A 142,256-nucleotide genomic window follows, 5' to 3' on the forward strand; every position below is an offset into this window, starting at 1 on the left:
TGAATCCAATGTTTCTGGCAGGGAAAAAACTCACATCTGGAAGACACATGCCAGCCCCAACTACATGTCTTGGTATAATACACACAGGCTAAGCTTGGAAGGAGCAATGAGAAACAGAGAAGCTAAGCATTTTTATGAGGGGCAAATTTAACTCATCTGTGGGCATCCCCTTGCTAGGCCAACATCTAAGGCTGAAGTGGGCCTGAATAGGACAATTTTCTTTCCAGCAAGAGAGATGATCCTCAGTGGACAAGAAACAAAAGCTGCCAAAGCATCAGATTCTGTAACCAGGAGCTGTGGGATCAATAGAAAACCAGGAAGAAAAAGTGTGATGTTCTCTCAAAATAACAGGACATAAAACTGAAGCAGTTGTGGGTAATGCAGCCCAGGGGAGGGATGCACTAGCACTTTATTACTTTGGTCCAGCTCTGCATGCCAGCGACTGTGCCAGGGGCCTGTCTGGGCAGAACAGCTATCTGGAATATCACAACATGTCACAACAGACCGCATATCATTCGACATGGTTTGCCCTCCGTGCCTCTGCTTTGCTGGTTCTCAGGTGTTAAAAGGGTTTTTTGGTCGTTTTATTTGTTTGTTTGTGTATTTTTGCTGCAGCCAAGGGCGGCCTTGCAGGAACGCGGAGGGCACTGGCTGCGCCGGGTGCGCGTTGCAGCGCTGGGCGAGCAGGGCCGCGCTGCAGCCAGCAGCCTGGGCCGAGCCGGGAGGGAGCTCCGGCCCCTTGGCAGCTCCATGGGCTTTTCTTCTTAATCCCGCGGCCTTGCGGGGCAGGTAAAATCCCCGGCGCAGGCGGCAGCGCTGCGGCACACACCTGCCTTAATTACTGTAATTACATTGCCCGCGCGCGCGCCTGCAGCTCAGCAACAGGAGGGATTTAAGGAGCATTTCCCCATGGGCAGGTTGCTCCCTGCCAGCCAGACCCGCATCTGCGATACGGGGCTGCCGTGGAGGAACACCAGCCCGCAGGAGCAGAAACACAAGCTACAAGGATTTAAGTGGTAACAAGGAACCACGGCACTTAATGGCAAAGGTACCCTTGGAAAAAAGGGTCATTCTAGGGACTCAACATTAGTCTCAACATTTATTAAAAAAAAAGAAAAAAAGTAGAGCGAATTTTGGGTAGCTGCTTATGTGGTTAAAGGCCTCAAATACACAAATTTGCACCTACAGATTTTTCACATCCCTCTGAGCCAGCCGCGTAGCTCAGGGAGCAGTGCCGGCTGGATGCCCGCGTGCCCAGGTGCTCTGCCAGACAGAAACACATCCTGGGGTCTAAGGTGGGTCTGTAACGTGGGTCCTTCCCCCAAACCAAGAACCTGCTCAAAACAAAAAAGTTTCACATCTGCATTTTCCATGCAGAAAAAGGTAAATATAATTTATTACATGTTATGTAACTGTCCCTTTGCATTTTTCCCCCTCCCACTGCCCATCTGGCCTGCAGTGACATCTCATGGTGCCCATGCCACAGGATGTGCGGAGCGGCCGGCTTGGCCCCATGCTGCCCTTTGCTTTCCCTGGATCAGCGGATCCGTGCTGAGCATCGACTCCCTCGCTGCTGCCTTCCCAGAGGACAGGGGGCAAGAAATTAAAGCAGATGGGCTGATTTATTGCCCATAAATGTAGGATGCCAGATTATGGCAAAGCTATTAATGTGAAAACAAAAGTAAAAGATTTTATTTATTAGATGGTCTCTGTGTTCATTAAAAAGATAAAAAATAAAAAAGAATCGCATTTCCCAGACCAAAACAGTAGAGAGCATAAATTCCAAGGGAGCCATGTCACTCTTCCCTGAACAAGCCTGGGACATTCAGCTGCATTCACACTGAGGCCCAGACTGGCTTGTCCCTGTCCTCGCTCGGCCTTTTGGATCATACCACAGAGTCCTTCCCTTCCAGCATCTCCATCCAGGCCCTCTGCTGGATCCAGCTTCTGCAGGGGACCAGCTCCGCGAGGGCTCCAGCGGGAACGCGGCCCTGCTGCAGGCAAGGAGAGCTCGTCACTTACGTTACCCAGCGATGCAAATACCGTCCTCCCCCCCCAGGCCCCTCTGGAACGAATCAGTGGTGCAGCTTTAACACGAACATATTGCACAGGTGTCAGTGTGAGGGCTTACATTTGTTATTTCCACCCTGTGTGTGCCTGTTGTAGCTCCCTTACAGGCACTTGCACATCTCCTGTGAGCTTTGCAGCGGTTCACGGTTTGAGATGTTATGCAAATATAGTTAGGAAATGTTCATCTATTTTCCAGATTACTTGATGTTATTGAATAAAACTCAAAGCCAACCTGACTTCCAGTCCTTCGGCACCTTCTGTAAGCAGAGCAGTGTCACTGTCTGAAGTCCTCCGTTAGGTCTTTTTCTCAGATGTGTCTCCAACTTGGCCTGGTGTTTTAACCTGTACCTAGCATTCAGCCTGGCAGCATGCTCTATCAGCAATATCTAGCTGTATGTACAGCTGCTACAGTCTTTGTGTGCAGTGCATATCTGCCCATTTTGCAGTGTCAGAGCAGCAGAATGAGTCACAGGCTGAACATGAGCCAACTCCCTGACCTTCCTTCTGCCAAACCGACTTCTAACACCTCTCTTTCCAATGTGTGCAGTTTGTTAATTCTGGCCAATCTGACACGGTGATTTTGAACCCAAATTCCACCCTTCTGCGTGCTCACAACCCCGCTGCCCTCAGCACACAGCACTCCTCTGATCTGTCCCTCCCTGCTCATGGTTCTGCACTATCCTCATACCCTGAACTAGACTGCAAAGTGAATCACCCACAAAATCTCTTACCTCATGTTATCTCATGCTGTAACTTTGATGACACACACTGTGATCTTTGTCTTCTCCACAGTTGTTGCATTAATAGGCAGACAACCTGACAGGAGGCGGACACGCTTCGGGACGGGGGGAGCACAGCAGCTCTTCCACGGAGCCAGTCTTAGTTCAGCTGCGATTGACCACAAAAATTTCTTGCAGCTTCCAACAGTGCTAAGACTTGGCCTGACAAATGAATTTGCTGAATTTCTTGCATTTATTTTTGTGAGGGGAAGTATGTCGAGCCAAGGGCTTCTGCAAGCTGAGTCATATAAACCAGACTGCTCACTGGCAACAATATTTTGTCAATATATCAATTGTAGAATATATATATATAATATATATATATTCTACAATCCAAAATTACAGCTAAAACTTTTTATTTTTTGCTTTCACTCTTCAAAAGAAGAAAACACAAGACACAAAAGGGTTATTTCTTAAAAAAAACCAATATTTTTAATGTAAGCATTCATAAGAAAACATACAAAATAGTAAAAGACCATCTCCCTGGGGCCAGGTATAGGCACCTAAGGCATGTTTTGAAAGTATATGTGTTGTGAAAGTAATCTCTACACATACAGAAAGTTTCAGGGGTTTAAAATTGAATTATATTTAAGCCAATGCTGGGGATGTTTTCTAAGAAAAGCTCAAATATAATATAAGGAGGAAGAGAGAATAGTAAAGACCTGCATAATGTTGTAAGAACATTTCTTTTCCCCTCTAACTTGCTGTTCATTTTTGCATTAGGAAGAGCAGAATGTGAACCCTGGTTAAAAATAGTCTTACATTTAAGTTTGTGGAATTAAGTGGTTATTTCACATTGCTCGGTGGCACAAGTGTCACCTTCTAGATCAGACTCTAAGCTCCGGCCTGGCGACTTCAGAGGCTCTCAGCAGCACCTTACCCCAGGGGCAGGCTCAGTGCACTGAAGCAGTGACCAATGTGGTCCAGACTCTACACCCAAGCATTAAGGAATGAATTTCTTATTTGGGAAGACATAGCTGTGGCAAGCTCTGGTAAGGATGTTAAGGTGAGAAAAAGGGTTGTCTGTCTCCAACACCTTGATTTCTCATTAAACTAGAGCAAAGAATTAAAACAAATTCAAGACATTAATACCCACTCACATTAAAATTCAAGTTGTCACAACTCGTCTTATTTCAAGTCCTTAGTTTGAGTCTTAGTTCAAGTTCTATCATCAGAAAAGGTTATTTATGCCATAACAAACAGAAGTCCCACATTTTCAGGTCATTTCTTCACCACTCTCATTTAACATTATGGTTCCTTTTTAAAAATAAGCAAATTGGGGGTAACCTGGGAGTCACACCAGTGCTAGGCCTAGTTCTGCTCCTGGCTGCACCGTGGTAAATACTATCTTCATTCACACTAGCATAAACACTTCACTGCTGAAGTGGAGAAACTTCGAGGGATTCTGCAAGGTATCTAGAGAAAAATGACAGCCAACTTGAACAAATCAGTGCTCTGCCTTAACGGATTTCAGCAGGAAAAGTTCCCAGTGACTTACAGGATCTTGTCCCAAACAGGAGTATCTGTAAACATAGTAAGTCATAAAGATGGAAAAAAAAAAAAGGGAAAACTTAGGAGGAGACTAATGAGAATCACAGAACAAGTTCAACAATAGAACTGTGTATCAGAAGAATGTGATACTTGAAAGCAAGTGAAAATCTGTGAAAGATCTTTCAGAAAGTTATAGTCAGTGAAACATTGAAGTATTTTTGGTCCCTGAAGATGTACGCAAATCCTAAATATAAAGTGCTCGCACAATGACATGCCTAATTAGGATTCTGTGTAAAAATACAACTTTCAACCAAAGAGCCTCTGTGCCATGGATGTTTTCACTTTGACACAGAAACTGCCATTTGGCAGATCTGAAAATACTCTCGCTATATGCGCTCTTAAAAGAATAAAGATTGCAAGCCTGAAAAGAATGAAATTCGCTGTGCAGCACACAGTCCAATAGAGTGAACTTCTATTAGACTCTGAAATTAAAATTTTACATTATTTTGCTATTTTCTGTGTGCAAACAAGCCACCTTGCTATACAGCCACAGATCCTTTCAATGACTAGAAGCAATTGGTGACCTGAAAAATCACAATACTTGCAACCCAACATTGAACTGAGTAGCAATTGTTTTGTGAGTTGACAGAATGACTTCTCTTATAGCCTTAAAATTCTTGATGACCCGACTCAGTACTTCCTGTCACTGGTGGGGAAGAATGGTTTCTTTCTGCTCTCCTAAGAATACAACACCTCAGATGTACTGTTCTTCGTCGTCATTCATGAGCAATGACCACTTGTCACCTTCCTCCTCTACAAAACCGTTATGTCTTGGCAGTTTGTCTGAAGTCAAGGAAGAGAGAGACACTTGACTAATCTGTTCCCAAGGAGCCAGTCTGGATGAATCCCTCCTCCTGTCATCCATTCCAATATGAACACTGATCTGGGAAGGAGTAAGTGGCTTCATGCGGCCTTGAGCTTGTGCTTCATAACTTTCTGCATCTGGCTTCTTATAACTAAAAAGTGAAAGAAAAAAGGTACTATCAAAAGGTCAATCAGGAAGTGACTTCAACATCAGACACTTCTGAAGATCTAGATCAGAACTCCACTTCAAAAGTAACATTTAATGGCTACAAATATGTTTTTGATCATTTGTCAATATGTGACCATAGAGATGCCCAATAGCAAACATATCAGTTTAAGATCCAGCCCCCGCCCCCAAAAAAAAAGAAAAAAAAAAGAAAAAAAAGGGGAAGAGAAAAGTAAACCCTTAATAGAAATGTCTCATCTTTTGGATAGCTACCCACAGATCTATTGTAGGAGGAAAAGACTGCAGTTGTAGGGCTGATCCTACAAACTTATAGAAGCACAAAGGCAGTTGTTATCCAGGTTAATGGTCTCATTGAGCATTTCTCTTTTTGGAGCCAAAGATTAGACAAAATGACCCCCAATTACAGGACTGTCAGGTACTTTTGGGTATACAAAGCCCAAAGTGCTGTCCCTCACTAGAGTCCCACCCACTGTGCTCCCTAAGGTTCCCCCAGAGCTCAGGGCAGGCCAACTTGCCATTTCAGCTGCAGGGAAGACAGCACGACAGACACCGAAGAAGCTGCCATTGCAGCTGATCCCATCCAAGGCTGAAGCACGAGGCCAACAGGCATGAAAACTCCTAGCAAAAAAGAACATGGACACATCAACAACTGGTGCAACACCTCCTGATATAGACCCTTCTGTCCCTGTATAATTACAGAGCAGATCAGTAGCCCTACAAAGTGACTTGCTGAAACCTCCATAAACATACATTGATCAGCATATCTTTACTTAATTTTAAAATATCTCTTCACGTGTAAGGGATGGTCCTTGCACAGACTCAGCTATATAAGACAGTAACCACATGGTAAGACTGGTGGTCCAGTCAGTTATTCTCCATGTGTGAAACAAGGCAAAAATAACAAAAAGACAGGGTAGGGGTCCAGGAAAAGGATGGAAAAAATCTTGATATAGGTAAAGAACACTGCCTGAACTAGATTTTAAGGAGAAATTTGAAGTCTGAGAACGTGTCTGACAGAAGCAGACAGAGCACAAGCAGCATGACAGAAAGTGTGTGATTGAGACTGAACAAAAGAGTGAGCACCCAGAAGTGGGATGAGATCTCTGATTAGAGATGATTTGGAATATACAGAAACTAAAACCCAAGTACTGCTATGTGAAATAATACTCTAGGTTTTATTTTAACATATATATATCTATTTCTAAGAGCTTAAATTTTGGAGAAGAAAGAATTCTTCTACCAGCACACAAAAAAAAAAAGTCAATATACTTATTTTTCTCTCCTTTACCAAGCTCTATAGACTCCAGGAACTTTCCTTTAGATGTCTGAGCAAACATCTGCAAGAGGCACCATAGAGCTCAACTGTGCTGCTGTCTTCCACAAACTGAGCTCTGGCAGTCACCTACCTGCTGCTATGGGTATTCCGAGCAGGTTATAAATTAAGGCAAGAATCAGATTTATTCGTATTCTTCGTACTGTTCTCTTTGATAAGTGAATACTGGCAACTACATCCAGCAAGTCATTCTGTAAGACAGAAGAGCAGTGAAAGGGTTTTCCACACACAGTCCTGGGAATAGCAAACTAAAGAGAGGAGCATCAATGACAAAAGGGGACAGGTCAAAATCACAGTGCTCACTCGGATAAGAACAACATCTGCTGCCTCGATGGCAACGTCCGTGCCTGTTCCAATTGCAATTCCAATGTCAGCCCTGGCAAGCGCAGGGGAATCATTGACTCCATCGCCAACCATGGCAACCTTCTTCCTCTCATTTTGGAGTTCTTGGACCTTTGCAACCTTGTGAGAAGGAAGGACCTCAGCAAAGACTTTTTTGATCCCGACCTATGCATAAAGAGAGAAACACACCCTTGTTGGTGACAGGCTTTCATGTAGAAAGGAAGAAGCATTTGCTGTTCTGGGTAAAGGGGACACAAAGGAAGATCACGACCTAAGCTCTGGTGGAGGCAGAAGATGCAAACTGCACACAAAGCTGAAGAGCTGCATGCCATTCACATATTTTTACAGCCACCTTCATTTTCACTGCAGAAACACTGGAAAACCATGCTGTGCCCTGGCCTCATGCCCTACAGGGCTTCTGAAGACCCAACTGCCTGAGAAAGATATAAAGGTTTTGATGGCTATCAGAGCCAGTTTTTAAATAATTATGCTACCTGATGCATATGCAGCAATAAAGCTTTCAGTAAAATGAAACATGGGAACCATATATGATCAGGCATCTCTGCTAGAGAGAGAGACTCCCTTTTAAAATTTCAAAAAGTAACATTTTTAAAAGCTTTCAGCACTGAATCAACTTTTTTTTTCCATTGGAAAAACAAAGTCAATCCCAAAAATGCAATGGAAGTATAGGCTGGCATGTACTAAGCTTGTTTGAAAACACCACCTTGCGTGCAGTAGCAATAAATCAAAGTAAGTTCCTGAAAGACTCCTTTTCGTAAGAAAGGTGGGCTGGGAAAATGCTCTGACCAGAGCCCAGCACAAAAGCAAAGAGCAAATCAGGCTGTGCGGAGGATTAGAGAGTGATACTAAGGAGCAAAACACCCTCTCAGCCTAGGAGAACGTGCATATCTCCATGCCGAGCAGTTTGGTGGCTCCCCTGAGGACTGGGAAGTAGCAGAAGGTAGAATAAAAACAGAGCAGTGCAAAGGAAAGAAGGAAATGGAGATGCAGAGGGTGGAAGTGCAGCTAGATCTCTCCAGCATCTGTTCAGTGGGAACAGGCCTGAATCCTAAAGGAACTTCCCTTCACCACACAATTCTCCCCATCGTGCATTTTTTAACCACAAACCAGAGGGCTGCGGCCCCCTTTGCTCACCTGCGTGGCGATAGCTTTGGCCGTTTTCCTGTTGTCTCCCGTTATGAGCACCACGTCGATTCCCATGTTCTTGAGCGTGTGCACGGCCAGGGCTGCCTCCTGCTTCACCGTGTCGGCGATGGCAATCATGCCACACAGGGCCCCTGCACAGGGAAACGGAGCTGGGGGTGCAAAGCGGCAGCAGGAGAGCAGGGGGGGCCCTCCATCACCTCTGCTAGTGCCATCTACATATCGTGGCCCTTATTTTCATGTTAACAGCATTTGATTTTGCTGTACCCAGCATTTGATTTTGCTGTACTGGTGCCCAGGCTGAGACATGCAACTGCCTCTGAAAATTGCTCTATGGGAGCAGCAAGAATATTTATTCAGTAATTAAGTCAGAAGCACCATATCAAGATCATAGATCCACTGGCAATCTATTACCATTACAGCTGCTGCTCATGTTATTCATCAGGATATCTCTCTGCATAGCATAACCCCTGTGGCAAAACTCACTTAGTCTAATCTAATCTAGTGCTTCCTCTTGTAGTTGAAGGATCTAAGCAATTGTCATGCTTATTAATGAAATAAATGTTTATTAATGAAGTGATGTAGTAAGTCAACTTGTGATCCTTAAGTGATGTGAAGTCATTATGGGACATGGGACACCAGCACTGCTTTTCAAAACAATAGTGCTGGACAACAGGAGGGTCAGAAATTAACGCTTGTATTAAAAACTACCCAAGAAAATCTTAGAAATGTTGTTTGGAGGCAAAAACTTATTTTAAGAATACCTTCATACTTAGCTTCATACTTAACATTTCACAAACACTTTTGTACTAAAAGATAAGCAGTTTGTACCTAACTCCAAGACACAGATCGATTAGTTTGCTTTTCTCCTCTCAACAGTAGTCCCAATTGCTATTTATTAAGTCCCTTCAACACCAGTTACCATCGATAGCCACCAGCACAGCAGTCTGTCCTTTGGTTTCATGGTCTGTCATGGCATCGTTAACGTCGTTGGCGATGTGCAAACCATTGCGCCGCATCCACTCGCGATTCCCAATCAGCACCGAGTACGTGGGGGAAGCTGAGGGACCTTTGTGTTCAGACAAAAGGAAAATGAGCAACTTAAACATCGTGGACAGAAGCCGGAGATGGTTGAGAATGACACTGCCAGGCTGCATTAGTGACAGAAAGATATTCAGAAGACATTCTCTTAATTTTTTTTGAATTCTGCCAATAGCCATATCCGTGACACTTCATCTAGGGACCTGTCAAATGGCCTTAGTGTTGTTTGAAATGCTGCTGCTTTTCAGCCAAAAATTCATAGACCCGATCTGAAGACAGCCTCATACAACCTTTCTGCTTCAAGACTCCCTTCTGTGCCTGTTTATACAAAAGGACACAGGAGAAGGGTGCTGTGAACTTAAATGGAAGTAGTCACAGGTATTTGTCATTGCACATTTGCATTGTTATTCTAAAAGGTTCAGTATTCATGTTTCATAAATGCCATGCTGTTCTCCAAACTAATGACTTATTTTAATTATAAAAGGTAGTTTTGATTCAAAAGAAAACAGTAGCTTTGTTGTAACAAACAATAAAAGAGCTTGTGGAGCACCTCATTATGAATTCAGTCTAACTTCACAAGAGCCCTGAAATGCAGGTTAAAAAGTTTTTCATTAACATGACTCACAAATGTTACAGTTCTGGCAATTAAAGTCCTTATTATAACTATATCAACAGCTTTCCTCAAAAGGTCAGGAGACTGACTGTCTTGTGAATAGACCTGAAGGCTTTCTTGAGGAAGGTTTTACAGACTTTTGTTTCCTCTCCTACACTACAAAGGAGCAGCGTGGTTTCCACAGAGCCTGAAACAAAGAGAAATGTATCGGCTAGATCAAAACATCAGGCACTGAAACTTGGCTTGCAGATTATGACACACCTTATTCTGCATCTGCTATTTTTTTTTCTTTTTTTAATAAGCGCTTTGAGAGATACTGGAAGAGAAAACAAAATTTCCCTCAAGGTGTATTTTTAGCCGTGGTGTTCCTGGCCTCTCTGCGCTGCAAATCCCCGTTCCCGCTGACGCTGGCCCGGCCGGGTGGCCGCAGCGGCCGGCGCTGCAGTTCCCTCCCCAGCCCCACGCCGGGGCAGACGTACCGTGAGGCTCCGCGAGCGCCGCCCGCGCGTCCTCCCGCCGGGCACCGCGGCCGCCGCCGCTCCTGCTGCTGTCCTGGCGCTCCAGGCTGCCCTCCGCCGTGCCCAGGACGGCTTCGACGCCGCTGACCTTGCAGCTGATCCCACAGCCTGGGACTGCCTGGAAATCCGTGCAGTAGCCCAGGCTCTGAGTACCCAGCTCCTGTAGATGTAACCAGAATTCATCATCAGTTTGTGCTGTCACTGTGTTGCACAAATATGAGGTATCTGCCACTGAAAAGGGGCCTTGTTTCTCCTCTTTCCGATGACTGACTGACTGAAGAGCGCCATGGACTATCAGTAGCTGAGAACTAAAAAGGAAGATCAGATAAACTGCAGTTTAGACTTCTAGAATGGGACTGCTGCACAAATTACATCCAGATCTAAACCGTAGGACCAGCAAACCATGAAGGATGACTTCTCCAGGTAGGTCAAGAACCACCAGACACGAAGGCGTCTCATGGCACCAGCCATGACCAGGAAGCAAAGCCAAATAACAATAAACCATATAGCTTCTGAGAGGAAGCAACTCTAATCAACCTCACATGCTTGTAGAGGGTCAGGCTTTTTGTTTTTATTTAATATTTATATAAGTACAGCAAAAAAAAAGGTATCTAATTCTGGGAGTGATCTGAGAGGATGATGAAGCTAAGGAAATTGCGTCTAACTATTGAGTGAGAGGGAGAAGCTAGTAGCATATTCAGGTTCAGAGAATGAAATTCCTAGGACACTATGAACTGCAAAAGGAATGGAAAAAAACCCACTCGTTTATAAACAGGTTATTGTGGGTTATTTCTGGAATCCAGAATTAACTGCACGTTTCAGGTGACCTCCATATAACTTAGGAATGGTAAGAAATTTAGCAATTTTAGCATTTAACATGGTAATTCATATTAGCAATGACGCAGTAACAACTTATGCATGAGAGAATTGTGCAAGTATCCGGAGAACAAAAAAAGCATATTTGAAAACAGAAAGTATAAAATAAAAATGACAGGCAGGCCCTTCATTACTCATACTCTATTTTTCCTTCTAAACATGTACACTAATTTCTAAACTATATTGCCAAAGGTTTATCATTTGACATTCATACTCTTCCCAATTATTTTTGGAAAATTATATTTTCCCACAAATCAACTAGCGCCCAGAACCCCAGTGACTAGTGTTAGCAGGAAATATTGGTTGTTTAAACTACACTTCCCATTTTGATTACTATTTCTGCTTCCATTCCTCTTGAAACATTCAAGGAATACGTGCAGTGTATAAATGACCTTTGAGGATTTGCAAAATTTGCAAAGATGAGTAATCCAGTAATTTATTTGTGAAATTCACAAATATCACAGTTTAATATTAACATGCATGTTTGTTCTAAAGCTTTTTTTGCCTACTCTATTCAGATAAGGAAGTGACTAGCAAGTGACTGCAGTCAGGTAATGTGTGGAATGTCACCGCACACATTTCCTTTCTGATATTATTTCCAACTCCTCCTGCACATATCCTGTAACTCTTCTCTAAAGATCCACTATCTGGGGGAAAAGGTGGTAAGATTCTGCTGGAGAAATCCATAGCATTACCAGGCTAGAAAAGCAAAGCTTACAATGTGCCTTCTAGGTGTCACCCAGAGCAAGGTGCAGCATCACAAAACCTGCCAGCTTTCCAGCCTGCTACTTCTCAGCCAGGCTTGTCCCTCTGAGATCCACTCCCTTGACCCCACGTTGCTGCATTCACACAGACCCCCTTAGGCAATGGATTAAACAGGAAAGGGAGGTACCTCTTTGCAGTATTTAGTGACTGCCACTCCTAGAGGATGCTCGCTGCTGGCTTCAGCAGTGCCAACCACGGCCAGGACCTTCTTCAAGGGCAGCAGGGCTGTCTCTCCCAGCAAGAGCACCCGCATGACCCTGGGAACTCCACAGGTGATGGTGCCAGTTTTATCAAACATCACAGTCTTGATCTGCAAGAAATAAACTGGGGTTACTGCCTAGGTGCTGAGAGCAAAGGGACGCTCTGGGCACATAAACATAGGCCAGACCTCAATTATCAGCTCACTGTATCCAAGCCAAGAGAGAAAAAACCTAAAAAAACAGCTGCAGATTCCTGTACCTTTAATTATTCACATGGTAGCTCTCCTTTTGTTTTCCTAGTCATTTCCCATGCAGATTACACTGAAGCTACATTTACCATGATGTTTTTATATCAATATTTCAGACAACAGAATTGCTGTAGAGCATAATAACTGCTTGTAGTGACCTTTTGTAACAAACAGGTCTGCATGTGTGTGTGGTGTCTCTATTCATTCACATACAGGATATACATCATTGCACCTTAATCACTTTTACAACATGGCATACAATGCAAGTAGGGCCTTTACCAAAATATTGTTCATTGCTTAGCATAGAATGCACTAGCACTTAGGAAACAGGATTTGAGGCATTACTTGGTCATAAAACAGCTGCAAAAAAATCCACATAAAATAATCAAACCAAAACACATTATTCACTAAATTTAACAGTCAGGTCATACAATCCAGGGGGTCCTGAGGAATCCAGCAATGAACCAGGAAACACGGCCCCATATACACCAAAGCTAGTGCCAAGTGTAATCCAAAAATGTGCCCCAAAAAGCTCTACAAACTGGGGATTACTTCCACTCTCAGAGAGCCTAACCTACCAGCCTTGCAGAATCCAACAGGTCACTTAATTTTCCAAACGCTGAGCCTAGCCCTACCTAGAACCAAAAGGTAAAACAATAACACTAGCAACTCTTCTCTGCTTTTTGCAAACCTTTGTAAAGACTTCTTGACTATACTTTATAATGTTCCATAAGAAGAAGTATTATTATTAGTCTGAAGAACTTATCCCATTCTTAACTACCCTTTTCAGTTAACAAGTTTCCCTTGTGTCTAACCACAGATGCCCACAGCATGGTTTAAACTCATTTCTTCTTTTTTTTCACTGGCTGTGGACATGTCAAAGCATGCATTTTCCTCCTTTTTTCATCAACTTCTTCTGCCTTTGAAGGGTTTTTCAGGTCTCCTCTCCTCTAAACAGCCTCAAATCATTCATTTTTTCTCCTACATCCTATATTTTAAACCACTCATCATGAACAATATATAGCTCACTTCAGGCCTTTGAGGAAGGAGGGAAAACACTGGCTTATCAATGATTTCTACAGCAGAGGCCAAGTAAGTGCAGAAGCCAGACACCTCTCCAGTTCATGTGGAAGAGCAGCAGTCTGGTTGGCTCTGGATTTCAGGTAACTGGTGGATTTCCTTGCTTTGCTGTGACTACTCTGAATCTGGAGATAGGTGGTCAGACCCACCTAAACGAGTTGCAACCAGATTAAAAAAAAAAAAAATCTTGCAGTCTTTCTCCAGACCAGCAGAACTTCTTGGGCAACTGAATTTTATGCAGCCACGGGCAAGCAAAGGAGAACAGAAGGAGGCCTGAACCTTGTGGGCCATTTCCAGGGGCTTCCCGCCCTTGATGAGGATGCCGTTCTGCGCCGCCACGCCGGTGCCCACCATCACGGCCGTCGGCGTGGCCAGGCCCAGGGAGCAGGGGCAGGCGATGCTCAGCACCGTGATGGACGTCTGGAAGGCAACGCGCAGCACCACCTCCGCCCTCGAGACGTGCTCGCTCTGGTTCTGCAGGAACAGGGAGGAGAAGAAGGAAGAAAAAAGGACCTAAGTCTGTGTGTTGACAGGAGGAAGGACAGGGCTTGCAATCAATCATTTGTAGTCATGCCAAAAAATAGATTTACCAGGAAACCTTCAGGATAGGAAAGCAAAGTATTATTGTTACTGTAACAGTAGAGAAAGGTCAATGCGAGGAATGAAGAGGAATTTACGGAGGGGTTTTCTGGCTTTTTTGCTGGCACATCCATGTTTCATGAATTTCTCTCGGGGACTTCCACATATTGAAGGAACAACCCCCCTCCTCCTTGCAAACACACACTTAAAGAGGACATAGCAGTCTGGCAAGGCTGCAAAAATTGCCCTAAGTCCCAGCTGCACTGGACGCAGCAGCTACAGGCCAGTGCTCCATGAGAAGCTACCTGCCACCAGGAACAAGGATGTTCAAATATTTTCCAGGCATGAGAGAAGTTTCTCAACTCCCCTCAAGGCAACACGATCATGTTTAATCCTGATATAATGCCAGTAATTTCAGCTTGTAGGAAACCCCTGCAGAACTAAGGGGCAAAGAGACAGGTCCATTTAGACTGGGTGATGGATCCTCACTAGCATAATTACCTGCTCTGTATGGAAAACAACACATTGTACGAAAGTCCTTGTCAGGTTTGCAACACTAAACTCCACACACAGAAGATACACTAATGACACTGGGAGATATCCTAACAACAAAATCCAACTCTCAGGGAAATTACTTACAGGAAAATATTTCTGAATAATATCAAAATTTATAAAGCCAATTGTGATCCATGCTATCAATGTCACTGTTGAAATGATGATGATAAATGGAACAAAATATCCACTAAACTTATCTGCCAGTTGCTGGATGGGTGCCTATAAAAATGAAAAACAGATATTTTGATGTTTTTACAATCAAAACACATAAATATACACACATAAATATGTTCACGAAAATATCTAATAGCCTTTATATGCTTCTTTTTTAAGTGTGGAAAAGCACCTCGCAACTGTGTCAAAACATAGAATGTTTTTTGATATAATCAAAATTTGTAAACGAGGTTTAATTTTCTCATTTTGTTTTACCTTTGACATTTGAGCTTCTTCCACCAATTTCACAATCTGTGACAGGGTAGTGTCATTCCCAACGTGAGTGGCGTTCACAAGGACTGAGCCATGGGCGTTTATAGAACCGGCAATCACGGTGCTCCCAGGCTTTTTAGTGACTGGCATAGCTTCCCCTGAGAAGAAAAGGCAGAAAAAAATGAGCCAGACCAGCGCAAAGAGCCACGAGAACAACTATCACAGTCCCTTAGCACACTTAGTTCATTGTGTTCTATCAAAATCACCTATTCTAAACAATAACAAGAAGAAATCATGTTTCATATGTCTGTCCAGTGAAGTCACTTGTGAGTGGCATTATACTTCTATAAATCTTTTTTTTTTTTCTGGATTTGGTTTGGTATGTCTGCTCCCAGATCCTGCTAAAGCAGCCAGGAGACCTTTCCCATGCCTTCACTGGAGCCTGGAGGCAAATGGAAAGGGAAGAATCCTTATTAATAGTGTCTCTACGACAAGAAATGTTCTCTGTCCTGGCTCACCTGGCAGCCCTTGTTAGAAGCCCTTTCTGGTTCATGCACACATACTCCAGCATACCAGCATTACATCCCCATCGCCCTGCAGAAGTTACTTCTGAAAAGGCACCATTGCTGCAAATACATTTCATGAATATATAGGAGGAAAATCCCACAAGATCTCTAGAATAACACAAGCATTTGGATTTCACCCATCCAATCGGGAGATTAGTAAAAATGACCAATTTTTTTGACGGAGATTCCTCATGTTTTTAGGGTATGTTCAGACATGGCATTTCTATTCCAAGTTCACCAAGGACAGGCACTGTGTACATTAAGCTCAGAGGTTACTCAAACAACAGCCTTTCTGTTGAATCTGTTCTCTTTTCTTGTAAGAAAAAGTCATAGAAGATTCCACCTTTTTTGCCCAACGGAGGGCAAAGGTAGGGAAAGTTACCAGTGATAAGAGATTCATCTGCCATAGAATTGCCTTCAATGACTTTTCCATCCACTGGGAACTTTCCACCAGGAACAACCTTTACGATATCACCTCGTTGAACTAACTCAACAGCTACCTGCTCTTCCCTGTAAAAGAAACAGATAGAACAGAAAGGTCATTTACACCATCAGTTTTGAAAGCATAATAATGCATTTAAATTAACTGTACCAAGCCTAGCAAATGCATCCAGGCAGGCTGAAGGGGCCGTGGTGAATAAGTATGTACCTGATGATAGAGTGGTCAGGTCCGAGAGTCACCACAGTTGCTTCTGTGGCTTGAAGAGATATCAGTTTTGCAAGAGCTTCTGAGGTCTTACTCTAAGAAATAGGGATAAAATGCTTGAGATATATTTAGCTACATAAATGCTAATGTTTGAACTAAAATAATGATCTGTGAGCTCTAAATGATCCTAATATAGGTGAGTACTCACATCAGGAACTAAAAATTTTGCACTAAAAATGAATCTGAAGAATTTTACTTTATTCTCATGGGAAATACAGAGCACGCAGCACGCACGCAAGTTACCTTGGCTATGTGTTCCAGCCATCTCCCAAGGGCAATGAACACGAACAGCATTGGAGGTGTGTCAAAGAACGTGATGGGGCTTTTCTCTGCCTTCTCCGCTATCGCCACCACGAGGATCACACACGAGTAGGTGTAAGCAATGGTGGTGGCCAGCACGATAAGCACGTCCATATTGGCTGTCCTGTGCTTCAGAGATTTGTAGGCTTGCACGTAAAAGTACCAGCCACCGAGGAACTGTTGGTGCAAGCACGTGCAGACCCTCATTAAAATCACAGGAGTAGAAAGCAGAGAGGGCATCATGCTGCCTATAGCAGAATTACAAACATGTCGTAGGCAACGGAAGAGATTCTTGTCCTGTGCTGCTGTTATATTGACAGAGTTTCAGTGGAGTTGTTGACTAGGAAGCTTATTCCACTGTCATCCTCTCACTTGCCCTTCCTTGTTCTCAAAACAAGGCTAAATATTGTCACCTTTTTCTCACGGAACAGAAAGAATAAAAACCCCAAAGCACAGAGGTTTAAGGCATATACAGTTACCCAGCTATTTGCTGACCAGGTTTTTTAATCGTTCTAACATCCCCATTTAGAAATGTCACTGACACAACTTGAGCAATTACACAATCAACACCTTACAGGAGAGTGACCCTTCGTTCCGCGTGGGTTGTACAAACAAGGGGCAGGCCTAATCCACTAAAGCTTTCTAGCCTCCTAGCTCTTTCCCCATCAGATTACATAATGGGAGATGAAAAGAAAGCAAATACCTAGGAAACAGCATGGACATACCTGAACAAAAGTGCACAGGACAAAGAAGAGAAGATTTAAAACAGATAATCCAGGAATGAGATTCTGTTCCAGCACCATAGATCCGTGCTGCTCGCCGTCAGGTATTAGCATATAAATCATTAGGATTAAGACAGGGATACCAAACACTAGGCTGCACAAGAAAGATTTCCTCCACCTGAAAAGTAGAAGCTGTAAATGGCCAGCAGCAGCACCCCCAGCAGTACCCAGGCCCAACACTGTGCTCGCAGCACAGAGCTAGGGGTATTAGTGCCATCCGGGCACGCACATTAGGAGATCTGGGAAAAACCCAGCCCTTCAGGACAGCTGCATTGCCCCCCACACGCTGAAATGCCGCAGGCTTCGACCTGAGCTGCAACTAATGAAAATGGACGTGGAGGCACTTGCTCCAAACAGCAAATCACAGAATTAAATACGCTTTATGCAAGTTAAATTAATGGGGCAAAGCAAGGGGGAGGGAGCTACAAGATATAATCTAGGCGAAACCATCAATGAGAGAAATATAAATACTTACTGCTGTATTTCCTTTTTATGATCCAAATTATGTGCATTAGGAACTCTTCTAGCTAAGGAGGCATGAAAGCCAATTTCCTTTTTTTAAAAAAAAAAAGAAAAAAAGAGAGAAGGGAGAAGAGCTAGTTTTTATTCAACTAACAGTATTACTTATCACATACTTAAATGATACTAGTTTTAGAAGAAATTAACAGAAATGTCAGAAAAGGACATCCTTCCTTAGTTAATAAATGCCAACTTCTTATTAATTTTAGATCCTGCCAACATGCGGAGATATTCCAGACACTCCTGATAATGATGTAGGAGAATGTGGACTGCAAGGGATTTCTGCTATCTGTTCTGCATGGACACAATTATAATGCAGCAGTTGTCCTATTTTTTTCTAAGCAGGTAGCTTACACTGGCAGCTGGAACTCTACTGTGCTTCTTGCCAGGGGAATTTAATACCCTTTGATTGCCACTAAAGTCAGTACAAGAGAATGGAAGCACTATAAAGGAAGGTTAAAATGTACACAAGCCCCTGGGCTAGTCAACTTTTCTAATATGTCCATAATACTTGAGTAGAGTAGATACACCTAAAGTTGAAAATCAAAATGGTCAGAACCAGCTTAAATGTACCAAACAACAAACTGCAAAGCAGCCCATTTTGGGCAAAGCCAATTTTGACTGACACTTCAGAGTGTTACTGCAGAAAAGGAAACAAACAAACAAACAAACACTCTTGCAAGCACAACACATTTAAACTTTATAGGTGTTTGCAAGATGCTTCTGCAGCAAGATGCACTTTACAGAACTACTCTGTTGGGCTGAACAGCCTGTCATGTATGTGTTAACAACTGCTGCATGAATCCTGCTTTTTTTTCTGAGTAAATATGAAAGACCATGAAAGGAACGGTCTTTGCCAGTCCCCTGACTACTCTCTGTGCATGCCCCATAGGACAAGGTTTCTTCATATCTAGAGGAAGAGGGAACAAACAATTTTGGTAAAACCTGGACCCTGATAATGTCGCAGTATTTGAAATCCGCATCGTTACTGGGAAACTGTGATTTTTTTCTTTACGAGCTGTAGGGCAAGTTGTTTTGCTTCAGACAGTTCTCTGAATTCACGTGGTAACAGATGTCAGCGTGTGCAGAGATGTGCATTACTTGCAGTGCTAACTGGATTTAGTTCCCTGCCAAACTTCATTTACAGTCTCTTTAGACGGCAGGGGAAAGCAGTATTTGTTTCTGAAACACCAGCACTTCACAGCAATGACAATGGCTGGAACAACAGCCAGGATGGATACATGAGAATTTACTAGATATAGGCAAGAAAAGGGGGGTTCGTTCTTGTTTTTAGGGTACCAACCTGTGAGGTTACACACTTCTGTGAAGCACACTTCACCACAGAGGCAAGAACATAAAATAGCACATAGCAATAACCATACATTTCCCGCAACAGTCAGGAAGGCCTCTCAAATATCAGCTGCTTCATTTTCTTAATAACTTCACCTTAAAACTGTTCTTACAAAAAGAAGTTCCAACACCTACCTCAATTATTTTTATAATATCCCGTGGTCCTGTAACTTCAGGATCGAACTGGACGTGAGCTTTGCAAGTAGCAAGTGCAACGGAGGCATAGAATATGCCACTAGTTCTCATAAGCCTGGATTCGATATTGTGAACACAAGAAGCACAAGTCATCCCTGTAATCTAAGCAAAACACAATTTTATGTATGGGTAACAGTCTCTGAAAGTGGCGTTTTTGACTGAATCAAAATCAACATGAATAACTTCATTTTGCCAACTTAAATTTCCTGTGGTTTCAGAGAGGTATGTTCCCACTTTCTGGTCTTATTACTGGCATAACTATAGACTTTGCTCTCTGTCAGTGTAGTAGGTTTATTCCAGAAAGTAAAAATGGATTTCTGAAGAACCTGTCCATAGGATGAACAATTTATTGACTGCACCCAAAGATCTCAAACCTCTATACAAAGCACTGGGAATTATTGTCAGGTACTTTATGATGCATATTCTGAGGTGCTCAGAGTCTGCACTTGTTGACCAAGCTGCCTTCACAGAAAAATACTCTTTTATTTTTATTTTTCTTTGCTAAGAAAAGTCCATTCTATACATACGCTATCACTTTTTATTTGAGCACCTTTGGACACATTCTTCTAAGACAAACTGATTTTGGCTTACAACAATATTTGGAATTTGGATTAAAACAATAAAGAAATAATGGCGCGACCAGCTGGAATGGAACTGCTGAAGCCACAGCTCCTAAACAAAAACATCTCCAAGAAAACACTTGTTCCAAACCTGACCTCTCCAAATCCTACATATAATTTCAAATACACATTACTTACAAGAAGCTCCACGCTTCCTTCTGTTTCAGTGTGATCTTCTATGACAGTAGCTTCGAAACCCAAGTTCTCAATCAGCTGGGCTATTTCCAGAGGCTGGATGAACTCTGGCTTGTATTTTATCTCGGCTTTCCCTGCCATCAGTGCTACCAACACTGAAACAATACCTACAGGAGCAATGATCAAAAACGTAAGATACTGTAGCTCCTTTGGAAAAAGCAAAACCAAACAAAACACCATCACAAGAGAATGTCAGTGCGGGCTGGAGCAATGCAGAAATGCTTTATGCCAAGCAAAATCTCTCTGCCTCCTTCTAGTGTTGTTTCCTAGGCATAACAGCAAAGTTGTTACTGAGATCTGGGCAGGTTGAAGTTCTCTTTAGCAGTAAGAGGAAGAGCAAAATTCAGAAAGGGAAGGAGGCAAGTCCTGCTAAGATCTAACAGAATAAAAAAGCAGTTCATATGCAACATTTGCACCAATTTCTACAAGCTCTAGCCTGGAAAAGCCTAAGCAAGACCCTCAGCACAAAGTTAGACCTTTGTTTTTTTTTATTTAATACCAAAACATAAATCTAAATTTAGAATCTAAAAGCAAAGCACAAAATCACAGACAGCAAAGCTATTCTGGAAGGGCTAATAGTTTCTTGGATCTTTATGCCCTTCCTGAGGATGTAGGAGAGACAGTAAGCAAAGCCCTGCCACAAGATGCCAGCGCAAGGTGACACAGGCAGCACTGAGGCACCAGGCTCTGCCTGGGCTCTCGGCAGACTTCTAACCTAGTAAATATTGCTGTTCCTGAGCTAATGTAATCACCCCAACCATTCATTACCAGGGCTATGTATTTATTTGTACCTGCTTGAGCAAACGTGCCCTGAAAGGTAAGTTTCGCATCACAAATGTGCCAGAGCTCCCAAAGCTCTGGAGGAGACGGATTGCTCTGCAAAGCATCAAGGCCCTGCCAACTAAATGAGCACAATTCCTCCAATGTTGAGCTTTATTTGGTGTCTGATCATATTGCAACAGCTTAATGTTATCAGGTACAGCTGTAAACTTTTCTGCTCATGACAGAATGAATGCAGTAGGATAATTAAATAAGGATGTTGTTACACTAGCACTGAGAATGTTTAGCCCACTTCACCTCAAGGTGTTCTAACACAGCCTTTCCCTGGACCACGCAGAATACCTTTTCTGCCTTGTGGTCCCTTGAAGACTCACTATAGGAATGTTGAAGTTATTACCGTCTTCCTTCTGCAGATTTCTTTCAATGGCAGACACACACGACGCGCAGGTCATGCCTGTGATTTGCAAAAAGCACTTTTGGGCTGTCGCTGCGCTGGGCTGGGGCGGCACGTCAAGGGCAGCACCCTCGGAAGGGGCGGCCGCGCCGAGGCTGTTGTCACACCGGTGCGCGTTTTCCCCATCGGCGGCGGTATCTTGAATACAGGCACAATAAAGAAAAACACTAGGTACACTGGGACAGGCGGATGCACAACAAGCAAGCAGGACACATATTTATCCATCATGCAAAGCCTTTTGGGTGTTTGAAAGGTGACATGTTAATCTTGGCCTCTTCTTAGAAATTATATACGCTATTTGAACAATATACTCACACCAGGAACACTGCATTGCCACCATTTACCTCAAACTCTGCAGAACTAAAATTTTCCAGATCTCAATGGCAATTTCAATGAGGAGACGTAACATGTACACTCAGTAACTCTACAGATGCAGGGTGACCTGACTGTGCTCATCCAGCACACACCTCACACGCGTTTTGTTCCTGTTGCCTTCTGCGCACGACTCACAGCACTTCATCTCAGACAAGGAAAACAAGTTTTGTTTTTCTCCGTTTTCTCTTCCTGGCACAACATTTCAGGTGCAAGTATTGTGTGAAGGACTTGGCAGCCTACAGATCCCCTCACCTACCGGCCCGGTGTGATCTGTTTTGCTCTTTACACCCAGGAAAACACTCCTGGCTCCAGCTGCATTCACAGACCCTCTCGCTTGGGCAGAAGGCATTGCAAAGGGGCAAGAGTTGTTTCAGAACATTTTATATATACAGCTCCTGATTTTTTTCCACAGACAGATAAACAGCTCCCCCACTCCAGATTATAAAACAAACCATAATTATGAACTTCTTTTTCACAGCAGTCCCTACAGATTCAGAGGGGTTGGTCCTCTGAGCAAAGCTAGCAGCCTTTAGTCTCCTTTGATTGAACTAGTTCATTCCATGTAAACCACATCGGTATCTCAAAGCAAATCTGTTCTGAGTTGAAGCAGGTAAATATTCCTGCTTCATACCAACTTCTTAAGCACTGAGCGCAAGTGTAGAAGCAGAAACTGAGAAGTAGTTAACAAGTAGAATGTCTTCTCTCACCAAGGAGAACATGCATCTTGGCACTTATCTTGAACATAATACTTGGGTCCCTGATAAATATACTCAAGATATGAAGGTGAAAGACTAGGGCATTAGGAAGAGATTTCAAATAGAACAAAAACAGAGGCAATTTTAAATGAAAAGTATTGCATTAAGTTTGCATCTTTTAGAACCTTAGAATGTTAATTAAGATATTGATAGATTTACTTTGGCAGCTCACAGATGTAAAGATGAATGCTACCGCAGAGTGTAAGGGGTTCTGCCATTTAAAAGACATCACACCAACTTCCAAACTTTCTGGCTTCATAATGTAACTCAACTCTTCCACCCACTCCTGCAGCTCTTGAGGGTGAAATAAAGTGTTTCACAGATGAAATGCTAAGTGAGATGCGAGCGGTCCCTTTAGAAAAGATAACACCAATGCAATGTTTTAAAACCTGCTCTCCAGATGACAGTCTTATGGCCTAGTTTGGAACACTGTTCACGGAAAGAAAAACAGTTACCTGTGAGAACCAACGCATCAAATCCCATGTCTTCTATGGCAGCTCTTAATTCTTCTCCGTTAGTGAGAGTGGAATCATATTGTATGGTGCCAGTCCTTTCAGCTAGAGAAACGGCTATATGTTGCACTCCTTTCCTCCCAGCTATCATCCCTTCTATGGACTGCACACAAGAATTGCAGGTCATCCCGTCAATCCGAATGACAGTGGTGCACGTCCTCTCCGTCCGCTGCTCTCCGGGCAGACCGCAGAGCAAAGCAGAGGCCCCGTTTTCTGCTTCGGAGCTGCTGGGGAGGCGCACGTGGAAGGTTCCGGGCGGCAGCGCCTCGATAGCTCGCTGCAGGGCCGGCAGGGAGATCAAGCCGGGGCTGTAGCGCACCACGGCGCGCCCGTGCTCCAGAGACACCCGGATGCTGTGCACGCCGGGAAGGGCCGCTATATTTCCTTCGATGTTGCGCACACAGGCCTGGCAGCGCATGCCCTCCACGTGCACAGCAGCCGTGTGGGCTGTGCCGCCAGCTGGCGGGGCCGCCTCGCTGCTGTCCCCATGCTCCAGCAGGGCCACCTCGCTGCTGTCCCCACGCGCCAGTGGGGCCGCCCCGCTGCTGTCCCCACGCACCGGCGGGGCCTTGGTGGCCGCATTCTGCAGGCGCCCCACGTCCAGCGCTGCCAGCCTCAAGGGGGCTGGCTTACTCTTGACGGTGCAGGCGTACCCCAGGTTATTGATGTGGCCCTTGAGGTCTTCGGGCTGAATGAGGTAGGGATAATAAGCAATAACTGCTTCTTGGTTCCCGAGGGACACCTTGACCCTCACCACGCCGTTCAGTTTCCTCAGCTTCCCCTCGATGCTGCTGACGCAGGACTGGCACGTCATGCCTTCCACCCGGAGCTTCGTCACAGCCTCTGGCGAGCACGGCACGCTCAGGGACGCCGCCGTCGGTCTCTCTTCCACGATGCTTGCATCAAAGCCCATCTCCTGGATTTCAAGGCAAATCTGTTCAGGACTTATTTCCGACTGTACATACTTTATGACAGCGTTGTTCTGCTCCAGGGAGACTTTAATGCTCATGATGCCTTTCACCTTGGAAATTCGGCTTTCTATCGATTGCACACAAGAGTGGCAAGTCATGCCCTGCACAGTGACTGCAACAGTGTGTGCCTGAGCAGACAAAGAGGGCACCGTTTCTAAGCTCTCCTCATAGCCCATGTTGTCAAAAGCAAAATCCTGTTTCATGGTGGGTTCCCACGCGCAGCCAGGAGCAGAATCAGTCTTGGACAAAGCCTAAAGAGCAAAGGGAAACATAAAAACAAAATGCATAGACTGTTTTCCCTGTGAAAGCAGCAGCATTCTGCATAAAAGTGCAGTGTTTTCCAGTGGAACATGCCACAATGTTAATTTACACTCCGGAAGCCTTACCAGTTAGCTACGTACAGAGGTAGGAATCAGCCCCTGAAACTCCTCTTGCACGCCAATTTTGATACATTCAAGAAGGGCTATAAAAGCAAAATTGTCTGAATATTCCCCACCCATTCATTTAAAATATGAACTCCCTATGGCCACCGAGCATGTTTGTCACACAACCTAAGCTCTGCTCTTCATAGAACATGGCCACCTGCCCAAAGGTTCACAGGAGAGAGAAGTCCAAATGACTTTAAAGAGATGCTTGGAGCAAGCCCATTTTGGTCCCCAACCCACTATTCTTACTAGGAATTAACAACAAAAGAAAGAAAGAAGAAAAGAGAAAACAGGCTCAAGAATTAGCCGAGAGTCTGAAATTAGCACTGGCTGCCTAAGAGCTGTATGTACGCTCACAAGTGTCTGTGTTGTCTGCACACATATGCATCTTCTAATTTAAAATCTGTATCTGACACATATTAAGAAAAAAACTTGTATCATATGCAGATATTTCCACTATCATTTGGTTTCTACTACTTCATTGCAAGGCACCTAATAAAGATCATATATTGAGATACCGAACCCACTGTTTGGGCCCAAGAGCAGTTTGAGGGGTATACAGGCAGTATTGAGGTGGATTTGTCCTAAGTACTACTCACCTGTCACATCACAGACTCGATGGTACTTCTATGGTTTAGAGCATTTGATTCAACTAAGAACGAAATAATATGAATAGGAAATAACAGAAAATTAGAGCACAGACTTCCTAAGCATCAAGAGCTTACGAAGAATTAAAAGAGGAGGGACAGGGTCAGGACTGTTAGTTCCTGCAGAACAGACATTAAAATTCATGTTTGGGATTTAAGGCAACTTCAGCTCCTAAAGATGAAGATGAAAGCTACTTATCTTGTATCTGGTGAAGCTGTGCGACGGCCACCGCTCACCAGCGTGCCCAACACGGGGCGATACTGCATAGAGGGGCTCCCTGCGCAGCACGATCTCGCGTTTCACAGGGAAGAAAACTCCTTCCTTAATTCCACAGCACAGATTAGGATCACTTAGGCCGCTTATTAACACTACACTGCATCCAGTTCATTGGATGCAGGACTCAAAATTCATTAACCTGATTTCGTTTCATGCTCCGACAGCTTGGGAATAATGGTGCCTGGGTTGTGACCAAAACGGCCGAAACTTAACACGAGAAATTCGCTCCGGTCGGTCTTCTCTGTGCCATATTTATTCAAACCACAGCAGCGTGCTCCCATCTCGTGTGGGAAAATGCAAGTACCATTTGCAGGTGGAAAACCTGAAACACCATGGGCCTAATGTCCTTTACGCCATCCCTCCATCCCACTGGCGCTCACTGTTCCAGTTTTCCTCTTTGCTTTGACTAGACACCTCGTGATACAAAAGCAATTCAAACTGATTTCATAAAAAGATTAAAGGATATTTCCTGTTATACACTCTTTTGAAAAACATGAAAGTGAGTACTGATGACACTCTTTTAATGCACTGTTGGCCTCAGAGACATCAAAACTTGGCCATCGCTTTATATTTTGGATAAAAAGCTATGCTAATATTCAGACAAACTGGAAAAAAAATATTTTGTTTGCTATTTGACAAAGCAGCAGTTTATGCTATAAAAATAAACACTTGAACACAAATTTTTTAAATGACAAAAAGAAAAATAGGGAGGAGAAGTGGATATAAAAAAGAAGAATAAAACACATCCCTAATCCTTCAAGAATTCTCAAGATGCAACCCAAAACCCAGGGTTAATTTTTCACAGGTTAAAAAGTTGATAAGATCAGGAGATAATATCATTTTTCTTTGTTTAAATACTTGATTTAGAGTATCTGCAAAGCCTTTGCTATTGTTTTAACAGTTTCAGGAAAAGAAAGTTGTCAGGAGAAAGGACATGGATACGCAGGGGTGTATTTTTGAGAAGAGGGGTTTCTACACTTGAGCAGAAGAAAACAGCAAGTTACTGTAAAGCAGTAAACACGAGGCATCAGAAGTATGCCTGTAGTTTTCCTTAAGTACATAGTATGTTTCAGAAGGGTTTCTTGATGCCAGCTAAGAATTAGATATAAAATGGTATCTGGGAGGCTGTATAGTCATTGAGAGAGACCATCTGCGAGAGGATCAGGGACGCTCTCATCTCAAAAGCACCAAGGCAGGGTCTGGGACACCCGGATAACAACTCTGGGGTACAAGGCCTGCTCTCTCGGTGGGTAGCAAGAAGGGAAGCGCAGCCAGTCAATCCCGGAGCTGCAGAGCCTGTCGCTTCCCTGGCATTAACCGTCCTCGCGACTTCTAAGGGGAGCGTACGCAAGGCCTGTTGCTCTGCAAGTTTCATGCATATTTTAACCGTGACTATGCAAAAGCTATGTAAATTATGAAAACGTGAAGTTACGACAATTATTTCCCTGCTGTTCTGCATATACAAGTTGCAATTCAACATGCAAAACAGCCTGAGAATCTAGTCTGTCTGCTTCAGACTGAGACTCCAGTGTGAAAATGAAGAACCCCTCTGAGAAGCAGATTATGAAGTTCCCAGTGTTGGCGTGGCCAGAGCCACCCTGGACGGAGGGGACAAGCACTGTGTCCTCTCCTCACCTCCCGCTTTTGGAAGATGGAGGTGTAAACAGGAGGCCCTCAGGCCTTGGTCCTGAGCCCGGGCACCCCTTTCCAATCCCTTGTCCAAATTCGGACACTGGGCAGCAACATCTCACTTTAAGAGTATTAGTCACAGATGCTTCTCCTTTTGCTGGCCCACAGGGATAGCCATTTTCAGATCCAGAAATTCAAGACCTGGACTCACAAGTTAAATGCCAAGCTGTCAACTGACAAGGAAATGAGGCCTGGCCTATTCAGTTATTTCCCTCCCCCTATTTCCCTTGCACTCACCAACAAACGCCACCTCTTAGTGCACTTTTTGCCCAGTCATCTCCAAAGGCTTTGGTTTGTTCTTCTCCCAGTATGTAACAGGCTGAAACCAGCTCCTGCCCTCTTACCTTCAACTACACGACTTCCAAAGAGTTATCTTATCTGTGTCACTGTTTTCCCTCTCCTGCTGGCTCTTTCACAATCTGCTGATTCACGTCTTTGGACTCAGGCTGCCAGCTGAAAAGCCACATGCCATTAATTAAATACTTCACATACTTTCCCGGTTTGCTACAGGCAGCCAGGGAACCAAAAATGAGGACAGAGAGGCCTTGGGAATGCCAGAGATCCAGGAGGCTTCAACTTCCCAGCATTTCTGCGAGCAGGCAGGAGGCAGAAACATAGCCGTGATCCCCCTTGGCAATTTTCTGTGCAACTCATCCTCCCATCTGGCTGGCAAATATCCTTTGAACGTATGAAATTTAATGGCTTAATGGCAGTTCTTGATTCGCAAGCATTGGAAAAAAACAACCTCCCCACTACCCCTATAGGTCCAGATCTGATAAAAATTCTTCTTTAAAGCAGCATGGTGCTCTTGGTTTCAAAATACTAAAGAAGTTGTCATAATACATCTGTCAAGCGACTGTCATCCTCATTTGGGAAAAGAACAATACAGAAGATCCAAAAGGATTTATGTAGGTGTAGCTAGTCTTACTAAATACCCCCGCACATCATATTTAACAAACCTATGGGGCTCCAATATGAACAATGGGATATAGTCCAATGAACAGAGTACAGAAAAGAGATCACAGGGCAGAAGAAAGTAAGTTATATCATGATTGTCTTACAGCAAATATGAGAAGTAACCAGAGATAGAAAAAGCCTTCAGGTATACCTGTTTTGTCCTCACTGTTATTTCATTCTAGCCTGACACTGCTTATTTAAGCCATTCTAAGCTTATATGGTTTCAGAGAACACAATATTTGTTTTGAGACTTTGTTTTCCTTAAACATATACACCGATGTAAATTACCTTTCTGTCATTTACATGCCTTTTAACTTTTTCGACTGATAAACTCCATATTTTTACCCATACAACTCCTTCCAAAAGCTCTTCCCCACAACAATTAATCTACAAAACTACAATACGATTATATACAATATAGGAAAAAAAATGTTGCCGCAAACATATTATCAAGAACTTTTGCTAGTGTCCACCGAGTAGTTAACAGATAAACTGCTTACCTCCAATCATGACCTTTTCACGTTTCTGCAATGTCTGTCATCCCAGGGACTAACCTAGTATGATGGATTTCTCACTACTCAAGTAATTACAGTTCAAAAAGGGGAAATACTAGTATGATTCCTCACTGGGAATCATCGCTGTGTTGTTAGAGGTGGAGCTGACAGAACGCTCCTTAGTTAATGCTGCATTACTCACTATTAACATTTGCTTTCAGGTTCCTTTTAGGAGGACATTAGCGCGCTGTGCTGCAGGGCTGGCACCCTTGCTGGGGATTAAAACACCTCTGTATCCGCGGGGATAGCACAGGAGCACACAAGCCACAGAGAGCGAGCTCTGCTCCAAACCCTGCAGCTGGGACCCCCACGTGGCACTGACCTGGCTTCCAACCGTGCTGGCTTCGGGCATTCCCATCGGGAAACTCTGCGAAACTTTCTCTTCTTTCCACAAGCCGCCACTTGCCTTTGCAGGAGAGCCCGGCTCGGGCTTTGCACCAATAATCAGTAGTTCAGGCACATCGCGAGCCGCCTGCCGCTTGCGGATAGACACCAGCGTGATGTTTCTGTTGTTCAAAGTCGCCAAGCAGGACAGTTCCCTTCTCATTTTATTGTCCACTTTTCTCTCCATTCCCTGCCCGGCTTTAAAGCCGGCAGCGTGAGCGAAACCCTCGTGCGCGGCCGCACTCCTCGCGGCTGCGGGCGGCTCTGCCCGCCTCACGCGCACTCGCTCAGGCGCCGTGGGAGCCCCGAAGCGCCGCGCGCACCGCTGATCTTTGCTCACGGCAAGCCCAGCCAAGGCTGCCTTTCACAAGCTGCTCAAACATGACCTGTGCGCAGCGCGCCGGTGCATAATTAACTCGTCGCAAGTTCCCTGGGGCCCTGCACGCAGCTCCCACCAACGGCTCCGCTCTGCCACCTCCTCCTGCTATTGAGTTACGAGCGATTTCTTGGATAAAACACGGCCCCGTCGAACAGTTCGGATGTACCAGCAATGATCTCGTCAGGCGAGATCCTTGCTCTGAAGGTCTTCCGCTCGTTTAGGGTACAGAAATGGTCTTTCAAACCCTCAAAGCACAATATTTATTTATTTTTTAAATGTACCTCTTTACCAAGTTTTACTTTAAGAAAATAAAGCAATCAGTACCAGGAATTAAAAACTACACAGTATTCCTTTGGCAAGCCTCTTTCCCCTTAAACCTTCCCATAAACATCTGCAAAGTCGAGTTTAGACCATCCTAGTTACCATCACTAAAAATGCCTCGAGCCAAGGCCTTCCTATAGGATGGCCTGCACACTAAGCAAGATATCGCAGCACTCTCTTCTTGTTTGCTCAGCGGGACCTGTCAAGGTCCACCAAGCCTAGAGAAGTTTAGTCTGCTTGCAGATACCCCCGCTAATGCACGCCTAAGGAATGGCCATTCAAGGAATTTATTTTGCTAGCTAGCGAAAATACTATGTTTCCAAGAAGAGTAAATATTAATGCTTTATCTCTTTATATCTGATTATACAGTTGATGGTTGTCACATTTTTGCACAATCAGAAGAGAGGAAAGCAACAAGAATGGTTCATGTCAATGAGAGTCTTCCTTGCAAAAAATACCCAAATATTGTTGTAGCATCATTTTGCATCATTTCCTCACTATATGAGATCCAATAATATTAAACCAAAATAAGGTTATTTTAAGAATGTTTTGAGAGTTGGCCCTCCTAGAGTACTACTAAAAAACTGAAGAATCTGAATTTGCTTTGTACTGTCAATTACACATTTTTTTTTAAATCTCATTTTAGCTGCAACTCTTTTCTGAAAACAAAACAAAAAAAAAGATGATTGTGATAAAGAAAGTACTTTCAGGAATCACTGATGTGGAAACAAGAATCAGAAAGTTATGCAATTTGAATTATGTGAAATTGAGCAATTTTGTTTTTTTTTCATTTTAGGTTGTTTTTAACTTCAGGTTCAGCAAAGTTCAACCTAGGCTGAAGCAATAAAGATGTATTTAATAAGTATTTTCACTCTTTTTTTTCCTCCAACTTCTGAGCAATTTTAAGGTAATAACCTGTTTGCTAGTTTGATCCTAATCACTGGAGACAAGATCTTAGTGCTTCCATAGCCTCTTGCTTTTGGTAGGAATCTGTATGCTGATCTGGAGGAAGAGAAGAAATACACGGGGTTGTGTTTTCAATGTGTTGAGTTCACAAGGCATTGACCCGCATTAAAACGATTTGGCTGGAAAATGTTCTCAGTAATTCTTCAGATGAACAGAACATATGATATGTGTGAACATACCTGAATGATTTAAAGCAACTAATTCAGCTGAGGGCTCCAGCAAAGATACACAGCTACGGCAAATTAAACCAGCTGATTCATGGAAACACAAGGAGCTCTTTAACTGGAGGTACCATTCACAAAGCAGAAACATCTGACCACCTTGTAAAACAAGCCAGAATTCCAGTTTCCTAAGGAAACCAGGCTGAAAGCTCAGAGGTCCTGTCCTGTCCCAGCTGCTCTGCTTCTCTCGTGGTTCAGGAGTTGGTTCGGGAAGGGATCCCACGCCACGTTCATGGGCATCAAGCCAGAGGAGCACGGCAACTCGCTCGAGTTAATCACCTCAGCCACCTGCTGCCCAAAGCTGCTCATTTCCAGACTGTTTTCCCACCCCGTTCTGGCTCCATTAACTGCCCCCTTGTAGCTGATGTGAATTGTGCCAGCTGTCCAGCCGAGGTTAACATTTTAGCGAAGGCTGAAGCGCTCAGTCCCATCTGATATCAGCAACATCCCCTGGTTCCAGGCTAGGTTTTGCACAGCTTAGGAGTTTCACTGTGAGGAACCACTTAGATTTGATAGTGTGAAATGTAGATGGCAAATACAAAAGTGCTTCCCGTCTTTGCAGTTCTCTGCTAGTGGTGGGTGAATTTTTTTTAATTTTTGTGCCCCAAAAATGAACAACATTGCAAGAAAATTAAATGCCTTTGATTTAAAGCCATAAGGCTTGATAAAATATGGGGTTTCCTCCTCTTAGACGCTTCATGAGTGCATTAGTTCCTAGCTTTAAAGGATGATCCACCCCATTTCTAATCCCCCCTTAGGTGCCTTGCCCAAAGAAAGCACCTTAAAATATTCTGAACAATGCCCTGACAGACGAGCAGCTCGAGTTCCCAGTAAGAGCAGGGGGCCTGGAGATAAGGGGATTGTGTCTCCTTAATCTGACAGACAAGAGTAACCGGTTCAGATACGTGCACATCATGTCAGTGTAACACAAGGGGACACGCTATTAGTAAAACAGCACTTCAGAAAGCCAGCCTGGCCTTGAATGGTAAATTAGTAGCTTTCCCGTTTTCTACGTCAGACATCTGAAATGCAATCCATCCTGAAGCATACAAACAATGCTACGAGGCTAAAAAAACCCAAAAGATCTGACATTTGACTATATTTTTGGTTCTTTTTACTTTGTCTTTAGGATGCACTCAGTTAAAATTTTTGAGTTTTTCCACCATCTCAACAGAGCGAGACTAGCCTGGTGTTTTCACATATCCCACGATGCAGGTGCTGGAGCTGTAGGGAAGAACAAAAGAGCAAAGACAGGCAAAGCGCTCAACACCACCACAAGCAGCCACCTTGGTAACTCCCTGTTATCAGCCAGCTGCTGATAACATTCCTTGGGCTCGGGGGAGACAACCCATAAAACACTCGGTCCTTCTGTGAAAACTTCTCATCAGCCAATGCAAGCCTACGGGCAAGGAGCTATTAAGTGCATGCTGTTTCTCATCAAGCAATTCTGTGTCCTTTCTCAGTCCTTTTTCATTCGTGCTACATGATACAAGCCACATTTTTCCCGTGGAAGTCGGTCATCTTCAGCTGAAAGTTTAGTGGTCGGGTTCATGATGCATCGCTACGTCCTTGACCCTTCCAGACTGACCAGTGTACTACAGAAAAAGAAATGGCCTAACATTTTATGACTAAAGAGGCAACAAACTAGCCATCTTCCCCTCCGTAACTACGTTTGCTGTCAGTTTTGAGCTATGAGATCCGAAAGGTAACTCCTTGGCTACAACATCATGAGAAAACTGGCAGCCAGTAGATCGGCAGGTGTCCCTATAGAGTGAATGGTGAACACAGAGCGAACGGTCAACACGTTTCTCCCAACAGATACGGAAGCATGATTGTAAGTGACATTGCTTCTTACGCTATGAGAAAAAAAAGCAGCTTTACTTAACTGTAAAATACAAGGAAGCGAATTCATACCTGGTACGAGTAAAATTGTGTAGGACTTGATGGCCTCATTTCAGATCAAATCAGGTCCACTTTGTCTTCGGCTTTTCAGGAAGTGGACTTAGTCTTCTCTAAATATTTAAAAAAGCTTTGTTTGTTCTAACCCAGGAGAGCTCAGCAGAGTGTCTCTGCTGCAACAGTGCCCGAAAACGTGTGCTAATTTTCTTTATTTTACAGCTGCTAATAGGGCTGCACATTGTTTGGACTTGGTACTTTGGCTTTCGCAGCGTTGATTTCATTATGGTAATTTCGGTTATCTGTACACAAAGGCTGCAGCAGTTTGTTTGAAAGCGCTTGGAAACTACAAGGCTGATCCTATTGCCACAGGAAAGGCACACCTTTCGGTCAGAGTTTAAGTGCAAAGGACATTTGCCAGCTGTATGAATTAATTCAAGTCCATAACATTCATTCACCTCCTGTTAAGTGTGGCAATACCAGCACCAAAACAGTGGTTTGACTTCTGTGTTTCCCACTGCTCTGAATTCCCTGAAGCTGCCCGTGCTTCTCTTGCCCAGAGCTGGTTCTGCTTGTGAAGTTTGAACAGAAACTTTTTTTTTAAAATTCACTCAGATGAAAAGAAACCTTTTAACCACCTTCACTACAGTATTTCAAACTTGAGCATGAGTAATGTTCCAGAAAAGATTATTTGCAGAGGCTAATTTTCAAAGACAGGAAGACCTATTACTAGGGTCCTGTTACACGAAAGACCAATTACTATCAGTGACTGGTAATGATGATAACTTTAGTCACCTATATTTGCTGTTCACATTCACTCAAGTTCTTAATTCCACTTTTGTTTTGTAGATTCCTCAGTATTTGTTTGGCTTCTTAAAAATATCTGCACTTGTTTTGAATAGCAAAAGTAATAAGATCCTGAATTGCATTTAAGTAAATGAGAAGACAGATTTGGGGATTTTTATTTTTTGAAGCTGTTTAGCTGGTTGCAGGTAACAGCAGGACCTAAAAAGCCTGCAAATAAATTTTTGTCCTCTACAAATCAGCAATGTAGGGCCCGGGCCTTAAATGCCACTCATGTGAAATATAAACCCTCTAAATGTGCCCTGTACTGTAGGTTCACACCATTTAGATTTACCATTCGTTCCTTCCCAGCATTTGTTTGCCATCACCCTTGCAGTCATATTTAACTGGCAGGGGATTTCACTTTGATGAGATATTGGACATCCTGATGAGGCACCTAATAAATAACACAAAGCACATCTTATTTGTAAAGCATACATTAAAAAAAAAAAAGGACCGTAACACTGATTTAAGCCTGTATTTCTGGTTCTACAGCCAGTGTTTAATCCCAAGCCAAACTGCTGGGCCTCTGAATAAAAGGTTATTTCATCCCAGTTCGTTTGTCTACAGCTCAATCACTTTCATCTCAGGAAGGAGAGAGTACAGCATCCCATGTTTGCATTACAAATGTCGTGCCTAAACACAGGCGCACAGCCCTTGCCAGGGCGGCCTAGATACACAAAGGCGAGCCCAAACTCCGTTTCTCTTTTTTCTCCCGTGGGCTCCTCCAGCATCCCGTCGCCCTGGCTCCCTTCCCGGTGCTCCGGCTGCCTCCCTGGGAGAGCAGAGCCCGGCGGGGGCGCAAGGGTGACGTGGGGCAGCGGGGGGGCCCTTCCCCTTATCTCGGGCTGGCAGCCCGCTCGGTGCCAAGGCCACTGCTCTCCCCGCCTGCACGACCCGCAAGGAAGGGATGGGATTCACAGCTTCATAAACTCCTCCCTGGCCTCACGTGTTGTTTTTTTCCCCAATTCTCTATTTTTAAAAATGAGCAGAGAAGCAAAAAATAGAGAGGAGATTGTTTGCTGTTATTTTTTTCCTGCTGGGGTGCCTACTGATAAACACTCCATACTGCATCAAGTAACAACCACTCTTCTCCATGAGTAGTGGAGAAGAATTCATGCAGAAATGCCAAAGCAAAACCAGCAGGCACAGCTGAATGTACCAACGGATCGAGGAAACTTCTGCTCCCCATTTGAAGCAGGGCTATCCCACATCCTCGGTGGAAGCAGATGCTTTAAGAAACATCTAAAGAAAATGACAAGGCAGAGCAAAATTCTCTTTGCAAGTCTGAAACATGTTCCTGAATTGGAATATGCAGTCAAAAACATGCTTTCAAATGCATAAAATTTTCTTAGGGGGTTATTTTTTTGCAGTATATATATTGGGTCATCAGAACTAAATATCAGTGTAAAAACAGTGTGTTTTTATTAGATGAACACACAGAAGGAACTAGAGACAGTTGCCTCCTAAAAGAAACAGTTCCTGGAAGTCTGTGATTTTAAGGAAAGAAAAATGCCAAAAAAAAAAAACCTTCCAGCAGCGAGATTTTTTTTTCATCTCTCAGCAACCATTTGACATGTCCAGAGCTTCCCTCAGCCTATTCTACAAAAAACAAAAGGGATGTTTCTTCCAAACTAATGCATTGAGCAGCTCAGCAAGAAAACACCACCCTGAGAGTTGCTGAGCTACCTCCCGAGATTTATTAACTGCCCTCAGTTTCCAGAGGTGTAGATCTGGAAATTCAGCCACCAGCTCGTTTATCAGTCATTCCTGTGTGTTACCTCTGCTAGGAGAAAGAAAAGGCAGCGTGTCAGGGAACCACTTATAAGCAGCCCTAATTCACACTCCGGAGCAGAAGTGTTGCCTGAAACAGCAGCATGGGAAAATTGCCGACCTTTTCCAGCTTGCTTTATCCCCAGAAGAGGGGAAAAAAAGGTCAAGAGAGGTAGCAGGGCACAGTGCCTGCATGTCTCACGTCTGGACTAGCCAAGCAGTCTCCTCCAGTAACAGGAACTCCCCCTTGTCCTGGTCTGCAGCCAGTTTCTGGCTTCTTTTCTTGCCTGCTCAGTGCCAAGGAGCCAGACGCGAGTGCGAAATGCAGAACCTTGCCTTGTCCTGCAGTGCTTGGAATGATCCAGATTTCCATCTAAACAGGCTCCTGCAGCAGGCTAGAAGCACACACCAACACGCGCCCAAAGGCACTTCGAACCAGTTCAGTGCAGAGGGTTTCCCTCCGCTCTTTTGTGTCCCCTTCAAAGGCTAATGATAGGGGTATAAATTTCACACAGGAGGTTTGGCAGCTTAATGAGTAGTTTCAGAGCTGAGTTAAACAGATGTTAAAGCACCATTGTGAGAGAGGTGATCCCCTTCGCGTCAGCATGAGGTACATATGGCCGTAGAGGCAGGAAAACCTAAAGGGTTAGGTTTGCTATTGCAGCCACTCAAACTCCGAAACTTCCAGCTGAAAAAGCAGGGAATTAAGGTGTAACTACACGTTATTTTGCAAGCTCAGTACAACGCTATGCCGTTCAAACTCTCAGTTCTGCCTGTGCTCCCATTTGCAGCCGTTTCCTCCACCCATCCTAAAACTCACAGACATTTTCATTTCCGCTTCTCATGGAGAACTGGCAAAGAAGCCCATGGGACATTAAAACATTGGCACAATCTGGAGAATGAAACTCCAACAGTGGAGCTGGTTTGTTTTCTTTTATGCTCCTTGCTCAGCTTGTGTAAAAGCAATCACCTATTAACCAAGGCTATAGATTCCGACTGCTTCAGCTGCATGGTGATATGAATAAATTTGTGTTGTATGAATTCTTGCAAAAAATCTACATAGATCCAAGCTGCTTAATTCTTCATTGCTTCTGCTCCCAAACTATAGGCCAGCTTGTGCCCACAGGCACCCATTCCCAGGGACGTCTAGCTCAAAGTAAAGCTCACAGTTAGAAAACATCCTTTTTTCCTACAATTGCTTGTATTTGGCAACTTTAATATTACAGCTTGTCAGTAAAATCTGCCAATAGTATTATACCCTAGATATGAAAGTGCAATCATTTATTTCCAATACATATTTTTTGGCTTAGCAAATGCGTAGTACATGACTGGTGCAACTTGACTTCTGTTCCCATGCAATGAAAAGCAAATGTACAGTAAGATTTCACAACCTATCCCAAAGCTTCGCAAAATAAAAGGGAAAACTTACTGCGTATAGGAGTGATCTAAGGTTCCTTCTGCTAAAAACAGTCCCCTGCATTTTGTTAGCTAAGGCAACAGCCCGGCACGAGGGACTCAGCACTGCACAGTCTGAGTTTCAGAAAGAAAGTGGTCAATTGTAGGAGTGTAACAGACCACATGACAGTCATATGAATATCCTTACATGATATTAACCCAGCCTCTACGTGTTTATTACATGCCAGAGGTCATATCTTACCAAGTTACTAGTGTGCTTAGTACTCAGCTTAAGAGTTACAGAAATACACTTAATTGTCTAAAGTGCTTTGCAGGGTTGTGGAAAATTTGTTGTGAGTGGGTTTTGCTATTTGAGCTGGATATTCTCTCCTCAGAAGACCTGTCTGCACGCAGCTTGCTTCACACTGAGGGTCTTCATAAGAAAAGCAATTAAAATGAGACAAAGTGCTCCCACAGGTAGCAAAGGAAGCAAACCTTTTTTAAGTGTCTGGGAAGGTGAGCACAAAGCTCACTTTATGGCGAGGCTCATTCAATCTCTTTGGCCCGTCTGCCCACATAGAGTTTCTGCGGAGCAGCTGGTGAGGAGCATCCTCACTGCTGGAGCAGGAGCATCACAGAGCACTCGGCACTGCCCTTGCTGGAGTTATTGGCAATACCTTGAACACAAACACACAATCTCTGCGGCTGCACATGCATTGAGGTGGGACGATAAGTAGTGCTAATGCAATGTGTTCCACAGTTCAAACATAAACTGAAGCCCTTGCAGCCTGCCAGCACCAGAGTTTTCACATTGCTCAAGTCAAAAAGTGAACTGTGAGTAAAAATAGTTTAAAAGAACTTCAAGAGTATTTATACATCTTTTTTACCACTAGATTACCACAGAAGAAATGAAGCAACTACAAGTTCTCATAAATAAGAAAACTATTCTACTCACTGCTCCCACCATCAAGCAGGTGTCTCTCTCCAGCAAGCAAGCACAGGGTGTTTCCAACAGAGAAAGAGCTGTCCATGGCAAGCACAGCAGCCTGAGGTGACTACGAAATAGATAGGAAGCACTGCAAAAGAAACGGGGATGTTGCACCAGCAGACAAAACATCTTCTGACTGCAAAGCCAGGTCTGAGAAATTTGTGTCAGCACTGGCAGAAATCATTTCAAAATCATCATTAGACTTTGCGTGAGAATTCGTACATAGCAACTCAGGCAGCTGCTACAGAAGGAGATGCATCTATAAAAGGGAAGGTAGGTGGAAACTAAAAGCAGATGCACTGCAGCTTATCTTCACATCAGGTGCATTTCCTGTGCTGTCTGGTTGCCTTTTAAAAGCTCCTCTTTCCCATGCTTAGGCTTGGTAAGGATCTGGAAAAGTTGCACCAGAGTATCTGGGGGCACATTCTTCACTACAATGCACCTGAGCTACAACTTACATGTCTTGTGCGGCTCACAAGGACATTGGGCTTCCAGGATCCCTCCGTGATAAAGTATCCCTTGGGAGGGGGATGAACATCCATCCGTGAAAGGGAAGGGGCCACAAGGCTGCAGGACAAGGATGACAAAGCGGGGATGGTTGCTCTGCCCAAAGGATCCTCTGGCCTGCTGGCCTGGCTGTTTGCCTGGGGAGTGACAGCAGCAGCATATAGGAATTATCCTGATGTGTCACCAGCGAGTTGATATGTATATAAGTGCAGACTTACGTCCCACATCATGCAGGTAGCTCAACAAACCTGAGGTTCACCTTGCACGACATGTTCATGCCCTGCAAGCACAATGCACTGCCGCATGGCAGCAGGGAAGCTCCAGTGGCTGTTTCTGGTGTGAGGGACAAGGGGAACTTGGGGAACTTCCAGAAAAGCGATTCGTTGTTCTCAAGGAACGCAAAATACTTCATTGGACTCAAGCTGACACTTGCTCTTGACATTTCAGACTGAAACCCTTAAGAAACTGCATAACTTTTGCTTGGAAGCTCCGCAGGCTGACTCGTCATTCCCAGTACAGCTAAACTTGCAGCAAGGCTTGACTGGAAAGAACAAGTTGTACTCTTCTAGATGCATGAAAATGAAGGTTTTTCTGAAAGCTTTTGCTCTATGATTTACTGAACAGAGTGTTGGATATACACCCAAAACATCCCATCTGCCATTTGTGGCCCAAGCAACTCAAAAGCTATGTGTGTAGGTGTATCCCTTATTACTTCTGTCTTCTTGCCTCCTGAACTCTTCAACTTCCTGAGCTTCTCAGCATGACTTCAGTCTCACTTTAATTAAGCCGTGGCTAACGTGTAATCCTTCAGCTTCACAAAGGCATCCGATCCAAGACTCATGCCTTCCAAGGGAGTGGCCATAAGCTCCTTTCCAAGTCAGTGGGGAGTCATCAGCTAAAATAAACCAGACTTTGTGTTCCTGGGGAAAACCACGTCTCTCCTTTGAACTCAGGCAACTAGCTTCAGACTGACATTTACAAAGGAGGTGTCTCACATGAGAGCTGTGAATCCAGAGAGATTCCTCTTTTACTGGCATCCCACATGCTTCTCAGGCAACTGGATATGCAGGGAGCGTTTGTGGAAGGAGAAGATTATATGGGAGAGATCCATGCCTGTGGCACCCTGCCTGTGAGAGCTTTGGTCCAGAAGTGGTGACGCTTGCTGGGCATCCCAGCAGAAGCGCTCTGAACTAACCTCATCCATGCTTGCACAAAGGCTAACACCCATAGGCAGTGGTATGGAGGACAGTGGCGAGATTTAAACAAAAATAACAGTTCTCCATAGAAGTAAAAGAAGGGCTTGGCATATTTCCAATTCCATCCCCGTGTGGGGCTTCAAAAGAAGTGAATAAGTCAGTCCAGATCAGTATCAAATAAAGATGATTTAATGTGAGTGCTTCACACCCCCCAGCATTGCAGGCATTTTTTCCCTCTGCTTAGGGCCATAGCAATGCCCAGCCTCACAGCATTTCAGCATTTTCCCACCAGCGCTTTTTCTGACAGGGAAGACACAAGACGACCTTCAGAAGCAGCCTCCAGACCTCAAAATGCACTGAAGGCCATGACATGGAAGAAATCAGTGTGACCTCTGAGAAGCTGAAAAGATTATTGTTTCTGGAGAGGTTCTCTTCAAAGACAGTAAGCTCGAAGGCCTTCATAGCTTGGCAAGAGGCTGGGGACAGCAAGGCCTCATCTATCTAGCAAAAATTCACTGCATGAAGCATTTATTTTTCGAAGGCGTGGGAGGGGTAGGGCTAGACAAGACTGAAAGCTTTTGCTATAAATTATCATGCCTTTTCGTTTAAATTCCCTTATAATAAGCACCCTTTTTGGCGATCCCGCAAGGAAGCGCCTAACCTGAGTGGGCCTTCTCCAGCATTTTTCATTTAGACTGTTTGCCCACGGGATACAAACTGTGCCCATTAAAGCAAGCAGCTGTATCCGCATGCCATGCCTTTGACTTTCTCTTATGGAGAGCTGAAGCCCATGACAGCAGTGCTCCCCTCCCCTCTCACCTGATCCCTGCCCTTCTGCCCAAACAAGTTTCCTCAGTGTTGGCAAAATGGAGGAGGGAGGACAAGGGACAGAAAGGCACTGCGATGTCCCCCACGAGCAGCTGGTCCCTTCAGGGGATCCTTTCAGGGAAGAAGGGGTGGAAAAGGTGAGTTTTCAGTATCATATTTTCAGTGCGGACTCCCCGAGACCTCCCGGGCGCCAGCACCACACGCGTGGGCAGGGGGGTGTTGTTTAGGAGCTGGAAGCCGACGCGCGGCTCCGAGACAGGAGACGCAGAAAGAGCCCGTTACGCCCAACGGACAAACGACAAAAAACGGCCGTTACGGAACCAACGAGCGGGAAGCACCGCCCTCCGAGAGGCCCCGCCCCGCCCCGCCAGTCTCCGGCGGGAGCCAATGAGGCGCGGCGGCCGCGCGCTAGCCACGCCCCCGCCCGTGAGGTGAGCCCTTCCGGCGGAAGAGCGCCGTGCAAGATGGTGGCGGGCGGGTTGTGCCTGTGCGGGCTCCTCAGGTACCGGGCGCGGGGGGGCAGTGCTGTCCGGGGCGGCGGCCCCAGCCCGGAACCCGCCCGGGCCGCGGAGGGGAAGGAGGAGCGTCTCCATCCCCACCGCAGCCCCCTGCAGCGGGTCACGTGGTGCGGCGCCTGCCCCCGGCCCGGCGACCGTTGGTGCTCGCGGCGGGCTTCCCCCATCGCTGCTCCCGAGGCGGCGCCGGGACCGCGGTGCTGCCGGCCTAGGGCTGTTACCCGGTGCCGCGGTCTCCTCGCCCCGACAATGAAGTGGCCGCCTGTAGCCTTCCATGTCTCGTGGTTCTTCAGCTGCTGTGAGCAAGGTTTAGCGAGTAAAAGAAGCTTCCGATAGCGTGTAGTGCAGCGGCAGGAATCAAGCACTTTGTTTGCATTTGAAACTTTACTGACCAAGAAAACACGCCTTCGAGTGACCCCTCCACATGCCTGGCTTAGAGGCACTGCAGGGGGCTCAAAGGCAGCGCAGGGCTTAGAGAGCACCGTGGAGACCTGAAACCCCAAACACGGTTCCTCACGTCTTTGCTCAGGGTGCTGCAGGGTGAGGATGAGGGATGATGGAAGCACTGGGCAGTGCAGGGCTGCTAACGCAGGCAGCTCTGCACTCCGACAGGCCAGCAGTGCCTTGGGCTGAAGGAGGCTCTTGCAAATCCATTTGGAAGCAGTTTTATTTTGTTGCAGCACTGATACTGATGATCTCTGACTGAGAAAGCTCAGGAAGTTGCCTGCCTCCCTTAACTCCACCTGTAAGCCCTTTTGTATGCATCTCATATATAGTATTGCCTTAAAGCAATTATACATTTTCCTGCTTGTTTCAGATTGTTGTGCTCGCTGTTAATCCCTGCACTATTTCTAAGCGGAATTTTGTGTGTCTGCTTGTTCGTGCTCCTGTGGGGAATACGGCTCTGGATACAACAAAGGAAAAAACAGTTGTCCTCAGTGGGAAAAGATGGGAAGCAGCCACTGGTGGTTGCATTTTTTCACCCATATTGCAATGCAGGTGGCGGAGGGGAGAGAGTCCTGTGGTGTGCCATAAGAGCGCTCCAGAAAAAGTAAGCACATATGTTTATCAAACATCATGTTTCAATGTGAGTTTCTGAGACGTTATTTTTGCACTTTTTGGAGTTTTGCATATTTAAATCAGTAGCATTGATCTACAGGTTCTTAATTTCTTTATATCTGGGTCTCAGCAGGTTCCTTCTTTTCCTGCTTTATTACTTGCTCCAGACCTTGTTCCATCCTCTGGTTTCTGTGTAGCTGTTGCTTGTATCATTTTGTCCTTCTCTTATTGGCTGTTAATTCTTCCCCAGTTGTTCTGTAGCACTTGCATGGGCATAACTCATCAGTAGATAACCAGTGACCTAATCTTCACAGAATCACAGAATTGTTGAGGTTGGAAGGGACCTCTAGAGATCTTCTAGCCCAACCCCCTGCTCCAGCAGGGACACCTAGAGCACCTGGCACAGGGTGGGATCCAGGCAGGTTTGGAAGATCTCCAGAGAAGGAGACTCCACAGCCTCTCTGGGCAGCCTGTTCCAGGGCTCTGTCACCCTCACAGGAAAGAAGTTCTTCCTCACATGGAGGTGGAATTTCCTGTGTTTCAATTTGTACCCATCACCCCTTGTCCAATTTTGATACTTGTCTGCTGGTGCTGTAGACTAATTAATATCTAAACTGGATTTAACATTAACATGTCCACTGGCTTGCACTGTCTTTCTGCATTTCACTCGTGCTATGTAGTGTGGGGTAGTTAAACACAAGAATTCATAGAATCAATTCAGTTAACTCAAAATCATTTCAGAGGCAGGCCAGAAAATTGTTCTCACGCTTTGGGTAAGGTTGAGGTGGATAAAATTTTAGATTCATGATATGAAATTTGAAGAGAAGATGTGAAATTCTTTTTCTTTACTCTTTCAGGTACAAAAATACTACGTGCGTTGTTTATACCGGTGATAGAGATGTCACTGGAGAAGATATAATAGCAGGTGCCCTGAGAAGGTTCAATATTAAATTATCTCATCCTGTTAAGTTTGTGTTTCTAGAAAAGCGCTATCTTGTGGAAGCTGCTCTCTACCCCTACTTCACTTTGCTGGGACAGAGTTTAGGGTCGGTGCTTCTTGGTTGGGAAGCTCTTCTGAAGTGTGTTCCTGACGTTTATATTGACTCAATGGGCTATGCCTTCACACTGCCGCTCTTCAAATACATAGGAGGTTGCCGCGTTGGGTGCTACGTTCATTACCCCACCATCAGCACGGACATGCTTTCTGTAGTTAGGAATCAGGATACCAGATTTAACAATGCTGCGTTCATTACAAACAGCCCTCTTTTCAGCAAATTTAAACTTGTCTACTACTACTTGTTTGCCTTTCTGTATGGATTGGTTGGTTCTTGCAGTGATGTGGTTATGGTCAATTCCTCTTGGACGCTGAATCACATCCTTTCCCTCTGGAGATCCGCGGCTTGCACTAGCGTCGTGTACCCGCCCTGCGATGTTCAGACCTTCTTGGATATTCCGCTGGAAGAGGAAAAGAGTGTTACTGAATATTCCATTGTTTCTGTCAGCCAGTTCCGGCCTGAAAAAGATCATCCGTTGCAAATCAGAGCCTTCGCTAAACTGCTGGAAAAGAAGAGACCGGTGGAGCGACCGCCTTTGAAGCTTATCCTAATTGGAGGCTGTCGTAACCAGCAAGATGAGGAGCGTGTCAACAACCTCAGACGTCTTTGTGAAGAGCTGGGGGTTGGTGAGGATGTGGCGTTCAGGATTAACATTCCATTTGGGGAGTTAAAGCAGCACCTGGCCGAGGCCACCATTGGCCTGCACACGATGTGGAACGAGCACTTTGGGATCGGTCAGTATCTTTCCCCAATTTTAAGCTGCATCTCTTGGTGGTTACAGCAGAGTTTGTGCAAGGCCAGGTACCTGGCTCATCCTGCTGCACTGGGCACCTCTAGACAACTAAATGTGCTGTCATGTGAAATTAAGATTCCAGACATGGATTATTGGGATTGGTAGAGTTTTCCTAACTTGGAAAGGGAGTGTTAAGATTGCCAAGTACCATCAATGTACAATGTGTTAGTGACCACGTGGATGCTGTACCTGGATATAATGTGAGAAGCTCCACTTAATGACTTAAGATTTTATTAGAATATAAGTAAATATCTGAAGTATTTATATTCCATAGAAAATTGGTATAAAAATTCAATAGTCTCCCGGAAGCAACTGTCAACTGGAAATAATGATTCCTCATATTTTTAGCTCCATAAAGTATAGTTTATTTTCAAAGAAATGTGATATAGTCATACTGTGATTCTAAATTTCGTCTTGATTTCACATTCAAGTCCAGTGGCTTTTTTTTGCCTTTAGAAAATGTGTTCCCAAATTTTGGAGCATTATCTGTAGCTGGCAATTAATGGAACTTTTAAAAATCAAATCAGAACTGAGGAAAACCATCAATTAAACGATGTCTGAGGTCTGTTTTGGAAACATGGAGGAGAGATGGAGTTGACCTGTATGCTGTTCTCATCCTGCAGCTTTTGGCTAAGGAAAGTGCATTTTCTACATGATTCCTGCCATTGCTGATTTTTCATTAAAATTTTTAATAGTCAAAAATACAGATTCAGCGATACCAATGTACTTGGTTTGTCTTGCCGAATTGTCAAACCACTATAAAGATTGATTCATCTGCAAAATATTGAACATCTGATTGACTGTCATCTGACACTATGGCCACAGTCAGCTCTTCTTTTAGAGTATCTTCCTAAATGTTACTAATATTCAGTCTGAGTGAGAAACTGAATATCCAGTCATGTTCAGCTCTAATTTTTGATTTTTTGGCAGATGCCACAAAGCCATAAAATCGAGTCCTTGTTTTGAGGCTAGCTAGGAGTGTTCTTTCTCAGAACTAACCCATCTTTATGTTCAACATCTACTGTTTTATCACCATATCATCTCCCTTAGGTAAAGCAAGTATGTTAGAACAACAACAACTTAAATCTGTTATATATGATTTCTAATTTCAATTAGACATGTTTAATGGAGAATACCGTTTTATGTCCTCGGGACTGAGAAATCAAATTTGTTTTGCTTTTGCTATAAGGGCAGTTACTCTGTATTTTTCAAACTGAGCTAGAAGTCAGATCTGTAGTAACAAAGACAGCTTGCAGTTCTGGGGAAATGAGGTGGAAGTTTTATATTTCCAGTTCATTACTGAAATCAAAAATATGTGATCTATATATTCATATCAGCATGTTTTGCATCTTTTGCAGGTGTCGTTGAATGTATGGCAGCTGGCACGGTTATCCTGGCTCACAATTCTGGAGGCCCTAAATTAGATATTGTGGTCCCCTACGAAGGACGTATTACAGGCTTCCTGGCCGAAAACGAGGACGGTTATGCTGAGACTATGGCCCATATCCTCTCTCTGTCCCCTGAACAAAGGTTAGAGATCAGAGAAAATGCTCGTCAGTCTGTGCACAGATTTTCTGACCAGCATTTTGAAGAGACATTTCTATTATCTGTGGAGCCATTATTTAAGTAAATGTATACGAATAAAAATGTATATGAGTAAAATTAAGGTTTTGTATTTGACCATGTTTCCTGTAAATATATTGCAGTTTATGATCCCGTGGTCCTATTGGTCCTATTCAGAAGGATTTTTTTCTTTCTGTCAGAACATCTGCTATATGTAATAGAGATTGTGTTTTCCTGGCAAACAGAAGTGTACCTGGAAGCTTTTTTATTTATTGAATATTTATTTTGTCTTCAGTCAGTTTCCACCCATTTCATGCCTCTTCACCCACTGACACACTTAGAACTAACTTTTTTGTGACAGCTTTATATCCATTTTTTTTTTCAGAATATCACATTTTCAATTTGCTGTCTCCCACTGAGTGACAAAATTCTACTTTACAGGGTTCTCCTTGATCGTCTAATGCAGAAGTTATGCTCCCTTTTATTTCTGATGAAATCTTTAAATAATGTTCAGAATCCTTCCAGACACATACAATGTGTCTACAGCTACTTATATCCACATAGACACTTCCTGCACCGTTAAGTACTCCCTAACAATACAAAAAGAAAATGCATTCATTTTTAGGATTCTTTTTGCTTCCTTTTTCTAATGAAGAACATCCAGTAGCTGCTTCTCAAGTGGGGCTTAAGTGGAGGTTTCATTACCACCAACTACAGTGATTGCTCTAGGTTAATCATATGGTTTTTGCTTTTTAATATACATAATAACCTCACCTGTATATGCTATTTATATTAACTGTTTTCTCCTGTGCTTCTACTGTATGACAGCAGATTTTTGCAGTCCTATTCTATATTGAAAATGTTCATATTCCTAAGGGAAAGGAGGCTCTAGAGTAGAGGACTGGTTTAAATGATAAACAAATATGAACTTTGTGACTATAAACTACTGCTTATTATTAAATGAGAACAAAACAAGCAAATTGTTAAATAAGTAGACTTTTTTGTCAAAAGTGGAAAAGTGTTTGCTGAGCTAGCAAAGCAGTATCTTATATCCTCGCAAACTAAAAGAAAAGTGCAAAAAGCTACTGAAATCAGAGTTAAAATGTCTTTTTCCCCTCTATTTAAACTTTACCTGGATTATATGAAATTTATTATGTGAAAAAATATAGTTGGAAGAACCTATTGCTCATGTCTTCTTAGGAGTCTGGGAATGAAATTCTCTTAGTGCTAATAAACGCCTCTGCTGCTACTATATAAACCTGAGTAGTTGGCGACACTATATATGGTCCATACTGTGCAAATTAAGCATGGGGATTATAAAATTATATTGGTAACACAAAGATAATGAGAATTTGGAAAAGCTTCTTAAAACAGGAACTTGATTCAAAAGTGGAATACAAATATACTGACCAGGACACTGTCTTAAATGATACAAAAATGATTGTAAAGAGCATATATCAGAAATTTACTAAAGTCAGTGTTGTCAGAGATGTCTAAAATAGTTTAGAATAATGAAAATTAATTTCAGTCTGGATCAGATTTTTCAAAATGTAGGCATCTGAATAAGTAGCCTTTTTTTTTTTTTTAATCTTAGACATGAATGACACCAACCCTCGATTAATTTTAACGGACTGTTGAGCAGCACTGAAAAGCAACTGATTTATTTGGCACTTAATGTCTATTTTTAAATGTTGCTGCAGATGTTGCTACAGTTTCAAGCCAAGTGAAGTTTTGAAGCAATAATTACTCTAACATCCTAGGTAGCTGTTGTTTCCTTTTTGCCGTTTTCATTATGTGTGTCAGCACTAAACAACCCCAATGAATCCTCATCAGAGTCTGTAAGTAATTTGCTAGGTAAACTCATCTTTTCTTCATCTGTTTGACCTTGATTTGTGGAAATGATGGGATCCTCTATGGTTCTCTCTGCTGGAGAAGTTGGCTCTTCTTCCAGAGATCCTTCCAGCCCATGTCTCAGTTCATCTTCAGAATCTTCAAAATTTCTGTACATTAAACAAGAAAGTTACATTGATTAAACAGCCCTATTGTAAACTTCTGTAGTTCTGAGGCTTTTGAGGCTTGTAAAAAATACTTTGTAAAAATACACGTTAGATACAAAATGTGACTTGCTTCTTCTTTCTCCATCAGGTTGTTTCTCTGTATTTATAAGGTCCGAGAGCAGGAGTTACAAAAGCCACCGTAATTCTTCTATATAACATTCTTAATGTCAGCATTACCATTTAAAATACTAAATTACAAAATTAAAAGCTCAATTAGTAGACTGTAAACTAGTTTTCTTGATTTATGACTTTAAAAGGAGAGGAAATGCTTGTGGCACTGCAAGCTGCAGTATCGTGAGAACTGTTCAGTTTGACGGCTTTCTTCTGGTATACTTGACTTACGTGTCATCATCATCTGATCTTGGCTCAAGTCTCCCTCCGGCAACGTCAACAGCAGAGTATTTTTCTGAACCATCTTCCTTGTTTTCTTTTGGGGGCAACGAGGTTAATAATGTCCCTTCTGGAAAGGGAAGGAAATGTTCTTTTATTTATATATTAAGTAAACTATAAAAGTTTATAAATTAGTAGCATATTAATAAATAAATACTGGACTTTTGTTTAAATTACAACACTGTAGATATGCTTAACTGACTTCTGTTATTCTTGATCACAAATGTTCTAGTCAATAGTTTATAACTTCTGCTCTGAGTGTTTGTAGATCATAACCAAAGATGTGTAAACAAGAAAGGGAACCTGTTATTAAAGTTTCTGATACAGGGCTGGCATTTTTCAGTGGGAAATCTTAGGGACAGTTTGGGAAAAGCTGAAAATTTCTGTGTGGATGTAGCTGTAGTTCTCGAAATGTTCACTTTCAAAGACCTAAAGGGCAGCCCAAACCTGAAAGGGGAGAAAATGATGATACAAGAGTTGCTGCCTTATGTAGAGGCTGAATTCTGCATTTCAACAACAATCTGTCAATGCAGGTAACAATACAGTTCACAACATTAGCTTGAGGAGCAGGCCAGAACTGTGTATTAAGAGAATGCTTTCAAAATATTTTAATAAATATAACTGATAAAAGCAATGGCAGTTTGAATACATGTGTGACCTTATTCTTCCATGAACCCTGTGAACTCCTGGCATTAGTGAAGTGTGGTTTGATTTCCTTTTCCTTAGCATGGGCTATAGAGTTGTCCTAGGAGAGGAGTGGACATTTAGCTTGTTCAGCTTTCAGGATGGGGTGGTTTTAAAAGACCTTGTTATCCTACGAGAAAACAGGTGTATGAGGCATAATTAGCAGAAGAGCGTCGACTGCATAATTACAATGAAAGATATTTTCTTGCATTAAAAATGATAAGATTTGGCATCTCCTATTTAGCTGGCTTAAAAGATGTGTCATCAAATGAGACATTGAATAGATTGGCAGCAGGGCATAAAATACAATCTCAGGTTACATTTATTGCATTTTTCTATGGGCAATAATCTTGCTTTGCATTTTAGTGCTTAAAATGTACTTTGACTCAACTACGGTTTTTAAAACACATTTATTTCCTTATTTCAGGAAAACCCGCTGTAGTGTAACTAAGTTGGAATTAATTTCAGTGTCAGCTCTATCACTATGGACCATGTCATGGTACTGCATCAGGTACTACTGCATCAGGTAGATAGCCGTTCTATATGAATACAGGCACTTGTATAAATGTTTTTACAGGGTCCTTCAATCACAGCAGTTGCACGGTTGTTCTCTTCTAACATGGGGGCAGTAGTCGCTTGCCTCCATCTACCCAAGCAAATGAAAATACCTTCTGAACTAATAGCTGATAAGTAGAGCTTCCCCTTTTTCCTGCAATTGAAAATGGCAGCTGCCTAGTTAACATCCTGAAAGAAGCTTCTTTCACTGCTAAAAGATAAAGGCTGTGCTTGTTTTTCTGCTTTGGCAACCTCAAAATTTTAGTTCTAATCAAAACTGCTCTTCAATAGTAGAAGAAATAACACACCAAAGAAAAGCTTGTAGAATTTACAATAACCACCATCCTACCTATTTCCTCTTCGAGCTGATTAAAGGAGTCATTACACAGTTCTGTTTTTGCTAATATGTTTAGGAGTGTCCCTGGTGCTGCTTTTTTCCATTGCTTCCTGTCTTCTGCGATGTCTTCAGGCAGAATAACATGGTCAGCTAAAGAACAGGAAGGTTTTCTGGTCAGTAAACATGCCTGTGGCTTGGCACTTGTCTTCTTTTGTCAGGTTCAGCCTTTTTAATTCTAATACCAGTTTATACCCTTTGCGTAATGCTGAAACTTGACTTGTTTTTCCTTGTGCAACTTTTTTTTTCCCTTCTGAAAACTTTGATAAGTATTTGATCTGATTGATACTGTAGATAAAAAATAGTTGGGACTACTGGCCACTAAGAAGCTTAACTGCCACTAAAAATTTCTAACACAGATTTTTATGCTCCAGTAACTGCTAATTAGGCCTGTCTGGAATAAAGAGCTGCAGCTTCACTGAGTAGTTCTTGGTTTCAGAGGGGCTGCTTTCTTAGGGCTGAAAAAGCTCCAAAGAAGTTCCTGCTTCTGCTGTGCCCTGTGCTCACATCTGAGACAGGGTGGGGGGACAAGGTGTGTAAAGCTCATGTAATACTCTGCTTTGACCTGCTTGTCCATGCAAGCTCTTCGGGGTGTTTCTGAGTGTGGGGGTACTGGCAGAATGCTGGAATAATCCTTCTTTTGCAGCAATCGGTCCCTGAAGATCCTTGGCTCGCAGAAAGTTGTGTCCATCACTCAGTCCATCAGTTGCGTGGGTGTCCCCAGCTCTCGTTCACCCAGCACACATTGTGTGAAGTCCTGTGAGTAAAAGCCTGCTAGATCCTGGGAGCATTCTGGTATGGAACTATCTTGGCAAAAGTCTCTAGCTCATCTGGCTGAATTCTAACCATTCTTATCTTCATTCACGGAAAAACTGTAACACATTCTTACCAAGTTCATTTTCAGTCATAGTAGGGGATACAGATGTGACACGAGCATCAGCTAAAACATTCAGGAGTGTCTGAGGGGCTCCAGCTTTCCAACATTTTCTGTTTTCTTTGGCATCACCTACATCGCTGGGCTCTTAAGGAGAAGAAAAGAGCAGAGTTATTTCATCTTTTTCCAAGCAGATTTCAGTGTGATTACAATGTTGACTGTGTCATAAAATCTTAGACAGCTCAACAGATAAACCTGCTACAGTCTGAAATTACTGAAATTAACTAACTCCTAACTCATTTTCAGGACAAATACATTCACTTGGCTTTGCATTTCTCTATGTAATACCTGTTTGGTATCCAGCTAGTTCTTCCAAAGCCCTGTCTGTATGATCTTCATTGACTTCCACCAATTTCTCCTTAAGATTCTCACCATCCACAGAACTTAAAGTCTCACTGAGTTTATCTAGTACCTGAAACAACAGCAACTTAGAAAAGAAATATGGGACAGTAACTAATTGCCTCCCATATCATTGTGTTTGACAAACATTCTCATGTATGTACAAGCAAGTAGTAAAAGTGAAACAGAAGGACTCGAAGTACATATTGTGATTTATGTATCACAGGGTTGCCTGGGAACTATGTAGAAGAGTGAAACAGCAGAAAAACAAAATAGAGCTTAAAAAATTTAGTATATACACTCTGGAAAGAAATTCTGCTTCTCAATGTTGCTAGTAGAAATACTTCAAACATCCTAATGTGATAATAAAAATCTGAAATTAATAGCTAGCTATTAGATGCTGACTGCTCTCATTATGTAATATTTAACATTAGGTTGTGTGTAGTCTCACTACTACTTTGTCTAAATAACACCTGTTTATTGCAATGCCATTCTTTTTGTGTGAAAGAAATGGCCCTGTCCTAATATAATATTAAAGTAGCACTACAATGAACCCAGCTCAACTTTAATGTTATCAGTGGGGGGAAAGTATGTCAAGCTTGGACAGAGATCTCATGATATAGTTGGTAGCAAGACAGCCAACCCTTCACCCAAAAGGACAGAGAAAGACTTATGCAACCAAACAGGATGACACAGAGATGAAAACAAAACAAAAGAAAGTAATAGGAAGTTGGCTTAGAAAATAATTTAGAAGAACAAGAATACATGTCTTGCTGGAGGAACTTTCCTCTCAAGTGAAAATCCCCTGTCCAAGCCATGATAAAATGATCCAGTTCTCCTCAGAAACTACTCTTGGCAGAAAGTTGCAGACCCGTTTTTTGTAATCCCACTGACTTTTTTCTTCTACAGTTCAACAACTCTGCTTCTCCTGACCTTGCAAACCCTGCACGCGTGTTGCCCACAGTCACTCAGCAGTTTTGGCCTCTTCCAAAATGAGGCAGGCCCAGAAAGAAGGCCCTGAGGAGACACTTGCACGATGTTCACACTGAGGAACAGGACTGCTCTCAGGTATTTGCTCTGGCCTGCTGCATAAGCATCAAATACAACTGACACATCACAGGAATTTCTGTGAGAACCAGGTCACAGATGGAGTTTTCTGGCATGTCTAAACTGACAGGAGGATTTTGCCAAGTATTACGTTTCATTAAAATGTTGTAACTTACGATTTAAATGAAATAAGCACATTTTCAAAACCAGTGTAGCTAATAATTGCAAAAGTGGTCATTATAATTTCAAATAATACTCAAGTGTACTAAAAAAATCACAATTAAAATTTGGCATTTGAAAGCTAAATCGTTTTTCAAATGTGTTCCTCTCAAACTTTCGCAAAACTAAAATAGCCGCAAACCTTCACCCTTTACCTTGTGAAAGATTTATCCCATCCAATTTTATTCTAGGCATTATCCTCTTGCAGAAGGTCAGCTACATACTACAGATCAAACAAGCTTCAATAAAGAGCTCCGTTAGAACAAAAGTAAAGGAGGATGGTAATTGACCTTAAAAAAAAAAAACCTTAAATAATGGAGCTACGGTCATAATTTCAGATTACTATAGTAAAGGTTTTGAATAAACTCTAGCCTACCTCTCCTTGAACGCCGACTTCTTCAGGAACACATTTGTCTAAATTAACTTCGAACTTTACTCCTCCCTAAAGAAATTTTACACACATATTAAAATATTATATTTAATAAAACCATTTAATTAAAATGTATACACCTTATATATGTAAAAGAACCCAATTTTTCTATTTAATGAGATTTTTCTTCCATTTAAAGACTGTAGCTGAACAAATTAGACAAAAATAGATCTCAGAAATATAAGTTTGTGGATATTTTAAAATGATTAAATTCACTATACAACCTGCAATATCAGTGATTTTAAGAAAAGTTGTCTTAGATAATTATTTAATTCAAATTCTTGCAATGCACAGAGTGGATTCTTAACTGTTGGTTCTTAGCTAGACTGTTTGGTCTAATTCTGAGTACTACTTTTGGTCAGAATCTCTCCTCATGTCTTATGTGTATTTCCATTGAATACTTTCTCACTCCCTTTTACAACTTAAATGCACTGCAAAGAATAATCATTTATAATGAAATGCTAAGAGAAGTACAGACTGACGTGGCTTCTCATAAAATCATAGAATCATAGAATGCTTAGGGTTGGAAGGGATCTCTAGAGATCATCTAGTCCAACCCCCCTGCACACGCAGGGTCACCTAGAGCACGTGGCACAGGACTGCGTCCAAGCAGGTTTGGAAGATCTCCAGAGAAGGAGACTCCACAACCTCTCTGGGCAGCCTGTTCCAGTGCTCTGTCACCCTCACTGTTAAGAAATTTTTCCTTAAGTTCCTGTGGAACTTTTGGTGTTTCAGTTTGTGGCTGTTTCCTCTGGTTCTGTCGGTGGCCACCACTGAAAAGAGGCCAGCACCATCCTCCTCACTGCCTCCCTTGAGGTACTTGTAGACACTGATTAGATCCCCTCTCAGCCTTCTCTTCTCCAGGCTGAACAGGCCCAGCTCCCTCAGCCTCTCCTCATAGAGCAGACGTTCCAGGCCCCTGATCATCCTCGCAGGTCTGCGCTGGACTCTCTCCAGCAACTCCACAACCCTTAAACTTCTCTTAAACTTAGAGGCAGCATGATACACTAATGCAGCCTGATACAAAGCTAAGAAATTTTACTCTGAGAATGTCTAAAAAGAGCCTCAAATTAATAGAAAGCCTCTGCTATACATTTCTTTTTTCAGTGACCCTATATTCCCCTAGAAATTTTTCTCAAACAGTAGCCCAGTGCTATTAGCTGACTCCCAAACAACCTGTTGTGGCATAACAGGAACATTTGAAACAAACAGATGAAACAAGAAAACAGAAGAAAGGTGGAAATGAGCACAGATACCTTTGTGTTATGTTTCTTTCCTAAGACTGTTTGATCCTGCAGATCCTGGAGTCTGACTTGTTTAAAGTTTTCTTCCACATCCTAGAGGGAAGAAAATCCCAACGTTAGTATGCACTCGTTGGAATCAGAATATGTGTAAGACCTGAATAAACAGTCTTATTTACGCAGTGACTGTAGTCACCAATTTCCTTGTGTATATGCTTGTAAGAATATTCTATTCATTGCTTTATTGTTATTTAGAATCTAATAGTAAAAGACATTACAATTCTGGCATATTTGGCAAAAACAAAATATAGGATACCTTTCATAAAGTGGAAACCTCTGATTTTTTTGCAAGTCTGTGTTTGGAGGATATAGAACTGTGTCAAGGAACAAATAACACCCCTTTTTCTTTTGAAAGACCACACGCAAAACGATTCAGACTGACCTTATTCTGCTAAAAACTGGAAAAGGTGCAAATCAAAAATATAATTGAAACATACATCTGTAGAAAGTCTAACCATGTTTCATAATATCTTGTTTTCTGCTAACATTTAGAAGTTATTTATTATAACATGACATATCATATTACAATACAATTATTGTTACATTATTATATTATTAAATTTAATGATATAAGTTATTAATCATATTTAATTATATTATTTTTTCTATGTTAAAACATATTAGATAAAAGCAGAGTAAATAAGAACTATGTGTAATTCAGTAAGCTGTTGCTTGGGCATGTCCAACTGAGGGCATGTCCTCAACCTCAGATAAAACCACAATTCCCAATTTTTACTTTTTTAAAACATCTAAGCAGTTCCTTCAACAGATGGAGTGCCCATGAACTCAGGTGACGGCAAGCAGATGCAAAGTCTACTGTTTCTTTTCTTTTGTCATCATTCGTTTCCCAGTAAAGCACTAGGAACATCATCTCTGTTCTGTCATGGCTCTGGTTGCTCATAATTTAGTTATCCAGGTGAGTGATGTGTGAATTCATTTTAGAAGAGCCTCGTCCAGGATCCATGAAAATCACTGGAGAGAATCCTACTAATAGTGGCAGGTTTGACCCAAGCACCAGCTGCTAGAGCACAGCAGTGTCTGCCAGGGGTTTATGTGGAAGTCGCCCTCAGGGCTGCATGCCTGAGCTGTGCAGCAAGTCCCGTGCTAACTGAGGCACATCCTGACTGAAGAATCCCAGCAGAAGGATCAGGGCTGTTTCCCCCATGTAGCACCTTCCTTAAAAGAATCGTGTTCATTTTCTGTTCTGCACTGTGCAGTAATTCTGTCACAAATTACTGTCTTCTGCACAGAATTTTTATGAAGTTCTGCCACTAAGACTGGCTTCTTCACTAGTTCAATCATAAAGCAAGGAAAAGAAACATACTTCTCAAAACAGATACTAAGTAGGAGTATATCCTAATACACAGATGAAAGGCAGTTACCAAAACGTATTAGGATACAACTGAATAAACCTCCAGGCTATCCATGAAAGGAGCTTGCAGAGATTTTCACATACAGTGTGAGCATCAGGTGAGATTTTAAATTGATTTTCAGAATTACCATAGAGAGAGAATTAAAAAAAAAAACATGCGAGGCTTGCACTATTCTGTATAATTACTCTATAAATATTACCTAGACTGTAAGACAGTACTGATACCTGAACTGACTGTTCTCTTGTTCCAGATATGTCCTTGGTTTCAAGCCACTCCTCAGCTTTCCCTTGCTTCACGAGATAGGTTTTATCTTGTATTTTTGGATTCTCCTAAAAGACATGCTTATAAAATGTTCATTTCGATTATTACATAAGTGTACCAGCTTTAAAGACTTTCTAAAGGCTTTTTATATTGGAGCTGTGTTACCTGGACTATGCCTGCTCTGAATCTGAGCTCTTTTAGGTCATTTTGGTATTCTTTTCGAATCCTTTCTAATTGTTTCAGGTAATTCTATAAAACAACAGCAAGGTAGAATATGCTTGCATTAGAAATACATATAAAAATAACACTTTTAAAAATATATTCTATGGATATAGAACTATGTATGCACGAGAAAAAAGTATGAGTCCTTTATTGCCAGTTTTAAAGACTGTTTGATAACATTCCATAACAGGGCATTTTTGGAGTCTACTCTTTCAGACTTTAACCCTTTTAAAGCTTTCCATAAGTTTTTTGTTTCATTCTGCGTCTTCTTTAGAACGAAAACAGTTACTTCCGAGAACGGCCTGAGGACTGGCTGATATTAAACTCTGTGACTGGAAATTTGATTAAGTAAATAAGAGAAAAGATGTTTATAAATTATGTATTCTATGGTAATGTCCTCTATGAAATGAAATACAACCTAGTAATATTTTATGGAGAAGCTTTGTCATCCCCCTGCTTTGAAGCAAAAATTTCAAATTTGGATAGAGGATAACTTGTGTGCTAAGGACCTCTCTGCTACTGTTTCTATCAAAGTCTGTGCAAATTTGTCCATACTACAAGCCTCTGTAAAAACTCAATTCTAAACTCACTTCTTACTTCTGAAGAATCTGCATATGACAAGCACATTCTTGCTTCCAAGTCTATCTTCAGGTAAAAATTAATGTATTCATATTTATTTGAAAAACATAGTCCTAAAAATTAAATATATGATATCTATTGTATTTACATCTGTTCACACAAAAAAGAATTACCTGTTTGTTGTCTCAGTCATACAAAAAGAGAAATAGCTTGAGGCTATATAGAATACAGAGAATTTCCAGAAGTTGTAATATACCAGGAAAGCAGTTATGTGTTACATACTACTATATCACATTCTAAATTTCCTAATATGAAGACAAATGAATGACTTCTGAATAATGAATATAAATATACATAAATAATGCATTTATGAAAATTTTCTCTGATTTGTAAATGTGAGGATTTACTGTCCTCTGATATTAGCTAGTTCAATGATATAACTCCACTGATTTCAGTAGAAGTGAGACCAAAATCAAGGTCATGTTTTTAAATGTGATTATGGAAGTCAGACTTGTGTCAAGTCTTCACCAGTCTACCAAAAACAGAAACACATGAAAATAGCTCATGTGTTCCTTGTTGTCAGATGGTAAATAATTGCTTCTTGCATCAAAAACACTATTGACAATGAGTAAAATAAAACAGTCTTAGGCAGCTAAGAAAACCATTTCGTTTTACCTGCTCTTTCATTTCATTCTTTCTAGGTAAGTCCAGCTGATGACCTTTGAGATGCTCTTCCTTTATTTCCTGCTGCTGTATTTGGTCATGACATGGATCAGCAGAGGATGGCCGCAGTCCCTATTAATGTACAAGTAATTCACAGAATAGAAAATTTTCATTTAGAATCCTTTCCTTCAGTGCTCTTGCAATTCACTCCCCCTGTTCCACTGCAATAAGGCAAATGTATATTTTCTGATTTTAAAAAGTTAAAAAAAAGATATAGAAGAATTTTACATTACTGTACCTTTATACCAGAAAATAAAACCTCAAGAAAAGCACTGCAGAACATAACAACAAATTTACTAAAGCAGAACTTGTTACTTGTCACTGTTACAGTCTGCTACTAGAAAGACAAGAATTCGTCTTTTGAAATTTCATTCAATTGCTTTTACAAATTTTATTCAATGATTTGCTTACCAACTGCTTTTCCACTTTAACCTTGTACTGCTGGGCTTCAAGACGCCTTTGAAGATAATCTGCAGGCCTGAAAGAAGAAAGTACTGTTCATATACGACATTTTATTTTCGATACATAGACTTCCCTTTCAGTTTTGACACATAATATGAATTGAGCTCTCTCTCGAAACAACATAAAGCAGAGAAAGCATATCTACATTGTGTATTCCCTTCCTACTGCTTCAGTTACATAAGCCTCTGCAACAAAGTGCTTTTCTACCTTTTCTCTGATAAATGGTATTTGGAAGCGTTCGTTAAAACAGTTGTTCAGTTCGAGGGAAAATTGCAAGAATGAAGGTGGCATATTCAGTAGTAACTTTTTTATTTCTCTTCTGTGTTTAACTATCAATCTAACTTTGTATTTATGTATTTTGGATTTTTTTAAGATCTATATTTTATATAAAATAATCAGCAATAATTGTAAGTTTCCTAATTTCTATTTACTTAACTTGCCCACACAATCCACTTGTGTCTCCGAGAGTCAAAATGAACTGGGCTTGTCCGTGAGTAAGACACTATAAACTCATCTCAGAGAAGATGTTCTAAATTTGATGATCCTTCACTGAAACATTCTAAATTACTGAATGAAAATTCAACCAGGCTAAATGGAAAGTTCCCAAAGCATGCAAATATTGAAACTTCCTCACTTATTTACCTTTTTCAAAGTTTGTAAAGTTCATTCATTCATAAAATGGTCAGTCATGGAATGGACCAACAATTTCAAAAGTTAAAGAAAAACAAAACAAAACAAAAACAAAAAACAAGATTTTACACCTGCTTTGTGAAAGGAAGACTTTGAAGTATAGAAACTACTGGGCAAAATCTGAGCTCTGCAGAAAGAAATGTGTGGCCTGCTTCCCTCCTTGCTCCCCTGTTTGAATAACTTTTTGCTCTTTAGAACTTTCCGGTCCCAGGCAGTGATTATCCCTGGTATAATCAGAAAGTCTGAAAAATGGTGGGGGTTATTCCCCTAATAAAATGCTGGAAGTTGGGAGGCATTTTGAAAATGGAATTTCAAACATTAGGAAAATAGGCAGCAGGTGCTTCTAGCTAGACAGCAACAAAGTTTTGTCTTGTTGTACACAAAAAAAAAAAACTTGTGAAACAGCAAGCAGAGAAGGAATCACACTGATGTCCAGGTCCCTATTGCCATGTGATTGAGACCATGAGTAACTCAAGCTCCACAGGAGTTTACTGCTAACCCAGGACAGAGCTTACCAGTCAGCTGGCGGGGGTGAGGGTGCCACTTGTCCCTTCAGCTTATAGTATTCCTCAAGTCTTTGGCTGACGTGAGAAAGGTCACACTGTGCATTAGTTTTTCTCTGCAAGTTGTCAAGTTTATCGTAGTAATGACCGTAACGCCCGTGTACTCTCATACTTTCTGGCCTTTCTGCCACTTTGATGCTGGAACTCTGTAGCTGAAAATATGGTAAAGGATGTTAATCTTTTGTCCTCCATATCCACATCATTTTGAATTAACTTCCTGTCCCTCTCTTCATTCTCAGGTGCATGATAATATAGACTATATATAGTATAGCTGGTGTAAATTCTCCAAACACTTTCACCCCTAATCCAGAAACCTCCTAATTTCCCGAGGCCTAAGTAATCCTACTACTGTCTCTCCCTGTTCCTTACACAGCAGCCCACGTTGCTGGATGAGTCTATCAGCGTGGGGCATTTTACCTGTAACCTGCTTCTCCTAGAGCCGCCGCATCGTTCCGAAGGCCAAAGCACTGATTAATTCCAAGAGAGACTTATTTTGACATGTGAGAGCAAGGGCATCCTGGGCTGTAGTTCTGGGAATGTACACATTGAGAGCTGCTTTCAGGGGAGCACTGAGCTGGTTCACACCGCCTTTTTGATTATGGGCCAGGGCATCTGGCCTTTCATTTCTCAACGTCCTCACTGTGATGGGACATTCCTGTATCTCTATGCCGTGACAAGACTGTCTTTTCATTTCTCTTTTTTTTTTTCTTTTTCTCATATTTCTCATATGAGCAATGGGGAGAAGGCCTAGCTATTGTGACATGATATAAAAAGTATGGTAAGACATCCGTGAACTTTCCCACAGTGGGATACTATAAGCTACCACATGCTGTATTTGAAAAATGAAAAAAAAAATACCTATAGTCTGGATCACAGCACAATATAAATTACTACCTATATTAGAAGAAAAAATTCCCCTGACAGTGATGTTAACACCAAAAAAAGTTATTTTTGTCCCTTATTGAAAGGTGTTTTGAGAGCATGGTACTCAAAAGCACCATCGCCCCAAGCAACAGAGAAATCAAGGCCACCTAAATGAATGTAAGGTGACTGTGAACTGTGGACAGTGAGTCCCTAAGCAATCATTGAGAGCAGAACAGTGTAAGTATCCACCAAACCCTGTGAACTGCTTGTTTCATCTGGATGCAGAAAGAATGTGGGGACCTGCCCAGTGTTAATACTAAGAGATCTGTCTGGTAGACAGTGGACAAAAACCTGTCTTTCCTTCTTGCAGTGCACAATCAAAGGAAACTTATCTAGTATCTCTGAATTTGCATCAGATATGTACCAGTGTAACTACGGGAAAAAATAAGACCTATATTCTGTATAGGGGCAGGGTAGTATAAGAGATTGCTGGAGGGCTGCTCCAGCTACCATTGGGAGCTCCAACTTCTACATTGCTGTGCTCTGTGCTCACCAGCAGCCAAGGCAGTACTACGTGCTCTTGAAAACGGACAGAGGGGTATGAGGTGAGGACATGGAAGAGGCTGAAGAGGCACAGGGCTGAGATCTAGCCTAAGGAAAGAAGGAGGTGGAAAACAAGTATAGGACAGAGATGTTCTAAGGAACTGGGGCTGTCTACTGCTGGATGAGGTGCCAGTTGGTTGTAATAGTATCTGAGACGGAGGCAGTGGGTGCCAGGGGTTTTGCTCATGAAATGGGTTCTTAGGGGCAGTGAGATAAAAGGTTACATATGAAGTATAAGGTTTGTTCTTATAGCAAAAATGGAAGAGACTCAGTTAATCTGTCTTTTGACAAAAGGAAATATAAAGTATGCCTGGGCCCTTGTGTTACCAGGGACCATACTGAAGCAGCCTAAACTCAGTGTCTCTCAGCTTGGCCTTTTCAACAGCAGAAGCTTCAAAAATGCTTATCTATCTCCACAGGCTCAGCATAGGGCATTAAGATGAATTTAGTTGGTCTTAATGAGGCCTTTGGAAGGGTCTTATTTGAAAGCAGGAATACTCCTCCTGGAGATAATCATCCTAGAATCCTACAAAAGGATTCTGGAAGACCTCTAGATCCTAGATCTACATCTAAATCCTAGAAGACAGTGGAGTTCATGCAATTTTTCTATACACGGTACCCGAAAAATAGGCTGTTGCTCTCTTGAAGGTTTCCATTGATTTCTTTGAAACAATTCCTGTTTCTTGACAGGTACAACCAGCTCGCATTCCGGAGGAACTTCTTCCTGGGCTCTCGTTTTCTGAAGTTTATGTGCTTCTTAATGACAAGAGATTAAAAGGTTATCTACTGTGCTTTCATCATGAGAGTTGCAAACCACAGTGAGGTGCACACCCCCAGCACGGCAGGCTGAGCCCCTTTGTGTCCTTTCATTACCACCATCACCACCACCATTCCACACTTCCTATACATCCTATTCATCATTCTTGGAACTACATGTTTTTGAAAACATTAAGATTTGTCAAACTGATGTGAAGTGCACCTTACTGATTAGTTTTACAAAGAAGTACACTGAATCAAAGGGAGACTTCTAAACCAAAACACTGATTTGATGAATCATCAAATCATCAAGAACAGAAATCAGAAGATCTAATTCTTAAGCTTAGATTTCATAAGAGGCTTAATGTCTGCCTCCTTCTTAAGTACCTCTTTCTTAAACTTAGCTCTCGCTATTCTGCTGCCACTAGACCATGCTGTAGTACATGTGAAATTGGGAAAGGAGGACTGCAAAACTAAACAAAAAATATATCAATCCCCCAAGCAAGAGAACAGTACAATATACCATTCAAGTTTGGTCAGAATAAGTATGTCGTATACTTGTACAGTATAAGTAGCTGAAATAAAGAAAACTAGCGTATTTGTTAGAATTAAGTGGTTCTAAGTGACCATTAAGTTCTTGAGTAATGACTCTTATCCACCAGAGTATCACGTCTGGGACATAAAATGCTTGAAAATTATAAGTATAAATATTTTTCATAAGGCCTGACTTAGGCATTCAGATGCCACTGTCAAAATTGCATTATGTCTGAAGGCACATAAATCTCCTTGAAATTATTTTGCAAAATAAAATGGGTTCTTACATTTCTGAAGAACTTTCTGAAAAATAAAAGTTCACCATGCCTGTAAGTTAATGGTTTATTTTCACACATATGTTTAAGCTGCTTTCATATTTCAAAATAAATTTTGAAGAATAATTTTGATATCCTGAAGAGTATAGAATTAGGAAAAGATCACTCTGCCAGAAATACATCAGACATCCAGCAGTTCACACAGGGACGCTATTTCCTGTCATCCATGTCTTCTAACAGTATGCTTAACTGATCTATGCAAATACAGTTCGTTGCCTCTCACAATTTAATCTGATTTATACTATTTTTTAAAATACAATTCTATTATTTTGTAAAATACTGTGGAAAAAAAAATGCAGGAGTATTTTTAATTTTTTGCAGGTACCTTGGCAAAATGAAGTGGCTTGTCATGAGACAGACCTGAACTACATCTTTGCCAAAGTCTTCCTGTGTTGTAAATTATGTTCTTACAAGAATTAAGATTAATGTTTCAGCACTTTCCTATGGCAGCTTTTCTGGCTGAAATGTGGTAACAAGCCAGTCTGACAGCTGCCTTTTCCTGAACCGGACAGTGATGCACTGTCTGGAGTCAAAGTTTTTACTTTGCAGTTCTCACCTCTGTTTATTTGCAACTTTGTGGGAAGCTCTTGTGTGCAAATGTGCATTAAAAACTGCAAGAAAGATTTATGGCAAATATGAAATATTTAATAATTAATATTATTATCATTACCTTGCATCAACTTCTCTCCAGGCTGCAATGCTGATGGTCTTTTTCTGTGTATCAAAGTGTGACTGAATTCTTCTTGCATTATCTATAAGCAAAAAAGTATCCGATTGATATAATTGTTTAGGCCACTTCGGTAAGAATTTTTCTCTCAGTAAGCAGCAACCCAAAATACTCACCTCAGGGGGCAAATATCTGACAACGAGCTTCTCCAAAAAGGGCTTCCTTAAAACAGAATTGATGGATGGTCGATCTCTTGGAGATATTTTAAACAATTGGGAAATTAATATCCTCAGATCATAAGAATAGTTGGGAGACACAGGCTGAAAATGTCCTCTGCAGATCTTCAGCACCAGCTGGTGCAAACTATTGCCTTCAAACTCAAAGAAAAAAGTAAAATTATGACAGCAAGTATTTCTGCTTGATAATGAAAATGACAGATTAGATTTATATAATATATATATGCCCAACTTATATAATCAGTGTGGCAAACCCCTGACAAAAAAAAAAGGGTTCTTGTTGACAGTAGCTCTGTGCTATGGAAATGTCTTCATGAAGCCTTTCTCACTATCCACAATGTGCTGTTTTCAAGCAACATGTCTATATTTCCATTTCTTTGCTGGTAAAACTAATACAACCACTCACTCTCTCACCATATTTCTTAGTTACATTCTCCTTGTTTCGCTGCACAACTCAGCAGGTCAGCTCAGCACATTTGGTATCTTTCACAGTCTGCTGTCACACACTAACCACAGAAGCAATTATTCCAGAATGAAAGGTGATTTATCTTGCCAAAAGCTGCACAACAAAGACACCTGCATATTTACTACCTTAACAGTGTTCACTTTCAAAACCACAGTCCACACAACTTAACCTTTGTGTTCCATGCTCTCTCGGGAACCAAAGGACAATTTGATTTCAACAATTGATGCTACAGAATCAGCAACATCAAGCTCATCAGATAACCTTTTCCTCTTTGCTCAGCAGATTTCATAGCAGGTCAGCATCTTTCCAGCTTTTAAGGCATGAATAAATGTTATGATTGATGTCTAAGTATAGACATGTGTGTATATATGGTTAGTATATATGATTAATATGATATATAATTATTAATAGAATTAATAATATAATTAGTGATTTATTATTGCATAAATACGGCAAAATATACTATATTTCTATTTATTATGCACAGAACAGACATCGTATGAAAATTTAAACACTAGCAGTCATGTTTTAATACCAACAAGCAGCTGCCTATAGATGTTGTTATTATCAGGTTTTTTTACGTCTTTCTACTACCTTTTTTGATATTGATCTAATTCTAAGGTACTTACAGGATGCTTCAGCGCACATAGTTCATAGAGAACACAGCCAAGAGACCAAATATCTCTGTGAATAAAAGAAATGAAAATAGGCTGTAATATTTGCACACACGTAAGCAGTTCCTCTTCTCAGCCCATAAACTTATTATGATTCCATCACAGATTAATATTGATGCAAAATACAATTTTTGACACTATGTACAGTAAAAAAAGAAACTATTTTGATCATGGCACCAAAGTTTCTATGCTCCTTAAGTAAGTACTTCTGTTTGTTATTACTGGAAAAGGCATGTGTCAAAATGAAATGCCTGCTTAATATTCCTAGCGGGATGAAGGGCAAAGTGTTCACTGGCTGACTTGACAGTTAAGGGGATAATAAGAGAACAAAATTGCGTAACAAGCACATTATTGCTGAGATGCTAGTCTGGACTAAGGGCTGTTTTGTGATAAACACATTCCCCACAGAGCAGCGAGCTTAGTTCCCTCAGCTCCTGACTTTTCAGTGTATTTCATGTAATATTTTGTGTAAGTCTGAGTGAGCCTTTACAGTTCTCAGAACTATTTGTCTTCCCTGCAGATAACTATTGCGAAGTATGTTCCAGCCAATCCAGCAGCTTTCTTCCTAGTGCATTTTTGCAAATCGCAAATGATTCCATCAAAAATTCACAAACTCTGAACTAAAAAGACCCATATCTGTATTGGTTACTTCATGTTGGAAACACTGAGAGGATGTTAGCGTTTGATGGAAAACCAGATACAGCAAAGCTAAGTTCTCTTACACCTGGATATACTCATGCATAAGTATAGGAAGAAAAGAGAGACTTACGTTTTATTGTTATAGGGTCGATTCTCACAGATTTCAGGTGACAGATAATAGGGGGTTCCTACACAGGAATAGGCAAGCTCCAGAGTGCTAATGGAACAGACCAAAGAAAAACTCAAGTACTGCCTAGTTCTGTGTAAAAGCAACCAATTATTTTATTACAAATGATTTAGTATCTAGCCAGATAGATCCAAGGTTTAATCGAGCTTGCCATATTTCAGGATAAGAGCAAAAATGGTAGTTTCAAACCCTGGGATACTAGACTTCTTCATCAGGCACCACCCATCTTCAACCTGTACATTCAGTTTGCGTCCTGAACATTCAAGAACACTCATATTTAGTGTAAGTCACAGACTAATTAAAAAAGGTGCTTACTTGTTCAACTCTCTTGCTACGCCAAAGTCCCCAAGCTTCACTACTTTTCCCTTCTTGCTAAGAAAAATGTTCTGCAAACAAAGAAGATACTGGTATGCAAAAGGAAATATGGCAGAGCTTCTTAGGCATATTTTTTACAAGACAAAAATGCCTCTTTCCCAGTTGCAGTTTTGCTACCTGCGCTTTTACATCTCTGTGTAAAATCTTCCTGTCATGAATATGCTTCAATCCCAAGGCGATCTGCACAAACCAGCTCAGAATCTGCAGCGAAAGATAAAGGAATCGGGTGTCTATAAATTTGTGTGGCTTTAATTTCCAGTAGGATGTCTTACTTAAAATCTAATATATGTAGAATACACACAATATAAAAACTTTGACTGATTAAAATTAATGACAGACTTTTCCTTTCCTTTTTATTAACTGTAACAAAACTAAGTGGAAATAAATACCTACTCCCACTTTTCCTATCAAAGTCAAATTTTCATTGACTGTGACAGGATCTGTATCACAAAAAAAAAAAAAAAAAAAAAAGACTGTAGCATTAGGTCAAAGAAGAATATCTGGAAATGGGTGAATTCAAATTGTAACAAAAACAGAATGGGATAGTGCCCTCTTAATCCTCAGTGGTGGAAGTCATACTGGTTCTAAAAATATTTTAGTCTTACCGAATGTGGCATGGGAAAAGGAAACAGAGTCTAAGGGTCTGAAATGTGGTTAAACAGCAGAGCTATAAGAAAAAAAAAAAAAACCAACAAAAATGCATAACAACTAATAGTACAGATTTACCCTTTATCCTGCACCCAGCATAATTCTTAAGCACATACTTAGCTCCAAATGTAAGTGGATTTTACCAAATAAGAGCTTTTGTACATAATTCAGAGAAGGTAAGCATATACCTTCCTTAGTAGTGTCTCTCTTTAGGGAAACAGGTGGTCATAGAAGGCTTTGACTCAAAAATTCATCTCTTATTGCTGCAGGTGTAGTACTGCAGGTCATAAATGAGACTTCCTTAGGCTAACATTTAAAATGCAAAAATATTTTAACAAAGTTATATTTAATTGGACCATTTGCTTCTTTATTTTGACTGTCAGATGAATTTCTAATTTTTATAATCCCTTCTTCTGTCTTTATGTCAATTCTCTTTTGATATTAATTATTCTGTCTTGCGGTCGCAGTTTTTGTATGTGCTCATTTTCCACTTTGCATTTGTATGATCTTTGATTTAATTCTCTCTATTTTCTCTCTTCTGTTCTCTATACCTCTAGTATGACTCCCAGTAGGATCATAAAATGCAGTATTACTGAACCAGTAATTCACTTCCAACTGACTTTCGTACTAGGGAATTCTTCTTTTCCTTCTAGAGGAAAAAAAAGTGACATTTCTCTTTTTTCCACTTTTATTTTAAGGGTAGATTTCTATTAACAGTTTAGATAATAGGTACTGAGGGTCTTAGATCTTAGCTATCCAGGTACATTTTTATAGTGCTGAAAAACTGGAATGTACCAGTGTCTACCGCAGTGTTTGGTAAACTAAGTAAATAACTGAAAATTTTCTTCAGAAAGCTAGAAGAGAGCAAAAAAATATAAAAGAATAAAGACTTGTGGAAACTACTGTTTCTATGAATTGCAATACTTATCACATGTACATATTTATACACTAAAATATATGTAAACATATTCCGAAAGCAGTTACGATCTTGGGATTTTTTTCTTCTGTGCCATTTTAACAATTTAAACAGCATCAGAGAAGTCTTGATCTGAATGAAGCGAATGAGTGATTTACTGTTGATTTCAGTATAAACCAGGACACAACACAGTGCAAACAGCATAACAGAATGAACACAGGTATATAATGTAATCCCCTATAATTGTAAAACGCGATTTAAAAGGTCTTTCAGCTTAAAAGAGGCACTATTAACATAAGGAAACAGCACATTCATAACAGAATGGAGGACGTGATAAAATTGACATCAAAAGACTGCTAATGATTTAAAAACTTTTTTTTTTTTTTTTGTAAAAAGCAAACTCTAAATTCTCATTAATATCACAAAGTTTTGCTAAAATGTTCAATCTTTTGACAACAGTTCAGGCAAGAAACAGTATCCAAAAGCAGCTAACCCAAACCGTGTGTTTTATATAAGTCCTTTCCCATAAAAGTTATTTCTTTCACCTGGTCCTCATCAAAAAGCACTCCGTGCTGCATGTTTATCCGCTTCCTTAAATCTCCACCGTCACAGTATTCCATCACAATGTATAGCTTGTTTTCATCTGGAAGAAAAGTATGTATTTTCTTTTGTCACTTATTGCCTATTAATAGAGCAATATTTTTTTTTTTTGATTTTGTATAGTCATTAGTTTTAAAAAGAGTACTTAATCTACTCTTCCACTTCAAAAGGTTACTCATGTTACTCACATGGATACCTCTAGCTAAGCCTGACAAAAACCTGACTCGAGCAAAGCTCTGAAACACAAGCAAATTTCTTTAGATGGAGATTCACCAAAACGTTACATATATGCAATGTCTCTTCAAAGCCCTCACTGATAGAAGTCGGATGGACAGTTGCAAAGCTAATGTTTTGCAAAAGGCTTCATAGTTGGGATAGTTTAGAGTTATGGAAAGAGCTAAAAGTAGACACTCTAATACTAGAAATAAACAGCAAGGCTTTCTTATTACGGAAACTCATCCTCAACTCTCTGGGTTTCTCAAGACTACTAAATGTACCTGCTCATGAAAATGTTTATAGTCCTGATCACAGAAAACAACTCAAGCACAATGATTCTAGCCCTCTTTCCAAACCCAGAAGTAGAGCTCAAGACCATACTGGTCGTCAGGATCAATTTCCTGCCACACTCAAAGACTCTCATCTCCAGCTGAGTCTCCTGGCAAAGTCCCACAAACTCCCAATTCTGATTTGGATTAGGCGAGGATTTGAGTTCAACTTAAGCCATCTAAACACCCAAGGACCTAGCATTTACTCTACCTTAGATCCCACCTGTGTAAGGGAAGAGGGCAAGTGAGGACAGAGCCCAGTGCTTTGTGTTCATTTTTAGGAACTGGGACTTGTATGTCCCCAGCATTAAGTCAGAGGCTGAGGGCAGGCTCAGGATTGGGCAACAGGATCTAATTGTGTTTTGTTGTATTCTGCTCCCGTAATCACAAAAAAAAAAAAATCAAAAATGTTAAAAGTAAACCTTGCAAAGAAGCGTAGAAGGTTACTATATTTGCATGCTTCATCTTGGCCAGAAGAATGACTTCTTTCTGAGAGGCTGCTTTTTCTTTCACAGGCATCTACAAAGAAGTAAGAAGCTACATGCTAGCAATGATGTATTAAATCCTATTCATAAATACTAACACAGGTCATGGGTCAACCACTCCCAGAAAGAAAGATTTTGCACCAAGGTGCATTGCAGAAATACAAAGAATATAAAGATATGGTGCATATATCATGTAAAAATATCCATTTGGACTATACATTTGAAAAAATTTTGGAACTTCAATAAAGTCAAATCAAATTATGGTATTTTACAAACGGGCAAATATGTAGCCGCAAACCTTTTAAACAAATGCTATGGCTCTTACTAAGTTAGTCAAGAAATAGAGTTAAATGGGGACGTTCCCTTAAGTATTTGCAGAAAAAGGGTGTAGGTGATTTTGCATTCTTAATATAGTAAAGAAAAAAAAAAGTCTTTCTGTTTTACTGTTGTTAACTGTTCTTGTACTATTTCAGCATTTTTTTGCCTTGTTATCTTGCAAGCCTTGTTACTTTGTTTCCCTGTAAATGAAAAACTTCTATTTACTTCACTGTGATCAGACTTTGACTACTATTATTTGCTGATAATTTGTTGATAATGTATTTCAGAGTTTTCTGAATCTGGCTCATGATTTCAGAATTACTGGAATTGCCAATAATAACTGACTTTCTAATATTTTTCCATGTCATGTAAATCAAATTAAAATTAGAAGTATGTGCTTTGTAGTGGTCATAAGCACAGAGAGAAACTACTTATTTTTATCTAGAGTCATTATTAGCATATCAATTTTCTGGTTTTGAATCTAGAAGTTATATAACTAAGTCCAGAAGTGAAGTATAAAAATTCATTCTTCTATTAGATTTTTTTGTGTATTGCACCTAGAAATTCAATAGAGTGGCTTAGATTATCAAAAGACCTGTCAAAAGTATTTAAACACTCAATTTGTATCAAAATCGTGGCAAATTTAATTGCCTTTCTGGAATTAGATATACGACTGGGGTTTTCTCCTATCTGTGCTAGTCACCCTAATCCACCTATCCACCTATTGCCAACAGAAAGAAACTGGTCACTTTTATGGAATAAGTCATCTCGTTCTAAAGCAGAAGCCTAAAATAGGCAAGACAAAGAGCATCCTAAAAATGCATATTTCTCTTTTCTCCTAGAAGGGCAGTCTAGCCAAGTAAGCTCTGCTGCTGACATCCACAGAATGGGTATTTAAAATTAGATGAGATGAATCCCATCCTTAATGTCAAAATGCCATAAACACAAATGAGAGTCTGAAAGGCCCCTCCCTTTGCAAATTACTCAGGGAATATGCCTATGAAAGAAAGAAATGAAGAAATTGAGAAAAATATATCAAAAATATATATGTTGTTCAGTAGTTTCAGAAACAATAGCTTCATTGCTGCTGAGTCAGCTATTATAATATTTAAATTAGCCTAATGTCATACTCTGTAAGTAGAGGTAGGTTTTGAAAAGAAGTAAAATGTAGTGAAAAATAAAGAGAATGCTAATACTAAAATGCATATTTATTTTATGCTTGTAAAATCACTAAGTTAGCAATAGGAAACTACAGTCTTTGAAAAGTTTAACATGCAACTGTAGAGGAGATAAAACACAACCCAAGTTTACGCCCTTGTTAAACACAACATCACAATCAGATAAATAATAACCATTGCTATCACACAGGTTTTATTGTTTTACCTTAGTTAGACTGATCTCTTTTATAACACATTGCTCTTTATTTATTTTTCCTTTTGCCAAGAATACTTTGCCAAATGATCCTTCCCCAATTTCTTTTATGATTTCATAATTATCCATGATGTCTTTATCTTCATGCAGTGTCTAAAATAGAAAAATCTCCCAATTAGTATTGCACAAGTAGTTCCTGCTATCCCCTGGGTTTGTGACATGGGTACCCAGGCTACCTCTCAAGGCTATCACTGTTGTCATAAGCTTTATGCTGTCAATGTTTTGACTCAAAGTGTCGTCTCCTGAAAATCTGCAAATAAAAATTAAAAATTAAATTTAAATTTAAAACAGGACAAAATTATGACAAGATTGTGCACTGCCTGATTATTTATTTAATTTAGCAATACTGTAAACACGGTCTCTTCAAGGAAAAATAAAATGGGGGTGCATCTCCCTCATGATGGAGGGGAAAGGTGAAATGAGGGAGCCAGCCCGCCCTTCCCGCGCTCGCCGTGGCAACGGGCAGGAGTTGCGGCGGCCTCCCCTTCCCCGCCGCGGCCCGGCCCGGTTCGGTTCGGTTCGGTTCAGCACAGGGGAGAGCGGTACCTGCGTGCGCCCAGCCGCGTTCGCAGCTGCCACGGGCAGGAGGAGGGCGAGGGGCGGCCGCGGTGCCCTCACGACGTGGGGCTGTCACGGCCGGGGCTGCCACGAGCCGACGCGAAATGGCGGCCGCGGGTGACACCTGGCAACTGCCTGGGGCTGCTAAGGGAGTGCGCGCTCCGAGCAGCGCCCGCGGGGAGGCTCCGGCTCCGGGCAGCCGCGCTCCTCCTCACGAGAACTGCCCTTCGTGCCGTTACAAACCTCTGATTTGGAGGGAAGAGTAACAGCAGTAGAAAGGTCGAAAAGAAAACCCCAGGTATCACCAGTTCCTCACCCCTGCCAGAGCCTGAAATGCCGGCAAAGGCCAAGGAGTATGGAATAGTTCTGTGTTCAATCTACGGACCTCCTCAAGATTTCCATATTTGTTAATTTTCCAGTACTATTTTACACATTTACTTCACAGTGAGACATCAGTACAGTCAAAAGGGCTTCCCATGAATATGGCAGAGGGCACTTCTGCACCTGCCTTTGCTGCTGCTCTCATAAAATTCAGTACTGAAATTCACTAGAAAAAATCACTATTGAAAATCACTGAAGAGCCCGCACAACTCCCAAATCTGACATTGCGCTTCACGCCTTCTGTGGCACCAAAAATCTCACATCTTCTAAATAAATTTTTCACTGTACCAGAATGAGAAAATTAGTCTGTATTTATGAAGAAATTAGCTTTCTTCCACACATATGATGGTATCTAGAGGGATGTTGCTATGGAAATAATTAGGGCAAAAGCACAACCTCAGGTGTTTTCAAAGGCTTAATAACTGCATGCACTAATCCTCAAATAATTAGCACAGGAAAATATTTTCAATTAAATTCCCTTCAGACAACATCAGTTATTCGTAGTATATGATATTTCAGTGTGTAGTCAACAAGCTCTTAACATGAATGCTTTTGGCTACGCATTTCTACAAAGCTATACCAACTACACATGCATTTGTAATCTAGATTTGTTTATTTGCAAGCATTTTAGCTGGTAATTTCATTATGCATTTTCCCTTGTCTGGTATGTGATACACAAAACATGCTCACTCAGAATTAATTGGCTGAGTTCCTTTTATTAATAACTACTACAAATCCTGGTTTGCAGTACAAATACCATCAAGTATAAAACTTCTTCAGTTATTGCAGAGAAATTCAAGCTTCCAAATTACTGTGTTTCAGTAGCGTTTTCAGTTCCGACACCCAATCTGGGTCATCTTCCTCATCAAAGTCCCTAAAGAGAGATTTCAAAATGTTATTTTGCAAAGCGAAATCATGCAAATTTATAAATCTTATTTTTTTTCCCAACATTACCTTATAAATAGGAGAAATCATGTTAAAATGTCACCATTGAGATTTATTCCCTGCACCATTCTTACTGGGTTGAACCAACAACGGCGCAATTTACCCAAACTAAGTTTGTCAAAAGACAAATGCCTATCTTATGATTTCATGCATGTGTTGATCATAATGACTTGCAGTTGAGCTGCTGTAATACATGCCTAAGACTTTCTTCTCAAGGATGATAAATGAAAAAGAACAATGTAAACTGAGATTAAATCACCGCTCCAAAACATGCACATATCTATAAAATAAAATATTTATGTTCAGAATTTGTCAAGGTACACCTTCCTTTCCTAATAACAGAAAAAGAAAAACAAATCACTAACATGAAAAACACAAGAGAGAAGTTTAAAATTTTCTACAAATATATCTCTTAAGTTGCTACAAAAACAATTTTATTGCACTGAGTATGAAAGGTACGGAGCATAATGCACAAACACAGCAAGTACATCACTAGTGAACGGTTTCCCTGGTGGTATGTGATTTCAAAATCAGAGTACAATGATGTTTCATGCCAAAAAGAAGCTTGCACTCTACTGTAGATCTAATCTCCTGTCTTTATTTTTCCGAACAAAAACAGCAAAAACAGTATGCTTACTTATCTGTTTAATCTTGACATCATTAATAACCATAAATACACCAAAGAACGTAAGTGCTGCTATAACTTTAATACAAATTAATAATCAGTTCGAGTATCAGGCAAAAGCAGGATGAATTTAGAAGCTGAGAAATATACTATTTGTTTCCCCAGAGGATTTTTTGGGGGTAAAAAATCACTTCAAAGGAATCAAAGAAAACAAAAATAGAAGGATGCTATTTGGACATACGTGTCATCTTCATCACTTTCAGGCTCAAGTCTCTCCAAATCAGTGATAATAGCTTCAAGTTCACCATCTACTTCATCGGATGCTTCAGTTCCATCACAAAGTGGCCCTTTTAATATATTTCCAGAAGCTTTGAAAGCATTAAAAAAGATAACAAAAAACATATTAAAATATAAATACAATATAGTCTTCCTAATGCATCTACATTTTTTCTCAGATTCTAGTCCAAGGTGTTGCTTAAATGAGGAGATAAGCTAACAGAGTCACCGAAGTGCAGACTACTATGTGTGAATGTGGCCAGACATATTTAGAGTCTACAGCGGGAGCTAAATAAAGCAGTTCTGACAGAAATTACCTTTTGTACCAAACTTTAGTACCACTCTGCCTACTCACAGGCACCCTGGCACTTTGCTGGGTGGAGACCGCCTGGCTCTGCAGCCTCTGAGTTTATGGCATAGCCTCATTTAGGTACTGAGCTGTAAGTGAAAGTACTTCTTAAAGAGATGTAATGAGGAGGTACAATTACCCATAAGCTCTCAGTTTGCTTTTTATTAAGTTCATATTTCATTTGGTATGCATTAAAATCAGTCCATTGTGGCATGAAAGCAAATGCATAATCTCTCTATACATAGGGGCTATGTAAAAGAGAAAAAATTGTTATGAATACACTTGTTTTCAAAGAAGTTTGTCTGAGAACTGGGTATTTACCTGGTTTATAAATCGTGTATGTTTTAAATGCTAAGCTGACATCTGCATTACTGAGAATGTTCATTAGGGTCTGAGGAGTTTCCTTGTTCCACTGCTTACGTGGTTTATTTTCACTGTAGTTTGTAACGCAGCCACCTAGGTATAAAATCATTAGTAAATATTTAGAAAATGATGTTAACTGCATGAATTACAGGGATGACACTTAAGAGAAAAATGCAGGAAGGAAGAGACTGGATGTTTCTGCAGCACTGCTGCCCTCTCTCAACACACTGAGATTGACAATATCAGCGTTATAAGGAAAAAAAGAAGCAGAAGGAAGCAATGGAGCCCTCTCTTATCAGGGAGCCAGCAGAAAACAAGACATAATGTCATAATGACTCAGACTATTTATATCCTTAACCAGTACCTCTTCCAGGGCCTCACAAATGGAGCCCATGGACGTGACATTTCTATTCCTATTAGTAGGAGAACAACTAAATATGCATTTTTTGCATCTTTTCCCACTGTCCTATGTAGTATATCATGTAATATTCCACCACAGCTTGGGAGTATTTTTATATTCTTAAAATAAATAATCATATTTATTTCAACAGCATGTATTTACATTTACATGGAGTACATACCAATATTTGCAAGAAATAATTTTAATAATAACATATGTGTCGAGGGTCACTCGAATGTTGAGGCTCACTCCACAAATCAGAGTGAGCAGGACTTTAATATGAAGGTGGTTTAACTTGTGGCGAGTGCCGAAGCCTTCTCCACAAGCCGGAGTGAACAACACCTCTCTGGGAAGTGAAGTCAACTCCACCCTGCTGTTGTCTGTAGCAGGGCTTTATACCCATGCAGGTGGGCATGCGCTGAGGAGCAGCACTCATTGGCTACAGGCTCCCAGCTGATTGGTTCTCCTCCAGGTGTTCGGTTGCTAGGCGTCGATCCAGTTCTCCACAAACTCCACTTTCCTATATATTCTTACTAAGGCCCCAACATCTCCCCCTCTTTTTTCCAAAAAAGAAAAATTAGCAATAAACATTGCAACATTTACAAAAAACAAATTAACATAGCTGTAATCCTCAGCATTTCCCCTCTTTTTACAAAAAACAAAATTGGCAATATCATGCATCAAATTATTACGAACAAAAACAAAGTAACATAGTTGCAAGCATAAATATAACCATTCTGGTTACGCATAAGTGTAACAATTTCTATAATTCATGGTCCATTAATTGTTTCTGTCCTTTCGCAACCACGGTCGTACCCACTTGGCTGGTACCCAGGTCGCTCCGTCTCTTCCAAGTATGCACGCATATCCTCGTCCCCATGTAACTAGCTCAACTGGACCTTCCCAGATCTGTTTCTGTGGACAAAAGACTTCCACCTGTACTTTCTTTCCCGAAAGGTCAGCTGAATTTTTTGAAAAATGAGTGAAAATGGGTACGTTATCATCATTTCTAGGGTTGAGCCAATTCAAAACGTAGCATGCTTTACTTGTTAACTCATAGGGACCCATCTCCCCCTCTTTTTTCAAAGCAGACAATAATTGTTTTAAATTTCGATGGTGTCGCTCAATGATGGCCTGACCACCTGAATTATACGGGATACCCATCTGATGGGTTATTCCCCATTGCTGAAAAAAGTTTTTACAGATGTTGCTCTTATACGCCGGTGCATTATCTGTTTTTATGATGTCCGGTTTCCCTAAAACAGCAATTACCTGAGCCCAGTGTTTGCAGGCTGACTTAGCGTTTGTAGAAGTGGCTGGGGTCGCCCAGAGAGCCTTTGAGCAGGTATCCACCGTAACATGTAGATATTTTAGTCGGCCAAAGGGAGTGAATTCCGTAACATCTGTTTGCCATATCTGCCTCGGTTGTAGTCCTCTTGGATTGGTACCCATTTCCTGTAAAGGGGTCAGTCTTGCGCAATCCGGACAGGCAGCAATGATAGCACGAGCTGCCGCTCGGGAAATTTTAAATTCACGTTGCAACGCTCGAGCAGATTGATGAAAGAATGAATGAGACGTTGATGCCTGTTGTTCCGCCGAACAAGAAATACCCGCTGCTGATACGGCACTGTCTATGACTGCATTACCTTCTGTTAAAGGGCCCGGTAATGCAGTATGACTACGGATATGCGATACCCAAAAGGCCTGCTTTCTTTGTTGAATGATGTTCCATAGCTGAACGAACAAAGCTTGGAGATTATGGTTATTTACATGTCCTATAATTGCCCTATGAATTCTTTGAACGATGCCTACTACATATAGTGAGTCAATAACTATATTCATGGGCCGATCATGAAAAGTTAGAAATGCCCAAATTACCGCTTTTAATTCTAGAACCTGCACAGATGCAGTTTCCCGTCGAATCTGAGTTTTCCAACGATCTGACTCCCGGAAAGCGTACCCATATTTCCCAGTTTTGCTGCTAGCATCTGTGAATACAGTAATCGCGTTTGATAATGGTCTTAAACTCTGGATTTCTCGTTCTTCCAGCTCCAAAGAGGTGTGGAAGAGAGGATGCTTGGGATAATGATTGTCCACTCTAACACCCTGAATAGCTAGAGCAAATTCTGCACTTTTTAAACACCATTCTTCAACTAACTCCAGGGTCTTTAGAGGCAGGATAATACTATCAGGCTCTCTGCCGGCAATTGTTCGTACGCGTTGCCGGGCTTTCAAAATTCCCATTCCAATTGCTTCATGCCTTTGAGTTAGGGTACGTCGCAAGTGGCTTGGGAGAAAAACCCATTCCAGTACAAACAGGATTCCTTTTTCATCTATCTGGGCGATAATTATCGCCACCTCCCTTTCCCGATTATAGACCACCAGGGATATTGGTAATCTTTCCTGGAACCTGTAGGCCGCTGTTTCTGCTATCTTTTCCTCGATTCGTTCTAAGGCTGCGACAGCCTTTGGGTTAAGCTCCGCTTTTCTGCAGGCCCTTGAGCTCCCCTAAGCAGTTGAAGCAACGGTTCCATTTCCGCATTTGTAATGCCGCAAAAATTTCTAATCCATTGGATGTCTCCCACCAATTTTTGTACACAGTTAACGGTGTCAATTTTCGTCTGCAATTTAAGCTTCTGGGGTCTAATTCTGGCTTCTGTGATGACCATACCCAGATAATTCCAAGGAGCTTGCCTTTGAATCTTTTCAGGGGCAATGACCAGGCCAAATTCCTTTAGACAGTTAATTAGCTCCTCTTCCTGCTCAGCTGGCAAAACTTCAGGGCTTGCTATTAAAATGTCATCCATATAGTGGTATGTGATCAAGTCGGGGTGCTTTTCCCTCCAGGGTTTTAGGGCCAAACTCACAAACCATTGACAGATGGTTGGTGAATTTTTCATTCCTTGAGGAAGAACTACCCATTGGTATCGCTCCGATGGGCCTTCCCTGTTAATTGTAGGCACCGTAAATGCAAATTTTTCACTGTCTTCTGGGTCAAGCGGTATATTAAAGAAGCAATCTTTTAGATCGATTACCAGCAAACTCCATGCCTGTGGGAGCATAACAGGTGAGGGCAACCCTGGTTGTAGAGCTCCCATGTTTTCCATGCATGCATTAACGGCTCTCAGATCCTGTAACAGCCTCCACTTTCCAGATTTTTTCCTGATGGTGAAAATAGGAGTGTTCCAGGGACTTGTTGACGGCTTAATATGACCCTGATCTAGCTGTTCTTTAACTAATTCCCTTAGATGATGCAGCTTTTCCTCCGGTAGCGGCCATTGGTCCACCCATACAGGGTCCTTTGTAATCCATTTTAGCTTTAAAGTAGGGCGGAAGCTGCCCCCAATGGCCGCTAGGGAAAATGTGACTGCAAAGTGACACCCCACTGGGCTAAAACATCCCTGCCCAGCAACCACAGTGAGGTACACATCACATACGGTTTTACCTTGGCCCTGTTTCCTTCGTCATCTATAACCGTCACGAAATATTGACTAACCTGCGTAGGAGATTGCCCCCCGATCCCTGTCACAGGGGTGTCAATCTCCTGCAGATCCCATTGTGGTGGCCATGCGAATTTAGGGATGATAGTAATGTCAGAACCGGTATCAAGCATCATGGCCACATTGGTAAGACGAGTGCCGTCTGGTCCTTCCATGCTCACAATTTTTGTCGGCCGCTGAGCAGTTATCTTTTCGCAGAAAGCAACCTGAGGGGGTCCGGAAGATCCAAAGCCCTTATTTCCCCGTCGAGTCTGTCCAGGATTGGGGATTGCAGCTCGAAAAGGTATCAGTTGAGCTATCCTGCTCAATGCCGGAATAGTGATAGGAGGATTAAATATTTTCACCATTATGCCAATATTGCCGGAATAATCAGCATCAATGCACCCTGGTAACACAAAAATACCCATTTTTGAGGCTGAAGAACGGCCAATTATCAGAGCGGATAGGCCCTTCCCCAAAGGACCAGTGCATGTTGATTCTAAAATATGCACGTCAGAATCTCTAATCACTGTGGATTTTGCCACATAGAGGTCGACTCCTGCACTTCCTCGGGTTGCGGCAGAGAGTTCGTGGAGGCAGCCATTGTCTGGGGATACTTGTTCGCCGCGTCCCTCACAACGCGGCGGCTCCCGTTTCCCTGTATTGGCATGCCGTTTTTGCGGAACCGTGATCGGCACTCCGCTGCCTTATGCCCGAACCTTTGACATCTCGTACAGGTCCCATTAAATCCTCTCGGGGCCGTACCTTCCATCCTGAATCTATTAGGACAGTTCCTCCTCATGTGTCCTAATCGACCACATAGGAAACATGTCCCATGGAATCTCTTGTCTTCCTTTCTAGACAGTCTTTCTCCTTTAATTGCTGCGGCCAAAGCCGCACCATGTATTTTTGCTTTTTGTTCTTCCTCCATCAATGGCGCTCGGGCACAGGTCTCTATCATTTGGACAATTGAAGCTCCTGGTGGCAAAGTAGCTAACAGTTGCTTGCAAGTTTGGTTTGCGTTTTGAACTGCAAGATCCTTTGCCAATATTGCTTTCATTTCCGCAGGCACATTAGGTGCCATATCCAAGGCTTCCTTCAGTCGATCAACAAAGTTGAAAAAGGACTCATTCGGTTTTTGTGTTATTTTGGTGTATGGCAACTGTGGCGTTCCTATTTGTGGTAGTGCAAGGAAAGTGGCTAGCGCTGCATTTTTCGATTGCTGTAGTATCCTGGGGTGGAGCGCTGCCTGGGCCTCGGTTGCCCGGTAACGCCCAGTGCCCATCAGTTGATCAAGGGTGGCAACCCTTAATGGATCGTCCATACTGCGATTTAGATTCTCCAACTGTTTTTCCTCTAATCTTTCCTGCCATTTTGCTAACCAAAGCATGTAAGCGGTAGAGGAAAGCAGGAGCTCCATTATCGCTCTGCTATCCGCAGGTACCATATGGGAATATTTAAACAGGGCAGAGACCTGATTTCTCACCAACTTATTGTCGTGCCCATACTGCATTACTGTTTTTTGTATGCCTTGAACAAATTTCCAATCGAGAGGTTCCCACCTGGGGCCCTGGGCTCCCGTTACTACAGGAGCTGCTAGTGGTGTTAGTACAAATTCTCCTTGTAACTGAGCATTCTCTATGAGCCCTTTATACCGTGCTCCCGCATTAAATGTTGGATTAACAGGTGGCATTTCCTCATCATTACTTCCACCTGCAGTAGAAGTGGCTGGGAGCTCCGGCAACAATCCTTCTTCAGCTGGGTCACTTGCTCCAGCTGCTTTCTTTTGAATCTTAGGGGCATCTTTTCGTGCCTCCCACTGCTCTAATTGTTTGTCTACATTTTCCAACCCTTCGACTATAGCCCTATGGGCAGCCTTATAGGCTGCCTTCACATCTCTGGCCTTGGACCCACCGTCTAGTCGCCGCATTTGTTCTAATAATTCTGTCATTTTCTCTGCCTGTCCCCGGAGTTCTTGTCGCATGTTTTGAACCACGGCATTATCATCGTCCGATCCATCTGGGATCGGTACTTTAACTGGGTCCACTTCCATTTCGGGCGCTGTGGGGGTTGGTCGCTTTTCCCCCTCCCATTCGGGCGCTGTGGGAGGTGGTCGCTTTTCCCATTCAGGTGCTGTGGGGGGTGGTCGCTCCTCCCCCTCCCACGGGGGGAGATACTCATCCACTCCCCCCCATACTTCTCGTTCCGCCAAAGTTACCGGACATGCCTGTTTAGGTGAGGTTACCTTTCTCTTATTATCTATTTTCTTACACTGAATTGGCTCAGTATTGTTGGTACATTCAGAACTTTCAGACCCGTTTTCCTTTTCTTCTCCATGGAGCGCTTCCCAAAACGCAATAGCGACTAACCGCTCAAACATAGGCCATATTAGACGAAATGTCTTTGTGAGGCGCCACGCTTCCTCCGAGCCTAATTGTACACCGTCCCATAGTTCTCTTCCTACTCGCTCCCACGATTCAAATTTATATGCTTGGGAAGCTTCTTCTATGATTTTTCTCTTCTTACAAAATAGTAATAAATCAGTTAGCTCAGTTTTCGAGACCTCAATCTTAGTTTTTTGAGCAAGCCTTACGAAGCGTTCAACAGTATCATGTTCCATTGCTGTTGCAGCAACTTTCACTCTAGATGCGCCAATTCCCATTCTGACTCACCAGGTCGTGGTCACAATCCGCTTTTCTCCAGCAAGATCCCTCGCGTTCTCGCACGATCACGTCGGGGTCACCAGATGTCGAGGGTCACTCGAATGTTGAGGCTCACTCCACAAATCAGAGTGAGCAGGACTTTAATATGAAGGTGGTTTAACTTGTGGCGAGTGCCGAAGCCTTCTCCACAAGCCGGAGTGAACAACACCTCTCTGGGAAGTGAAGTCAACTCCACCCTGCTGTTGTCTGTAGCAGGGCTTTATACCCATGCAGGTGGGCATGCGCTGAGGAGCAGCACTCATTGGCTACAGGCTCCCAGCTGATTGGTTCTCCTCCAGGTGTTCGGTTGCTAGGCGTCGATCCAGTTCTCCACAAACTCCACTTTCCTATATATTCTTACTAAGGCCCCAACACATATGGTGTGGGGGCAGTGAAAATTAGCACATTTTTCAAAATAACCCCCACGTTAAGCCCTCTTGGTAAAAGCAGTTGACACAGAAGAAGGAAGAGTGTCCCACCTGTGAGCTATGTCATTAATAGTTCCTGTCTCTGTGATTTGTGCATTATCTGTGTGTTAAGTAATAGCAGAAGTAGAGGTACAAATATTAGATGCTCCCAATAGCACGTTGTACTTGGAAGACAGACAGCTCCTTTCTGTATCAAACGAACCTTATGCAATATCCAACACGGCACCCCAATGAACCTTACGTTAAGAGGGGGTGGCAGTATAATAAACGAATTTTGGGGTTTCTACTGCTAATTATGCAGCTTTTATGACTCCTTGCAATCCTCCTGTCACACATTTGAGACTTCAACAGTTTCTTAGAGGTCTTGCATCTTTCTTCATCAGCACTGTGGACTTTTTAAGTGTTTACCAATAGAAAATCTTTAAATAATTTTTACATTTTTGTTAGTATCTTGTCTAAAATGCTAGCTTTTAAAATCTGTAAAGCAGCATCCATATTATTTGAATTAAAAATGTCTGAAAAGACATTTAATTTGAACTTACCTTTACTCTCTTCAGACGTAAAACTGGATGTAAAACTGGATGAAAGCAAAGATGCGTTCTCCAGGACATCCACTACAGTATTGGATATCTTTTTCTCCCATTGCCTCCTGAGAGGATGTGACAAATCAGTAATTCCTGGGGGCTCTTCAGAAGTTTCTGCTTAATGGCAACAAAAAGATGATGATAACCAGCATCTAACTCATTTCTCTGTCCTTGCAAACCAGTACTAGGCATACAGTACTTATATTAACAGTGATATTTAGTTCTATCAGTTCAAGCCTGAATTTGATTTAAAAAAATGTAAAAAGGACCCATACATTAACTCTATACCAAATATTTTTTAAAAAAATCATTTTTCATACTTTGGACTTTTTTAAAGTTAATTTCGGATGAAATTAAATCTGTAATTCCAGACACACAGTGTCATGATGTTCTACTGATGCAGACTTGTATGCTCTACTTGCTTATGTTAAAATGTGGTTAGATCACTATTACTACATGAAGGTAAATTTGTAAGTCTTGAAAATACGCAAAACTTACCCTCGTCACAAGATTTCCCTCGCTCATGTGGGTTTTCATTCAAATCCTTGGCGATATTTTCCTGTTGCAAGGGGCTACTTTTGCTACTAGGTTCTTTACTTTGCTTTAAAAGAATCAAAACCACATTATTTGTTCACTTTGTTGTCCAAAAAACAATATTTAATATTCACATGGCTTATTTTAGTTTTGCTATCAAATGGCTGGCCTGATGATCTGAAAACTAAACTGCTGACACCATGAAGGCAATTGCACTGCATCTAAGCACAAATCACAGAATCACAGAAGGGTTGAGGTTGGAAGGGACCTCTAGAGATCTTATAGTCCAACCCCCTGCTCCAGCAGGGACACCTGGAGCACCTGGCACAGGGTGGCATCCAGGCGGGTTTGGGAGATCTCCAGAGAAGGAGACTCCACAACCTCTCTGGGCAGCCTGTTCCAGGGCTCCGTCACCCTCACAGGAAAGAAGTTCTTCCTTACATGGAGGTGGAACTTCCTGTGTTTCAATTTGTACCCATCACTCCTTGTCCTGTCACTGGCCACCACCGAGAAGAGTTTGGCCACATCCTCCCTACATTCACCCGTCTGGTACTTGTACATGTTGATCAGATCCCCCCTCAGTCTTCTCTTCTCCAGGCTTAACAGGCCCAGCTCACTTAGTCTTTCCTCGTATGATAGAGGATCCAGTCATGCAATTTGTGGGTTTATATTTTATATTCAAAAACAATAGCAATAAATCAGATTCCCAGAGAAAACAAGATGCATCCAAATATTACGCTTCTTGGATTGACAGATCTACTAAAACAGAAAGAAAATGAGCCTTATTGGCAACTCGTTTTGAAAAATATAGTCAATATGGCTGAGACAGGCTGTGCTATGATGGACCCAGAAGTCATTTCTTGGTCACTTGTTACTTAATTCTGCTCATCTGAAATCTCACATGGGCAGTAAACCCAAGTGAGAATTATATCCAGACTGGACTCGTTCTGCAGCAGCCTGTTCAAAATGTGTCCTCAAGCAAAGGAAAGGCCTCATTTTAAGCAGCATCCCAAAACTTAGAAACACAGGACAGATTTTTTTGTTTGTTTGTTTGTTTGTTTTTGGTCAGGGCTATGATGAAATCCACTTCGGAACTGAAATAAATGTGGAAAACACCAGCCTGTAAAACATCAATATGTTACAAATGTATGAAATTAAAACTGCACAGGAAAGCACTGAAACACAGATGACACCTGTCCTAGTAGGCTTATCTGTGGCTTAACAAATAAAAGCAGTTTTCAAAATTAAATTTTTCTAACAGAGAACTTTTCCAATTTGCTAAACATGTCGTGACCCTATTTATACTTAAATACTTACCCTATTTATTTTCTTGCTGTTTAAGCTTTCACCAGCTGTAGTGTTACCTGGCACGTTAAGAGACAGAATCAACAGTTAAATTAACATTTTTGGAACCGTGTGGTAAAGTGCTATTCCAGGGATTGACAGTGATGCCACTGAACCAGGCAATGATAGATAATTACGTGAAGCTTCTTCAGACTTCTGCCCACCTATCTCACTGAAGAGTGGAATGAGAATGAGAATTCACTCTTCAAGCCCTTCTACAGTAAAGTAGAACCTGCTTGTGCTACAGATGTGTACAGATTGTGGTATCTGTAGTTTGGGACAGGAAAAAATACTACACCCTCTTTCAAAACTGAATACTAATGAAAATAATTTACTTTATCATACTCTGAGAAATAGATCGCTTCCATATTTAACACACACAACAGCTAGCCATTTTCCTCTTTTTTGGAATTTATTTGGTTTATTTCTACCACAAATCTAAAAATCAGACTTTCAACATACGTAATGCTGTTCAGCTATGCCCATATTTCCAAAGGACAGCACTCAGCTATGCCCAGGTCAAATGCCTTCTAATATAAAGCCTGCTATTGGAATATAGTTTGCACACACTTCAAGTATTTTCCACAGAAGTTCAATGAGATTAGATTGTGAGTTAATTAAAAATCTATGTGAACATGTTAAATTGATGTTCTGTAACTGCGTTTAGGATCTTACAATACCCATTCATTTGGTTACTCCTTACTGCTATAACAAAAGAAAAAAAAAAAGGAGGGCTTTTGAATTACCTTTCGGTCTTGCTGCACTGCCTTCATGTTTCCTGGTTTCCTCTAACGTTTGTTCTAGTGCAGATGTCATCTGGAATGAGTACAAAGAGATGCTAGTACTGCACTATTGTGGGAGTCCCACATTATTGTGTATGCTATTTCTTAAAAATAGCCTTCATATATCAAAACACTTCTACAGCCAAGATTATCTCCTAATCTTAACTGAACCATGTTAATACTAAACGTTACTTTTTAAAACACCCTTCTAAAAACTCACTTTCCTGCAAAATCTGCAAATATATTTGTGTCTTTTCAAGTCGGATCTGCGCAGCACTACATTTTATATTATTCTACACTGACAATTTGACCTAAAGGAAACAGAATTAGTAATTAAGATGTACAATCTATTGCTTAAACACAAAGAATTTACTGCACCTCAGAAGGCAGACAATTTTTCATAAGCTTGGTTAAGCAACTTCTTTCAAGAATAGTAGTGGCTGATGGACGGTTCTTGGGATTCCTCTTAAACATCTGCTTTATTAAGTAATGAAGCTCATAGGAATAGTGAGAGGGCAGTGGGTTGTAGGATCCTTTGCATATCTTAAGGATGAGATGTTTCCAGCTATTGGCTTGAAACTGCATTGAAAATAAATGAACATACAGAACACAGTGTTAGTGTTTTAGTATAAGATGAAAAGAAGTTGGTATTAACTGAACAGCAACTTTAATTTAGGTGTAATGGTTTAAGTTGTTATTTTTCTCCGCTAATTGTTATGAGTCTTCAGTTAGAAATTACAGTTTTTAGGCACAGGTGACCTGGTGACTTCAAAATGAGCTGGGACAGCTAAAACTGTGGGTGGCAACAACCTGGGCTAAAATGGCTGAACTTCCACTTGCACCCAGAAGTGTGTGGAACTCCATTCCTGGTGTGCAACCCACTGGGGTGCAAGATGCGGGATCCTTTTGCTTCACTTCTGACAGGTAAGGCAAGAAAAAATGGGACCACCGCATAAAGGGAGAATAAAACCTAGGTACATGACATTTTGCTGCTCTTAAAAAAAAGGAAGGAGATTCTGATGCTTGATACATCAACTATAAGCACAGTTTAAATAGCAGTATCACTGCAGAGCCTTGCCACAAACTTATTCAGGCCAGCACAGGCTCACCATCAGCTTTAGCACGGGCCCACGGACAGGCTTCCTCACCGTGTGTGCACATCATAAACTTGTAAACTCTTGTTTTGCTAGCAGTTACAGCTACAGAAAATCTTTTGCTGATACACAGCATTTCAAGGTATATTACCAGCTTTCTGAAATGAAACTGCTGCTGACAAGAAACAAAGGCAAGATGCCTTGAAATTAGGATGATCACATTGCCTTGTCAAATCAATATAAGCCGGTAAGGCCTACCAAGTGCTAGCCATGTACTGGCATGCAGAAGCATCAACACAATAAAAGACAGTGGCCCTGGAGAGAAACATTCCCCGAGATCCCGTCTGCCCGCTAGAGAGGCCAGTGCTTTGAGAGTGACTTCATCTACTTGGATGTATAAGCAAGCAGGTTTAGCAGTCACTGATGTGAGGAACCAAGCTTGCTCATAGTTTTCTGAGTTTAGCTACACTTGCATGCAACAAAGGCTCATTAGTAAAGATTTTATGCATCTTTTCCTCTGTCTTTTGCAATCATCTTGATCCTATAAAGCAACAGCGCTCTTTGCAACATCCCTGCAGAAACTTGGAACCAGACTGGAAGCTACTTGGCTCCTTAATAAGGCCCAGTTCACTTCACTGATATTGAAGAAAATCAATCAATCGTTCAAGAAAAAAAATGTTTTCTAACGGTTTAGAAAATTGAGTGATTCACAAAAGGTTATGTCCAAGAACTGCTAAAAAACCAGAAAGCACGGAATAGAGGTGGGGTGGAAAAAGGGAACAATCCTTTCTGCTTTCAACGACAGCAGCAAATATACCTGCCAAAGACACAGTTGTGAATCCACCAAAATATAGCCAACTGCTACCTAATTTTTAAGGAAGTTCAAAACTTCTCTGATAACAATAAGCCATACTTACTGGATGTCTAAGAGTGCACAGCTCATATAAAATGCATCCCAGAGACCATATATCACTGTAAGAATAACAAAAGATGAGAAATTTGAGCCAAAGATTACATTTTAACATGCTGCCTAGCAAAAGTTAAAATCAGTACCCACGTGCTAAGCTAATTGAATTAAATATGCTAAAATAAAGGTGAATCATCATAAAAGACAATATAATTATGTGTTTTGTTTCTCCAGTGAAACGAATCTTGTTACCTTTGCTCTGTTCCCTCCTAGGAAAAATAAGTCACTTTATAAATCAGACTCAGGTACAACCAGGATCAAGGAACAGGTTTGTAAGGGGAAATATAAAATAGTTTAGTATTTTGGCATCTGGGAAAAGACCTGTAAATACCATATTAACATGATGCTATTATTATGATTCTTGTATGCAGACCAAAATGTCTCTGTAAACTTAAGAGAATTATCAATTCCGTAGCCATTCTATAATGAGGAAATGCAGGAGTAGCTTAACAAATAAGAGCAGATAAAACACACACACATATACATACACATGTATCTACATTATCTATACCTATACATTACATATATTTACTCCCAGAAATTGTGTGAGAATACTCACAGTGATTGAAATCACAGAAAGCAGTGATTTGAGTTTGTAAGACTACAGATACTGCATTTTCAGTTACTCAGGCGAAGAGGAATTTAGTTCTTTGCATGTAAAAACCTGACGTTACCCATTCCAAATATTCCTGAAGCCAAGACCTTCTCCAAAGCAAACATACAGCAGCCACAAAGGCAGATTTGCACAACAGCAGAGACATGCATCACCCATGAGCACGGGAAGCAGGAGTACCTCTTGTTGTTGTAGGGCAAGCTTTCCCACACTTCTGGAGGCACATAGTAAGGAGTCCCCACATAGCTGCAAGCATATGACACTGGACTATCAAAACGACAGAGAAAAACACATGAAAAACAATGTTTTAAAGACATCTGTACTATTTACGAACAGTAGAAACATATTTTACACCACTGAGATCAGTGGAAATACCACATACTGTGCAAGAAGACGTGCAGATCCAAAATCTCCCAATTTTACTTTTCCGTTTTGAGTGAGGAAGACATTCTGCAGTTCAAAAAAATAATAAAGATTCATAAACTTAAAAAAAATATACAAATTCTACAAATTCTACTTGTTTCTTACACTACTTTTACAAAAGAAGTTAAGAATTACCATTTTGCTTGAGGGAAATATAAAGGTTACCTGGCTAGCCTAAAGTCCAACCATAAGTAGCAGAGGAACCAGAGCTCAGAAATGCCTTAATCTCAGTGCTACACTCAAAGCACTATGGCCCCACTTTCCTCTGAACGTTTACAATAAAAAAGGAGAGGCAAGATATCTACAAATTGCAGACTCCTTAACAACTGTTTTCTTCATGCTTCTTTCATTGTATTAAATGATTTGCAGCCTGTCAAAAACAAATGGTACCATCAGCAGTATGGGAAGCACATACAGACATGAGAAGCTCATCTATAGTTAGATTTTTCAGCTCCAAATGTTAGGTCATCCTATACGCTCACCCTTTTCAGGTGTCTAATATCCTTAAACTCAAATGAAAAATGCAGCATGCAGAAGTAACAGGATATTATGAAATGGGACAAAGAACTGCAGGCAGAAGAGGATTTACAAAAGGCAATGAAGTTTTAACACTGACACTCACTTTGGACTTGATATCCCTGTGCAACACACGTTTATCATGAATATGCTTCACACCCAGGCACATTTGTACAAACCAGTGAAGGATCTGAAATGAGCAAACATAGGCTATAACAGCTCAATATGTAATGAATATTTCACTAATGGAATAAAACAAACCAACAATAAAAAAAACTTTAAGAGAGAAAAAAAATGTTCACAATATCTGGGAGCTTTAAATAACTCAGGAAAAATAGCCTCCAGTCAGCATGAAAGATTAAGCTCTTTAAGCTAAGGTCTATTTTCGCACTATGTGAAGAAAGTCTGCTACTATTAGTAGCTATTTAACAATTAAAGAATGAAACTAAAGAGTCAGTAGAGGACACTTTATCTGATGGTCACTTTATAAGCATGACAACTACGATTTCATGGTTAATTAGCAGATCTTTTAAATCAGCATTGAGTTTCTGGTTTCAAGAAGGAAAAATATTCTCTTTAAATGTACAAAATACAGTTCTCAGATGCTTGGCTAGTCTAACTACCAGATTAGGTTACCAGATTAACTAAAATGATGTTTCTAGATATAGCAGGAAGTTGTTTTCAATCACTGCAGTGTAACTTTGGACCTTTTCATCAGTCATTTTATAGCTTCTGTGATAGAAGGTAAGGCATGTTGGATCCTTTGAATGTTTAATTGCTATATAACATGCAGACATTTAGTCCCTGGCCACTTTCCCTTATCTTAAAGTGCTTTATTTACTATTCATCTGCAGTACCTTGTATTGGTACTGACAGAGTTTGGGGTTAAATTTGACAGTTTGGGGTGAAATTCTTCCCTTAACCGCAAACATTTATGCATGCAAACTCAACCTTGTTTTTCATACAGTCTGCATATCTCCTAGATGCAGACAGCAGGTTCTTGTTTATTCCTTTCTAATTCTTATCTTGTTTTTGTTCTGCAGAAAATTATCACATCCTTATATTCTAACTATTGTTTTCATTTAAAATATTCACCTTAAAGCTTTTGTATACTCACAATTTGTTTTATGTGATAAAGGATGTTTCAGTTTACATGAAAAAGGGCTCTTAGGCTGCTGGTTCAAAATTATGTCTTTTCTTACCGTATCTTCAGAGAACAGCTTTCCTCTTTGATGCTTAATCTTCTGCATTAGATCTCCATCATCACAATATTCCATCACTATATAAAGATGTCCATCAGCTAAATCGTAAGTAATTTAAGAATAGTCATTTCAGTAAAACGAAAAGTGTATTACTGTTATTATCATCTCCAACTACATGCCATGTACATTATAAAATTTAATCCCAATCCTTCAGCAATATGCAAGTTCAACTATAAACTTTGTATAGCCAATATATGTATGTGGTTATGTTTACCTTCAAACGATTCTTTAAAGGCAACAATATTGGGATGTTTCATTTTAGCCAACAGAACAGCTTCCTTCCTGGAGTTCTCTACATTGGATGACGACTGAAAATATAAGGTCATTTATATAAATGTTGCACTAATGTTTTCATAAATACACATTACACACCTCATTTCCAAAAGAAAAGTGTTTTTAAGAATTGGACTCCAGCTTATTTTCCTTAGTCATTTTCTGAAATAATTTTAATTCAAAGCCTGAAAACTCCATCTTTTTTCCTATACGGTTTATTACTAGTTTAAGACTTCTTGCCTTACTATTGTAATTGGGAGAACATTTCACTGCTTCAGTCAATGCTCTTCTATTTCAGCCAGGCGAACCTGTGCAACAAAGCAGCAGTTTGGACTGCTGTATACGGTATTTAAATATCCTGCTTTGGCACTTAAACATTAGGTGACTTTGGCACACTTAGCAGTTTACATGGCATAAACTGAGTATAATGCCAAATGCATGGATGCTAACTTCAGCCTGGACAGAGCAAGAGCCTCGCATTTAGTACTTTCTTTCTTAGCTAAATAGAGAGCAGGTAACTGGATGGCTTCGTATTACTGCTGCTGAAAACCAGGTATTTCCTCATTAGGCACTGCAGATAAAATCCTTGTTCTGGTAAAGCCAATGGGAAACCAATCAATGACGTGGAGGAACAAGGATCTCATTTGGCCCCTTCTCCTATATGCTACACTTCCTAAAATGTATCTACCAACTTTGTGAAACAGATCAGACTTTAATACTGTATTTGCTATCAAAGCCATCAACTCAGACAGGTATATAACAGCCATATCTTGCAAATGTCTAAAACACATAACTCCCAGCACAGACATGCCGTGTTTTGGAAATATATCCACAATTATGTTTTGTTTTGAAGTGGGTTGTATGTGAGATGCAAACGTAACACTTACCACTGGAAGTCTTATTTCCTTCATTGCGTACTTTTGATTACTGCTTGCATGATGAACTAGGAGAGCTCTCCCAAACGATCCCTCTCCCAGTACTTTCAGCACTTTGTACTCTTCCATTCTTTGTAAGCCAAGATCCAACACTTCTCTGCAAATGCTCTCTTTCACAGGAGAAACTTCTAAACCTCCTCATGACCATGATTCAGTTTTTAAAAACATGTTGGACACTTCTATATTATCTGCATGAGAAAATGCATGCAAAATAATGAGAATGGATGACAAATATGATATATGGGTATCCACAATTGTTCAGTTTTACCATACGTACGAATTTTGATCACTGTCATCGTGACTTTACTGCACATAAAACCTTCAGAAAGTCCAATTTAACATAGTGCATGTCCATGATCTTTTATCTAGAATTTTCAAAGCTCTTTGAAAATATAATAGCCCTGCAGCACACGGGGTCTCTTTTTATTTTCAATTACCTGCACTTCTGCAGATGGCTTCATAATTCTAACAGTCATAACCAAAATGATAAACGGCAGTAAGCTTCAAGCTGTTTAAGGCAACTCCCCTGCAGAACAGTATAAGCAGAACAAAACAGGATTCTGTAGGATGGGGAAACATTATTGATGCTCATGTAAAAAGTTCTCAGTGACTACCAGCTTTCCAGACTATGCATTCCCTTTAAACCATCGGCACTTTTAAGCTAAGTCACCAGCAGTTCCACCGGTAACTTAGACGCATGGATATGCATGCACAGCACTTGAGCACACTGATGAAGTCTGTTCAAGAGGGCGCGGCCCTCAAACGCTAATCATTTCACTCACACCTTAAGGTATGTATCTATAATATGCCTAGGCTGATTTAAGCACACGTGAAAAACAAACAAAGCCAGAGGGATGATAAAGCCACACAGCTCAACCCACTCCGATATTTTGCGGATTTCTTTGGCTTTTCCTCTCCCACCCCGCTTCGCTCCCGGCGCATGGAAGCGCGGCGCAGCAGCCGCCGCGTCCCGCAGGACGGCGCGGGCCGCGCCCGGAGGAAGCTCCACGGAGCCCCGGGGCAGGGGCCGCGGGGACGGCGGTTACCGCGGGGCGCTGCGGACACCTCAGGCTCGCGGGGGCGGCGAGGCGGGAGCGGGCTAGGCGGGACCAGCGGCAAGATGGCGGCGGCCGGGGCGGCCCCGTACGTCCCCGAAGCGCCTCGGGGACGGCGACAGTGTGGGGGTGGCGAGTACAGCACTACCACCCCTGTAACACCACAGCTCGCACGGGGAGTAAGAGCCACGGGAGACCAAAAATGAGCAACGGTTCAGCTTTATTAATGCACACGAGCTAATCTTCACCCACCGCAATAAACATAACACACCCAACTTCTCTTTGGAGTTGAAAAATTTCATGGCATTCTGCATGTGTCTGCTCACTTCCAATAAAGCAACTACCTTGGGCCCTGTAACCACTTTGCAATTACAATTTCCAGCCTAAACCCATAAATAAAGAACAAATACAGGTCCATTTAATCAAACCTACCATATTACAGACTAACACAAAACACAGTATTGGAATAGTAACATAGTAATTAGTGTATGAGAGTTTACCTAAGGTAAATTAGTTAATAATCCCAGTAATTGAAGGGATTAAAGTCAGTTTATTGAAATAATCTCTAAAATGGATACTATGGATATTGTTTAGATTAGTTCCACTCATTACTAGCTGGTTTCAATTTTTAAAAGCTAAAAGGGGCTAGAGTAGGTATTTCCCTAGCAGGACACTTAAGGCATTGCCAGCAGTACATTACAACTGCAAAACTACTACATGTAGTATGTTAAACAGCCTTAATTGACTATTTAGGATGAATCATTTAACATGAAGACACTGATGTTTAAGTACTAAAGGAGACCCATTTTACTACAGGAGTCTGGGAGCATACACAAGTTTACAAATTTAAAAGTTTAGTGACAAAAAGCAGTCAAATTTGATCTTTAAGTCATCCTTGCAAGTTTTGGGTAGCATCTCAAATTTGTTAAAAAGCAAACCTCTTTAAAAAGGATCCAATAGCTCCTCCCCCCAGTTATTACTATTTTACTCCTCAACATCAGCACTTGTTTCTTCAAGTGTACTGTTCTGCTTGGAGATACATGCAGTGGGTTTTGATCCCAGTTCCCCCAGCTGTTCAAGTGAAGGGGCACAGAGATTGTGATCCTTGTCTGGCAACTTGCACATCTTCTCCCGTAGACGTTGAGAATATCGTAAAGGGGTTGCAATTTTCAGGTCTTTAGCACTGGAGTCATTTGCCTCATGGCGCATCTTCATACTTGGAAAAGAAAAAAATATTATATTAAACATAGTTACCTAATTATAAACATTAACTATGCAGTATCTAGTAGGAGTAGCAAGTCATGACTCCCTCAGTCCTCAGTTATGACCTTCACATTTCCATAGCAAGAGGAAACAAACAGGCCCTTCCCCTTCATATTTGCAACTGGAAAACCATGGATTTTGTGCAACTCTTCCCTGGGCAAAATATTTTAATTTGGTGGCAATAAAGAATGTGTTATTTCTTTTGTTCCAGAATTACCATCTAGATTTTTGCCTCAAGATACAATCAAGGTTATTGTCAAGAGGATATCTTGTTCACTTTCCTTCTAATTTATGACTGCAACCACATTTATGTTTGAGAAAGGAAATAACTGAGGAAAGTCTATTTTCCCTTTACCCAGGCCAGGGTGGAAATGCACATGGGATTTGGAAAGGAGGATCCTGAATTCATGCCTTTACTATATAAAGGCATTCAGTTACTCAGTAGTTAGGGATTTGACAAACAAAACAGTCCTTTTGAATTTAAGGCCTCAATTGTCAAAGCTAGGTCTGTTAAAAATTAGAAAAACAATGCACTGAAAAGTAGAAAGAGCAGGAAAAAAAAAGTTCTTAAAACCCAGATACTGCAAGATTTCCATAGTAATCTCAAATAACCTTACCTTTCTAAGTATGGAGTTGTAGGTTGATTGTATTTCATTAAATAAAATGCATCATTTTCCTTGCCAGGAGAATTAAGTGCTCGCATCTCATCTTTTACCCTGTCTTCACTCTGCTCTTCTGCTTCCCATTTTCCTGACTTCTTTGTACGATCTTTTGTTTTGTGCTTTTTATTCTTTTTTGGCAAGATCTCCTTTCTTGTCTTCAAGTCTAAATCCATTTCTTCATTTTTGATCACTTCATTGCTAGTCTCTGCCTTCCTATCTCCCTCTGTTTTCTGGTCCTCATTTGAGTTGAGCTCCTTTAAGACCTCCTGAACTTGCTCTGCAGATGAGCTGGCTTCCTTGCTGACTTCTGCCACCTCCCTTAAATGAGCTTCTATCACGGCTCCCCCTAAAATTAAAACATGGGAAGTACAGCTGTATTAGTTGCAAACAAAAGGAGAAGTTGATCACCATGTGGTACAAGGGCTCAATAAGTATTTTAATCTTCTTAGGGATATCTCCGAAAGATTTTGCCAGGTTTTCATTATAAAATACGCTGTATTGAACAGGTATATGGCCACTTTGTTTCCAAAACTGCTTTTAATATTGGGACATCTTAAACACCTAAGACAACTCATTTTTAGCTCTCACAGCTTAAAGAAGCTGATCAACATTCATCTGATAGAGCTTCAGTGAGAAATCTCAACATGAAGACATGTCCACCACTAGCTACTACCCATGTTAACATTTCTACAATTGAAAAGGATTTATCAATATTAATTTTCAATAACTGAAAATACAACATCCTCACAGGGAAAGTTGCCATAAAATAAAATCTTATATACACACAGTCTGAACAGCTTATTCATGCTGCCCATCAAGTCAAAGTACCCAAACTTACCATCCTCAGACTTCAACAGGTTTTCAGTATTTTTCATAACATCTATCAGTGAGCACCGTAGTTCATCTTTTGGCTAAAAGAAAGTTTGTTACTGTTATAGAAAAACAACCTCAAAGTTAATTTCAGCTCTTTGGTATAGCAGTTACATGGAAAGTGGTGCAGATCACAATGTTCATGTTAAAAATCCTTCACTGCTGTTGGAATATAAATCCGAATACTTAAGTGAATCCTGCTACATGGCAAATCTATGTTTGATACACTAAAATCTTGCTGATAATTAAAGCACAGGAATTAAGTCCACTATTAAATGTAAAATAAATTTGGGGGGGAGAGCAGGGAGGGATTATTCAAAAGTTTCAGTCCTCGATTTCTGCTTAGTAGAAAGTATCTAATGGTATTTTTATGACCTTAAAACCTTTCTCCTCAAAAAAAAAAAAACCACACACATGCACTGTGGAGGTTAGAGGAAATGCCAGTTTTTGCTTAAGTAGCACAGATGGCTATCCTATTATTAAAAATATTTTTAAATAGTAGTTTTATAGGCTATACTTTTCATGCCTTTAAATTAATTTATCTTACAAACAGGTTTTCTTACCATTGCTCCTGCCAAAATGGCTTCCTCATAGACCTCAATGAGCTTTTCAATAGGGCCCATCTGTTCAAGACGCATACAGCAGATCCAGTATTTTGCAAGTTTTTTAGCCCCAGGAATATTCTTTATCAGGTCTTCCAACATGGCATCTACTTCATCCCTTTGACATCCCTAAAGTGTACAGGAGAGGAGAGATTTAGCTGAAGTGAACATTCAGAAGCAGTATATTTTAGGTGGGTTTGACCAAAAATAAAAAGTTTTTTTTTTTCCTCTGAATAGTGACTATGAAAGTTGAAGGTAGTAAGTATTTACTAGACTGAACCATGCAGGAGTATGATATGTTCACTTTAACAGGAGACTTTTCATTCACCTGTTCTTCCAAACAAGCTATTTGAACACTGTTATAAGCAGAATGGGTAGCAGAGTCCATAGCACACATGCAGAGCTACTGTAAACAGGTTATTCAGAGGTCCAAAGTTTCTACAAGTGCATATTATTAGCTATGAAGCAATTAAGCTAGAATATCATTCATTTATGGTTTTCTATCTTGCTACTTTAATGTTATAGCTAGTCTCATCAGACAGCTCAATAAACTAGTGAAGCTCAGCAAAAAAAATGTTTTGTGTCAGAAAAAAGCTATGATATTGGTTTATCTGGGGTACAGTTAGGCCCTGCATTGTGTCACAGTGCCACCATATCTACAGCACTTCCATAGCCTAGGCATCTATATGATTACATTTAACTTGGCAGGCAAGAGATTTCATACCTGTTCAGTTAACTGCAGACATTCTGAGAGAGTCTTGTTGACTTTTTCATCATGTAACAAATGCTCTGAAGACCCTTCAGAGGAAGAGGGCTCCTGTGATTCACTTTTAGACTGGGTTCCCAGGGTTACCGACAGAGGTGGCCTCTTCATCACTCTCCCTCTGGTTGCCCTCCATTCAGCCAGGCGAACTCTGCATTTAAGAACATGAACCCTAATCAAATCAATTTCTGCAGTGATTGACACTAATTAGGGTAAGTCACAGACAGACATACCTCATGACAAGGTAAGTAACCACAGAAAGGACTAGGGGGCTGTCTCTTTAACCCAAGGGGCATACAGTTGCCACGCACATCTGTACAGAAACCTCAGAATCACAACTGACACCCCCGTTGCTACTTACCAGCCGAGCTGCACTACCTGAATCTCTCCTTTTCCAGAAGCAGCAAGGCCAAGACTACAAATTCTTTTTTCTGGAGAGGGTAAAAATGCATTTCCCATCTGTTGCTCTGTGGCATCTCTCTTCCATGACCACCATCACCCACCTCAGAGCAGAGGAAGATTCAAAGCTCTAAAGGAAGATTGTCTCTAAAGGCAACTGAGCAACTGTGGACACTAATACAGCATTTAAATCTGGAATTGATATTGTCTTTAAGTGCAATTCTGTTTTCATATCCATTCAATTTCCCTCTCTCCAAAGACCACCAAGTTTTGTTAAACTTTCTACAACTTTTAGATCACACAGCTTTGCCCCATCACCTAGGCTGTGTTTGAAGCTGAAAAGTATTTCACTGACAAATGCTCTCCTTCTGCCTATGAATGTGCTCACTACTATAAGCATTTTGCACATTTTTGAGGTTTTTTGCAATGATGTACATGCAAAATTCACTTACAGGAGTATCTGCAACATGCTTACTGAGATTGTCACAACACTTTGCCTGAAACTGGAAACACACAAAGTTTTTATTCAAATTTGCACAGAACAAGCTGTAAGCCAAAAAGCTGCTGCATTTGGTCCAAATCCCAATTTTTCAGTGCAAGACTGCAGTTTTCAGACTACTGACTTTTGGTCAGCATGAAGTTCAAACACTGAGTTTAGTTTTCAATGCATTTACAAGAACGGACAGATCAGTTCATTTACAACCAAGCTACAAGAGAATAATTCAGTTACCTTCTCTCTTCTGCTGACTCTTTTGGCAGAAGAGATTTGCTGTTGCCAATAGCTCTAGAATTCTGTCCTGACTTGGTAACAGGAAGAGCAGAAGTTGCTTTTCCTGTAGCTCCTGGTCTCGCATCTCCGCAAGAATCTTTTTTCACCACTGATGTTTTGTGGTCAGTGTTGTTTGACCCAGACCTCTGTGGCACTGAGCCTCTTCTATCAACCATCTTCTGGACTGCTACTTTTGTCAGCGAGACAGCAGATTTTGATTGTTGCTTATTCAGACTGGACTGTGAGCTAATAGCTTTGATGACTGATTTACTCTGGAATGGGAGGACACCTTTTGGTTTTCCAGAATTAGGGGAGTTTGTGACTTTGATGGTCTTCATAACTACATTGCAATTGCTTCTGGAAAAAGATCTTACAGATGGTTTAGTGGCAGAAACAAGAGGCTTCTTGTCTGTCAGGGACCTCTCCCCCACCTCACTTTTTGGTGCGTTTCGGAAGGAATTTATTTTTGATTGAATAACTTTGCCACGATATGTACCAAGCACAGGTTTCTTTAGTAGGCTAATATTTGAATTTTGTTTTTCTGCAATTAGTTGCTTCTCTTTTATGCTCCTGACATGCAGGAAAGACTGGCTAAGTGACCCATGCTGAGATTTTATTTCAGTGACTTCATCCTTGGAAGGAACATCAGGATTATAGTTTGTCCCCACTGCAGAATGTGCCAGAGTGATTGTAGAAGACTTTATAGGAACATTTTCTTCTAAGGTTCTGCTTGATTGATCCAATGAAAGATTATCAGCATTCTCTGCATCTCCCTGAAATAAAAGGCACATCCATGGAAGTGTTAGACATACATTCATGCTGCATGTTACTCATTTCTGAAAGGGGCCTTACATGCATTTACAGAAAGTCATCTGTTACTGCAGAATTCACATCCAAGAATCAAGTATGAATTGTCTGAACTCTGCCTGTAGGATATATACAGACACTAGACTCAAGGCAATTGTCAGTAATCACTTGCCAACACTACTTTCCAAAAAAAGATGGTCACAAATGCAAATTTCCTTTGGGTTGCATAGAGCCAGAAGCAATAGCCCACTTCAAATACCCCAGCACTGCACCCTTTCTCCCCTTAGTGCAGATGGCCTCTTCAGACAAAGTAGCAAATAAAGTCATTGAGAAAAGTATTAGCTTATGTTACCAGAAGAGAGAAATCTTCTTACTAATGAGCAATAAAATAAAATAGATGAAGAGCAGCAAATAGATAAAGAGACATTTGAATATTATCTCTTCCATTCTCCCTTAATATTTCTTGCAAATCTTGACTGTATGTTCTCAGCATAATCCTAGCTGAGAGGTCATGAGAAGCGGGATCTAGTGTTTTCCTTCAGAAGCTCTTCTACAGCACTAATGCAGCACTGTTCAAGCAGCAGCCTATGGAAAAGTGAAATATCCAAAGGCACTAAAAAATACCAGAACAGCAACATGGAGGGTTGTAGAAACTGGAGTTTGTTGCTCATGTGGGCTAGGAAAGTACTGCTGCAGACAATATTGTTAACTTTTGAAGCCACTGTTTAGGATTTGGCTCAAAATCCAACTAAAGCAGAACATACCTTCCTTATAGGAGAATATCCTTGAATTGTAGGAAAAACTGTACTACATCTTACTTCCTGAACTGCCATTCAGAATTAATTTTAGGTTTGATCAGGACTATACGAGCTGATGCACCCAAGAACTGGTTAGTTAAAGGACGCACCAGATTTGTCAATTCATTTTTAGAAGGACATGAGAAATTACCAGACCAAGCTGAACACAAGACCATCTAAGATGAAAACAGGTTGTTTAGTGTTTCCCCAACTTTGCTAAGATCTAGAGAGGAATACATATTTTGCTCTTCCTAGCAAAACATATGCACATATCAATTCTGGAAAAGTTGGACAAAATTATGCACCAGAAACTTTTCTTTAAACTCTGATGAAGTGTTCAGCATTGGCTTCTGAGCACAAAGTTTGCCAGCATTGTTTATGAGTTGGTGTGTTGGCATCTTTTGGGGGTTTGAGGAGGAGCAGAGGGGAAATCAACTAACTTAGTGCAATGCTAATACTGACAACAGAAGATTGCTCAGATTTTCTTTTTTTTTTTTTTAAAAAAAAAAGTCCTGAAGACTAAATCTATCCAAGCAGCTCCAAAATCCCCAGGGTATGAAAACTGAACCCACTTTATTTGAGCAATAACTCTCTATGCCCTCTCCAGTCAGGTACAAATGAAGTTTCAGTATCTTGCACTGCATACAGTAATGTGGCAGTGCACTAAAAATGTTTAAGTGGAACACTGGAGCCACAAAAACAAATGCCATCAGTATTTGAATATCAGTCTAAGAAAAGACTTACCATTTTTGACCTTGCAGATTTTAAGGTCTGTATTTTGTCTTGCAGTTTTCTGCTAGTTACTTTTCCAGTTCTGTTACTGCTTAAAAAAAACAAAAGACAATTTAGATCATCTTACAAAATAACATATTTTTAAGAGTAAGTTAACATGCTCCAGGTGGAAGTCTACAGGCTCAATTCACACTGAAGCCTTTCTATTCAGCTTGTATTCTTCCCCCAGGAAAGATAAATTGCTAATCAAGTAGCATCAATAGTTGAGACTGCAGAGCATCGCTTCCTGCACCATTAAGAAGTGACTAGCTTGGAGGGGAGAGCAAGGAACAGACCATATTTACTGCAGCCACCACTCATGTTTAAGGGGAACAACCTGTCTTATGTGACACATCTCCTAAAGAGGTCACATTCTGCACATACTGTATGTTTGGAGAGAGGAGAGGGGGAGAAGGAGCAAAATGCTGCAGAAGCAAGAAGTGTTGGAGCTAGACAGATTATTGCAGTAATCCAAGGCCAGGCTGTTGAGGTGAATATGTGCAGAAATGCATGACACTGAGCTTCCAAAACCTGCACCTGGGCACCAGAGCTGTCAAGATCCCACTACACAGTGAGTACCAAACCCACCAATGCCAGAAGCTATGAAAAAAATCTAATGACAACTCAAAAGAGCATTTCATTTTCAAGTTAATTCAAATTCTTCCTCAAATGCTTCATGATCCAAACCCGCTTGGACGCAGTCCTGTGCCATATGCTCTAGGTGACCCTGCGTGTGCAGGGGGGTTGGACTAGATGATCTCTAGAGGTCCCTTCCAACCTTAAGCATTCTGTGATTCTATGATACAACATATAGAACAAGTAGCACAAGCTGCCCACAGCTTAAAATTAATAGTAATATTCTGGGTAGCAGCTAATGTCTTTGTATCAGATTTTGTTCTGGAAACTAATTGCATTGAAAAGGAAGGTAAATGTATTCAGGTATTTCTGAATGCTGGAGAAAGCTTTTTATATCATGGTATCACTTTTTTCACACCTATGTTGCAGAGTCAGTTAAGGGAACTGAACAGAAAAGCCAGTCTTAAGGCCAGCCCACAGTGCAGGCCAGTAACAGCTTCCAGAAAGCAAAATATCTGCAAAATAAAAGCATTAGTCATGACCACACCTAACAGCAAGTTAACTGAAAGCTATAAATAGCCCAGGAATTCGATAGCCAGGGAAGGAACTGAATGAAAACAAGGAAAAGGGTTGAAGTAGACCAGACACTAAATTAAGATGGCTATTGCTACAAGGCATGCAGTTTGCACCGATTTTCTAGTACAAAATAGCCTTCTACAACATGAAAACAACTGCCTACATAGTGTGTCAGAGGGTATTTATCCTCAGCATTTGTGTGTATTTTATGTTCAAAAGTCATTGCCCAGGCAGATTTATAGCATGAAGTGGTTTCACCCACTGTTGAACATGGGACCATGACACTTCAAATATGTAAAGTAACAAGGGTCCAAATGGATGAACACAAACTTCACGCTGCAATTCACCATTTGCAGACAAATTAAGAGTGACAAAGCTGCACCAGGAAGTAACATTACAGCTAGAATCCTCTTTGGTGCTTCACACCACTGTTTCCCAAGGAAGCTTCAATTGCTTATGTGGAAGTTTTATACTAAAGAAATATTTAGCCAAACTTTGGCCAACAGCAAGAAGCTTTAATTACAACAATAAAAAGTTAGCAAGTACAATTGACTGTTGAGAGATAGTCCATACTGTTCTAACAAAATATTATTACTACCTGCTCACCCATTGCACAGGCTGGGTTCAATTACAGTACATTTATTTTTAACAGAAGTTAGGCCCCTGGTATCAGTACTAATGGTAGGATTAGTAACTACTAAGTGTTTTGAAGAGGAGTAAAACAGACACAGTGAACAGACAGCATAGCCTGCATAGAAGCTAGGGACATTGTTTATTAGTAGAATGAAAGTTAAAGGCAAGCAGTGGCCATGAAATTTCATAAAGGAACAAGATCTATAGGGGAAAGCAGGATATTACCTGAAAGATGCCTGGTTTTCTTGAATGCACACACCAGAAAAGGTCTTTTTTCTTGACAGATATTCTTCAACTTTTTGTCTTCTTTGCTCTAGCGGATTAAAAACATCATATTAATTTGTCTTCATTCTCACCTCAGTTATTAGTTCAAACAGTCTCTTAAGACAGGAGGTGTGTTTAGGAAAGTACCAAGACATTATCAAACTCAGACTGGTTAGGAAAGTCTTCAGTTTAACATTCACATCTTAACAACATCCCATACATTCTTCCATTTCTTGAGAAAGGCTAAGTGCAAAGTTAACAGTGAAATTAGAGCAAATCTGTACACAACAGATGCTTGGCTACACTAACTAGTAATCTAAAAGAACATCTGATTGGCAACAGGAAGAAGGTAGGCTTTCCCACCTTGTGGGCCTGTCTAATGGTTCACACACACAGTTGGTTCAGCAAGCACTTTCCACGTGTCATAGCTGTAAGGCAAGCATTGCACAGATGGAAAACAACAAGGGCATCCACACAAATGCTGGACCAACAGCAGCAGTGTGAACAGTGCAGGACAGTCCTGAAAGGGCTCTTAAACCTGCAGTCTTTGTTTTAACACAGAAAATCATTCCAGAAAAGGACACTATTTCCCTTTTCTCTGCTGGTTTCCTGCACAGCAGTCACTATCAGACTGTCATTGTGGAACTTCTGCAGAGACCTTTCTTCCCCCGAGGGAGCTGGAAGCAGCTGGAAGAGGACAGCCCTCAAATCAAAGGGTTAAAGCAGTCACACAGCCAGGCTTGGTAGTGAGGACTTTCAGTCTTCAACTGTTTCACATGCAGGGGGATGGCAGAGCAGAACATTAACAGGAGCCTCTCTGAGCAGCACTTTCTTCACAGCGTTCAGGAACTTGTAGCTTTGCACCATCCTCCACCATGAACAGGCTCACTTATCCCTGTAAGTTTTCTTCAGGGAATTAGCAGATCAAGCTGAACTTCCTTAGCAGCCCCCTCCTGAGCCTTTCTGCTTGCCTTGCTCACCACTCAGTTCACACTTAAGAATCATAGAATCACTGAAGTTGGAAGGGACAAGATCCCTTAAAGACTAAGATGCTCTGTATTATTCAAATTTAGACTCTGGAAATTGCAAAAGTGTTACACAAATGTTAGACTTTTAAAGCAGGGGCGGGGGGGAGGGACAGGGGACAGACACTTCACTGTGCAGTTCCACAGTAATTTTTTTTTGTCCCACAGAACATGGCAAGTATCCTTAAGGCCTCCTCCTAGCTTGGGAGGATCCAAAAGGGCAAGTTCTCATGCACTGTCATACCAAAGCCTGAACCACTGAACTAGGAGTGGACTGAAACTTGGGCTTACTGCAATGATGAAGATGATTTATGAAGCTGGACCAATTCTGCTGCTGAAGAGCCAGGTACATGACTAATTTGTTGGCTACCTGTGCCTAGTGACAACAATAAACACCTCAAAGAAGTTACAGAAGAATCATTCAGAGCTGATGACAACTGTGCTTAAGTTCAGGCAAATTTGGAAAGCAGAGCTTGTTTCATTGTGTGTTTGGAGGAGACCTGGTTTTCCCAATGCAAGGAAACCTCTGTGAGGTTCTTGTCAACATGCACCAAGCTTGCTGCATCAATTCTGTTCTTGGATGAGCTTTAAGTACTGAGGGAGGATGTTGCTGAGTGTTTGTATTATCTGAGTATTAGTTTTAGTAGTAGCTTGTATTCAGCTTCTTTTACTTCATAAACATAAATCAGCTTTTATAGAGGCTGCTATTTAAAAGTACTTTTATACTGATTAATCAAAGTCTGGGGTCTTTTTCAACTGTCGGGAGAGAAGTTTCTGTTATTATTCAACTAACAAAAAGCAAAGGTGCTTAAAGGAAGATAAAGACTTTGCTTATGTGCTCAGTGCACTTGGATGATCAAGCAGAAGGGTCAGTAACAGCACAAATGCAGCCAACATTACCATGCACCATAGCTGAGCCCAAGTGTCCTAAGGGGCAAAATTATGGGCTATTCAGGATGACTTACATGGTTTCATTAGGGAATTTGCAAAGCAAAGTGCTACAGGGCATCGGATGCATCTCTTTGAAAAATAAAAGGTTGCCCTTTTCATCTCACACACACAGGGCCGTCACTCACGCCCAGCACCCCAAGAGGGTGACCCCAGGGCCAGGGGACACTGGCCTGGGATGTGACACACTCCTAGCCTGCCAGGGCACCACATTGCCCCAGAGCAGAGACACCCACACATACTGCAGGCAAATTAACACCAAGACAAAACTGCACGGGATTTATTCTGGAATTCAGCCCTAGGACGAGGGGCTGGCCTTTCACAAACTCGCAGCTTTGTTTGGGTGCGAATTAACCGTAGGAAGAAAGCCTTATGTCCTCCCAGCGCGATGCTCCGGGCGACCTTCCCGCACGGCAGCACTCCCCACCCGCTGCTCCTTCAGCAACGCGCAGCGGGAACGGCCCTGCGCGGGCGGCTGCGGCAGCCCTGCCCGCCCGGGACCCCTCTGGCTCCCCGTCCCCCGGCCCCTCACCTCTGAAGGCCGGCTCGGAGCGGCGGCTGGGCAGGAGGCGCGGCGAGGCCCGCGCAGTCATGGCCGCCGCGGCTTTATAGGCGGCGCTGCGGCCGTTTGAATCACCCGCCGCGCCGCGCCGCGCCGCGCCCTCCTGATTGGGCCGGCCGCGCGGCTTGAACTGGCCAATGGGCGCGCGCCGCGGGGCCGCCAGGGGGCGCTGTGGGGGCGGCGGGGGCGCCGCGCGCGTGGCCGCCGCTTCGGGGCGCCTTTAAGGCGCCATCGAGGCTGTCGCTGGGCCGCCTGCTGGGACAAAATAAATAAATAAATAAAAAGTAAATAATGCAGAAATAAGGGCGTGTTTGGGGTTATTTCTGCGCGTTGCCATCGCCGTGATTTCTCCCCGCGGCTGCCGCGGCCACAAGATGGCGGCCGCGCGCGAGGGCGCCGCTAGGTGGCGCCGCGCGGCCGCCGCTGCAGCGGGGAGCGGAGGGCGGCGGGGACGCGGCGGCGGCGGCCGGGGAGGGCCCGGGGGCCGCCATGGACAGGTTCGTGTGGACCAGCGGGCTGCTGGAGCTGGAGGAGACGCTGGTGATCCAGCAGCGCGGCGTGCGCGTCTACGACGGCGAGGAGAAGGTGAGGGCGGCGGCGGCGCCGCTCGGGGCCTGGCGGCGGGGCCGGGCCGGGCCGTGCGGGGAGCACCGGGGGTGGCGGGCATAGGGGTGCGGGGTGTGAGGGGCCGGTGCGGGATGTGGGGGCCCCGTGCAGGCAGGAGGGCAACGTGGGACACGGGGGCAGGGCTGCGTTCTGGGAATGGGGCATGGGCAGGGGTGAGAGGGGCCTCCTGTGGGGAATCACACAGGGATGTGACCTGGGATGTGGGGCACCCTGGTTGGGGGTTATCGGGGTTGGGCCTGGCTGTGGGGGTGGGTGTCACGGGGGACGTGGGACAGCTTGGGGCAGCATCGCGCTGGGATCTGGGATGTGCGGGGATCGGTTCTGCTTCCGGGCCCTGGCAGCGTCCGGCTCCGCAGGAGATCCCTGGGAGGAGATTCCGGGTCTGTGGGAGCAGGGAAGGCCGCGGGGTGGTGCCGGAGCCAGCAGGACGGGCTGGCGTCGCCCCAGTGAAGCTCCTGCCCCCGGCTTGGTTCTTGTCCTCTTCCTGATCCCGGGCGCAGCCCTGGCCCTGCTGCGCACAGCAGGCTCTGCCCGTCCCTTGGGTTTCGGGGACATGTCGGGTATTTCACTCCCAGGCCATCCTGGTGGCAATTGAGTAACTGTTAGCCCTAATCCAGAGTGGTGTTGGTTGGCCCTTTCTTATCTTCTGAACCAACCCAGTGATTGCTTCTCTTCCTGCATGGACCAGCCCTCCTCTTTCTGCACCAGAATTGTTCCATATTCTCATAAATAGCATTAATAGCAGTTTTACAAGTAAGGAAGTGATTTGATAACACAGGTTTTCCAAATAGCAATTGGTTTTGAATGAAAAACCTTTCCTTTAAACAATAAAATGGGTAGCGTAATAGCCCTGTTCAACAGGCTAGGAGATTTCAGAAAATATATGTTTTTTTACATAACTCACTCTCCTTTTCCACAAGTAAAGCCAATAGCTGATCTTCAATATAGTATTTCAGAGTGTTTAGCATATGGAGGGGAGGATCCTTCAGGATTTCCTGAGGGAAAGTTTATGCAGTTGGAAAAGGAAGTTTATATACATATATCCAATCCTTTTGTAGTTTTTTCTACAAGTTCATAAACTGCATCCATCTGAAAAAAAAAAGAGTGTTCTCAAAATTCTAGCTTATTGAAACTGTTTGGTTGGTGTGGTGATGTGTAATGTTTCCAAAATCAATATTTATGCAATGTACTGGTTACATTTGTTGTTGATCTTTCCTATTTTTCCCGTTTAGGTGAGGTTTGATAGTGGGGTATTACTGCTCAGCACACACAGACTAATCTGGAGAGATCAGAAGAATCATGTAAGTCTCCTTTTCTCTCTTGTATTCAATTATAAATTTCATAATATCATATTATGATAAACAATAAGCAGCTTACAGTGAAGAAAACGAATATAGGGAGGATGTTTTTGTTTCGTTTTTGTGCAAGCATATTCCATTTCTAGACTCATAGTGGAAAGAAAACTATGTGCAAGGTATGTTCTTTTACCCAATTGTACTTTAATAAAATGATCATGTAGAGATGAGGAGGGATGATGGATATTAATCCATAGAGAATTTTCTTCTCTACAACACACAAATAGGTAGCTTCTTTTTCCAAACTTCATGCGTGCAGTCAGGATGTTATTAAAAGCATAAGAAGCCGTACATGTAGATTGACATGACATGCACCATTTTAAAGCTGTAGTAGAAGGAATTGTGCTTGTTTTGGACACAACCTTTAAGAAAGCATAGCTATGGAAGCCAAAGTTCAGACAGAGCCTGGGCAGATGACAGTTTCCGAATGCGTATTTTTCTCCACTGGAGTGGATGGATTTGCACAAGGATAGCCGAAGTACCTCCCACACAAAAAGTAATTCCCCAGCAAATATCACATCTTTGCTCCTAAAGGGGTACAGTAAAGTAAATGTCTGTCGGAATGCATCAACTGCTGGATCAAGCCCTTGGTGATGAGGTGGATGGAGGAGTTCTTCATCAGTCATATCACCACGCATAGAATAATGTAATTTATTAGTTACTCAGCATTGACAAGATTGGGGCTTTTGGAGTATGATTATTAGCTCCCCAAGGAATGTGAGTGGCAAAATTTTAAGGACCTGCAAACATTGTGCATTGACAGGGATAAGCTGCAGTAGTCTGGAAAATTTAGGGTCTAAATTTTGAGCATAGGTCCTAAGGCTTCTGCACCTTTTATGAATCTCATGTGAGGTGTCTAAAACTGACACAATGACATAAAGATCTTTTGTTTGATCTGAACCTCAGAGCGTGAAGTTTGTGTTGAATGTTGTATTTCAATTCCTCTCTAATAGATTACTTCAGGTATTACCAGAGTACTTTATGCAGAGTACCTCTGGGAGCACATGTAGAAATCAATGTTGGCTTTGAAAAGTTAAAAGCAGAATCTTCAGTAAGATTGTTTTAATTTCTTGTGTGCATTGTTTTTTTTTCTAGGAATGCTGCATTGCTATTCCTCTGTCTCAGATTGTCTTCATTGAAGAGCAGGCAGCTGGGATAGGCAAAAGGTAGAAGTGATACTTCTGACTTTCTCAGCTGGATAATTTAAACATACAAATTAGGTGATGTAACTAAGATTACATATTAATTTATGGTTAAGTTCAGGGTGTAATCCAAATATCCAGGTTGATGGCCACAAAAGCCTGGTATTGTGTCAAGATACAACAATCAAGTGCATAGGAGAGTCATAGCAGAAATTGTGTGTTGGATTTGATTTGATTTATTAAATCATATTATAATCACTAAAAACATGCTCTAGGTGGCCCTTTTCATTTGATTTTCATTGATTAAATAACTTTCCGTGTCCATCTGATTGATTTTTAGCTTGGAAATGGCAGCCAAGGTTAGAAGAAACTGGAGTGTTTCTACTCACCTAGATAAATCAGTATGGTTAAGTGTCCAAAAAAAAAAAAAAAAAAACAGAAAAAGAAAAAGAGCTTAACTGGGGAAATCTGAACAGTTTATATCTGCTTGCAGCATATGGATGGGTGGGTAGAATACGGAAATATGCTGGAGGTGTCCAGCAGAGAACGTATAGTTCGCTGGTGCTGGAGAAGTCAACTAAATAAAAGACCCCTGGAAAAAAATGTCTGTAAAATGAAATAGGAATGATGGACTTGAAGTCATGCTGTGACAGTGGTCTGTTATAGTCCTAAAATAATATTATCTGAAGACTTGTTTTGCTGGTAGGTATCATTTTAGACTGTTATGTCCATGCACATTACCTTTGAATGTTGGTTTTGGACAAGTTCGTGTACACTGTTCACTAGTGACATTTACAAGTGGGATAGGTTAAACATAATATTGAGACCTTTTGTTTTCCTGTGACAAAGATAGTGTATTTTGGCAATAGTTATTGTAAATTAAAAGCCAAATCAACTGCTCTGATTGACAATTCGTTTGTACCTCAGCTAACATTTTCAGAAATGATTGCTTGAAATGCTAAAATATATTAAATTTATTTCTTAAGGAGTTGATAATGTATACATTTTAAATCTGTGAGATGCTGTTGTTTCGGAGGTTACAGTCATATTTTTATATGCTTTAAAATTGAGACAAAATATTAACATTGTTTATGCACAAATGTAAAGCCGTTTTAATGTATTTTAATCTTTGTGTGAGTAAAGTTAATACATATTTTAATTAAACGATTAACTTTGTAAAAATATTGTTTTAGGAATCAGAGAAAGTTTATTCTTCTCCTTCCTTATATATTTTTTTTAGTGCCAAAATAGTAGTTCATCTTCATCCTGCTTCTTCAAACAAAGAGCCTGGTCCATTCCAAAGCAGCAAATATTCCTACATCAAACTTTCTTTCAAAGAACATGGTCAGATTGAGGTGAGTTGTGTACCGTGCATTCTGCTTATTGGTTGTCCAACATACTGACTGTACTCCAGATCTTTGGTTTGTTGCTTCGGAATGCTTTCCTTGCACTTCGAACAACAAGGAGTATGGAACTCACTTTTCTGGATGTTGTTCAGCGGAATATACTTATTATTAGCTTATTAATCAATGCCACTTTTCAGTATTAGCATAAAGCAACTAAGAGTCTGTCATCTACTGTGGTTGTCTTTACACTGTTGAACTGATCAATAGTAATTACATTGATCAATTTTGCCACCCTTTAAAAGCCTATTTTTGAACAATAACTAAACCTGCACATTTTTAACTTTGGTATTCTTGGAAGACTTTGAGTGTCTGGAAGAAAAAAGTTCATTATAGGAGTATTAATGCAAACTTAACTAGTAGCAGATTTGGCTTGTCCTCCAATGTATTTTTGAAGATGGAAATTCTTAATTTCCTGTAAGCGAATGTTATACTGTGAACACATTGGCCTTACCATGTTTTCTCTTTTAGTAAAATTTGTTGTATCTATCACGAAGGCATTAATAATATCCAGAAATGCTCTGCACAACTCCCAGGGTCTCTATTATCACTTTTTAACATTTGCAGTTCTATAGGCGGTTATCAGAAGAAATCACGCATAGGAGATGGGAGAACGTGCCTGCTGCTCAGACCATGCAGGTCAACAAGAGCCCCCAGGTGAGTACAGAGCTTCTGATGGTCTCCCTTATGTCCCATGTCACTTTGATTAGCTTAAATGCTGAATATTCCATCTCTTGTTTCCACTTTGTACCTCTCCAGATACTGCCTCACGTCTTTAACCAGCCTGGTTGGGACATACATGAAGTCATCTTTACTTTGCCCATTTCTGCACTGGCATAAATTAGCTTCTCCTTTGCAGTTTTCACTTTATGTAGGACAAGTGGCCTCCCTTCCTTGGGTGTGTTTGACTTGAATGAAATACAAATGAGCTCAATTCTCTATGTAATTGTGCCTGCATGTGTATATATATGTGTGTGTTTGCTTATGATTTTGTTCATCATTATAGATCCGAGACTGAAGATCTGTTGGTCTTACTGTGATTTTTTTGTCTGTTTTTCTGTGTCTGGAAGTCCAATATATGACAAGTTGGAACATGTATGTGTCTCTCTCCAATGCCTCTTTTAAGCGAACCATTGTTACTGTAAAGAGCCTTGTTATCGTATCTTGGACTGCCTCCTTTTATCTTTCTACATACTTGTAGGTTTTACCTCCTTTAACCTTAACTTATCTACAAACTTGTAGGTTTTACCTCCTTTAATCTGTCTGTATGCTTCTACATAGGTTATACAGGTTATATTCTGTACTATAGGTTATACATTCTGGATAAGTATATGGTTATTGTTTCCGTGTATCTTTGTTGCATGTGCAGTACTGCTAAGATGCTTTAAAGCTGTCTCAGTGGCAAATCATGTATGTTCTGCTTCATAAATACACCCTTGCATTTGATGGACTGAGGGGAAGACAGATACCCTGCATGAAGAACCACCTCATGAAGATGTGTTACTTCCTGTTCTCATTCTTAAGTTACAGCAAGTCACTGCCACCACTGCCAGGCTTTTAGGAAAAGAATTAAGGGTGGCACCAATGCCACTTAGGTACCAGCCTTTTCAAAACATGTTCAGCTGCAGACAAAAATTCTCCATCACAGACATAGATACCTCCATGATTATCAGCAAGGTGATTTAGGCTGCACGTAGCACTGCGTTGCTGCAACTTTGCTTCTTCAGGCTAAATTTCATAGAATCATAGAATGCTTAGGGTTGGAAGGGATCTCTAGAGATCATCTAGTCCAACCCCCCTGCACACTCAGGGTCACCTAGAGCACGTGGCACAGGACTGCGTCCAAGCGGGTTTTGAAGATCTCCAGAGAAGGAGACTCCACAACCTCTCTGAGCAGCCTGTTCCAGCGCTCTGTCACCCTCACTGTTAAAAAATTTTTCCTTAAGTTCCTGTGGAACTTTTGGTGCTTCAGTTTCCAGCCATTTCCTCTAGTTCTGTTGGTGGCCACCAGTGAAAAGAGGCCAGCACCATCCTCTGCACTCCCTCCCTTGAGGTACTTATAGACACTGATCAGGTCCCCTCTCAGCCTTCTCTCCTCCAGGCTGAACAGGCCCAGCTCTTTAAGTCTTTCCTCATAAAGCAGATGTTCCAGGTCCCTGATCATCCTTGTAGCCCTGCGCTGGACTCTCTCCAGCAGCTCCACATCCCTCTTGTACTGTGGGGCCCAGAAGTGGACACAATACTCCAGATGTGGCCTCACCAGGGCTGAGTAGAGGGGCAGGATCACCTCCCTTGACCTGCTGGAGACACTCTTCTTAATGCAGCCCAGGATCCCGTTGGCCTTCTTGGCCACGAGGGCACACTGCTGCCTCATGGTCAACTTGTCATCCACCATGACACCCAGGTCTTTCTCCGCAGAGCTGCTCTCCAGAAGGTCAGTCCCCAGCCTGTACTGGTGTCTGGGGTTATTCCTCCCCAGGTGCAGGACCTTGCACTTGGCCTTGTTGAATTGCATGAGGTTTTTCACCACCAGTCTGTCCAGGTCCCTCTGGATGGCAGCGCAGCCCTCTGGGGTATCGGCTACTCCTCCCAGTTTGGTATCATCAGCAAACTTGCTGAGGGAGCACTCTGTGCCTTCATCCAGCTCATTGATGAATAAATCGAACAGGACTGGACCAAGGACTGACCCCTGGGGGACCCCGCTAGCTCCAGGCCTCCAACTAGACTCTGCACTGCTGATCACCACCCTCTGAGCTCTGCCATCCAGCCAATTTGTTCGAGTATTTGTGTTCAGATACATTCAGGCATTGCCACTGCTCTGTAATGTAGATGTTCACATCCACTTGCAAGATGTTAGCTGAGATGAGCTAGAATGCTTAGGCTACAGCAGGCATAATTATATTAATAGCTTCAATATGTTAATTATGTTATCTGCATATGTTACACCAAATTCATACTTGCTTTGCATTTACTTTTTACTGTTTGACACTGATTTTTAAAAGACTTTAAAAAGTATAACTTATTTTGTGTATAAGGGGGATCTTTTGTGTATTGTGTATTTTGTGGGGGGTCTTTTTCTGTTTTCTAATACAAGCTTTTTCATAGTGAGGTGCATGAGAAAACATTTCCTATGTTCATTCCTTACATTATTTTCTTTTGCAGGCAGGAAGAATAAGGGCTGTAGGAATTGTAGGGATTGAAAGGAAGTTAGAAGAAAAAAGAAAAGAGACTGACAAAAACATTTCCGAGGTAAATACTGCTGAAGTTTCAAGGTCAACCACCTGCCTGAGCTATTTACATTCATTCCTGCTTTCTCTTAGGGGCAACTGAGATTATTCATTGGTGATGTTGAGATTATGAATTATGGATGCTTATGTATGTATGGTTTGCAGTTATTTACTTTGTTTAACTTTTAGCTTTTTCAGTACATGTAAAGTTTCTTCTTTTCTACTTTCTCTGTATCTGTTAGATATATCTGGGTGATATCTGTAATATCCTCAAAAATTGTCTGTTTCTGTCTTAGTAAGAGATTAATGTCAGGCAATCTAGTCACAAATTAACTACAGTGGATCAATTCTTAGGGCAGGACTTTATAGGATTCAGTGCACCACAATAAAAAACGCATTTGCCCTTCTGATTTACAAGAAATTTATGGGAGTTTGTAGGCGGTATGCTATTTCAGTTATTGCTAAGTTAAACTTTTTTTTTTTAATTTCTGCTTATAAAGAATATAATGAATGAAGTTCTGTGTGTGTAGTTTAAGAGGTATTGTAGTTACATGTGTATTGTAGTCACATATAGTTCAAAAGATATTGTCTGCTTGTTTTTTTCCATAGTAATTCCATTGGAGAGTGAAAAAAATTCATTTCTGCATGTTGTATGAACAGAGGAAAACCAAGACTAGTGCAATCCTGCCTTCCCCCAGCTTTGAATGTTATAAATGACTTAATTAAAAAAAAATAGTGCCCTGGCTTCCAGGCAAAGGCTTCCTGCATGTGCTGTTCAGTGCTGATAAGAGTGCAGCTCTTTAGCCCTTTGTTTATGGGAGGAAGTTCCTGGTAGGTGTGTGCAGGTCCCCTTTGTTTCCCGCGGGCCCTGGGTGAGTCCGGCGGCAGCGGCCGAGTCGCACGCAGCCCCCTGTCTCTTCAGCTACATCAGGGGTTCTTGTCATGAATGGTGTTTTCCTGCGTGGTATTGAGGTTAGAAATAAGGTGGGTAAAGCCTTGACAGAAAACTTTTTATTTGTTGATACAGTATGAAAGTACAGTAGAAGCACATTGTTGTACAGTGGAGATTGGGGAATCTATTGTAAATTAGGAAATATGGCAGATTAGGAAGTAAAGAGAAGTGTTTTAAAAGAAAAGCTTTTGCTCTGATACTGGCAGGTCATTTTTATAAAGTGGTATATTCTCTCTTACCCATTTGGATCCAGCTTTGTCCCACCTAGTTTTGCATCCGCGCCCAAGTACCAAGCTCTAGAAGTCAAGTCAACAGAAACTTCTCCAGCCCATGCAGAGACACTGGCACCATTAGGAGGGAATTCAGATGACAAGTAAACTGTACCCACATCTTTTTTTGTTCTTTGCACGTGGTGCATTGGACCAATAAGCTTGCCAAGTCAAATGCTTGCTGCTGGAAATAAGCTAACATGTATTTGTGGATTGGTTGGGATCAGCTAGAAAGCTGTTAAACTGTGTAAGAAGCAATACTGTTATTGCTATAAGATTAGCCAGGATGGCCAGAGGTGTCTGTGGCCAGAAGACTTATTCTAATGACCTGCCTTTATTTGTGGATGTGAAGAGGAGCAGGAGCTGCTCTCCAACTTTACCTGGAAAGGCTCTGGAATTGTTCTCATGCCAATCATAAAACAACAAAAAAAAGTCATCCAGAAAGATTGACCACCCACTTTAGCATCTTGTGGTGGGTTTGAGAATCTGGGCAGAGACTTCAATTTTGGTCGTGGAGGCTAGGAGAAATGAGAGCTGCTTTTTAATGGCTTTAATATGTTTGTTAACTCACTTTCAGTAGAATAGAAATGTAGTATTTTGTACAAATCAGATTTTTTTCCTTGCTTTAGCAGATCTGATAATTTAGCTCGTGGACCTTATTTCATTCTAAATTTTAACCTTTTTTTTTTCCCTTGTGGTGGTAGCATCAATCGTTCCTACATGTGGGAGATTGAGATGAAAAGATGTTGCCACACATTTCCAGACTTTTTGTCTTTTCAGTTGATCATATATCTAAAAGCAGATGCCCTTGTCCTTGCTCATTTTAAGTTAACCACAGTCTTACTAACTTAGCAAGGAATAAAGTAAAACTGCCGTGTCAGGAGGCACCCTTCCCTGGCTTGCTGCTGGCAGGAAACAACAGATCTCCTTCAGAGGGGGCGGACTCTTTGAAGGAGACCTAATGCCATCACCCAGAAACCCTCCCCCATGTCCTAGGAGAGCATTAAAAAGTTGGTGAAAATAATGTCTTCTGGGTCTTAATATCTCGTAAGTTCTTTCCTATTATATGAACTTTGTAAATCATATTGAACTAGTGTTTGCATACTAGAAAAATGTGCAACTGTCTGATCCTCCTTCATGCTTTGTGCTTTCTGACTTGTCTAGTTTTTGTGTATAAAACTGATTATTCATGTATGAGCCGTTTATATTAAATTTTAAATTGTAATATACTAAGCTAAAGAGAAGGCAGCTGTTACAGGTACCCGTACGTGGACAGAGGCAGTTGGCTGTATCTGTGATCCTGAATGATGTAATTACACTTAATTGTAATGTCTGCTTTTTGTTGCAGGCTTTCGAGGACCTTAGTAAACTAATGGACAAGGTATGGCACCCCTCTTGGTGGACGTGGGCTGCTTTTTCCTCACTTTGGAGCACCCTGTCTCTGTTGCGCTGAAAATAGACTTATACATTTGTCTTTCTTCATAGGCTAAGGAAATGGTGGAGTTATCCAAGTCAATAGCTAATAAAATTAAAGAAAAACAAGGTGACATCACTGAGGATGAGGTAAATTAACTTTGTTTTTAGACTCAACAGAAACATTTATCTGCAGAGCAAAACAAAAAGCTCTCTAACATATTTCATGTTAGTAAAGAACACTTTGGAATGATCGTTTCTTTTTTTCTGTTTTAGTTAAAGTGGCTAACATGTCGCCTTTTCTTTTGACCTCTTCTTAAAAGCAAAGGTGCTTTGTTTGTTTGTTTGTTTGTTTTTAGACTGTTAGGTTCAAATCCTATCTGCTGAGTATGGGAATAGCTAATCCAGTTACCAGGGAAACACATGGATCTGGGACACATTACCATATGCAACTGGCAAAGCAACTTGCTGGAATTCTGCAGACTCCATTAGAGGTAAAGCACCTAATGATGCATTTTCTGTGTGCTGCTCAATTTTGACATAAATGTGTTTTGGCTGTAGTACTGTGTCTTCCCTTAAATCTGAAATTTAGCAATGCAGCCTCATATTCAAATTCTGTGATTTTTTTGCCACTTACGAAAAAATATTGTCTTTTTGAATTAGAACTTTTAAATATACACACAGGAATTGGTCTTTAGACTATAATGGTATCTCAAGTTCCAGCTTGTTAAGCATAGGTGATACTTTTGTAAATAACATTAGCGGTCTTTTTTTAAAAGACCCTTGATTCATTTCTTGCCACAGATTACTTTTTCTTCAAAAAAAGAAAAATAACAGTGATTTTGAAAATATGAACAGTCAGTTTTTAAACTGCTTTCAAATCACATATTTTACTAGTCTTACAGATTTACTACGCATTATTCTTTCTATTGTGGAATTTCTTGCATTTTGATTTTTCTGAAGCTGTAACAGAATTCAAGATTCTCACCAGAAAGTTTGATTTTGTATTGCAACTTGGCTGTGACTATGTGCCTTCTAAAAAGCATACCTACTTAGAGTATGTTTTGTGAAAGCTATATGCCACCTCCAATGATCAGAATGGAATACTGAGCCTATCTGGAAAGTTACAACTCCAAAGTGATTGATAGATTTAATACATGGAAATTTGTTGTTCCTGTAATTTATTCTCTACTTTAACATCAAAACAATTCAAAGTCTTTGGATATAGAATCAAAGTTTTGCATTTTAAAATGATTAGGGAAAGATACCATCTAGGAGCTTTTCTCTGATGCTGGAAAGACTTGGTATTCTCTGGGTGGGTTTTTGCATTAAAGCTTGTAATTTAACTCCTCTATTTTACCTGTTTCATCAGGTGATTGCAAGTGAGATACTGTGATGACAAGTTGAATACTGTTTCTCTGACCAGTCTTGTGCTTACACAGGAGCGAGGAGGGATCATGTCACTTACTGAGGTGTACTGCCTGGTAAATCGGGCACGAGGACTAGAGGTGAGACACTGATAGTCTCCAGTATTTTCCAAAATGTACTGCATTGATAAGCTAATTAAAACTTGAGAAGCATGAGAGGGTTCTCTACCATTTCCTCCCTTAGTCCTGTCCAAGAGCACAAGGAAATCATTCCTTTATTAAAATTAGGAATTTTCACCTTTTCCCCTTCTTCTTCCGCATAATGTTTACATGCCTCCGTAGCTGGTCATAATTATATGCTGCTTTGTCATTGTAAAAGAGATGTGAAAACATTACGTATAATAGGAGAAAAAAATACATGCTTATCTAGAAAGAAGATTGAAAGTACAGAAAATAGTAGAGAATGGTGAAAAGTTGTTGCCAAAATACAGCAATTCTCTCCGTAGACATGACACGAAGCAATATTATAGAAAACATACCAAGAGAACCAAGGACCAAGGAATGTTAACAGCCAAGAGAGCAGATTGGAGGATATAACGAAAGAAATGAAGAGACTTTTTTAACCTGGTGCATCCTATGGCTGCAGTTACAACAACTGCTTGTTTTTGTATAATAATGTGTGCTTCAGATGTGAATAACTGTGATTATTTTCATAGTTGCTGTCACCGGAAGATTTAGTAAATGCTTGCAAGATGTTGGAGTCGCTGAAACTTCCTCTGAGGTGAGAGACTTGCTGATAGTTTTCTAAATCACCCACAGGCCAGGCTACAGTGCTTAGATGACTCGACATGTTACATGCAGTAGATTTTAGAAATAAAGTCATCCAAAACTGTTCTTTGCAAGAACATCCACTCCACACTAAAATATGAATGTATAACTATGTTTCACTTTGTCTACTAGGAAGACAGTATTCTTTTTGCTTCCTATACAGTTTTCTCTAAGTTTGATAGTTAAAACTCATGTGGGAATTCTTTCGATTAAGAGCTTTCAGGTAGAACTGTTCCTGTTGGTTTTCAGCATCTTGTACCCTTTACTTAAGTTCTTCAGAATATCTTGGCCAACTAAGGAAGTACTCATTCCATTTCAGATACTAAAGAGCTTTACCAAAGGGAGGGAGTCTCATCTTGCTACACTTCTCATATGTGAATTGTAGTAGTCTACATCTAATGTAGAAGCCTAAGGCTTCATCTGACCAAATGTACTCCTCTGTTTTAAACTAAGACGAACCAAATCATTGACATCAACTAGGCCTGCATAAAATTTTAAAGGAGTTTCAGGTGACCAGCTCTGATGCAAACACAGTCTGGAGACCCAAGCTTATTCAGATACGTTTAAAAAGATTTTAGCTTATAACTTTTTTTTGCTTTACAAATTTCATCTACATCCTGTCATGACTGTCATGGCTACAATAATCCTTGCTGTTCTATCAATTCCAGTGGAAGTTTAAAGCTAAAACAGAAATATTAAGATGAATAACTTAGTGACTTAGTGATCTTTCCAAAGAATATAAAGCAGCTGAAAAGAAGAAAGGTGCAGAAGACTAAACCGCCTGAAACTTTTGTTTTTCTGTCCGCGGATGTGCCATCCCACAGAACTAGTTTCACAGAGCTTCCTTTAAAAGTCAGCCATCCATACTTAGAAATTGTGCATATTCTCAAGCAGAAAGTGCTAACTTCATGAAACACTAAGCAAATGGCCATTTAAAATGTGGCAAATGGAAACTGCTGTTTTCTTTCACCCAGCTATTGCTGGAACTTGTTTTTCAAACAGGGATAAATGTCTACCTAAGTCCAGGCCTCTGCCCTGGTCTTTTCAATCTCTTTAGATTTTGAAGATACTTTTAATTTCATCTTTTTTTTTTCTCTTTAACAGTACATTTATAGGTGTGTGCATATTAGAAATGTGCTCTTAAGTGATGTGCACGGACGTTTTAGTTACTTTGAATGCCTGTCTTGATTTTAGGCTTCGGATATTTGACAGTGGTGTGATGGTGATTGAGCTCCAGTCTCACAATGAAGAGGAGATGGTAGCTTCTGCTTTAGAGACAGTATGTGAACATTCATTTCCTTCAATGTTCTGACCGTGCTGGAGAAATTTAAATACATTAGGTATAAAAACGTGTGGCACAGGATTTCCCTTTGAGGTTTTGAAATACAAAATTTTTCACAATGTCTTCAAAGAGTAATATACTGTACTTAAATAGCACTTGGCAAAGTGCTGCTCAGGCAGTCGTCTTAGTCACAGCTATCTCCTTAAGGAGTAAATGAGTTTTTCATCTCTTTTCAAGCTTCCTTTGGCCTTCCTTCAGAACTTTGTACTGTTGGGTAAAATTGATGGCATGGTATTAGGCACTTAATTTAACAAAAATGGACTTCAAACTCTGTGTACACAGTATGGTAGAAGGTAGTGAAAGTAGCTCTTAAATGCTGACGTAGGCACTTTGGTTTGGGTTCATTTCATATAATAATAGGACTATGTGAAGCACTGTACTGAGTTTGTTCCTCTCAAGAGCTCCCTGTTGGGGAGTAATACTATAGAAATAAGGTAGATTCATCCCCCCCAAAAGTAGTACAAATTGCTCAGTGGGATAAAACTTGCTGGTCTTACCTACCTATTGACTCCTCAAAGTCTCTCCCATTATTTGACACATTTTCCTATGTGCTTTTCAGCAGGATGTTAGTTTTGTTTTTCAGTAAGTTGCCTAACGGCTGATTCAGTCCATCTAGAGTTTGTCCTTTTTTTTCTATTTTCCTAATATTCTGCTTGGACTTCATAGTAAAATACAAGGGAGCGGCTTTGCATGAGGAGGACTAGCACATGAGGAAGAACAGATCAGAACTGTGGCCAAAATCAGCCATATATTCAGTGTTTAATGTACAGTAACTTGAACCTCCGAGGAAAAAGTGAAGGGAAGTCAGAGGGCTTCAGGCAGGGGAGTGATGTGGCTTTGACTGGCTGGTGAGGACAGGAAATGCCATGGATGTCAAAGGAACCTGCAGTCACTCCTGATGAGAGGCATGGTTTGGGAAGGAAAAACATAACTAATTACCCATCTTCCATGTTAGATTGTGCTACTGACTGCAGTACTCACATTCAGTTATTTAGCTTTATAAAATCTTAAGTTAGGACTAATTTAATCTAAGATTTTGTAAAACAGAAACGAGATTGCAGAGATTGCTGGGAATGACACAAGTAAACCCCTCCCAAGGCAGTTATGTGGGAAGCAGGAAACGGCAGCAACATCTGGATTTGAAAGTCTGCTTGAATCTGAAGTAATGGAGAAAGAGCAGAATTATGAAATGTGGGATAATAAAACCTATGTTTACGTGGGAATTTCAATGCCTATATATAATAGACCACTAAATCCTAAGCATCCAGATATCCAGCCAGTGTGAGGAGGCTTCATTTTTGCATGTGTTTGAGACAACAGGACCAAAGTTTTGAGTCTGAGGACTGAACCTGTCTGAATGTGGTGGTGTCTTTTACTGATCCCACTAGTATGCAGTATTTTAGGGTGGAGTACTAAGGTTTCTGAAACGATTACAGGCAGTGGGATGTTTTAAACTAACTCAAATTCTCCACCTCCCTCTGAGATCACTGAAATTTTCTAAATTGATGACCCCTCCTGCCCTGCTGCCTTTTGTTTCCTCTTTCAAGCTTCACTGTTTACAGAATCATTTAATGCAGTGGGGCTGTGTAAATACTGATTGCAACAGTACCCTGATGACTGTGAACTCTTTTAATTTTTCCATTCATTTCTCCTGAGGTATCTTCTAAAAAAATGGAAGAAAGAATGTTATATTTTTACAGATTTAACTCTTCTCTTTGTCTCATTTGTATACTTGGAAAGTTTCTCAGGACACTTAAAAGGTATTTTTGAGAGAAGTTGCTTATAATTACTTGCGATTTTTCAAAAACGCAAACAAACTAGTTTTCTTCACAAGAGTTTTGCTACCAAAAACAGGGGTAGCTGTGAACTGATTCAGTATCTGCGAAAACAACCTAATTGTTATTTGCATGCCACAGTTTGTTTATTTGTGTGTTTGTTTTTTGATAGGTATCTGAAAAGGGTTCTCTCACAGCTGATGAGTTTGCTAAGCTTGTGGGGATGTCCGTTCTCTTAGCCAAAGAAAGGTAAGTAATAATTGTCCTGTTTAATAGTATCTTCAATTACCATGTTCTTCCCAAGTAGTAAGAAAAATCTTTTTCTTTCTGCAGGCTGTTGCTAGCTGAGAAGATGGGCCATCTTTGCAGAGATGATTCGGTGGAAGGCTTGAGATTCTACCCAAATTTATTTATGACACAGAGCTAATGTAGTTTGTGGACATTTTTTATGCAACAGTTGAGCACGAGAGCAGAGGGGAGAACCTTTTCAACAACTGATTTTACTAATTTTACTTTGTTAGTCAACTGCAACAGTGATGAACATTGTAATGTTTTGCAGTTCTCAGGTATTTCGGATGCCGAATGGTCTTATGTGGAAGAGCAAAGAAATAGGAATCACTAAACCAGAAATATGTTACTATCTCAGACTGGCTGGCTCACCTGTGTTAAGTTTTGTATGATATGCTCTGTAATTTCTCGCTTCAAGAGAAATGAGGTGAATACTGCACACAAGTGAAAGTGGAAAGAATATCCCTGTAGTCTGCCCTAAAAATCAGCACCCAGAACATAGGTTACTGCTTGCTCCTGTTACGGTTTATTTACGTCTAGAGCAACAAAACAGACAGATGCATCCGCAGTGATAAGAAATGTGACTTTGGTGTAGGAAACAAATCCTGAGGTGTAGGAAACAAATCAGTGTAGAGTAACTCCTCCCTGTGAACAGTTTTCTAAGAGAGGATCTTGAATTTTTGGAAGAGGGTTCCTTATACTTCGAGTTAGAAAGAACCTGAGGCAGGAGATACTAACCCTGCTCTATGAATCTAGAAAACACGATGTTTACTTTGTCACGTCTTACGCCTGTAGCTCAACGAGAGGCAGCCGGTGCAGATTTCCTCCCTGCCCTCTCTTTGTCATCTCTCTTCCTGTTTCATTGAGTTGCACGTAGGGTGCATGTTCTGCCCCCTCTTCGTGTCTTGCCCTCGGTCATTCTACCTGCCATACTCAGTGCTTTAATATGTTTTAATATGATTTTTAATCTTGTACTTCTAATGAAAGATCTTTTGGTAGTCCCATCAACCCTGTGTCTGTTTTGGAGAGCAATTTTCAAGAGAGCCAAATTAATTTGCATCTCATGTGCCAGAAGAGATGAAGAACACCACCCCCCTACATTTAGTAGTCATGAGGTATCATATTGTTTGGTTTTCCTTACCCTGGGCTCAGACCGAATGCAATTTGATAGGCTCAGCTTTCATAACTCCAGTGGAGTTGCTGTATTACTTGAAGATCTGATGTCACGGTAATAGTGCTAGGTGGGTGTTCATGATCCATGACACTCACATTTACAGGATTTCAAAATGATCAGTTTTAATAAATAACAATATTCTTTCAAAGTATGGGTAAGGGCAGCATGTATATAACATATGGATGTAGCAACAGTCAAAATGATGTTGCAAGAAGGAAAAAAATGTTTTTAACTGCCTGAAAACATCTTCAGGACTATTTCTGTGTTACTGTAGCTGAGACAAGGCTTAAGAACTTGCTAAGTTCTTAACTGTGAACTAGGTGGTGAGCTAGGTGCAGAAATTCTGCTTTTGTTTTGTAGGACACCCATCTTGTCCCCTTTTGCTTGTCACTAGCAGGATTTTGTGCAGTGCTTTCTTCAGGACAGTTTCCTCCTGCTTCATGACGGTGGAATTGTGCTAAAACTGGCGAATTTGGTGCAGCTGAAAGAACTCCCGTAGCCCATACTCCATTCATCACGGTCTCTCCAGGAAACTTACGGACGGTTTCTTCATCCTTCCCACAACCCACCAGAGGGATCTGCACGAGGGTCTCCAGCATCATTCATCCAACGAGGGAACGAAAAGGAAGTGTAGGAAGGAGGAAGCTGGTGCATGAAAGCTGCTCTCCTGGCCTGGTAGAATGTGTCCTGTTGAGAGGAGCGCGGTGGTTTCCAGGGTGGAACCTCCTCCACAAGAGGGCACCGCTGGTACCACACGGGGCAGGAACCACCAGCACCCAGGGCCTGTGGCCCCGCCGCCATCTTAGTTAACAGGAGAGAGTTTGTAGGGTGGTGGTGCCTTCCTGAGCTTTTCTCTCCCAAGATTTTCCCTTTTTGCTTTCTATAAGGAAGAAATCTATAGGCTAAATGGCGTAGCTGGCTTAGAACTTAAATGTCAGAGAAAATGATCCCCAGAAAGTAATAAAAATTAGAATTTTTCTTAAGTAGACTGTGTTGTATTTTTTTTCTTCCGTAATATTTTGAGCAGCTTTAGAGCTACACATCAAAGTCTTGTGGTTCCATGTGGCAGTATTTTAAAGCACGGCATGTACACATTGTCTCATCTTGTACCCAAAAGAAACAAGGTAGGTTTGGTTTAAAACTAAAAAAAAAAGTAGAATTAAGTGTAATTAGAATGCCTTGTTTTTTTGCCTAGTTGCCTGTGACCTACTGCAAGCCAGAATCAAGATATCTTACTTTTGCAGGACTGCCCCATAATAAACGCCTTATAACAGAGGTTTGGAACAAAGGTCTGTTCAAAAATGTGCTTTTTTTCTTTATGCAACACCCTGAAATGGGGATTGTTTTTCATTTCAGAACACAGGCCCTTTCATGCCTCTGGCAGGAAGTGTTGCTCAGGAATCTGTACATCTCTTCCGCTTCTCGTTTGCCTTTGTTTCCAGTAATAATTACTTTATATTTAGCCTATAGAAGCGTGGATCTAATTCGAACCATATTTATTTCTGAGGTGTGACTTTGTTTTTAATGTGAATTTGAAAATCTCTGGAAGTGCTTCTTCACCAGCCACTGCTGCTGCACAGAGGTCAGCTGAACTCTTCGATGCACAGTTCTGGTGGGGCTTTTACAGCTTATCCAAAGGCCCGACCCTGTGCTTGCTGTAAAATCCATGGTTATCACTGAAGTTATCATAAAGACCAAGCAGGAGCCAGCAGTAGCTGTTGCCAACGGGAGAAGCTTCCTGCTTCCAGGAGCCTGGGAGGCTTCCACAGGGCCCTGGCCAGTCCTCAAAGACACCCTGAGCCGGCAGGAACAGCTGGTTCAGAATTATCTGTGGGGCTGATATGAAATCGCGATGTTTTATTTGGGAGGATTCCGGTGTTTTTCTGAGCTAGATCCACGAACCTGACATTTGTGTTGCTTCTCCCACTTCATCCTAATTTTCAGGGTGTAGGGCACTCAAGCACAGTGTGAGAAACTTAAGGTTCGGGTCTTTAGGATTTAAACTTCCTTTTTTGTTCTCCCACAAATGAGCTGTAAATACACTCACGGGATACTCTGGGAATGTCTGTTGGCAGTGTTCCTCTTTTAAGGAAATACTTAAACATTTTTTGGAGCAAGAGGGCCAAGTATCCAAGTATACCGCCCAGGTAGCTGTCCTGACCAGCGGGCTGCAGAGTCATTTTTCTTTGTGGTCTAGAATTCAAGTATTATTCAAGTATTTATTCAAGTTTTTGGCATAAGAGCTTGAGTACTCAGACATTTTGGATAGTTTTGTTCAATTTGAAGTACGTATGTATTTGGCAGAATGGGAAATCCTTTGGGTGGCAAAGCTATCTCAGTGACTTCATCTGAATGCTGTTTCTGTGTTTATGTTTTTAAAATGAGCAGTTAGACCAAGAAATCAGTGCTCCTGCCTCCCCTGATTCATACATACAGGCTACTCCCAGAAAATCAAAGACAGAGGTTGTTGGGCTTTTTTTTTTTTGCATGAAAAAAGGCTGCAGGAGGACACATGCTGTGTGAAGTATTTTCTTATCCCACTGACTGCTTTTGTGGCAAACACAATATTTTCAAGGGCTATCGAGGCAGCACAGTTATGTAGAAAAAATGTTCTTGTCTGTTGTTGGTTTATACTGTGGCTATTTAATGATCCACTTTATTAGGTAGAATTCTTCTCAAATATTGCCTAAACATAACAACTTTGCATGCTTCCTCCCTCCATGAGAAATGTGCGCTCTTTCCAGACTCTGTGTGGCATAAATCCCTGGAGTTTCACTTAACATCCAATGGAGAATTTGAGGTGGGTCCTTCATTTGCAAAGATACTGTGGTTTGATCCACCCAATAAATGGCAACGGCAAAGCTCCCATGGACTTCAAACCAGCCTTTGCTATAATTATGAAACGTTAACTCATTAGCAGCTTTGAAAATAGGTATAATAGGTTTGGCTGTGCTCTGGTAGCAAGAAGGAAGGGCTTAAGAGGTGTTTTGGAATTGGATCACAAAATGTTTTGGTCTCATCAGCAGAAATACAGACCTAGGCATAATTGCTGCAAAGTGACTATTCCTGATCTTTCTACATTCCTATTGTTTTTTCCACAGTATTTTGGGAAAGCCCAAGATAAAGATAATCACTTCTTTTCCGCAGGAGCTTTGCCTATTTATAGGCTACAAGGCCAGAAGAGACTGCTGTGGCCATCGAGCTTGACCTCTCGCATAACACCCGCTCTAGGACTTCCCTTCATTAATTTGTGTTTGAAGTAGAAGTCCCTCTTTTGGGAATAAGAGATTTTGTTTTTTCTAGGACATCCGACAATAACTTTTGTCAAATTATTCCAAAGACTTTTGAAAGTTGTAAAAATGTGTTGAGGATACGTAATCAGGTTTCTGTAGCTTCAGCCTCCAGGGCTTGGACCTTATATTTAAAGCTCACCCCTGCTCACGGGGTTCTCAGGCAGGATCACCTGGACCGCGTTGCCCAAGACGGTGTCCAGGCTGCCTTGAACATCTCCAAGAAGAAGTGAATATGGGACAAGTTTGGGGAAGGTCCCCTGTACAGGAGCTAACTGTGCTACAGCCTGATCTACCAGCAGATGTCCCATGGACTGCTCCTAAGCACAGCTTAAAAACCACAAGCTTGACACACAGCAGGGATATAATTAGCCAGCAGCACAGATGGAAAGTTGTAGGGCCCGGCCTGCATGAGCTGGCCCTGCAGGACACATGTAATTTCCAGAGGCTTTTCTGCACCACTGCCCATCCTGCTGTCTGTGTGTGGCTGATTATTTCTGCAGAGATACAAACAAGTTTCACTCGATAATATCCTCGTTTTGATAGCCAACCCTTGGTAACTACTCTTTCATTTTCCTGCAAGGTTTTATCATACTGGTTTGATCCAGGTCATGTTTCTTGTGCATGGTCACAAGAGTTTTGGGTGGGACGATGGTAAAAGCCTTGAAAAGTGAAGCAACACCTTTCTCTGCTCAACCACATGGGCAGATGTGGGAACCCGTTCTTAGCTGACCAGCTTGCTCTGGTCCCCAGATCCTTTAAACAAAGGAGAGACCCACACATCCTACGTTCCTTGCTCCTACATACATAATCCTATGTGGACTACATGAAAATGTAGTCCATGAGCTGGGCCTCTTTAGCCTAGAGAAGATTGAGAGGGAATCTGATCAATATGTACAAATACCTGACAGGTGAATGTAGGGAGGATGGGGCCAAACTCTTCTCGGTGGTGGCCAGTGACAGGACAAGGGGTAATGGGTACAAAGTGAAACACAGGAAGTTCCATCTCCATGTGAGGAAGAACTTCTTTCCTGTGAGGGTGACAGAGCCCTGGAACAGGCTGCCCAGAGAGGTTGTGGAGCCTCCTTCTCTGGAGATCTTCCAAACCCGCCTGGATGCCACCCTGTGCCACGTGCTCTAGGTGTCCCTGCTGGAGCAGGGGGTTGGACTAGATGATCTCTAGAGATCTCTTCCAACCTCAACCATTCTGTGATCCTGTGTGATTCTGTGAAAATGTTTAGTTTGGGATTTGCTTAATGGCAATGCCCTGTCTCAGTACTTCCCACTCCCCTCATTAGGGTGTTACCAGGAAACTTGTGTAGTGATGACATGTTCTCTTTTATATCACCGATAAAGCTCGGAAATTGCTAAAGCTACTCCATGCTTAAATCCTTAGGTAAATAACTCCTGCACAAGGACGCCCTGTTAAAATCACATTCTGAGACCAGCTAGTCAACATTTAATGTTTTAATCTGTTCTGTGTTAATCTTGCAAAAATTTCCTCGGCTGAAACATTATGAGTTACCAAGTCAAGTAACCTACAGAAATGTAACCATTATTTCTTTATAACATTGCTACTTTTATTCACCAAATTTATATTTTTTTCTAAGTTACAATTTCCATCCACCTGTGTCAACTGGCATTGATGACATTAGTGCCAACTTTTGATTATGATGCCCAGAATTAGTGTAAGGATCACAGCCTTATGTATAAGGATCACAGCCGTATGTGTGTGTATATATATATATATACACAAACTATATATATACATGACTTATTTTTACATATATTACATATATATAAGGCTAGGCTGTTTTGTTTCACTTTACAAATGAAACCAAAACAATACAACCCAGCACATGAGCAGTCTTTCAGTTTTCTGAAACTTCAGCAGCATTTCAAGGTTAACTGATTGAAAAAAACAAGGCTACAAGTTGAAGGATGCAAGTTATCCAGACCTGCTAATTTTAAATTGTTTAACTTGAATTGCTATCATTTTACGTTCTCAAGGTCCTATTGTACTGGGAAGTATTTTGTTGCCATCCTGGAATATTTTACTATTATCTGCATTTTTCCCCCCAAAAAGAAAAGATAAATGCATCGAACATCTGTGTTTCTTTTGCATTGCAATTGACAGGTCATTTTTTTTTTAAGACTTAAGACTAGATCTATGGGATAGTTAGGATTTTTTTGTTTGTTTCAAGTAGATCTTAAAAATCCTTAAAATATCTACCACTATTTACATTGCTAGCTGCAGATCTTGTGTTCTTTTGAGTTCTTTACAATTTTCACACTTATCATTTGTAATAATCTATAATGACAATTAGTTACTGATAACTATTACTATATGTGTTTCTTGTTCTTTATAAATGATATCACTATTATAAATAATTCACCATCATAATAGTTATATTACTATAATAGGTTTATATACATTCTGATTTCTACTAATTATTGGAAATTATTATAATGTTTATGCATTCTATAGTTAGGTTATTAGCATTCTTTTCATTTCTCCACTCAAGACAAGGTAGTTTCTTCTACTCAGTGTAGCATTCTTTTTTCTTTTTTGGTAGTCTGAGAAATTTTATTGAAAAAGTTATAATTTCCACAAGTATCTCCTTCAGTTTTTCACTGTTTTTAGCGTTGTGAAATATCCTTCTAAAACACCATATATTTCTGAGCCATGCATCTGAGCCATCACTGCTTTGAGTTCCTTTAATCCTTCTTTGCTGGTGCAGATGGAGATTTCTCTTGGCTTCACTTGCCGAGTTAAAATATTATTGCCTCTAGTGTTGGGAAGTTTGAGGCCACTTTAGTATCAGCAATGGGAGACTTGTGCTTGTTTCCAGGAGCCTTTAGTCTCGCACAAAATCCCACTTCTTTCCCCTCTTTGTAGCAGAGGGGTAACTAGGTTGCCATCAGATTTGATTGTTTGTACCCCAAAAAACTAAAACATGATCTTGTTTCTATGCTGAATTAAAAAAAAAAAAAAAAAAAAAAAAAGCATATTTTTCTTGATACAGCTCTATTGCTGGAGGAGAGTACTACAAGACAGCTCGCTGGAGGGAGATGACAGAATCAGAGCGACAGAGTAGTTGAGGTGGGAGGGGACCTCTAGAGATCATCTAGTCCAACCCCCTGCTCCAGCAGGGACACCTAGAGCACGTGGCACAGGGTGGCATCCAGGCGGGTTTGGAAGATCTCCAGAGAAGGAGACTCCACAACCTCTCTGGGCAGCCTGTTCCAGGGCTCTGTCACCCTCACAGGAAATAAGTTTTTCCTCATTCTCCTCATGGCCAGCCCAGCCCAGCCTCTCCACCACCACTGTCCCAGCACCTGGAGACCTGCGGTGTGATCGGTGCGCGTGATCTCCTGGTGTTTTATCACCACTGCTACCACTGCAGATGAGCAGCTAAAGTCCCTTTCTCTTTGCCTTGTTCTGTGTCTTGAATCTTTCTGTTTCTGACAGTCAGATTTGAGGCTAAATAAGCGTTTGTTTGTTCTCGCTTTCTCCTGTTATTAGTTTCTCCAGGGAAACCAGTGTCAGTAGAGAGGAACTAGGCGTTTTACCTGCTAACCTGATGCCTCGGAGACCAGCTCTGGCAAAGTATTTGAACGAAAAATACGTTCCTGGTGAAATTTGGACAGCGGGCTAACAAACGTGGATCTTAGTCCGTAGCACCACAGCAGGTGCCTTACGTGCAAACACAACCCGGGATGCTTTGAAGTGTTTAATAACGCGGTCTGTGTGTTTATCCTGTGCTTGTGCTTCTGTGCTCTTCACAATTCCCACCGTGTAAGCACAGGGGTGACTTGTGTTGTCTAATCACTATTTTTTGTACTGTGTCCCTCTTCGGGAATGTCCACATAAAGGCAATATGGGTCTAAAGAAGGCACAAGCAGGGAGAGCAGCGATCTGATCCACAGTCCTGATTTTGTCTCTGGCTTTACAATTTGAGCATCATCTCATGAGGACAAAACCTTTTTATGAGGAGGGGAAACAAAAAGACCATATAACTTGTAAAATACTTTAAGGCCATTGCATCAAAGGCACGACAGAAGTGCAAAACACCACGTTATGAGTAAAACATATTGCTACACGTTCCAGGCTCTCTCCTGTTTTATAGATTTATTTTCTTCTCTGGAATACAACGGCAGAATGACTTTTTTCTCTTTTTCCTGCGTGATTAAGTTTTCAGAAAGTCCCGTTCAAGGGCGAAAACACCTGGCAAAGCGCTCGCAGGCGGTAGAGGATGTTAAACGCAGCCCCGGAGCGCTGCGTGCTCCCATGCCGCCGGGCTCGGCGCTCCGGGGAGGCCCGCGGGGCTCCCTCTCTCGGGGGCTGCTCGCTCGGAGAGGTTTCCCGCCGCATCCGCGTGTCCTGTCCCGTCCGTGGAGGCCGGGGCACCCGCGGCGGCGGCGGGCTCGGCCGCGGGCGGGCCCGTGAGGGCGGCGCGGCGCCGCCTCCTCCTTCCTCCCCCTTCCCTCCCCGTCGCCGTCCTTCCCCTCACGGCGGCGGCTCCTCACGGCGGCGCCGCCAGGGGCGCGGGCTGCCCTCGCGCGGCGCCCGCCGCCCGCAGCGCCCCGCGCCCGCCATTTGACGCTCCCGCCCGAGCCGAGTCCCCCGCGGAGGTGAGTGCGGGCCCAGGCGGGCCGGGCCGGGCCGGGGCGGGCCGGGCGCCGCTGTCCCGCCGGAGCGGCTCTGCCGCCGGGGCTGGGGGAGCGCCCGGTGCGGCTCGTGTGGGGGCGACTCCGGCTGCTTCGCGGCCAAGTGCGTCTGTCCTGCTTTTCGTTTCTCTCTCTCTCTTTTTCTTTTCTTTTCTTTCTTTTTTTTTTCCCCTTATTTATTTATTTCGATTTTTAAAAATCACTGCGGTGACGCGCGGCGCTGCTTTCTGCTTTACCCTCGCTCCTATTCCCGTGGCCAGCGCTCCCTTTGCGGCAGGGACCCTCTTCCCCCAGAACTTCATCGTCGCTGTCACCGGCGGAGAGTAACGAAAACAGCGTTTATATTTCCGTCGCTTTTAGCGATTTCTGCTCCGTGCCGGTGCCCGCACTGGGCAGACAGACTCGGTTGAGGGGAGGGACAGCCCAGGGAGCAGCTCCCGGTGCCTCCCAGGGCTGGGAACTCTGGAGAGCCGCTTCCCCGAGCACTTCTGCTAACTTCAGGTTTGACACATGCAGTGATCTTTAGGAAAAAGCATCCCGGAAAAGGGGGATCCCAGAACAGTGAGCAATACGGAATGTATATATATATATATGTGTGTGTGTGTGTATGTATATATATCTCCCCAAGTCTCTTGTGCTTAATAAACTTGCTTTCACTGTGCATTTTCCAAAGTAAACCTCATCCCTGTACGTGGTAAGTTCACTACTCCTTGTGCTTCAAAGGATGTGTGTTCCTGGCCAGTTCATATATATATATATATATTTATATCAGATGTACATATCAATCATATACTATATATAAATCTGATATAAATAGAAGCTGTGAAATCTCAGAATTTTGTGAGATGAGACCCCAACTATTGATGAAAATAGATTTCCCCCCCCCCACCCCGCAGGCAGAAAAATCTAGCACTCTCAGTTTCAGCCTCTTGAATTTAGATGCCTAATTTTAATGAAGTCATTATCTGATAACAATGTATAACTGTCTGATGTGTAAATAAGGATGAAAGATGCCTTTGAGGATGTCAGCTCGAGCCCCCTGCTGTGGCAGACATCACATCATCCGCCGCTCTTCCCGGACGCGATTCCGCCCTGGAAGAAGCGGCTTTGTGGCCCTCGCTGCGCTGGCTGGTGGGCACTGATTAGACTTTGATAAAGCACCTGAGGTTCTCCCTCCTTAATGTCGAGGTGCAGGATGGTAGGAGAAGTTCTGAAACTCCCAGCAGGTGGGAGCGCTTCAATAGCCGCATAATCCCGCGTCGCAATAAGCATGTGCCGGTGGAAAGTAATTAATCTCCTTCCCGACGTACGGATATAATATCTTAAATTTGCAGAAGTGCTGGGGATGCAGATTTCTTGCTGCTGTTCAGGCTGCTTGGCTACCTCTTCACGGCAAGGGAACGGCCATGGGGCCGTCGGGCTTTCGCGCCTCCAGCCCGTCTCGCTGCCAGTGCCTTGTGCATCGCCGGAGCTGTGCAAATTTTAGGTTACAAGCACAACTGAAAAATGCTCGCTAAGGGGCAGCCAGTAAGGAAATGTTTTTTCACCCGTTTTTTTTCCCCCCAACACTTTGTGTTTTTCATAGGCAACTTGTTTTTTTCTGGTGGTGCCGCTGCAGAGCCGGCTGGTTCCCGGTGCCGACGGGGGCAGCTGGGGCTCGTGCAGCTTCTCGGGAAGGACCCAGCAGCTCCCGGGGATGTGCGCTGTCCTGCCCCCTGCATGTTCCTCTTCCCGAGCTGCTGCCTCTGCCGCGGGGCCATCCGTCACGGGCTGCACCGGCCTCTTCCCTGCCCCAAAACAGGCGGAGAGGGTTAGGATGATGGTGGGATCCGTGGAAGTGGCTGCCCACCTTCTCCTGGACATGAGGCGGGCGCTAGACAGTGTGGAAGCTTTGGGTTCGGCATGCTTTGTATAAAACCCGGTTCTTGTAGCAGCAGATTAACTCCTGATGTCCCTTCCCCCAGTGCAGCCCTGACTTGCCTCTCATCTTCCTTACGAAGGAGGAAGAGTTGCTAGTGCAGAAATGTGTTGTTGTTGCATTGCTGGACGGTGATAGCAAACAGCTGGGTATAGTTCTTGGATGAGTGTGCTGGCTTGTGAACTGTCGTATCTGATCTTTGGGCTTCTGGTGCTGCTGCAGAAAATGCTAGAAGACATAAAATCCAATAGGCTTCTGGGTGGGGTTTGTTTGGATGGTTGTTGTTTGTTTATCAAACTTGTGAGGTCTCCAGAACGATCTCAAAACAACCTTTATGAAATCAAGGTTGTGGAGAAACAGGGACAATGTTTGGACAGGTGAATGCACGTGGCTCTGAAAGTCGTTGTGTTTCTCTTTCCTCTGCTTTATTTACAAAAAAGGAAATTGGAAATAGAATTGTAAATTGCATCTTAGGTCCTTTTTGGATTCATGGCACTGCCGTGTCTGTACGACTCAGTTTGCAGTGGATTTACCTTCAGAATAACCCGATCAAACAGCGGTGCAGTGTCTCCAGTGGGGAACTGTGACACGGAAAAGCTAAGTGGTGTGACCAGGATCACCCAGGAAAGCTGTTGCAGAGCAGTGACAGCAAGTTCTCCTGTGTCTTTAGCATTACACATAAGCCTCGTGGTCATTGTTGCCAGGCCCCTTTTGGCGTATCCTTCCTCATCTGTCATTTCCGATTCCCTTTGGAGAGGAAGTCCTCCGTTCCAAGCAGCCCATTTTACCCTGTTTTGGAAGAGAAAGCATCCCTTCATGTCACTGCTTCTGCAGCATCTCGCACAAGGGGGTCTTAGCCCATGCTAGACCCCTAAAGTAATAAATTTAAAAGCCTTTTATTCAAAGTCTGATCATGGCCTCTGTTGGATCATTTTTCATCTCGTCAAATTAATGAACTTAATATAAAAGATCTGAATAAACTGTCTGCGTTGAAAAGCAAAGCTTATCTGAGTAGGAGAAGGGGAACAATAGAAGAGCAGAAGGCAAAAATGTAGGGAATTTTTAAGATGAGAAGAATTCCAGGAGGAAGTTGGTTTAGGGAGAAAGACCGAGAGGAGAAGGGGGAAATCTGAGCAGGGCCTGTAGGTCAGTGCAATCTATGTACGAAACTGAGACAAAGGGAGAGGAAGGAAAATGAGAGAAAATGAGAGGAGAGGAGCGTATGGGGAAAGAGAGGAGAAGGAGGGGGGAAATGAGGAACTAGAAGTGGGGGTTGCCCTAGTGCGTCGCGCTGGGCAGGGGAGCCCCGAGAGCGCCGCTCGCAGCGTGCCAGCCGATGCAGGGCCGGCCTCCCCGAGCTGCACGGAGTGGCTTTGGGAAGTCAGCTCCAGCACACTGTTCTACACGTTTACCGTGTCCCTTCTGAAGGGAACCAAGGTAAGAGAGGTGAAAGGGAAGAAGGTTTGTTTTTATTTTTGGTTAATGAAATGATCTGTGTTACCCAGGCACCCAAAGGCCCAAAGGTATTAGGCTCTATCCACGAGTTTGCTTGGAAAGACTCCCTTTCCTGAAGCGTTTACGCTGTAAATACAGAGTAGGAGAGATGGGAAGGAGAGGAGCAGATTAATGATGCAATTTACCAACATTATATATCTGACAATGGCAGAGCTAGGAACAGAAGTCAGGTCTCCTGTGTCTCCCCGCAGTGCCCTGTCTCATGAACCACGCTGTCTTTCCATCTGTCAAGCTGACATGCACAAATTAAAATGTATGGCAACTATCTCCACAGTATCCTCCCACTCAGCCTTTCTCCTTTCTTCCCTAGGATTTGCTTTTCCTTCAGTACCTTTGTTTCCTTTCTACAGTGTGTGACTCATTACACAGAGATTAAGATTATATGAATTTTATCCATCAGTGCGTGACTGTTTAAAAAAAATATTTGCAGAAAACATTTGAGAAATAATACAGTCAGGAAAACCAGAAATGGAGAGTATCCATTAGATCTTTTAGCATGTTCATGATTGTTTCCCATAAAACATTTTTTTTTCCTCTTAAGTTCAGCGTGTTTTTTGAAAATGCCACATAACCTCTATTATTTTCTTTAAGTGGTTATGATGTGGGTCCCGTCTATGACATTTCTTTGTGTGAAACCTGCTTTTTCTTCATTAGATCACTTTGATTCTTTGTGGTTTCTTTCTTCTTTTTTTTTTTTTCAGAAAATGCCCAGTTTAATAATTAATGGTGACTAATGAAATGAATTAGCAGACCGTGGGTACGCTCAGTCCCTGATAGGGTGTCTTGTCCCCGACAGGAGCAGCCGGTACCATATGCTGGAAGGAGAACTCAGAACTGCTTGGAATTGGCAATTACGGAGCAGCTCGCCCCTGGGACGAGGTGATTCTTAACCACTCTCTGTTAACAGTCTACCAGTGTCCTGAGGCATAAGGTTCGTATGCCTGTAATTTACGCCGTATCAAATGAAGTAGTGGGTGTTATTGGTGCTGCTGTCGCTATCTAATTCCCCTTTTGGAGCCTTGTCAAGCTCATGGGTGAGGTGATTGTTATTTCCTTCAAATATGTGCAGCTCTTACTGCAATGGTCTCGCCTTGGCAAAGCCACACATGCTACTGATAATCTTTTCTTAGAAACTATCTCCAGCCACTTGAATTATGTTCATAAGAGAATCCATAGAGAAAATTGGCACTGAGAATATGGGAGAGGATAACAAAAAAATTTAAGAAGCTTTTTAAAATATGTCCTATATTTTAGTCCAACAAGTTTAACAATCTTATTGTTGAAATAGCTCATTACTTTTATGATTCCTCGAATGTGCCTGAACTGTGTCATAACTGGTTCTTTTATTTTATATTTACATTGTGCAGAGGTCACTTCCAGCTTCAAATATTCTGAGTTTTGCACTCTCCTAACTTATGCCTGCTCCAGTGCCAAATTTGTCTCATAAAATTAGACTGCAAGCTTTATTGAACAAGAACTTGCATGTTTGAGCACAGTAGGGCTCTGATTTTCTGACACTCCTGTACAGTACAAATGAGTGCAATTCTTGTGTCTTGAGAATGGTTCCTTTGGGCAAGGTCTTTTCCTTTTAGATTCTCCCTTACTTCTATTTTTGAGTTGTTTTTGCTGTTTTCCTTGTGCTTCCAACCTCTTTTATGATTGTTTTGAGACTCATAAAGGGCTTGTTTAAAGTACATTGAAATAAAACTGTGATTCTTTTAATCTGCACAATTTGAAGGAAAAAAAAAAGTGAGGGAAATGCAGTATAAGAAAAACTTTGCAAAAGAATGTGGAGAATACAAACTTAAAAATATATGCAGGAAATGTAAAGTTAGCACCTTCTCCATCTGATCAGTCTGCATGACATAAAAGGCAACTGTAGATATAGTAAAATTATTAAATATGTTGCTAGGCCTGAATAACAGCACAATTTGAGAACTGAAACAATGTATGTTTTTGAAGTGGGTCTCTCTCACGCTTGAGGTCAGTTGACAGTAAGTGATGTGAATTGTGTAGCAGCACTAAACCTCCAATATCTACATGTGCTGAAGTCAGACTGCTTGTGGTGGTAGACTTACTTTTAACTAATAAATGCTTTTTACATTTTTTATAAAATACTCGGGTTTTTTTTTGCTGTGACTCATCTTGATTTTCAAGTAGGATTTGCACAGCAACAGTTACTGCAGGAGGAAGGTAAATCCTTGTGACCTATCTTTGTCGTTCTGGCTCAGGAGCTGATATTTTAAGAGTGTAACTTTATTGTACAGTGCATTGTAGTTGCACTTAATCAGATCTATTAATACCATGCTAATAATTCCTAGATAAATAGGAGAAAAAGTGTTAGTTAACACAGTGAGTGATTTTACTTATGAAGGAGACTTCTTCTTTCACGTATTTTATGAAGCAAAGTCAACTTAGTTTTGCCTCTTTACCTTTCAGGTGTTCTTGAGAAGTGCCTGCCCTTTGGAGCTCAAGAAGGACATGAGGAGTAAAAGGACCTTGGATCTCACTGGTCAGAATGAAACAGATGTTGAAGGATTTTTCAAATCTATTGTTAGTAGTGCTCTGTGACTATGGTGAGTATTAGATCTATAAAGGGAATACTGAGAGATTCTTATTCACAGAGTATTTTTGGATGGTGCTGTTACCAGATGATCTGTAGAAACAGGCCTGCCAAAGAGCACATTTCTGATATGCATAGAGTTGACTCTAGATCTTATGCAAAAGGTAGGTGGAAAATAAGACTCGCATAAATTGCACGTTTGGATCAGAGTGGCAGGAACCTTTCCTGCTGTTAATGTGCCCAAAGAAATAAACATGATAAATGTGTGACTGGCTGTGTTAGAAGCGGTAACTGCTCTGCTCTTGTACGCCTTGTATTTTATAACATTCATTAAATGCACATGCACCATGGGTGAAGTTCTGCGGAGTGCTAGAGCCTGTCAGTGTGAGGAAGCTCATATACAGTGGGGTAGACATGAATTATCACCTCTCTTCCTCTGCAAGCGAGGGCACTTTAGTGGCTACACACAGCCTCTCATTTTAGGATCCTACCTAAGACCTGAGGATATCTAGGCAGTGGGTAGATAGAGCTGAAAAAGGGAAGTTTCGTCTCGCTCAAGTGTAGATGTCTGTTCTGTGGAAGGGTGCATCTGAGCTGGGTCATGCTGGATCCCCTCATCACAGAGAGAAATAGGTGCTTTTGGTGTGCAACTAGTCACCTGGTACATTGCAGGTGTCCACACCGGGGTGGGAGGACTGTGCCATTCAAGTGCCCATTTCTCAACATTAACTATACAAGAAGCCTACAGCGGCTAGCTGAGCTAAGCGAAAAGTCTATTATTTAGGTAATTATGAATATTGAATATGCTCTGCTATTCATGGCGCTATGCTTGCTCAATTTCTGCACTAGAGCAAGTGATCACTAGAAGGGATAGAGAACAGAGCTGCAATCTTTTAAATTAAGTCCAAAAGAAGTGGAGACACTTGTCTGACTTAGTGTTGTTTGTTATTTTAGTCAGACAAAGTTAACCAGCCAAATTGGGAGTGCTGCACAGTGGGATGCACACAGTGAAGGTGCATACCGAATTCACAGTGAGGTGAATGTTTCCAGGATCCTCGAGTTCTCAGTGAGCCGCTCCTGCAGGCATGCATGGCTAGTTGTGTCAGAGGTGAAAGACATTATTGTGAATAAGAGGCTAGAAGGAAGCTAAATCTCTATTGAAAACTGTAGGTATGTCATATTTTGCAGTACTGATGCCCAAAGAGCAGTCCGTAATTCAGAATATAACTTCCAAACTATATTGCCCATCTATTTCTCTGTTTTATGTCGACTGCTCTATAAATGTACCAGTGTACCCCAGAAAATTACTGTAAAGTTAAAAAAAGAAAACAACAGCAACAAAACAGTTTTCTTATTTCTCATCAGTGTTTCTGGCGTGTTTGTTCTTTGTTGCTCTGAGCTACCGGTGTCTCATGTCCAACTCAACGTCACAATTCAAGTTGGCTTAAACACAATTTAGCAATAAATAAATATCAAAATAACATGCTCAATTAATTCTCCTCACTCTTCAGTGGAATCAAGCTTTTCCTTTTGATCTTTCTAAGACCGAGGTCTTTGTAGAGACTCTGCTGGCAGATTGTTGGCGCCCCAGCCAGACTCCATTCAGTGGAAGACCATTGTAATGACAACCAAAAATATACAAATGCACTGAAAGCTGCTCATGATCAGCTGTCCAAACAACTGGGACCAAGTTTTGGCTTGCGATGTGGTCATGTCTGCCCAGCAGGCTGAAGGACTCTTGGAAGAACAGAGCGTGGAAACTGGCTTCTTTTGAGTAGTGACTTTCAGAGCGTTGCAGGTCACTAGAGGAGCCCCCTCCGAGTGCAAAGTTCTTGTGTTATTAGACAAAGATGGGAGAAGGGCTGCTGTGAACTGGGGCTGTGTCAGCCAGAGCTCTGCAGTGCACTGGGGACATCCCCTGGTAATGCTCAGGGTTCTCACTTCCCAAGGGATTCGCAGTAGGGTTGGAGAGAGCTACGTGGTAGTTCTCCTGCCTGGGGATGCAGATTAAAAAAAAAGTGCAAGGGAGTTAGTACAGAATTACTATTCTCTAATTCTGCAGGCACAGACATTAGTGCTTTTGGTTACTATTATTTGAGCGGTTTTGAAAAAAAAAGTAATTAAACCTTGACGTTGAAATTGCCCGTGCTAGGTTTTTGGCATCTTTTTTTTTTTTTTTTCTCTCTATTATTATTTCACATAAGATGGGTCTGGCCGGTTCCTTTGAAGAAAAATACAACACTTTGTGTTTAAAGAAACAAGAATAACAAAAAAGTGACTTGCAACCATTTCACTGGGAAACTCAACCATGCTTACAGAAACTTACATATTTGTGAGTTGTCTTTCACTGTCCTTATAAAGATTTGCCCAAACTTGTTCCAGTTCCAAGGCCTGGTAGCTGCATTTGTGGCTAAGTTCTCCAAAGGGCTGAGCGTGCCCCGGCTCCCATGGCTCCTCTTGCCAGCCCTGTGCAATCCTGTGTGTGCTCCAGCCCAGCATAGCAGAGTCCCCTCATCGTAACATCAGGCACTAAGACTGTTTGCTCTGTGCTTTTTGTTCTTCTCTCTGGAATGCTGGAGGTATGCAGGAACTTGTTGGAGTTAAAAGCAGGTCCAAGGAGCAGGGTAAGGTAGCAGAACCATAGGGGAAATAAGTGGGATGTCACCTGGGTTTGGAGTATCAGAGCACTAGGAGGATGGAGTTGAGAAGGTGCCTGACAGAGACTGATGGGGGTGACAGTAGGAGCTGAGGGAGCGGCACTGGGAGATGTGGGCAGGCACAAATGGCAGAACTAAATGCTGAGGAGCAAGGAGAATGCAATCCGGGACAAACCATCCAGACCTGTATTTCACATGTGTTCAGGGTTACTTTGTTGCTGTCTGCATGTCCAAGTTGAGATCAGGTTTCTGAAAAGCCATGGGGCCACACTGCAGCTGAGATCAACGGGAGCCAGCTTGGGATGGCTATAAGATTGTTGCATTTGAAAACCAGGCTCTAGGTTTCTTAAATAGGGCATCCAGAATTAGTTGATACTTGACAGTGTTCACCCTTGTGCCTGTGCTTTAGCTGCTAACACACTAAACAAGAATAGCATCATCCCCTCATTTTTCAAGAACTTTGCAAGCTTGCAAGCTCGTTAATATTTCTCACGCACTAATCAGGTACTATGATAAGAGCTCAATAGAAAACTCCATAGGAGAAATGATTTTTTTTTTTATTGTCAAAATGCATTTTGGATGGTGTATGGTCAATAAAACATGGGACCACCCATTGAAGAAGGAGAATCAAAGAGCGCACTGATAGCAAGTACCATCTATCTGCCAAATGAAGCAGAATCCTTTGGAATAAATAGTACTAAGCCATGCAAATTAAAGACTGAGTTACAATACAAATATATGAGGCATATGTGATTCCTACATGGAAGGCTGTGCATGTGTTGTTCAGGCGTATGCATGTGGTCAGAATGCGTTACCGTAGGCACTTGTAGTTGAGGAGGAGCAAGAGGCTCTTCCAATATGCACTGCTCCTCACTCCGGTATAAATGCCTGCAGCCGGTGAGATGAATTGCTTCCTGAAGACGTTCCCTGCTGGCAAGGAAGCAAATCCAAGGTAACTGGGAGCTTACAGTGGTAGGTGTCTAATATCATGTGTGATTAGTCCTACTACTCCTGACTGCCGAGTGCTTGTCTTGGCAATCTCAGTGTGTGTAGCAGATTTAACAAGTCCACATACTATTAGCTGATACTGCTTATGAACAGATGACTTCAACTGAGGTTTTATGCTTCTGTAGCACTTTTCATTGAAGACCCAGAGACCTTTACCCAGATAATTAATTAAGATGTCTTATTTCATATTTGGACATTTCATATCTGGCATATATGAATGTTATTCCCATTTTTCTGATAACCTTTCTATATGTGTAATCTTTAAGTTCCAAGCAATGCAGGAAAACTAGCTGAGCTGAGAACCAAAATGTGATCTTCCCAATCCAGTGCTTTAGATACCATCTATCCTCACTAGTTACAGCATGTCTCAGGGTAATTTGGCAACTTGCACAAACATGGACATGCCAGAAATGAATTTTAAAAGACTGTCCCATTTATAATGAAATGATGTCATTTAGACATGTTGCACCACATCTAAGACAGGAAAAGTGCTGCAGTCACCATCACTGTTATTTTCAGCTCTTTCACTCAAGTGTCTCTGTGATGCAAATGAGCAAAATGAAAGATTCATAAGACAGAGCAAGAGAAGAGGCTTCAAAAAACATCATGTAGACTTCCTATTTTATTTAATTTGAGGGCCATTTTTCATGCTTCTGCATTAAGAAACTACAGTCCTTTTTGCTGAATTACAGCTCAAGTAAGTGCAACAACAGCTGGCTACTGTCAAATGGACCTCAAGAATCTGTTGAGTGAAAGAAGTTGAGAATTCTCCTGGGTTACTCACAGAAATTAATTTTATGTGGATTTTTTTTTACCCCTCCTGTACGTGTTATTACCACAGTGGACTTTAAGTGGTGCCAAACAATGTCCTTTCAAAAGCAAGACATGGTGAACTTTAATTGGTATAGCCAGGGGCTATTTAGGTGAACTAACTCATGTTAAAAAGTTTGAGAACCATTTCTAATATATGCACTTTATAAACCTTTATTTTCTTTCATAAATTCCATAAATGACCAGTTGTCTCTCTGTTTTTCAATACTGTTGTGAATTATTTTCTTTCAGTTCTCGGTGAAGTGGAATATCTCCTCTTGAAGCATCCAGATCATGTAGCCTTCAGCAATGACACGGTCTCTGTGGAGTATCAGTACTATGATGGTGGTAATATGACAGCAGAGAATACATCCATCCTATTGCTCGATGCCAATACCAACCAGATCATTGCAAGAAAAGAGCTTCCAGCAAATCAGTCACACGGGATGGTAGAGTTTGAGTGTTTCTACTTCAAGAGCGCTGGGGACTTTTGGTTCAGAATGGTCTCTCCAAGAGATAATAGTAGTGATGGACCCTGGAGTGGAAGAAGAACGTCCCCCCTCCATGTGCAATGGCCTGTATTTCATATTGATTTGAATAAGACCTCAGACCTTGGAAGCTCCCTCCAGGTTGGACTTTTCACAAATGAACAGTTGTGTGCCCTGAAGGAGACGGTAGTTTCACTGGACGTGATATTCAGCAGCACTCTTTATGAACTAGGAAAACTAAGCTCTGATGAGACACTGGGCATTAGAACTAGAAAAGGAATCTTGCTCTCTAGATCCCAGTGGGTAGAGTTTGATTGCCCACCTATTGGTCAAGAAACATATATCACTGTGTTGCTGAGATCACTAGAAACACGTTCAGTCATTGCCTCCATGGGACCCATAGACCTCCTGCACAAATTTGGGTACCGACTGGTGGTGGCACCAGAAGCAACATGCAAGACTTTGGTTCAGGTCTTTGTGGTTTCTCCACCATGCACTTCTGCCAGTGGAAAGATTGCTGTCTATAAAGAGGCTCTCAAGCATCCTAGCCAAAGAACAACTTGGCTGTATGAAAACACCATTCACCCAGGAGACAACAGGACAGAATTTAACTGCACTTTGTTTGATGTGGGGAAGAACAAATACTGCTTTGACCTCTTTAGTTTCTCAAACCGAAGCCATTTCTCAACCAGAGTTAAGGAGTGTATGATGATCCAAAGGAATATGGGTTTGTACTGATGTTTGTCATCTTTTAGTAGAAATCAGTGCTCTTCTGAAGCAACATGGGTAAAGATAAATGAATTTGATTACAATGTCTTCTAATCAGTAGCTGTTTTTTGGGGTCTCCTATACCATACCAAATAATAGTAATGCCTTGGTGGCAATAAAATGGAGTAGATTGTTAAGCAGAGGGATACATAAGGTAGTAAACTATAATGGTTTAAAATTACACAAAGTACCAGCCAGAACCATTTGGGGCATTTTGAATGACACATGTATACATATATATATATATAGTCCCAGTCTAATTGAAACTTTACCCTCTTAGTGCCATGAGAAGCTACTACAGTAGATCTGGCCTATTGGAAACATTAGGTTAGGATTAATTTTATCTACATTTAAGCATCCAAAAGCCATGTTTTAACCTTTAGTAGTTGTCTAATTGTTCTTTAAGTCAAAAGAGAGAGGCATCTCAGAGGGATGATTCATCCTACCCTAAGATAGGTGTGTTAGCTGAATCCTTGTCCAAGTGTCTTCTCCCCTAGTTGTTTATTGTAGAACTTCAGATGTCTGCCTGTTAGAGATATATTTTTTATTAGATTAATGAAGATTTGGACATAGTGAAAAGGCACTGTCTTGTCTCTTAGCTTACTTTTTTTTTGTTCATCTGCCTTTCAGGCCATGTCTCTACTACTGTTTAAAACAGGCCACAGTTCATTTTCTGACCCATGAGGCCAGCTGCCAGGTCATGAATTTCTTAGTTACTGGAGCACATTCAGCAAGGGCTGCTAGCATGATTAAGGGACTAGACCATCTCCTGTATGAGGAAGGGCCAAAGGAGCTGGGACTGTTCCACCTGGAGAAGACTGGCAGGGCATCTTAACAATGTCTATAAATACCCAAAGGGTGATGTAAAGATGATGGGGCCAGACTCTCCAGTGGCAGGGTGAGAGGCAGTGGACCTAAACTGAAACACAGGAAGCTCTCTCTAAACATAAAGGAAAATTTCTTTAAAGTGAAGATGACAGAGAAACAGGTCCAGAGAGGCTATGGTGTCTCCATCCTCGGGCATACTCAAAAGCCATCTGAACACAGTCCTGGGCAACACACTTTAGGTGACCTTGATTAAGCAGAGGGTTGGACTAGATGCTCTCTAGAAGTCCTTTCCACCCTCAACCATTCTGCGATTTGATGAGTCACTTCCATAGAAAAGATAAGCTTCATGCATCTTGCAAACCACAGACAGCCCGTGGCCCATATGTCCTTGGTACCAGGCGTGCTCTGGGAGAGCGCCGTTTGACGGAGTCCAAAGCTCTGCCCAGGGGTCTCAGTGATCACAGTTCAGCAGCAGGAGTGATCACAAGGCAGAGCCTGAGCCCGTTGCTTCACCCTGTGTAAGAAATACCTATACCTTCTATTTATATGTGTACATCTTATATAGCATAGCCTCAGAGGTTCTGGGATGGTATTTCAAGGGAGCACAGAAGCTGAAGATGGCAGCAGCACAGTGGGGGAAGGAGGGAGCCGCCTCTCGCCCCCACCTCGGCCTGCGTGAGGCCTCGAGGTGAGGCGGCTCGAGGAGAGGGCACTCAAGGGGGTTGGCCTTGGGCTGCGTCGTGCTGCTACGCTCCGGGATGGAAAACTGAACGCTCTCGAGTTCTGTGACGGGCTCATGTTCATCAGCAATGTGTTAGACCTCCCCACACAATGCCAAAAAGGAGTCGTTGCGCTTTCTGGGTAGGTCTCTAGTGGGATAGTCAGGAGACCAGGAGTGTGGGATATGCTCCATAGGACACGATCGAGATAGGGCCTACCTTAGTTATGTTTCTAGTGCCATCTGCGTTTGCTTTGTACTACTGCAGGAATTTTAAAACTGTTAGATCTTTAATTGACACTCTAAACTAAAAATGACCTCTATTTTCACCACATGCCAAGCTCAGTATCTAGTTCATTTATTTAACTTAACTTTCCATCTGTATTCTCTGCTGGCACTCCCTCTCTTTCTTTGGCACAACTAAGCCCGTTTGGAAAATGAAAACATATTATTTTCTTAATCAAGATAATTTTCCTGAATCAGAGAGGAAGAGAAAATTCAAATTTCGTCTTTGTGTCTGGGTGGCAGATAGATGTTACCCCGATACAATCTCAGTAATTATCCTGATAGATGAATACCTAGGATATGACATAGATAGGTTTCTGTGCCCAGAACTTGACTGTTTTAATTGATAAGATCCACCTTGAGCAATGACTCCCTGCCACTTGCTTTGTTCACTGGGTTGCACAGTAGCACCAAATTTACAGCTGCAGCTGAAAGAAAACTCAGGCTACATGGGTG

At 41.7% G+C, this 142,256-nt stretch overlaps 7 protein-coding genes across 12 annotated transcripts in view; 3 read left to right on the top strand and 4 right to left on the bottom strand.

Moving 5' to 3' along the window:
- Window positions 1–4,441: 4,441 nt before the first annotated feature.
- ATP7B (ATPase copper transporting beta) lies at window positions 4,442–29,331 on the bottom strand. 3 transcript variants are annotated; one of them, XM_088522177.1, is made up of 22 exons: window positions 29,083–29,331; window positions 23,763–24,462; window positions 23,184–23,699; window positions 21,542–21,736; window positions 20,308–20,471; window positions 19,490–19,651; window positions 17,961–18,037; window positions 17,429–17,603; window positions 16,647–16,880; window positions 16,347–16,438; window positions 16,080–16,207; window positions 15,135–15,289; window positions 14,790–14,924; window positions 13,851–14,045; window positions 12,171–12,353; window positions 10,364–10,562; window positions 9,153–9,299; window positions 8,222–8,364; window positions 7,028–7,231; window positions 6,798–6,915; window positions 5,907–6,009; window positions 4,442–5,356 (listed from the first exon to the last, which is right to left on the bottom strand). In XM_088522177.1, exons 1-22 carry the CDS (start codon window positions 29,329–29,331, stop codon window positions 5,095–5,097), a joined length of 4,536 nt encoding a protein of 1,511 aa, XP_088378303.1. In that variant the 3' UTR covers window positions 4,442–5,094. The 3 variants fall into 3 exon arrangements, with proteins under 3 accessions (XP_088378303.1, XP_088378302.1, XP_088378304.1); XM_088522176.1 differs by having other exon boundaries at window positions 6,798–6,934; window positions 7,029–7,231; window positions 20,308–20,488; ... (1 more) ...; window positions 23,184–23,687; window positions 23,751–24,462; XM_088522178.1 differs by lacking the exon at window positions 29,083–29,331 and having other exon boundaries at window positions 23,754–24,462.
- An 11,584-nt stretch (window positions 29,332–40,915) lies between these two features.
- ALG11 (ALG11 alpha-1,2-mannosyltransferase) lies at window positions 40,916–45,733 on the top strand. The gene is made up of 4 exons (XM_088522261.1): window positions 40,916–40,959; window positions 41,790–42,023; window positions 42,889–43,820; window positions 45,238–45,733. Exons 1-4 carry the CDS (start codon window positions 40,922–40,924, stop codon window positions 45,507–45,509), a joined length of 1,476 nt encoding a protein of 491 aa, XP_088378387.1. The 5' UTR covers window positions 40,916–40,921; the 3' UTR covers window positions 45,510–45,733.
- A 1,406-nt stretch (window positions 45,734–47,139) lies between these two features.
- Window positions 47,140–70,013, bottom strand: NEK5 (NIMA related kinase 5). The gene is made up of 22 exons (XM_088522246.1): window positions 69,897–70,013; window positions 68,133–68,229; window positions 67,111–67,208; window positions 65,119–65,202; window positions 64,942–65,012; window positions 64,570–64,656; window positions 63,756–63,810; window positions 62,601–62,801; window positions 62,428–62,509; window positions 60,752–60,885; window positions 58,618–58,817; window positions 57,362–57,428; window positions 56,903–57,022; window positions 55,592–55,675; window positions 55,390–55,494; window positions 53,748–53,828; window positions 52,438–52,503; window positions 50,745–50,868; window positions 50,412–50,543; window positions 49,478–49,615; window positions 47,842–47,959; window positions 47,140–47,442 (listed from the first exon to the last, which is right to left on the bottom strand). The coding sequence occupies exons 1-22, from the start codon at window positions 70,011–70,013 to the stop codon at window positions 47,199–47,201; spliced, it is 2,505 nt and encodes an 834-aa protein (XP_088378372.1). The 3' UTR covers window positions 47,140–47,198.
- A 1,566-nt stretch (window positions 70,014–71,579) lies between these two features.
- NEK3 (NIMA related kinase 3) lies at window positions 71,580–89,960 on the bottom strand. 3 transcript variants are annotated; one of them, XM_088522271.1, is made up of 15 exons: window positions 89,730–89,960; window positions 88,784–88,877; window positions 88,510–88,607; window positions 87,414–87,497; window positions 86,751–86,818; window positions 86,549–86,635; window positions 85,706–85,760; window positions 84,073–84,273; window positions 83,659–83,728; window positions 82,886–82,932; window positions 81,533–81,635; window positions 80,993–81,151; window positions 73,400–73,534; window positions 72,695–72,821; window positions 71,580–71,757 (listed from the first exon to the last, which is right to left on the bottom strand). In XM_088522271.1, the coding sequence occupies exons 1-15, from the start codon at window positions 89,844–89,846 to the stop codon at window positions 71,679–71,681; spliced, it is 1,524 nt and encodes a 507-aa protein (XP_088378397.1). In that variant the 5' UTR covers window positions 89,847–89,960; the 3' UTR covers window positions 71,580–71,678. The 3 variants fall into 3 exon arrangements, with proteins under 3 accessions (XP_088378397.1, XP_088378396.1, XP_088378395.1); XM_088522270.1 differs by lacking the exons at window positions 82,886–82,932; window positions 83,659–83,728 and having other exon boundaries at window positions 80,993–81,148; XM_088522269.1 differs by lacking the exons at window positions 82,886–82,932; window positions 83,659–83,728.
- Window positions 89,961–91,675: 1,715 nt separating this feature from the next.
- Window positions 91,676–103,150, bottom strand: CKAP2 (cytoskeleton associated protein 2). The gene is made up of 9 exons (XM_088522142.1): window positions 103,090–103,150; window positions 100,546–100,633; window positions 98,509–98,587; window positions 96,122–96,933; window positions 94,954–95,143; window positions 94,191–94,358; window positions 93,596–93,668; window positions 92,713–93,103; window positions 91,676–92,048 (listed from the first exon to the last, which is right to left on the bottom strand). The coding sequence occupies exons 1-9, from the start codon at window positions 103,148–103,150 to the stop codon at window positions 91,817–91,819; spliced, it is 2,094 nt and encodes a 697-aa protein (XP_088378268.1). The 3' UTR covers window positions 91,676–91,816.
- A 397-nt stretch (window positions 103,151–103,547) lies between these two features.
- VPS36 (vacuolar protein sorting 36 homolog) lies at window positions 103,548–119,356 on the top strand. The gene is made up of 14 exons (XM_088522275.1): window positions 103,548–103,704; window positions 104,979–105,047; window positions 106,197–106,267; window positions 107,484–107,598; window positions 108,214–108,303; window positions 110,809–110,895; window positions 113,443–113,475; window positions 113,580–113,657; window positions 113,867–114,001; window positions 114,950–115,015; window positions 115,591–115,655; window positions 116,897–116,981; window positions 118,992–119,068; window positions 119,153–119,356. Exons 1-14 carry the CDS (start codon window positions 103,609–103,611, stop codon window positions 119,244–119,246), a joined length of 1,161 nt encoding a protein of 386 aa, XP_088378401.1. The 5' UTR covers window positions 103,548–103,608; the 3' UTR covers window positions 119,247–119,356.
- A 13,012-nt stretch (window positions 119,357–132,368) lies between these two features.
- Window positions 132,369–142,256, top strand: part of THSD1 (thrombospondin type 1 domain containing 1) — a 19,989-nt gene continuing 10,101 nt past the window's right edge. For both annotated transcript variants that reach the window (XM_088522179.1, XM_088522180.1), the window contains exons 1-3: window positions 132,369–132,606; window positions 134,115–134,251; window positions 138,966–139,928. In XM_088522179.1, the coding sequence (XP_088378305.1) occupies window positions 134,194–134,251; window positions 138,966–139,928 (1,021 nt within the window). In that variant the 5' untranslated portion in view covers window positions 132,369–132,606; window positions 134,115–134,193. The remainder of the gene's footprint in view (window positions 132,607–134,114; window positions 134,252–138,965; window positions 139,929–142,256) is intronic.

The sequence above is a fragment of the Tinamus guttatus genome, unplaced genomic scaffold, assembly GCF_059628265.1.
Source record: "Tinamus guttatus ecotype Peru unplaced genomic scaffold, ASM5962826v1 Tinamus_guttatus_pri_ptg000150l, whole genome shotgun sequence".
Classification (NCBI taxonomy): domain Eukaryota; kingdom Metazoa; phylum Chordata; class Aves; order Tinamiformes; family Tinamidae; genus Tinamus; species Tinamus guttatus.

Coding starts and splice junctions, on each gene's coding strand:
- CKAP2 (XM_088522142.1), bottom strand. CDS start 103,150: ATGACTGCGCGGGCCTCGCCGCGCCTCCTGCCCAGCCGCCGCTCCGAG. Junction 93,669..94,190: donor CCATTTTGGCAGGAGCAATG/GTAAGAAAACCT, acceptor ACTTTCTTTTAG/CCAAAAGATGAACTACGGTG. Junction 93,104..93,595: donor CCTGTTGAAGTCTGAGGATG/GTAAGTTTGGGT, acceptor TTTTAATTTTAG/GGGGAGCCGTGATAGAAGCT.
- NEK3 (XM_088522271.1), bottom strand. CDS start 89,846: ATGGAAGAGTACAAAGTGCTGAAAGTACTGGGAGAGGGATCGTTTGGG. Junction 86,819..87,413: donor ACAGGGATATCAAGTCCAAA/GTGAGTGTCAGT, acceptor TTTGAACTGCAG/AATGTCTTCCTCACTCAAAA. Junction 81,636..82,885: donor ACAGCAAGAAAATAAATAGG/GTAAGTATTTAA, acceptor ATTCTTTTAAAG/CAAAGTAAAGAACCTAGTAG.
- ALG11 (XM_088522261.1), top strand. CDS start 40,922: ATGGTGGCGGGCGGGTTGTGCCTGTGCGGGCTCCTCAG. Junction 40,960..41,789: donor TGCCTGTGCGGGCTCCTCAG/GTACCGGGCGCG, acceptor TGCTTGTTTCAG/ATTGTTGTGCTCGCTGTTAA. Junction 43,821..45,237: donor GAACGAGCACTTTGGGATCG/GTCAGTATCTTT, acceptor CATCTTTTGCAG/GTGTCGTTGAATGTATGGCA.
- ATP7B (XM_088522176.1), bottom strand. CDS start 29,331: ATGGAGAGAAAAGTGGACAATAAAATGAGAAGGGAACTGTCCTGCTTG. Junction 17,604..17,960: donor CATAAAAAGGAAATACAGCA/GTAAGTATTTAT, acceptor TCTACTTTTCAG/GTGGAGGAAATCTTTCTTGT. Junction 14,925..15,134: donor AAGAAGCTCAAATGTCAAAG/GTAAAACAAAAT, acceptor TCATTTTTATAG/GCACCCATCCAGCAACTGGC.
- NEK5 (XM_088522246.1), bottom strand. CDS start 70,013: ATGGATAATTATGAAATCATAAAAGAAATTGGGGAAGGATCATTTGGC. Junction 53,829..55,389: donor CAAGAGAACAGTCAGTTCAG/GTATCAGTACTG, acceptor TCTTCCCTCTAG/GATGTGGAAGAAAACTTTAA. Junction 47,443..47,841: donor AGATCAGATGATGATGACAC/GTAAGTCAAGTA, acceptor TTTAATGTACAG/AAATTTTGAAGATTCTGAAG.
- VPS36 (XM_088522275.1), top strand. CDS start 103,609: ATGGACAGGTTCGTGTGGACCAGCGGGCTGCTGGAGCTGGAGGAGACG. Junction 106,268..107,483: donor GCAGCTGGGATAGGCAAAAG/GTAGAAGTGATA, acceptor TATTTTTTTTAG/TGCCAAAATAGTAGTTCATC. Junction 114,002..114,949: donor TTCTGCAGACTCCATTAGAG/GTAAAGCACCTA, acceptor GTGCTTACACAG/GAGCGAGGAGGGATCATGTC.